The sequence below is a fragment of the Cebidichthys violaceus genome, unplaced genomic scaffold, assembly GCF_023349555.1.
Source record: "Cebidichthys violaceus isolate CVI_PGR_0920_01 unplaced genomic scaffold, fCebVio1.0.p SCAF_9, whole genome shotgun sequence".
NCBI lineage: Eukaryota > Metazoa > Chordata > Actinopteri > Perciformes > Stichaeidae > Cebidichthys > Cebidichthys violaceus.
The window spans coordinates 14,791,604-14,918,693 of NW_027176975.1; the positions used below are offsets into that span (position 1 = coordinate 14,791,604).

A 127,090-nucleotide genomic window follows, 5' to 3' on the forward strand; every position below is an offset into this window, starting at 1 on the left:
TCTGCCGGAACACGGAGCAAATGGCCTCCTAATTCAATCAGTGTCCTGCGCTGTCAAATCATCGGCTGCCGTGGGCTGAGCTCTCCAGACAGCGCAGGGCCATTATCGGCTGATCGGGGGCCTGTTACTGCGCTAATTGCTCCTTCAGAGAGCTGGACCGCTGCTGACGGATACACTCCCCATCCTTGCCCTTCATCCGCTCTCCCTTATCACAATCAGCTTTCTGAAAATGATCTAGTAAACAATGAGCAAAAATGGTTTCCTACATGCTCAAGATATTTAAGAGATGAATTTCAGTTAGTGAAGACTTTATTTACCTATTAGCCGAGCAAAAGCCACAGAAAGCTGCCTACACAAGCCTTCAAACATTGAAGAAGTGCACCTTTAATCATGATTATGTGTGACAGCATCTCAAGGATCAAAAAACTTTTTAATCATACATACATATTTACAGTAGCTCTATATTAGAGCTCAGTCATGGAAACATAGCCAGAGGACAAAGGGATGTACGATGAACAGTAGCATTAAACCAGCTCTATATTATATTGTCTGGGTGCAAATCAAGGACAGGAAAACAATCGTGGTACCCTGTGGAGTTTCTGACCATTAGAAGCACTATGGAGCAATGTTTTTACAAGTGGGTCAATGTTTTTGTATCATGCACACGCATGTGGCTGCAGGTGCGTGAAACACATTCCTCTTGCCAGCTTCACACTATCCCACTGATCCGCACTTTGTGGATAAAGATGCGTAGTCAAGCACGAAAACATGGATATGACAATGCACTATTTCAAAGAGTCAACTATAAGAGCTATTGAGGGAAATGCATTGAACGGGTTTTTTAGGGCTCAAGGATACACACCACATTTTGGTCAGAAACAGAGTAAAGAAAACTCCACAGGGCATCTTTATAGAGCCTGTTGTTGCTCAGACATCAATGAAACACCTGCAGTACACAGATATAGACATAAAAAAAAAAACATCCCGATGGATGGATGGCTGCTGTTTGATGTGGCCAGGTGTACATGCAGGTGACTCAGGAGATCTGGGATTCAGGCCGGTCCATGAGGGATTTGATCCAAGTTGTACCATTTAGGAGTTTTGTGGTGGCTATAATATACTCCATCCCACTGTCTTCCATCTGAGAGAGGAAACGAAGAGCGGCTATTTCTGCGTACGACACTCCCCCGAGGAAGAACACCAGCGTTGTCCGATTCTCCCCCTGCTGACCTGTGCGACAGTAAAAGGAGAAGCATGTCACTCAAACAAAAAGGTAAAAGCAAAATGAACTACTACTGTAAGCAAAATGTCTTACTTTAACAAAAATAAAACTGAATATGAAAGTACCAAATTGTGAAAACACTAATTTAGCCTTCACCCTCCCCCCTAAATTACAGTCCTTTATTATCACCTTTTAAAATCCAATGTGAGGCAAACATGTAGAAACAAGTCAACTGTCGAATGCCCAAACTCGTTGTTTTAATTAGCACATTTCAAACCGAGTGTATAATTAAGTTCATTATCCACATCCATGTAACACCTACTACTGCCAATATGAAAAGATGGAGGAAACTGAAGGAAAGCCCTGGTGGCCACTGACAAATGAAGCGCAGCATGCTTTTCATCCAGCCTTCTCTTCAGCACAGACACTTACAGCGGCTCTGTGGCATTGTCAGCTTTGTGCCATCAATCTGCTGCTGGTCAGCGGTCGACAGAAACAGAAACAAAGACTGCGTCTTATCTACACGGAGCAGGCCAGAGGTCGTTAACTTTTTATTCTGTTTGGCGAGCAGCAGGACAAACAGCAGACCTAGTTTGCATCAGTCCTTACGTTTCTTGTGAAGGCCGGCAGGCAGCTGCTGTCTCTCCTCAAAGTGCGGGCCTGGGAGCATCTTCAGCACCTCTTCGATGCTTCGCCAGCCGGGCCTGGCCAAGACCTGGGTCAGTCGAACGCTCAGCGGAGCATAGCCGCTGTACACGTAGGAGATGTCGTTGGGATTCTGAGGAAATCCAAAACACAGGCAGAGAGGTCAAGGTCCTCCTTAAAAAGCGCACAGGTTTAATCCTCAGAGTTTTGTCTTCGCTTGTAAAATCGTGTACCTGTTCATTGGCATCCTCCATCCACAGTTTGAGGGTTTTTCTTATAGTGGGGTAGTTATTCCTCGAGCTGGTCTGTGGCTTCAAAAGACTTGCCTTCTCTAGGTTGTTCAGTGTTAGTATGTGTTCATAACCGTAGGTCTTCAGAATAGATCAAATAAAGGCATTATTAAAGAAATCGTCAACTACCAGTTTCATTTAATAATAATTTTTGCGGAATAAAGCCATAGTATACTGCAATTCACCCATATTTTGGGAGCAAAAGGGAATGTACATTATTTGCACAAAGAAGATACCACCACCAAAAACAAATCTTTGTGTCTTTGACTTTACCTGGAGAATCTCCCTCTTATAGTAGTCGAACACCTTCTGCTTGAGGCCGTTGTTGCAGACCGACTGCATACACACCAGGCGCAGTATCTTGATCAGTGGATCCTTTTGGGCAATGCAGTCTTCTATGTATGTGTTCACCTGACACAACATTCATTAGAACAACACACATTTCAATAAACTGTAGTAAAATCAAATGAATGGCATATCTTCTGTACATAGCTTTGGAAAAACAACATGCAGATAGACGAAGAATACCTTGTCTGTTTCGACTCCAGTCATAAACTCCTGCTCCACTGTTAGATTATCAAAGAAGGCCTCAGATGCTGAAACATGAGACATTAGTTTGACTTTATAACAAACCTAGCTGACACATTAAACACACAATGGTGTAAGGACAAAAAAATACAGGATTCCAAAATCCTTAAAACAAGGAAAATTTGAATTATTACTCCAAACAGTGCACTGAGTCGACGAATAATGGTTACTCAGTTTTATTCAGATAAAGATTGTGCGAAGGTTTTAGGCTTTATTTTGTCATAATTAAAATACGGTGTGAGAATGGGTCTAAAATGCAAACAGAATAAAATATAAAGCAGATTAAGGGGAAAAGAAACGGTTTATTTCATACTGGTGATATCCTTGATCAGCTCTGCTATAGACGTGTGGTTGGCCAGCGAGCTCCGAGCTGCCTGCATGTGGGGCAACTGAGACACAAACTGCTTAATTTCTCCCACTGTTTTCGCATTGTGCCGCTCCTGAAAGACAAAACAAATATCCATTTACCTGCCGAGCCGATAATAAGTTGGATACCGGAGCTTTCTTACTTCCTTTCTGCCCTCCATCAGCAAAGAGCAGCCTGTTCAATGCTTTCCAGGGTTAAACGCCTCTGATGGTGCATCATTTTGCTTATCTGTACTAATGTAGCTTGTATTACAATGAAAATACCTGAGTTCTGAGCTGACGAAAGAATGGCAATATGTTTGGTCTTGTTACGGCTTAATCGATTAGTACTTCATCTTATCTCTAGGCGATTGTCATCATTCCCCTAACATCATGGATTTCTGTTGTGACCTTTGTGGTAAAATGCCACAGAGATTACAACCAGATCAGCTGAGATGTCTGGAGGTTATCCAATGTTCACACTATTGTAATGAATATTACACTATAATCCTTTGAGAGCAGGCAAATATACAAAGATGAGGCAAGACCAACCTCAAAGGCCGCCGAAATTATTTTGGCCTTCTTGCTGAGTGCTGATCCGACAGCGTTGAAGTTTTTGTCTCGTATTTCTGCGTACAGCTCCTCTGCCGAGTTGAGCTGTAACTTCTTGGACTCGGTTGGTAAATCTTTACTCGCCTCACCTTGCTTCTTCTGCGCAAACTTCTCAGGAGGCAACTTCACATAACCTTTGAGTCAGAGGGAGTAAAAACAAGGACTGGCCATCAAAAAATAGAAGCAGCGGACATTTAATAATCACACAAAGTTAAGATGACTATAACGGTGCGTTCATATCTGACATTCACACAAAGGTTTATTCTGACCGTTAGTTATTCCATAGATCTCGTCGATGAGACCCTCGTAGGTGAGCTGTGTGGCCAGAGGGGTGAGCAGGTCGACATTGCGGTCCAGGAGGAGCAGAGTATCGAACACCGGCAGGATCTGATTCTGACTGCCGGCAAACTCCCTCTTCATTCGCAGCATCATGTTGGCAACATGCTGAGAACAAGCAGAAAATTTCCTTCTCAAACAAACTCACCTGGCTGCTGCAGTTTAAAATAATGATTTCCACTTGGCACAATATTCACCCGAGCACACTCTCCTTTCCCATATATCTGTGGGATGGTGCCATACAGTGCCTGTAAGGTCATGAGGCCTTTGGCTGTGTGGTAAAGGCTTGTTTGGTCATTTTCCAAGTAGCACTCCTGTACGAGAAACAGGGGAGGAAAACACATGTTATGACAGTTAAAGATAAATCACAGCTGTAAATCTGGATGAAGTGTGAAATTCTTAAAATTTAGTTCATGAGATCTTACAAATTTGAACAGTAATTATAATCATGTCATAATATTGTAGATGTACAAGCTAAACGCACCCTGAAAGCACTTTCATACTCCATGGAGAGCAGGTCGCTATCATAGGGGATCAGGTCCAGGATGTACTCGTCAATGTTGATGAAAGAGGCCAACACACCCTGCTCCTTCAGCCGCTGCTCACACAGCATGCTCCGCCGAGGCACGAACAAAATGTGGAAGTCTCGTGGCGAATGCATCTTGTCCTCACTGAAGTGGCACAATCCAGGACAAAAGTGTTAAATACTATGAACAGCTTGGCAAAGTGACAGCCGGGACTTGTTGGCAAAAAAAAACGTGGGGCTTGAAAACGAGACACATTAACAGACCTGAATACATTCTCAGCAATGATGTCCATGAGCTCCAGTCTTGGACGAACAAAGAAAATGATATTCTTGACGTCAGCAGCGGGGAGCCTGCCACTCTTGAGGGTGAACATCTTTTCCACTTCATGCTCCTGATAAACACAGTCGTAAACATACAGCATGTGTTTCATTAAATATGGTTCACTACTGTGTCTTTGACGTCTAAAACATTATCTGGGGTCCTTTCACAATACAAACACGGTGCACAGAAAGCACTTACCTTCAGTAGAGAGTACTGTGCTATTAATCCAAAAGGTCCCGTCAGATATTCATCCCAAACGATGGCCTACAGAGCAAAGGCACATAAAGTCACGGAAAAATCCCCTGTATGCTGTCAGTGTTACCTTTAGCTGTCAGCTAATTGTTACGATAATAAATCGATATGCAGACAGCCTAAAAGAAAACATAAAACGACATAGAGATAACCCTGTAGCTATTATCAGATGTAGTGTTTAAACTACTCAAAACATAACGTTAACGTTAACTACTTCGTAAAATAACCTGCATGTATTTTGCAAGTGGTGTCGACCGTTGACAGCTACAAGAGACTAGCTTAACGGTGAGGTCCATTGATATGTATAACTGTCGCGGTTTCGGCCATGTTACTACTGTTGCGTTTTCATTACCTTGCTCCCCGCACATTTGTCCAAAAACTCTCGAAGCTCTTTCCGTGCTGCTTCTCTCAAAATGTTTAAATTGACTCTACCGTACGATAGGTGGGCAGCCATGTTTCTCTATCAGCGTCAACATAACAAATCAGGTGACTACAGAGGCAAGACTCAACCACGTGACAAAAGATGGCACGACATCAAGATAGTTCACACCATACAGGTCTCCTCTAAACCCCAAATCCCTTCCAGTTTAGACTCCCTTAACGGTCGAACATTATCATAAATAACGGTCACTAACAAACAGGTTAGTTAGCTATCCACATCAGTCAAGTAGCAGCTAATTTGTGTTATGCGTGCGTATTGGGTGCTCGTGAAACAACTTGAAAAAAGGGCAGTTTTGAGGAATATCTGCATCTGACATGCACACAGCTATCGGTAGATTAAACATATCTTTCTTTTTATATACAGTATATGGCGTAGACCACATGTATCTGAGTAAAACTTTCACAATTTTAGTATTCTAAGAGACGCGAATACAAACGTAGGAGGGGAGCATCCTCTTGCTTCGCTTCCAGTCTTTTCCCGTGTGTAGGTGTGGCAAACATGCACCGTAACTGCTGAAAAACTCTGCCTATAATGACGTAAACCTAAAGTATTTGACAGTGAGTGTGTTTTGGTACTTTGTGTGCCGAGTGCACCCATGTTACACAGTAATATATGTTTTAATTAATCAAAATAGGTCAATTTCATTCTTTCTTTGGTGCAATAGTCCCTCAATCCAATAGATGGCGGAATCTCTGCACAGTAAGAATCAAAGTGGCGATATTCTCTTACAATTGAGAAACTGACGTTAAAATATCAGTGGTTATATATTTGGAAATGTAATAGTTGCTACTGGAAGATAAGTGCAGGCACATTGTCATCATGGTGCAGGAAACTAAAAAATATATATAAATAAATAAATAATACAAAAAAAGAAAATTGAATACGAAAATAGGAGAGTAGCTCAATTTGATCAAAACCCATTGCATTCAAATGCCAATTAAGCTTTGAAAACCCATATTATTTTGTGTATGTTAATAAAATGCTATAAAGCGCAGTTACAAATCACCACAGCCTATAGGCACATAATCGAAAATAACTCAATAGGGCAGCTTTGATGATGGGACAAATTTAGACACTATGCGCTTCATAAAGAGACAATCGGATCAGGTGATGACTGCCCACTTAAGCATCAGTGTTATCACTTCAGATCCAGGGGTTTCCTTCCCAGGGTACCAAGGGCTTTCCATCCTCCACGCAGGATAGAATACGGGTTCCCACGCATTGTGGTGATCCGCTGTGCCTCGAGCAACAGACTACTACTCCAGGCAAAAAAATAAAAACACTGGTTTTGGTGACAGGCACCATGCGCAATGACTGACTCCGTGGTCGCATCCAGGCGCTGCACAGACATTTAGTCCGCATCATTCCCTGACAGCTCCCCGAGAGAAAAGAGAGAGAAAAAGCAGGGCTGGATTCTCAGGTAGGCTGTATGATCTCCTTCGAAGCTTTTTGAAACATTATTGCATCCTTGACCTAAAATCACTATGATGTTATTGCGTTTGGTCAGTGACTCATTGCGTTAGAAAATTCTCATTTACAAGTTGAATGAATGCAGCATTTCATTCACAAGAGAGAGATAGGGGCTTGAAATGATTTCTTAGGAGGGAACACATTTTATTGCTCGTATTTATTAATTTGATGGAATGCCTTTATGAGCCTGTTACTTACTGAGTCATTTGAATGAAAAAGGAACATTTGCGTCCAGTGCAACTCAGTATGAACTGAGCTGCTGCTAGTTAACCCATATGAGGTACAAATTATGTAAATGAACATTTGATTGAGTCCTTTGTTTTAGGGAAGACATGTCTTAATGAAAACATTGCTCTGCAGCAGAATGCTCCTGTCATTCATACAGACGTGTTGATTACATCCTTATTTCGAATTGTTGCATTGATTTACTACAGCATGCTTTAATGTTGTGATGTTCTCGTAGTTTATTCATGAATGGCCAATGAATTTAAGTATTGGTGTAGCTCGATAGGCTTTGCTAAATCCCTCTTAAGATGAATTAAAACAAGACTTTTGGCTGGCTGCATTCCTAAAACACGGGTGCTTCCTTGTTGTAGATCTGACATAAGAAAACAGACTTAGCAAATCATGTGGGAGATTGTGTGGTTGCGGTCCCTGGGCGTTGCTGCGGGATTTTTAGGAGTGTACACTGGGGCTTAATGTGCCTGCAGACTAAGAGGAAAACATTAGTGAACCCTCTAAATGCTGATGTGGGCAGGGCAGCTCTCAACTCCAGCTGTGCCACAGGACAGGTGATTCAGTCGCATACTTGTTGTGATGTTATCTCATCCTGCTTATTACACTTAGTGGGTCGGAGCAGTGAGTGTTGCTTCTGGTGTCGATATGAAAGCAGGACAGAAAAAAGAAGCTGGGAATCAGCCTCTCAGTTGGTACCACCATCTCCAACTCCTCCTACAGACCTGAAGCATGGGGATTAGATGGGGGAGGGGAGAAAAAAGACTGAATGAACGGTAGATATCTGCAGCTGCCTTCTCTCACATGAGCAACCACAGTAGTGATTGGACGACACCCTTCTGCTGGTACCTCTCTCTCTGTGTATTACCCAGTCTCTCTGCCAGTCCACTGTTTTCTGTCCAGAGAAAGACTGGAATTAGTCAAGAGAGAAAAGGGTGAAATTGTGTCTTAGAATACATCACGTGAAACAAGAGAAAAAGAGAGATGGAGAGCACTAGGAAACATGGGTGTTAAGGGAAAAGGTGAAAAAAAAGATGGAGGAATGAAGTAAGTGCTCTGCACGCTAACTGCATAATTTAAAACTGAAGGATACAAAGCGACTGTACCCATAATCCTGTGTCTTCAGCTTGTCTTCCTCTCTAAACATTCTGTATTTTCAACCATCTTAGCAAGATGCATCATTGCAATCATGTTTGTTGATACGAGAGATGATCCAATGACACTATTATTGCAACAATGACCCGTTCCGCTGCATGGGCTTTGAAATTTGGCACAGGTACTGTATCGTCTACTACAAACACATAAACCAGTGCACACACATGCACGCACACAGCTTTTAATCATTCTGATTCTCGTCTTCTGATCTTGCCGTTACCATGGCCACAGTTAGTAAAGGTGCATGACTCTATATTCCTCTGTGCTCTTCACGATCCATATTCAGTGCTTAGGACCCAAATCACATGTTATACTAGAAATATGCATTGGTTTTTGTGCCTCACTTTCAAGCATATTTTTAAATTTGTTCTATCAGAGAGATTATGCTGCTGTTTGCAGCCAAGCTTCAGAAGGGAGTGGCATCATCTTCAAATTCTAATCCGAGCAGTGGATGTGGTGAATCTGCTCGATGAGGATCGATTTCCCATCCTCTCTGAAACAGGTGATTAGATCTGCCTAAACACTGTGGCATATTGGAAAAGACAGATGTAATTAATGTGGCCTTTAAGCAAAGTTCCCTCAAGAGAGCAAGGAGTTAAAAATCCAAAACAGATTTGGGCTGTGGTCGAATCTATAAAAAAACAGCCAGCTATAAGCAACCTTTATGTCCACTACCAAATATAATCTTTGATTAGAATCCCCTCCCTACAAAGCTGCATAAGGCTATTGCCCCAGAGGCTCAGGGTAAAGTCTTAATAAACAAACGTCAAGTCACATAGCCGAGCTTCCTAACAGAGTTTTTTGTCTCAGAAGTTGGGCCAAAGCTTATTGTTAGTGTTGCAGTGTTTTCAGGCTAGAACAAGCCCTCGTTTGCCAACAGAGATCTGCTTAAAGCACCCAGGGGCATTGTACCTGCTAGTTTGCTGGTGGGACCAGAGGGAGGGTCAGATATCCAGCAGCTGAACCGTGCCAGATCTTCAAAGCAGAGCAACAAAGAGGCCGGAATAATGGCTGTCACACTGAGGGATTGATAGGAGATCTGATAGGTTAAGAACCATATCTCAACAGACCACCAGATGCAGGTCACTGCTGGTTAGTAGGAAATAGATGCATAGTGTGACTATAATGCCCCTGTCTGGTCGTACTTGTTTCCTCGAGATAAGATGGGAGGAAATTGAAGGAGCATGACTGGCCAATGCATCAGCAGCCAGAACTCAAAGTCCCACATCTTACTGGCAAAAATCTCCATTGGCCGAGCACATTTGAGCCTTACTGCAAACTCTTGCTGTATTGCTCCATGTTTGATAGCTGTTTACTTCTGTAGTTCTAAAATAAGGCATGGACCAAAGAACAATTTGTTTCAGCTAAATTTGAGGATGATTACTAATGAAACCTATAGGATATAGACTTCTAATTCAGTGAGTTGATTTAAGAATGAAAAACACCCTGTTGAGGTCTGATAGGGCCAACAGTGATAGCAGGATAACAGCACGGCAGCTTGTTTGTCACTGGATGGTCTTTCCTGTTTGTTCTACAGCGATGCGGGACCTGGAGACATGCCTGCCAAGAGTGTGCATTTTTGAAACGGTGCAACACTCACACATTCGAGGGGTGAAGAGCCCTCACAGGTGGTTCCACAGATGGTTCCTGTCAACGCCACTGTCTGACTGAAAACATGAACAATTTGTCAATGACACAGACCTAAAAGACCAACAAACATCCTTATTGTTTCCCGAAATTGAGTCTTAAGCTCTGGGATTTTTTTTCCCCTACCCAAAACCACTGTTCTGTACATAATGCTTGATATAGGCCCAAGTACAGAAAGCGTGCACTAATGCCTGAAAGAGGGGACTTACAGAGGAAAGCAATGGTGGGCCAGAGTTTTAAATAATTAAGAAATGCTGAGTGATGTTTTACTCCTGCAGTGGAGGGCTTCTTGGTGCAGTGCTTTACGATCCTGCCCAGGCCTCAGTGTGTTGCTCTGTTGGCAGCTCACGGTCCCTTTATGGCGGATGGAAGTAGTTGTGCCATGCAACTGGGAGTGTTTATTTGGTCCTTCCTACCTTGTCTCCCCATTCGCCCTGCATGCCTGGTGTGTGAGCATTAGACATCAGCAACTGAAATACTGAGCAGAGTTGGTTAGTTTACCATGTGAAACATCTTTGTGACATACCATTCAGTAGAAAGGGAATAACCACTTAAATTGGGTGTGCTCCAATCATCCACAGTAAACTACTTGTGTTTATGGCCCTGTCAGCTGTGTGGTGTTACCAGTTATAAGTCTATGACAACTGCACAGAATTTCTTTTTGACATTAGAGCCACCTACCACCAGCCCACGTGTCACCACAGAATGTGAAGGAGCAGCTGCTTGTACTTTTGTGATGACATGTAGCCTACGTGTGAGTCAAGGTATTGTCAACTAGCTCACGTTTTAGTGAAGGTCAGTAGATGACAATATGCATAGCAATACACATTAATGGGCTTTACTTCTATATTATTACATTTGGGGCATTGCATTTTTTCATTTAATTCTTAATCATAAAAGCCCTGCACTTTTTAATTATCAATAAGATGTTGCTTTCTAAGTTGAGATAGTATGATTGCAAATTATGTAATTTTTTTTATTTGATATTGCCTTCCCTCTGTCCCAAAGATTTTGGTAAATGTTCACTTCTGATCGATTCCCATATAAGTCTGTATTTATAGATGTGACTGAAGAAGAGATTTTAATGAAAGAGTCTTCCCTGATTAGGCATGATGTCCCAGATCACCACAGGACTTGAGTTGAAACTGTAGACCGGCCAAGATTCTCCTGTCTGAGGATCTCAGCCTGTGTTCTGTTTCATAATACATAAAACAATCTGAGTTACTGCCAGACCAGATGGTAGAGGAAGAAAAATGAGGATGAAATTAAATATGTTATTTTCCTTCTCTTCTTTAACTCGGCTACTTAGATTTGTTTTGCAGTTTTAATATTTAAAATGAAAATGTATGTACTATACATCACCGTTTTTAAATAGTTGGCAGGATAATAAAAAGAGAAGAAGACGTAGTATCACATACATTTTACACCAAACATCCATTATTTTTGGAAAGATGAATCCTCTCTTTGTTGATTGGTTAACCGTGTTTCATAACATGATACATTGTGAATATAAAGCCACATAGGGCAATATATGCCCAGTAATAGCTAAATTGAAAAAAATGCTATAGCTGAGTTTCTTGCAGCACTGTGAAAAATTGTGTATGGTTTGCAATGTTATTGGGTCTTTAATAGGAAAAAGCAGGGCGTGTTACGGCTGATGAAACATTAATGGTCACAGTAACCTGAAAAAAACATGCATGGTTTCACCAGGATTATTAAATCATAGGGTGGATATGCTCTGCTGACATGAATATCAACTCTGACATCTTAGAATCAGCACCTTGGAAAATGTTTTGGAGGAAAGTGCTGATGTAAGCTTGCAGGGACTCTGCTGGTCAATGATAAGGGGTGTTGGTGGATGATTGGGTGTTGGCTACAGCAGAGCTTTAGGGCGACATCCGATCTCCGTAAGTATGTTGTAGCCCTTAGGCATGGAAATACGAATGGAGGCCTGATGAAAGATAAATTAAAGTGAAACCAATTGTGGGACTTCGCATTGATCTTTTATTCTCATTAACCCATTTTAAAAATTGGCTTCTTGGAGGATGGCGAGGGAATTGTTGCCCTGGAATTGAAGTGCAGTACCACGTTGTGTTCCAATGTCAGTATCTTCAATACATTGACAAATAGGACACAAAGGAGGGTATAAAATAATATGTTAGATATGTTACTAAGTACAGGGGGAGTCGACAAAGTCACGCTCCAGTAATAATTGCTTTTAGGGCTGCATTTTACTATTAAAACCTTGTTTTTACGCATTGTTTTTTGCTGCTCTCGGAACAGAGGAGATGCCCCCCCCCCCCTCTGAATCCATGTTTATGGACATTTGATCATCCATCAATGTCCTGCTGCCTCATTGTCACTCTCCCTGCTTTCTTCAGCTCTCGTTCCCACAAGCAATTAACAAAATCTTGAAAAAATTGACAGGCTGTCATCCATAACAAAGTGCTCTTATTCAGGTCCACTCCTTTCCTAGTCATATGTTCTGCAGTAATGAGTCATTCACCTGCCATCAAAAGTCACATAACAACATTAGAGTCTGTGCATAAGACTAGTTACTCACGCTGGGTATTCACTTCAAGTATCCAAGGAGAATGCATGGCTGGGTTTCTAAAAATGGATGTAAAATCTGTAGGGTGTGCTCTGGGAGCTGCGTATGCATACATCCCTGAAGATGTACGGATGCAGATTTGTATCGACTATCCTCCCAGGGCCCGAGGAGGAGACGCAGCTTTCTAAATTGGTCCTCTCCACCCTCACAAGAAGCTCTACTTAGGAGAGATCCTGCTGCGTGGATGACTTATGATGATTGGGCAGATGACTAGCTTGAGTCCATGCTTTCCCTCCGGTCTTTCCTGTTGTCATCTCACACATAATCTGATGCTATTCATGACCGGTGTATTTGTAGAAACCGTTGTGTGGTTGCTTGCACAGTTCTTGGCACCACTTTGTAGCCACGTATGAAAGCATCATCAAGTCATAGAGGCTTCACGACATTTTGGAAAATACAAAACCCACAGGAAAATATCTGCTGCTCTCCAGAGAAGAATCCACCACCTGACTCAGTCATCTGATATGGGAGGAAAACATGAACAAGATAACTGTTGCACCAAGTCAAAGTCACAGATGACGCAGATTAGTTGCATTTATAACCTCAAGAGCATCAAGGATGATCATCTGTGTCATGTTGATTGTGATGCTGGACCCAAGAGCAGAATAGAGGCAGAGCAGAAATGGTTAAACAGTCTTTTATTTGAAAGCACGAGGTGCTAGAGTGTTGTGAACCGGCTGGAGGAATGGTCAGCAAGCTGGGAGCAGGCTGGAGGATTGGTCGGCAGGCCAGAGGAGCAGAGAACCTGAGGCTGAGGCAGACAAAGGGTTTAACAAGAGTTTCAGCCGTAGCATTCGTTCCTGGTTGCAAACTCAACGATCTGGCAAAGAATGAGTGCAGGGCTGGAGAATATGAAGCCTGGAGCTTGATTAGGGAAGTACTTTCAGCTGCACCGGTTAATTAGGGGGAGGAGCACAGCCCAGACCATGACAGTCTGAGGGTCACAGTGATGTCAGATCTGCAGAATAGCAAGAATCAGTCTGACATTTGGGTTGAGACAGTCCCCTATGATTGACCTCAGATACATTTTTTAATACGTCTGATATGTAAACCCTTTCTGACTGCACAGTAAGTGAAACCAAGCCTTTCCGTGTCTGATGAATTAAAGCCTATACTCACAGCTCCTTATGAGAAAAGTGTGGCTACAATCCGTCAGACTATTTCCTGCATGTTAATTGGGCTGTCACCTCGGCAAAGAGTCCACTTCTGTGATGCAGTAACATTTATCCCCAGCACCAGAGAGCTCTGACTCGTCGGAGTCAGTGATTACCCAGCCCAATGCCTGACTGCCCCCTCCCATCTGTCTCTCTCCATCCACCTCTCCAGGACAATCATGTTAGACAAAAGTGGGATAATTCATTTTGGCAAGTGAAGGAGGGCCACGCTTGAGAACTTCGATGTATATGATATATGCCGTGCAGTCAGAGTGATGTCTGAACCATCAGACTGCTGCTGAGAAGTGGAAAACGACAAATGCTCCCTGAAGACTGTGTTGCCACTGTTGGTTGGATGCATGCAGCATCAGAGGGAAAAGAACACACCCAGAGTGTCTATTGATAGCACAGCAAATTTGCTGTTTTTCTTTGATTCCTGCAAGCAGTGCAGCAACAGATTACAGCTCAAAAGGTATGTACCACAGCATTACGCAGCATTAATACGAGCAGCTGAATGAAGGAGACGGCGGTGCACCCCTCCCTTTCGCTCTCTCTTCACTTTCTCCAAGCTTCTATAGTGTTGTGAAAAGCTGAGGACAAGTGAAATGTATTGATTTTCCTTTTAGCCTTATCGTTATGCATTCCTTACTATATCTCTCCAATTCCTGCCCTCTCCTCATCCTGCACCATCACAAATCTGGACATGTGAAACTCCAGAGAGGCTTTTATATCCTCTTGTCGCTCCTTTTTTATTCTTTGGCTGCAAGCACTTTCCCTCAGGACATACACTGCTCTATCCTCCAGCCTACGCCTGCTGCAGCATCACTCCATGAATTGCCTGACAGAGGCTTGAAGACAATTGCACAGGGGCACCCATAAGCACACACACACACACACACACACACACACACACACACACTGAGTAGGCTGAATTGCTTTAAATATTTCTGTTGACATCATTTGTATCATCTTTACCATGTCAATCTGAGAATTAAATTATATTCAATTACATTGCTGGTGTATCATATGGATAAGGGCTTTGTGGGAAATTAAAACAGTTGACAGCTCACTGTTTCCCCACCGTCATCGTTTGCACTGGGCTGAATTCTCAGCCTGCACCAGTACTTTACATACTCTGATGACACAACCATCCCATAAACAATCCAGTACAGATTTCACTACACGGGGGACAATAACTGTCGTACAGATTGTATAAACGGCTCATCAGCCATCTCCATCTCACCTGACCACACACCCAATCCGACCAGCTAACTCAGAGAAAGAGTAGAGGTGGTCGACAACTGCGAATACACGGACATCACTTTGGATAAAAGCTTTAGCTCCAACCGTGAACAATCACAAATGCTGGAGACAAAGAATCTTAGTCATCCTTGTCAGCACAAACTCACCTCCTCCTCCTCCTGTATCGTGGCATAATTGAGCCACTCCTGCAATATGGAACCATCTGTTTCTTTGATATGTGTGGAGTCACAAACTGGAAGAAAATTACACCACCCACTTCAGTGTAATTTCACTTTGGTCACTAATGCACAGGAGGGCTTGCTTTGTTCCCTATGCAATACTCACACTATGCAATGCTAACCCTGTTAGAACCAAGCATAGCTTAGGCTTGTATTTGACAGATATTTTTTGTTTGTGCTATTTCTTTGCAATGTTTTCCTGTGTCCATTACTTGCTTGAATATGTCTGTGGAAAGAATTTGATAAAACAGGCTTGGCAGGAGAAGATGGTACTGATCAGGCTGTAAATTTGGCACCAGGAAACGTGCTTACATTGCCATTGGTATATGATATTTTGTTGATATTTCAGGCTTAAATTTGTAGGAAGCAATTAGATGAAGGGAAGATTATTACTTTTCTGGAAACTTTAATAGATTTATTTGTTATTCATTTGTTTGGCTTGTGATGGCCACTACTGTGAGGTCATCATTAGCTGCCTTTTATTTAGCCCAACATCACTGTGTGGCAATTAAAGGAAGTGTATCTGGTGACTTGCCAATTTCCGGTCAGCACTGTTGTGGCTCACAAATTTGCACGCAATATCCTTTTTGATGAGAGAGCAGCCCATGGTGGCAGTTAAGTCAGTGCTGTATAAGCATGAGATAAGGATAGAGGATAGCAAAAAGTGTGAACCCAACACATATCTTGGACGCAGAAAAACCCATCTATTCCCACCTAAATGAAGAGCTCTTAAACTAATGTCAGGAAAAGCTGCCAACTTTGTCTCAAGATCGTTTCACGCTGAATCCATCTCTGTCTTTGTGTCTGTCCACCTGCAGGCTGTGATAGTGCAGCATGACGGACACAGTGATGAGCAGCAGCTCGGATCGCTGGCAGTCCAACGACAGGCAGAGGACCATGCACGCTAGGTAAGCATGATAGTCAGAACATTTTCGTATTGTCAACCTTCCCTATGAGTCTACCAACCCACACTGTACTCTCCTTTGTTTCACCTGCATTCCTCTGATGTGCGATCTTTGACACAGTGATAAAGAGCAGTAAGTAGACAAACTCCTACTCCACCTCCCTTATCTGCATCATGTACATCTGATATGTTACTGTTCCGAAAGCAGTGTGATATGCTGTGTAACCTCAACTGGAGAATATGTTTGGTTGACAGGGAGAACTGGACCATGCAGCCAGGTCCTGGTCCTGGTCCAGACCTGACAGATGAAGAGAAAGAGATAATAAACAGTGTGATTGCCCGTGCTGAGAAAATGGAGGCCATGGAGCAGGAGAGAATTGGGTGAGAGATTGCAAAACATGCAGCGGTTTCTCCAAAGTGCGTGTATACAAACAAAAATTGCCTGTTGAAGACTGAGGACATGCATACATTTATACCTGGGATGATTAATGATGACATTTTAAGTACTTTTGCCCTTTGGTCTCGCAGGCGCTTGATAAATCGCCTGGACGACATGAAGAAGACTGTGTGTGGGGATGGACAGTCCCGCTGTTTGCTGTGTGGGGAGCAATTTGGGTCACCTGGGGTCAGCTCAGTGGTGTGTGAGGACTGCAAAAAGGTAGGTAATGAGTCAGCCAATTATTACAAGCAAAAAAAACAAACCCTGCTTCCCTGCTGCATATCATACGAACCTTGAGGAAACACAATAGGTCATGGTCTATGAGCCGACTATTTGTAAAAGCATTGTAAATGGCGAGCAGCTGGAAATCTTTCATTTCTCTTGTCGTGTAGAACATGTGTACCAAGTGTGGTACACAGTGTAGCAGTCGGCCACGTGCTGTGTGGCTATGCAAGATCTGCAGAGAACAGCGAGAGGTGAGTGTTTCACACCGGTCAACACATAAAATAATTCAACTGTCTATTGGAAAGTCTGTAGCACACATACATTTCTTTCTTTCTAAGGTGTGGAAGAGGTCTGGTGCCTGGTTCTTCAAAGGTTTTCCCAAACATTTCTTGCCATCGCCCATGCCATTATCTAAAGGAAAGGAGACAGGAGCCCAGGAGGCGGCAGAGCCTAAGGAGCCCAAAGCCTCTGGGGCCAGGAAGGCAGTAACCCAACCACAACCACCAGGTAGATCTGCCCCCTCAGCTTTAGCCTGCAGTCTTTTTCAGTCATCCTGATTGTTAACATTAGGTAACATGCAGATTCTTATAACCATCAGCCAGAGTCACTCTCCTGCCTTTGTGCAGCAAGTTTCAGGTTTTCAAGTTTTCTATATATAGAAATCTTTAAAAAAGGATCTGCTACTCTATTCGAGCTGCTTGTGAGATTTCCCTTTCTCAACAGTGCTGCCTGCTGACTGTTTTGTAGTCAAACTAAAATCTGATGGCTTTCACGTTTTTGAGTATGTCAAAAAAGTAAACACTACAGCTATTGTTCATATATTTATCCATTTTACGCAATAGGATATTTTCAAAAGGGGGTAAAACCCATCTTTGGACACACTTCAAGCCTCTGGGTGGGCGTTTCCCATGACAGACTGACATCTGGTGGCCTGTGTTGCTGGGAGACATGCTGTCAATGTCTATGGTGTGCCACTGACAGTAGAATGGCATGTTGTATAGAGTGCTGCAGGGATGACATTATTTTGGTTGGACAACCCTCGAAGTTAGCATTACATTGGTATCCTCAACAAAACCCAATGGGATTTTTCCATTGGACTTTGATTCATTGATTAAGTGCAGAAATTCTGTGCCTAACACACGTTTATGGTATGTTTTGTTCGGCAATATAGAGGAACAAAACGTTATAAACAAACTATAAACTAACTAGACCACAGTTTCATGAGCGCAAGTATACACAACGAGGCTGTGGAGGCCGACTAGTCTGTGTGATGATGTTTCATTGAGCCACTTGTTAGCAATCGCCTTTTTTAAAATACTGTGACGACCCTGTCTGCCTGTTTGGCAGTAAAAAAGACGTAAAAGCTTCAAATTTCACGAGTGGGGTATTTACTAACGTATTCAATATCGTAGAACAAGAGGTTCTATCCGAGATTTAGGACCCATTCCTGCAGCACTCCAAACTCCAAGCATTACGCTTTTTTCACCCTTTATCCAACAAGTCTACCTAGCATTGGCTGTTAGCCATTTAAGCTATTTGTGTTTGGGAAGACCCATCATGCAGTTAAGTTTGTATTCCACTCCTAAAGCTAGCAACTAGTATTTTTCAAAGTGCCACCTCTTCAGTCTCATTAGATCAACATCTGCACACAAGTCTTCTCGCAACCCGCCTCTCATTGCTCTTTTCAAACCTTTTATCTACTTCCCAAATTTGGCAGTACCGCCCACTGTTGCAGAGGAGGGGGATGGAGAGCTCAATTACGCTGTCGGAAGGTGCATGCTGTGACATGGGATGAGGCTTCAGGTGGTGCTGGCATGATGGGTCACATCATTTCACACTTTCAGTGTGATTACTTGAGCAATGTGATTCCCCCATAAGAAAAGACGAGCAGACTACTGTATATAGCTTCTGCATGTACAGTAGTCGGCTGCCACAGCTTGTTGTAGTGTACTGTATGTAGGTCAATGCCTTTGCAATGAAAAAGCTGCAACATCAAAAGTATCCAGAGAGACTGGGGAGTATTGCAGATTCCACTGCAGCAGGAGCCTGACTTGGTGTGATTAAGTGCGTCTCCCCCATGTATGGTGTGTGTCTGTGGGTTTACTGTATTATGCTATTCATTCTTATTTTTAGCACCAGAGCCACAGGGCCGTGCTGGTTACCCACCTGTGGCCCCTAAACCATCAGTTGTGCGCATGGCCACGGGCGGTGCTGGCCCAGAAGAGGCGGGGCAGGGCAGCCCAGTGGTGATGAAGAAGATGGTTCCCGTTCAGAGCTCCAGACCACAGCCTGCTGGATCAGCCACCATGGCCCAGCAGGGTGAGAGACAGCTAGGACACAATCTTTTCTTCACGTCCTTATAAATAGTCCCAGGCATTAACCAAATATTGCATCCCTAGTGGTGTTATTTCTTTGCAGTCACAGATGATTGAATGTGGTTGTAGGTCCAGTGGCAGGAGATGGAGGGGCTTACTCCTCTGGAGCAGTTCCTCCAGAGGAGAGAGCGCCTCCTGCAGTGAGAGAGGACAGGAGGCAGCCCGCTGCCTATGGTGCTCCTCCTGCCCGACAGCAACCTCCCCCAGCTGAGGAGGAGGAGGAGGCCAACGACTATGACTCGGATGAAGCCAGTGAGTACTCCACATGCTCACTCTTGAGTGATGAGTGATTTATTTCTATTCATTTAAGGTAAGGGTAGGGTGTTTTTTTTATGCTGTATTGGGTGTTGATGACAGAGTAGATTGCATTGCTGTTCCCATAAGGGGATACCGTGTTGATTCTTGATTTCTGTCTGTTGGTAGTAATTCATATCTATAAATTGGCCAATAGTCTTTGAATACAGGATGTATCATTCTGGCAGTGTCTATTGAGCTGGGTAGAAAATGACGAATGATAAGCATCATGTGTTATCGAAGCATGATGATTAATATCCAAGAAACTAAAGCAGAGGAAGATGTGACCCACTAAATCAATAGTGATACATAAGCTATGTAATTGTACAGTTTTTTTTTCATATATCCCATATCCCATTTTAATGATAAGAATGGTGCCATGCCATACATGTTCTGCGCCTGCAGCGTCAGACGGCCTTTATTCTCTCTCTGGGGAATTGTGTGTTAATTTATTTTATTGAGGTCCGGGAATGTGGAGCTGTGCAATTGGTTTGAGACACAACGGCTAACAGGATATAGATTCCCCTTGTGTTTAATTCAATCCCTTGTGTAGGGAGTGAAAATGGTTTCACGTGTCTGTTCTCTATAGAGATGTGACGGTGAGAACAGTTTGGTCCCGTGGCGCTGACTGGTTTCAGTCACTCTGCTCAACTGTGTATAACTTACACTAATTGAATGTAATAAGTCTGATCATCAGACTTTGAGGTCTGATGGATTGTGTGCTTTGATATATAACCAATCAAATCTATACATGTAATTGATCATTAGATAAAGGTGGATGAGCTAATTCTGCTTATTTGCATGGTTGTAGACTCTTAATTTTGAAAGTAGATCTTTGTGTCCTTGGAGCACCAAGTTGAGGGTGAATCTCAGTCCAGAAAAGTTAACAGTTATATAAGAGAAATTAACAAATGACATTTAATCATTTTGTCCCCAACAGCTATGCTAGGCCATGAAACTCCTCCAAAGTAAATCTGTGTGGGCAGCATTTTAGTCTTTTTTTTCTTACCCAGAACCTTATTTTTTGGAATGTCTTCCTTTTGAGACTTGATGTTTATTTAATTTATTTTATATTATATGCCCCTGCGTTGTAATGAGATTTCTGTGCTGTTTATTTCTTTTCTGTCCGTTCTGGGCTGGTACTTGGTCTCAGTTCTAGTCTCAAGTTGAGTGTTGTTTAATTTCAAGATAATATTTCCTTGTATTTATACTCTTAATGATTCAAGCGCACGCTTGTAGCCTCTCTGTAGTCTAATGTAACGACTGTTCTGGGTCTCTTTCAGCAACCCTGGGCTCTCTAGAGTTCAGTCTGCTCTATGAACAGGAAAGCAACAGCCTCCACTGTAGCATTCTCAAAGGAAAGGTACCACTATTCTCCTCATTCTCTCACACAAAAGGACAATTACAATCAAGTGTTTTTTGTTAAAAGGCTCCTGAATGGCACTTTAGCTTAATTGCCCTCTGCTGTTCATGATGATGTGATGGACATGGCGCTCCATTTCTCCTCAGGGACTGAAGCCCATGGACTCAAATGGACTGGCAGATCCTTATGTCAAACTTCATCTGCTGCCTGGGGCTAGTAAGGTAAAAGTCGCAGCTTTCCTACACTAGGCTTTTACTTGTATTAAAGATTTATTACCTCAATGTCCTGCAAAGCAAAAGAAATGAAGGGTGGTGATTTGAGACCACCTAGGTTAGATGACAGCCCTTTCTGCTAGCTTAAGCCTGACACCTTGTGGTCTGAATTGACAACAACATAAAATCGGCACGTGGACGATATAACAGAGATGGAGACATTGTAAATAAAGTAAAGGATGTAGTGATGGTATGTTGTTTTTGTAGTGTAATTAGACGGTGCTGTATTGGAGAATGAGGCAAGTCTGAGTGGCAAAAACTACTTTTGACAGGAAGCAGCACCAAATAGATTCTTCCTGTGATTAAACAGCACACACCACAGATGTGTGAGATCTTGCGTTGCGCTAACATGCTTCGAGATATATCCATTACCTTGTCCTTATCTAACCTGCATTTAACAGTCTAACAAGCTGCGCACAAAGACCTTGAGAAACACCCGCAACCCTGCGTGGAATGAGACACTCACCTACCATGGCCTCACAGATGACGACATGCAGCGTAAGACCCTCAGGTGAATACTACACCACAACCGGTCTTCAATCACCCTGTTTTAATCTTTTAAACATAATGTGCCCTTAGTTGACTCTTTTAAAGGTTTGAGTGGCCTGTATGATTTAGATTCTCTTTTGATTTCAGGTTGTCCGTCTGTGATGAAGACAAGTTCGGGCATAATGAGTTTATTGGGGAAACCCGAGTGGCGCTGAAGAAACTGAAGTTGAACCAGAAGAAAAACTTCAACGTGTGTCTGGAGAGAGTCATCCCTGTGAGTGAAACTCAATTGTATTCAAACAATGCTTTGTTCTTCTTGTCGGAATCTCTTATTGACCTGCTGTAATCTCGTTCCACCCTCGCAGACAAAGAGAACTGCAACAGCCGGGGGAGCCAGAGGCATCGCTCTCTACGAAGATGAGGCAATGCTTTTATTTCCAAGCATGCCTGAACATGACAGATTCCTCCAGAGAATTTTTGCAAAGCCTCATCATGCATCCTACTGAACTATTTTCCCTCCTCTGTCTTAGCCAGGGAAAGATGGCGGAGAGGTAGAGGAGCGCGGCCGGATTCTGATCTCCCTCATGTACAGCACCCAGCAGAATCGTCTCCTCGTGGGTGTTGTACGCTGTGTTCACCTGGCTGCCATGGATGCTAATGGCTACTCTGACCCATATGTCAAAATGTAGGTAGAGCACGATCACATTTAGATTTTAAATGTATGACTTTAGAAATGGAATTAATTAATTAATTATATTACATTTTCAGATGTCTCAAACCTGACATGGGGAAGAAGGCCAAGTGCAAAACACAAATCAAGAAGAGGACTTTAAACCCCGAGTTTAATGAGGTTTGTAAGAAAGTTCAAGGTGAAGGGCTGCAAATAATAAAAAGAACATATCCCCAAATTATTATCAAATCATTTGGGTTTATATTCTTGGCAACTCAAGTAATGAAAAATGTTGATAAGTGACTTGAAAAAAAAATGAATGTCTTTCAGGAATTCGGCTATGACATTAAACACAGTGACCTGGCCAAGAAGAGTTTAGATATCTCTGTTTGGGATTATGATATTGGGAAGTCCAACGACTACATCGGTAAATATTTGATCATAATTGCTTTGATGAATTAAAAGTACAACTGCCACTTGCTCACCAACGCCTGCCTTTCACTCCTCACTTGCTCCCTGACAGGTGGGTGTCAGCTGGGTATCACTGCCAAAGGAGAGAGGCTGAAGCACTGGTATGAGTGTCTGAAGAACAAGGACAAGAGGATTGAGCGCTGGCACACCTTGTATAATGAGACTCCCGTAACTAGTGATTAACCATTTGCCCCCCCACACATAGAGCATGAGCTAAAACCTCTCAACTTGGTTTGCATTCATCTCTTAATGCATTTTTATTGTGTTATCTACTCTTTCACTACCAGGCCATCACACAGGCTTACTCACCTCCCTTCCCCTGATGTAGTACACTCTTCTTTCCAGTCTTCTTATTAACAATTTGTCTGCCTGTGCTGATACTTAATCTGCCTCTGGGGCAAATCAAGGCATACATGAATTAGAGATTTCACTAATTTAATTAAGACATATGTGAGCAAACAGCTGCACAAGGACCATCATGCCTATCAGTGATGTTATTTATTGTGCTGAACTTGACACATTGCTAGAGAAAATTAATTACACTGGCACAGAACTAGAAAAGCAATATGTTAGGGCATCTGAGATAAAAAAAAAATCATCAATCAAGTCGTAAAAGCCTCAATTGGGCTCATAAATTCATTAGCCTGTCAGTGAATCATTTTTTGGGGAGTTCTTGTGGGATAACATCATGCTGTAGTGCAACACTTGAACTGTATAAGCATGCCAAGCCACAGACAAAAGAAAACACGCGGCTGCACCATCGAAGATTTCAACTGTGCCCACTGTCCTGAACATATTGTATATATCCATGAAGAAATGTTTACATACGGATACATTGCTCAGGTTAGGATAGACATCTAATATATACAGATGATTCATATGTCAGTGGACCATGAGCTAGATGAATCGTTCAGCTGCTGTTGATTTGTGATTTAAACTAGTACACCTAGTTGAACATTAGAATTTTTATGTATAGTTATTCAAACTGTGAATTATGATTTGTGAGAAGTATTAACTGTGTGATTAGAGAAAAGTTTTTTTTGTTTCTTTGTTATGGTGAGAATTGGCAGGAACAAGGATTTTCCCCCTGCTACCTCAACTTTTCTGAAGCTCGTGGTTCACTATGACACCTCAGAGGTTTTCTACAGTAGTGTTTACACTGAATGCACACGGTCAAATTCGGCTGCTCCACTTAACAAGGAGAGAAGGTGGAACAGGTTATGTCTTATGTGCAGCTTTACCTGCATGCACTGTGCTCCTGACTCTGGCGTGCCTGGGCAGTCCGCTTTTACCCCAATGCGCACAGCAGGGCCCGTTTCCCCTCTGCCACACCCAATCATTAAAGGCTTTAGTGTGTGTTTGTTCACTAATCACAGCAAACCAAGGAAAGCACACCTTACAAAGTGGAATGACCTCAATTTATACAGCTGTTTGCAAGTTATTCCAATGTCAAAATATACATAATAAAGACGAAAACAAAAAACCTATGCATGAAAGGTCTTGTGGTTCAAGATATATATACTTTGTAAGAAATTAATGCTATTGTATTTCCATCAATGTTTACACTTAATCCCCATAACATTCCTGTTAATATTATATATACAAGAGACCATATTCTGCATGGTAACTATGGTGTAATCTGAATAAACTGCTCTGATAGCATCCCCAGGATAGACTGATAATCACCTGAGCACATCATCACAAGACTTTAGCCGACTCTATCAGTAGCAGATATTGAAATAAGTGTCATCCGTTAAATGAGACTTTCTGTACAGAAGCATTCAAATCTCTCCAGTGTCTTGTTTTCTTTGCACAGCCACTCATGTGGCCGTGATTCAAACACCCATCAGTAGCATCACACACTGTCCTATGTTGTGCTACTTACACTACAGTGATCACCAGATGATGATCAACATACAAAATAACCAAGAGTTTTATTTTTAACTTTTCTCTGAGCTTAACCCATCGCTGTCTTCTACTTGATTCTGCCAGTTCAGTGGAATGTTTCTTGGTTTATCTCTGTATTTGTACATAGATAGTGCATGCACTGGAAAATATGTATGTTTGCAAATAACTTTGCATGTAAAGATTTTGCAGAAAGTTTACACAGATCAATAAAATCGAATGAAAAGTGATACACCTCCTTTGCGTAACGACCTATCAGAGTCAAGGTATGATTTTGTGACAATGAGTGATGACCATCACAGAAGATGAAAGTGAAGCTGCATACAGTATATTACGACCTTTACAAGTAGGTCAGATTTTTGTGATTAAATGACGGCTGCAATAGAAAAAAGTAAAAGGATATAGAAAGAATATGTCCTGATGTTTGCTTGCTTGATATTTTAATGTCAATGCTACCAGCCTATTGTGCGTAACATTTAATAAATCACATATAGCCATCAAACAATAGCCAATCTTCAGTCAGAATTATTCTTTATTTAGCCACACCTTAACGGTTGGTCCTACTTTTCAGTTGGAAACAGGTAAAGTCAACTCTGCAGCTTTTGTTCTAAATCTAGGTGGAGACTGATGTCTAGTGTACAGTTTCCCGATAGTAGTCACTTTGTGGTACAGGTTGATAAAATGCACAAAATCAGATATGCGTCACTCAGAAAACTGTATTGATTAGTTTAAACTTGGAATCTATAACTTTGCAAATCTGCCAGTATGCCTTTATGAAATGCCAGTCTGAGTCACGCCACACACGCACTCTCAAACACCGCAATACAGAGGCGTGTCATATTTCTGACGAGCCTCCATTGTGGCAGACCAATAAGAGGACCTCTCAGTTCAAACCGTTTACGCCGGAGGCACACATGCCTTCATCATATACAGACAGACGCCTTTAAGCCGGCTGGTGCAGACAAATACACTGAGGCTATATTTCATGTGGAATAATTCGTCCATTCAGACGTTCATCTAACCCTTCAAAGTTTACTGGATTAATTATACACCAATTTTACTTTGAGATGCAAAGCAGGTGCATGCTACAAGTTGTTTTCGTCTTATCGTTGCTCATTTTAACTAAAGCACAACATGTGATCGGATCAGGTCACTCCTGTCTCAGATCGAGTCCTGCAGAACACGGACAGACGCGCATCACGTTTCTGCGCGAGGACGCGGCCGGTGTGCGCTCCTTGTACGTCAGCCTGTGGTCCGAGGATACGCAACCGGTATTATGCGAGGTAAATACCAATCCGATTGTCATGGACAGATACAACAGTATTTGCGACGGAAGCGGCACCCAGGGCCAAGAAATCACCCAGAGGTTTAACATCAGCAAGCTGTTGTCTCCAGATACTCCGTGCGCGCTCGTCTCCTCCAGTATGCCAAAGTTTACTAAGCGCACAAGAAGAGATGGGACAGGGGGGAAAGTTCGGAGGAAACGGGCATGGATATTCCCGGGGACGCTGTGGTGCGGTACTGGCAGCAAAGCGGCCGGATACGAACAGTTAGGTGAGGAACTCAGATTTTATGATTTTGCTTACTTTTCCTCCATTGTGTGCACAGTAGGGGGAATGGTCACTCACATAGGCTATGGTATATGGGCCCTCGGAAAGAATGTGAAAGACAGACCTAAGGAGATTTTTAGGGGCACTCTGTTGGCCCTAAAATCATCAGCACTTCCTTGACATTGTAGAGGGATCTCCATAGGATATTACATTATTATACAATATTGATTATACATTTATCATACAGTAACTGTGAGCTTCAACATTGAAGTCCCCATATTTGTATTAGGCAAATATAACTGGTATTTGTCACGAGATTAAGAACACAAACTGTGATTTGCATACTTTGGAGGGATAAAGATCACTATTGGTATGTTTTACTGAATTTAATTATGTTGAACTGAACTGAATTGACATGTATGTCAATGTAGAAAGCATGACACAAACCAATAACATTTTGGGGACATTATTTAATTTAAGTGGACCTGATGGGTACTATTACACAAAATTTGAAATAAACATTTTAAATGAAAGTTGACTTGACATTTACATCAAAACGATGTTCTTCAGTAGGTATTTTATAGCGATCTTGGTTTTACAACCCACACATTTTTAATTATCAAATACCTGTCTTTGAAGCTTTTTGATTTTGAATTAGGCAAGAAATTCTTGAGGACTTGCTTCCATGTAATGTATCCTTTGATATGTGATTGAATTCAAATCTTGTTTGCCTGCACAGGGATGTTTGAGAGTGCAGATAGATGCTGCCGTGAGCACGACCACTGCCTGCATGTCATCCTGGCTTTCACGGTGAATTATGGAGTCTTCAACTCCAACTTCTTTACCGTGTCACACTGTGACTGTGACCAAAGGTGAGCCTCAGAATGCACACCCCTGGTTATCTAACGCTGGGGGTCGCTGCAACCAGCGACCCCCATCTACCCCTGACCTGTCCACATAATGCTCTGGCAAGCACGGTCAAGTCAGGATAGACCCGCTCAAAGGCTGAATTTATAAGTGTTGCAGAAGTTGTGGGCATCTGCATTTCTTACCTTACACTTCTTACTCATGAAAGTGTCCTCTCTGTAATGCTAGTATGATATATTTCCTGTGACTATGCCAATAACTGTCAATCGAGAACCTGGGGCCATGTAATATTACTATTCATCCAGGAGTAATAAATATACCACTGCAATCAGCCCTCTGGAAAATCTTTCGATGTCAAGAGTCAACACGTTGCTCGCTTCTTTCGTGTTTGTTGGGCATAACATTCCTCCTTTTTACTGTATTAAACGCTGCAGATACATCTGTATTATTCCCACTTTACATCTTTACAACAACAGGTGCATGTGTAATATGTTTGCCCTCTGACTCTTGGTGTTCATTCGCAAGTAACTGACACTCATTTCAAGAATTCACCTCCTTGCTAAAAAGGTTATCTATAAACTGTTTGGTCTAAAGGTATAGACAAAATAAGGCAGCATTCAAGGATATTTATCCTTGTGCATTTTAGTTTTGACTTGACTGTTGCTTGACCTCTGCTTGTTCTTTTTAACCCACCCAGGTTTCGACAGTGCCTTCTCGGTGTGAATGATACCATTTCCAGCATGGTGGGCTACAGCTTCTTCAACATCCTGCGGGTTCCCTGCTTTGAGCTCAAACAGCAGAGGCGATGCACTGAGATGTACTGGTGGGGAATGTAAGAGACACACTGACGTGGTTTCCCAAAGTTTTAATTTACATATTGTTAGACGCAGCAGTAAGTGCACACCATAGGTTCAGTGGAAAATGCAGGAATGGTTATATGGAAAGCCAGAGCAGCAAATTGCTTGTAATAACATGCCTGACACTCTTCCAAAACTCACTAAATTATGGAAGGCACCGTGCCCAACCTCTGCTCTGTTTCCACAACTTTTTTTATCAGGTTACTTACTAATTGTCGTACAAACAAGAAATGATAAATGGTAAACTAGCAGTCTAGCATTAATGGTACTGCATTGGCAAACAATATAATAACTATAATCAAAGATTTGTGTGTGAGTGACTGACTCTTGACTTTCACAGTGTTAGTGTAATAGTCTTCCTTTAAATGACAGATCATGATCCCAAATAGCAATACAAAGTGTACCTCTTCTAACTTAAATAAATCTGCAATGATTTAGTCTATTTAAATTAAAAATTCAGCAGATAAAATTGTATCCATGGCTTTGTTTTAACATGCATTGTTGCTCTCTATAGGTGTAAAGTAGCCAAAAAGGCTCCCTATGCTGTCTTCAAAAGCCCCCTCCCCTACGCTGATGTTACAAGCAATAATGGGGACAACACTGACAGCAACATGGTAGCAAGTAGCAAGGAGAAGCATACCGATAGCTTTGTGATCAACCCACACAAAAAGTCCCCCAAGAGTGAACATAGATGTTACTCCAAAGATCCATCCAGAGGAGACACTTACTTCAGAAGGGGAAAGGGGAAAGGATGTAAAAGACACAGGAAACTGGATATAACACCATCCCAAATGCCCACAACGTCAAGTGTGTACACCACTAGTCCTTCAATGAAAATGGGTCTTTTTAATGCTTCTAAAAGTACTGCAATGGTGCCGATCAAAAAAAGACTTGGAAAAAAGAAGAGCAACAGTAGGGGCCTGTCGGATTACGTCACACAGAGAAGCCAAGTTCCACCACCGGTGAACACAAACTCTTATCCACAAAAAACATCTACAACACAAAGCGCTCCATATTTAATACAGAAGCCAGTGCTGCAGCTACACTTACCAACAGCCGTCACGGCAGTGACCAAAAGTCGCAAAAAAGTCCCAAAGCAAAGTCATTGTTGTGGATTGCGGATACCTCTCAGAGGTGACTCATTTCAGCCTTATTGTAAAACTTGTCTCGAACAAAAAACAACATCTAGCGTGACAACTGTTACACCCTCAACAACTACATATGGATTACCAATCGAAGTGGCAACATATAGGACTCTGAGGCTCACACAGACAACAGAAACACCCAAACAAGAAACTCTAAAAAGACTCTGGAGTACAGCTACTTCTGCAACGGCCGTCATAACAAAACAGGAAATAGCAACCTCCATTCATGAGGAAGGCAAGCCACAAAAGCCGATGGATTCCCCTCTACAGCAGAATAATACACGCCAGACGCCCAAGGGTAGCACCATAGCCCAAAGTACACATGCAGGAAGACGCCTGAAGCACAATATTGCATTAGATAATGTGACAGGTGAGTGCATGCAGCTAAGGAATCCATCACATCTGCCGGGGCCTTTTTCAGCATCATAGGCCTCTCCTCAGTACACTATTACACTATTAAATCATGTATTTAGACATTATTATTATTATACTATGATGATCAACGCTGCCGCTATGAAAAGCAGATGATAAGGGCTTACATTTTGAAAGAGCCCACAATGGCACTGGGAATATTGCACCTAAAAAGGAGGCCCAGGGCATTATTCTTGTAAGGAGCTCGAGCTACCACACTATCTGGTTGTGCCCCCTACAGGTGGAACAGAATTTTCAACACAGATGATAAAAAAATTTAGATTCAGTATAGGTGACTTAGTCATCTAAAGAAATGTGGGTACACTTTGATCATTTTGCGAGATAACCAGTGTTTACTTTTCACTCCTTCAGACAATCAACTCCTTTGTGGAAGCCTCAAACATCTAGATGGATGTAAATACAACATCCTTCCTTTGGAGAAGAAGTATGATCTGCACAACGTGGAGTCAAAGACTGCATACCACTGTGATTGCACCAGCCGGTAACATTTTTGTATTCCTGCTAGCTTTTCCTCGTATTTATATATTATATTATATTATATTATACTATATTATATGTATTATGTTATAAGTCTCACAGATGAAAAATATACACTACACTGAGTAAAGCATGGAACATATCTTTTTCTCCAGTCCATGTTTTAAGTTTAAATGGGCCCAAGTTTTACTCAGACAATTTCTCCTTATAACTTAGTGATAATTTTTCATTAGACAGGCCAATGTTCTACTGTGTTTACTGCTGTATATACACAATAGTAGTATTAGACATTTTTGATTTCGTTGTTGTCCTATGTGTTTTGGCCACAATATCAATAGTTCAGCATAACGTTATTCTCCTCCCTGGAAACAGCTTTACAATGTGGTCTATTGAGGCCAAGAAATACAAGCCTTACAAAGCTTTTGAACCAATCCAAACTAAACGCTGTTATCCCAGTAATCCATTATGACTTTGTTTTGCATTCCTGAGCTACTTCAAGGTTTGACCTGCATATTGCAGTGTGATGAAGTAACCAGGGCAACTTTATCATAAGGTCTAAATGAAGCACAAGAGTTTTTTTTAATTTTTGTTTAAAGAACAATTGTGGTGGCGCCATTGAAAGTAAAGCTGTTTCCAGCAGAGTTTCCACATTATTTACCCTGATAGGGGGAGTACAGTTTAATAATAAACTAGGCATAATTGACAAAAAAACAATTTATAGTTTGTTGTTGTCCAGTCACACCCTTTAAAATATATGTCAATAGACCTTTTTCGCGGCAGACATTGTGACTTGTCATAATACAAAACGCACAAGTGTTACTAATAATGATAACGATGGCTTTGTTCAATTAAATGTCCCAGTAAGCCATGGCAGTGTGACAGTGAACCAGCTACAATAAACCTTTTTCACAGCATATATTTTGGCCGGTCACAGCAGGAAAAGCACAGGTGATATTAGTAACATTAACGATGGCGGCATACCATTTAATTTTGCCAGTTCGACAGCTCTTGCATTGTGCATGCTAGCTCAATAGGCCCTTTTCACAGCAGCTATTTGACATGTGAGTGCAGGGTAAATACAGGTGTTATTAATAACACTGATTATGACACGTGTTTTTATAATTAGTCAACATGTCTGCTGTGAAAAGGCCTATACATTTGGAATGATGGCAGGTTACAAATAGTGATGTTTGATTATGTATGGTGACTCCTTCTACTGTGTGCAACACTCACGCATAGGCTACAGCAGCGCATGCATACTGACTATTATTGCTCATTCCGATCCCCAGCATGTTATAAGGAATGAGGAAGGCCTGCCCCCACAGGCAGCTTTCTCTTTCTTTGTCTGTGTCTCTCTCTGAGTCATGCACGAATGCATATTGGATATACATCACACTCAATTGTTTCATTCCTGCTGCGTTGCTCACTTTATTGCTGTATGTGAGGTTGTTAATGTTCTCTGCTTGTCTTTTTGTCGCTGTTACAGCTTGGCTGTTCTGATTGAAAGCTTCAAGCAACCCAGTATTCTCCGCAAGCTACTAATGGATTTCGTCTCCCAATACTGCTTTAAACTACCAAACAAGAGAAAATGCCACCGCCGCAAAAGGTTTTAAGCTCTGATAAACGTATTCATGTTAATCTTAGACATTATTTGGCTAGAACAGTGCCTTGTGGAGCAGTTTGCTTGTATAATAGATTATCAGGTTGGTTTCTGACACTTTTTATGTTTCTTTTCCAGCTGTTCTGGAGGCTTCTCTAAAGCCTCTGACCTACTTCAAGCACTTAGTATGATGGAGGAAAAAGACACTGCTGGGGTGCAAAATTCAGGCAATGACAGAAGAAGAGGCATTCCTACTCGTCTTTATAAGCGATGCCTGAGGCTGGTAAGGGAAGCTGACATTGTGGCACAGCTCACATGATTTTAGAGTAAGCTTCTGTTAATAGCAACAATGAATTTGATAAGCTTTACATTTCATGCAGCGTTTTTTGTTCCTTTCTGATGGTGTTAAATGGCAGTGTGTTAGAAAACATGGGACTCAAACTCTTTAATATGAAATATTTGTAAGTATGCCATGGATGTAAATTTTGTATATTTATAAAGAACTGCAATAAAAACTGATAACATCAGATTGTGCTTTGAAGATGTAGTACAAAAAATATTTTTGTTTCTGTTTGAATTTAGTTAGAGAATAAAATTGTGTGCCATGAGAATTTTCCCAAATTATCATAGAGTGGCATGTTATTACCTTCACTGCATATATATTAAGTAACTAGATCCACACTGCTTTCCAAAACAAGCCTCAACCAGCCAGTAATCATAATCCTAAATGAGAAAAATGCAACATCAAAATCTTTGTTTAATGTACAACCTTAGGAATACATATTTGTTAATGGAAACAAACATTGTTACACTTCAATGTCGTGTGATATACTGTGTATATATATATATATATATATATATATATATATATATATATATATATATATATATATATATATATATATATATATATATATATATATATATACTCTCATTTTGTGATATAGAAGTATATGTTTTGCTACGTTGATAAAACCTTGATCCAAAATTGCTTTGTAAAGACTACAATCAGTACAATGTGAACCTCATCTGCCATTTCATTTCATGAAATCTAGCTCTTACAATGTGTAAGAGCATCAGTGTTTTAGTCATGCATTCTTATTTAAAAGGTATGATATGGAAATTGGCTATATCAGTTGTTTGAAATACATTCAAAGATCCATCCCTGTTAAACGAGACAATCATCAGATATTTACTTCCCAAAAAATGTCACCAGGGCCAGGTGTCAGAATTTAGGGGTCCCAATTGTATGGTATTCTTTTTTCATAGGCTCAATAAAGATTTATATTCTGATGTTAAAAAAATCTAAATGTTTTTCTCCACTTATTTTTGCTTTTACCTGATTGTACACTTTTATAGCGTGATAATAGGCAAGTAAAAACAGGCTGTAGTTGTCACCTCAACGTTTTTTAACTTCTCACTGTTCTTTAAAAGTTTAGATTATTTGACAAAACAAGAAAGAATACATGTAGTGTCCCACAGCTCAATATCAAGGATGACATAGTTAAGTGCAATAATTTATCTCTAAAATGTGGTCAAACGTTAACTACAGACAGCAAAGATACAGGTCACCATGACTCCTCCTCCAAACCTTGAGGTTTATTATATAATTGTATAACAAAACTCTAATATACATGATAATTGCCCCTTGTGTTATTATTACATGTATGTGTTGTTAGACACCAAAATCAACCCATGAATTTTTGACAGCTTTTATTCTGGCCCGCGGTGCATGCTGGGAGCCGCAAGTTGGCCTTGGAAACATGGCGTCGCACTGACAGCTGGGAGATTCTCATTATCTTCTCCAGCCACTGACACAGCGCCCGGGCCGTTAGCGAAGCTGTTTGCGTTCACTTGTGCTGTGAAAAGAGCTCACTACAGATGCAGTCTTCGTCCAGAAAAGACACTCGTATTTATGGTGCGGCGCAATAACGAATTTAGTACGGGTGTCACACCCACTCTGCTCGGTAACGTTATAACGATACCTTACGGTAAGTTAGCATCGCTTACAGCTAACCGAGCCAGACAGCTAGCAGCTACCGTTAGCACGACACGAACACCCAGGCTATGCGAAGAGGAAATGCCACAACTGTCTGTTCGCTGCTCGGCTGCCCCTCCATTAGCTCGCACCTTTTAGCACTAACGTTTCAGCCGGCCCCGTCAAACACTATTGTCAGATAAGAGGGAGGCAGTTTTGTTATTGTTGCTCGCTAGCAGGCGAACTAGGGCGTTTCTGTCATTCTGTCACTGAATTTTTAATGTTCGACCCCTTTGGCATCACTGTCGGAGGAGAGAGCGATGGGCTCCGGGGCTGTGGATTCGTCCCAGTGGCTTTCGGTGAAGGAGGAGACCATTTTCCTCCACGACGGACTCATTCGGGTCACAGATCTGGCCGAGCTGCCCAGTGAAATTGGAGTGTCGGAGCAGGGGGACACCGAGCAAGAGGTGGGTGAATGCCATCTCACACAGGCACATGTTTATACGGTATATATAGAAACACACACTCATTTCTATGATACGGGTGGCTTTTTTTGTTTCTTTTGACGTAAAGTGTTTCATGTGTTTTCACTCCCGGGCTGCAACACACCCTAACTAAGTGACAACGGCATGGCTAACGTTAGCAAGATTCTTGCTTGTATGCTATTGGCCCACTGTCAAGGAGGCGACTACTGTCAGAACATTTCCTGTCGTTTCCTCCAAAATATAGGAGGTGGCAATCACCCAATTGCATGTTATCGCTGTACCTCAGGTGTCAAGTTGCAAAGCTTCAACTTTATTAGTAGTGTCAGTGCAACAGCTTTCATAGACAGGCAACTTCTCAGATTGCACCACACAGTGAACATCTCTTTGGATCCTCAAATGGCAGTGTGGAGACCAGTGTTTTCTGTGACAACATAAGCAAGCTTAAATACATTGGTATCATACAAAATTGCCGTCAGGACCCATACCTTGAACTCTTGTTCCCTAAACACAAAGAAACAATGTTATGTCACATGCTGGATGTTAGGTATATGCTGTGTATGGCCGGTGTGGGCTTTTTATACCTTACAAATCTGTATTGTTATATTTATCAAATAGTCCCTAATTTTAGTTTTGTGCCTTGTGCAAAGCAGAACGTATTTCACTTTCAGTGTAAATGTATAATGTGCCCTAAAGTGTAGTGAATGTTTATCTGGAATTTAGGCTTTTATTTTGAAGGTAAAATCTCGAAAACCGGACGTGCCTATGTTGCTAGATTGTGGAGTCTTTACAGTGATGCTGATGGAAACTTCGAGCCAACAACTGGCAAATTCCTGGCTTAGATGCACAAATGTCTTTTTAAAATAATTGTTTTGCGGACAACATAAAGCAAGCTAAAACACTCAAAATTAAAATGAATATCCTGAAGAAATTAATATTGTTATTGTGCTAATATTCCAGATAATGTGTTTGTTAGAGTATGTTATAACAGTAGTCAAGCTCATAGCTATGTGATCGGAGAAGTGGAAAGTTGGCACAGTTTTTTTTACAAAGGGAGTATGTTGATATTGGTGTAAGGCTCAGAAACTGACAGCTAGATTTAATTTTTACAGGGTGGTGCATTTAACTGTACAAATTCAGCTGGTTGTGTTACTAGAGCATAATCTCTTTTGACCTAACCTATCGACCAATTTTTTAACTGGTGCTATTAATAACCAGCTTGTTATTCTACAATTCAATTCCACATCACATTCAGCACTAGTTGTACTAACAGCTGCAGATGGCTACTTTACTATTCAGCTATCAGCCACATGCTGTCCTAGTATAAGTACATATGTTCAATCCGCAGCTTTGACAGATGACAAACCACTGGTTAATTAATGAATGTGAATGGGCAGGTTTGAACCCCTCACCCATTTTTTCATTAAGTAAAAATGAATAACATGCATGCAGTGACGCAGTTTGTTAAGAACCAATGTTGATTTACTGGTTAAGGCAGGATAACTGACAGCTGGACTTTTCTCTTTGGAAAATGCACAAGATGCTGTTCAGAATACCACTGTTTGGTTTAGCAGCATGAATTCAGAGCTACTTTTTACTTATAAACATCTAAACTTTGCAGCCAGTGTTTCCTTTTCAGTATTCTAATAGTGCCAGTCATGGTGACCTACAACAAGAAACACAAAATTGTTATGACATTGGACATATGGCTGTAAATGACTGTAACATATGGCATTTTATGTAGTCAAAATGTACAACTTCCATATATACCATGGATTTGGTGCCTACAATATTAAATACAAAGTGTGGTTACATTATGCCCAGGATAATGTCCGCAGGATCCCTCAGATCATTTAACCTGAGCAAGAATGCAAAAATGTAGCCTATGTGGGTTAGACTTATTAGGTTGGCATGTTAATTACAACTTTTTGGAAACAGGATCGTGCCCATACAAATCTAGAAAGTCAAAATCATATCTAATGGTAGAAAAATCTGGCCATTGTCACATTTATAGATCACAAAGCTCACACCAAAACATAGGTCTGTCCTCTTATTCTGGGATACGTTCTGTTTTTCTCTGCGTCTATTTTCAAGACTCACTGGTTTGGTCACTCAGTGCTGTCTTCGTAGGTGTTGTGATGCTAACTATTTTTACCCATAAGCGGTGTTCTGCAGAGTAAGGTGGAGAAGGCCCAGCATCCAGTCGAGGCGTGTTACTGTAACATTAGTAGCATTTCTGAAATTGAATCAATACAAATTGTGCCTGCTAAATGGTATAATGGATTCTTTTCTAGTCCATGATTCTTGGGCCACAGAGTGTAATCAATAGCTGAAACGCTGCCTAAGTGCACATGAAGCACATTGTTTCACTCGTGATAGGCTATCCCGAATGTGCCATGCTTTCTCTGACCAATATTTCATAGTATAAGGAACTGTAGACACCAGAGTTTATTCTGTAGAGGTGATTCATAGTTGTACTTTGGAAATACTGGAAGTCCTACAGATGAATTACAGCCATGTAAGACATAATTAACTTAGTTTTTCCCCCGTCTTCCAGATTCTAACATTTGAGACGAAGAACCCGGTAGAGCTTGCTGAGCGTCTGCGTGCCGTCTGTGGGAATCAGAGCAACGCGTATGCCCGGCTGCTGGAGTACCGTCTCAATGCTCTGCGTGGCCTGTGGGGGGCGCAGCGGCAGCTGGCCCTGGAGGAGCAGCAGGAGCGGGAGGGCACCGGAGGGGCCGACGAGGAGACCTTGGCCCTGCTCAAAAGGCAAGGTCTGCTGCAGCAACCCGAGCAGGCGCCCTTCACCTCCAGGGTTGGCCTGTTGCTGGTCTTCCCCCTTTTGCAGTCGCAGACCCGCAGTGACCCGGCGCTCTGCGGCGTCACGGCAGAGGTGCTGCTGGCTTGCCTCCGGGATTGCCAGCCGCTCAGCCTCAGCAAAGAGCCCGCTGACTGCCTCAACGGCCTTGAGGGGCTGCTTTGCTCTTGGCTGGAAGATGGTGCCAAGGAGTCAGGCCAACCACAGGGACAGGCTCAGACGCAGATCCTCCACACACACAGGCAGAGAGAAAACGCTGCTGCGGCACTTGTGGCACTTGCCTGTGCCAGGTGAGGCCATACATTTACTCCCTTCCTGATTATTAGGAACCCTCTGTTGGCTGTTGCAGACAGTGTGTTGAGCCAACAATATTCAGTAAAGCGTTAATAGTGTAGCCAAACGCTTCACAGAAGGCCTATTGTTACTTTATACGCAAGTAACAAGAACTCATTGAGAATCAAATACAGTCGAGATTAGTGGTGCAACGGCTCATAAACTCACGATTCGGATCAGCACAAAATATAACTTTGAGAGATCCCTGATCAAGTTTTTTACTACTTGATACTAACTGAGGATCATTGATGATCCATATTGGCAGATACAGATCCCCTTGTTGTTTGATTATAGCAGCTGGTCTACAAGGCTCCAGACTAATTTATTTATATATTTTTTTGCCACTATCCCAAAAGTCTTTTAAACCGCTCTGAAGTCCGAGTAAACCATCAAAAATTATCAATGTTATACTTTTACTTTGTTATAGTAATCTATCTATCTATCTATCTATCTATCTATCTATCTATCTATCTATCTATATAGGGTTTTTTTCTTCATAAGAACATCATCAGCAAACAGGATGCATAAATGCCGATGTCCTGATTGCATATTTTACTAAATATTGTCGATAACGATTGACAGTAAAACGTTTAATTCACACTAAAATGGTTCATGTTAAACTATGTAATTTATCCGCAGTTCACATGCGTGCCAAACTGTGAGTGGGGGGTCTGTTACACCACTAGTCAAGATACAGTGGTGAAGAAAGTGTCTCAGTGAAAACACTCCCGAGTTACTTTATTAGTAACTCTACTCACAAGTATTCAGAGAGTCAGTTATTCCTGGCAGCCGAAGCTAAAGTAAGCGACTGATTAGTTTCTCTCTTCAGTGTACATGTTACTTGAATGATCATGCCGAATTCAATAGTAAAACCTTGTTGATTGATATTTCTATACATACTTAAATTAGTGGGCACTCTGTCAGCTCAATGACAATGTGTTTTTTTTTTTTGTGTGTGTGTGTTTTGTCACCTGGCCTGCAAAAGAGCCGAATGTGCTTGTTTTCATGTATTTGCGCCAGATCTTGACATGTCAAAACCAGAACTCTCCACTCTTTGTCCCGCCTCTATTCGGGCTGGGAGAGCTCTTTGTTGTGGGGAATCATCCAGCCCCCTTTTTTCAACCAACAGTGGGAGCTAATTAAAGAGCTATCGGCTTTACCACCCCTCACCTCTGATGGGGTCGGCCATACAATTCACATCGTGAGAAGGCAAAGTAAGGAAAAAGACTGCGTAGCCATGGGCATTGACGTCGGTTGTTGATAAGATATTTACAGAGTCGGGTGGATCAGTAACGCTGACGTGTTGATGATACACAAGTCACATTTTTTTTTAGCTCCATTGCTGCCACACAGGTTTGGTGGCATGTGAGGTTGTTGGCAGTAAAAGTGATGTAATCACTATAGACTTATTCATTAATATAACATTGTTGTTTTTTTTCTTTTTATGGCCAGTTGAAGCTGTTTTTCAAAGCTGCAGTTACACACCTCCCTTTTGCACCAGAGAATGCCAGAATATCATTTCAGCAGACCTCTCCTTGCATAGATCTTCTCCTTGAATCGAGAATAACTTGAACGTGTTCAGCTAATAGTTGAGTCTTGGATGGGGCGAAGCAGTAAATGAACACTGCACAGACTTCAGTAGATTGCTCATTACACCCTGCTGAGGGTCGCAGTGCAAAATAATCTCTCTGCTGGATTCTAATAGAAAAGAGTTTTTCATTCAGATTTTTTTTGAAAGCATTTTAATGCCCAGCACATTACATTGAATCCCCTCTGTAATTCAAGCTGAGAATTGCTCCACTTACAGTTCCAGAAATGCTTAACAATGAGCTTTTACATGTGTTTCATGCTGAGGCCACCTGATTAATGTGCTAAACTACTCTCCAGGGGATCTCTGAAGACCTTCATCCACACGGTTCACCTGCTGCAGAAACAAAGTGATCTGGGCCAGCTCCCTGTGTCAGATGTCCTGTACAGGTGAGGGCGGTATTCCGGTTCATTTCAAATTACATATAAGTAACTTTCCCAATGTTTTAACCACCCTGTATCTCTCCTGCTTCAGACTTTTGCTCCTGGAAGGAGGCCCAGGCTCTCCGTCCTGCCTTCTGGGGGGCAAACACAGTGTGTCGTGGGGTTTTGAGGACATGCTGCCTACACCTGATAATTCTGCTGGAGGAGCAGAGAGTAAAGGTAAGAACCCTTCTAAGAACATCTGTGCAAAGCAAACAGGTGCCTTGGCCTTGTTCAGTACCCGAGTTCTCTGCTTCCACTCTTCACTTCTTCCACTCCCCTGTTGATACCTCCCTCTACTTTTTCATCACGAATATCTGTCATCTGTCTTTCGTTGCTCTTATATTGAATCCTTTTTTGTCCCTGTGTCTTGCAGACACCGACCTGGGCCGCTGTCTCGCCACAGACGGGCTCTACCTGTATACCACTAACTCCTCGGGGAGAGGACTAAGCAAGCTGGGCTCTGGTTTACATGGGACACTGAGGTAATGTGACTCTCCTTCTTGTCTGACAGAAAGAGTGGACGAACACTAAAAATATAACCCTTATCACTTACGCATCCCTTTGCACTGTGTTATTTCCTGGACATTTTTCAACCATTATCTGCAATACACAGTCACATCCTCCCTAACTGTCTCTAACTGTCTAACTGTTGATTTGGTTGATTTTTAAAAGGGAGAGGCCACACTGTGGCAGGATCCCCAGTGTGTTTTTAGAGTTCAAAGAAACGTGTCAGGTTTAGGCCCATGAGTCAGTTAATTGCATGCTAGAAATATCTCTTGTTTTCTTGATTCCATAAGAAACAACGGTCATGTTTTCAATTAGTACACGTATATAGATGCTCTGTGTTTGTGTTTGTGTTTGTGCAGGGGTTTTGTGTACTGTCGAAATGAAGAGTTGGAGCCTGGCTGGGTGGTGTTCTGCAGCGGTCGTCTCCTCCACCGCCCCTCCTCTTTTGATGCCAAGCCTCATCAGCTGTGCCAGGTCATTGACCCCTTCACCCTCCAGGTACTGAATACTTTCATGTCACAATGTTGAATCATTAGGTAAATTAGACATTGTAAGTCTTGGTGTTTGTGTGCAAAATGATTTGATCATACAAACAAGACATGGAGGCCCACAATGGGGCTGCATTTGTCTCTATGCAAATGGAAGAGATGAAGATATACATGTATACATTTATACAAAGATAGGGGCCTAAATAAAGCTGGTGATTAGAATTCAACCAGCTCTTAGTTGAAATGACAAGCATAGCCATAGCTGAGGCTTCTGTTCACTGTGTGATTTTCAGGTGTGCCAGATTGTGCCCATGCCAGCCCACCACTTCCCTGTGGGCAGCAGCATGACCACGCTGCACCTCTGCTCGGATGGGACCTACCTGTACTGGGTCTGGTCCCCAGCCAGTCTCAATGAGAAGACACAGAAAGGCCACTCTGTCTTTATGGATGTCTTTCATCTGTCTGTGAGTAGTCTATGCACTGCCATATACAGTTGTTTTTATGTACATGTTCCATCCTTGAGGTTTTCTCTCCCCCCCATGTCCATGGTGCAGACACAGACAGGGCTGTGTGTTGCAGACATCTTGCAGGAGAGGGTTATTCTAACTCGCAAGGAAGGCGAGTCTTCAAAGTGCTTGAATGAGCTTCTCTTGAGTCGAATGTCACGCTTCCGGGCCTCCCATTCTGCCACATTGGCTGCTCTCACAGGCTCTGCAATCACCAACACTGTCAAAGAGGAGCAGTCTGGTAATTCATCAGCACAACTTTTAGTCAAATCATATGTGCTCTAATGTGCAATACATATGGATTAGAAGACTTTCTGGTGACACTTTTCTGTTTAACTCTTTCCTAGCTGTGAACACTAGCTGTGGACTCCCTCTAAAGACCCTGAGAAAGACCCCTATGTATGTGTGTGGAACCTATCTAGTGATGCTGGTCTCACCTCCTGGTGTATCTGGGAGCTCTGCCACTCGCTCCCTATTTGGAGGAACCAGCAGCCTGTCCTCTCTCAAAAGTAAGAGCACACAGACACTTGGAAATCCTGACTGTTGAGTTGTTGTTGTTTTTTATCATAACTTTTTCTCAAGTTAGAGAAAATGTGGTTTAAATTTTACTAGATGTAAAGTTACATTACAAAGACTTAAAAAAAGAAGTAAACAAAGCATTTTACATCTTGTTAAGCTGCTGGAGGATAACAAATATTCAGTCTGATTACAGCATGAAGTCCAGCAAGGATTCCTGATACGTATAGTACATAACATTCGAGGGGTGAATTCACAAATGGATTGCGTGGCTTTTGTGATGCTAAATCTGTACAACTAAGACAAAAGGAAAACGCTGAATTTTCAAAGCACCTCCAAAGTGTGAAATACACACGTAACTTTGCTGCCAAGCAAATAGCGTCTCTGTGCTCCTGTGAATGTATTTCAATTAGGTGTGAAGCAAAATTTTGCACAAAATCCGTCCTTTTCCTTGCAAATAAGTCTCATTGCAAAAACTTTCCAATTCACAAAGACCAGCGCTGAGTGCAGTTACACACACGTTGAAGAGCTTCTGGCTCAGCTTTGTGATTGACTAATCAATGAAAAGTTGTGGTAAAAAAATCTATTGTAGAATCCCCAATGATTTGTACTATACAATGAATGAGTTTATTCACTAAACCTAACTTTACATTTCTGATCAGTATTAGCCTCCAGCTTGGTTTTTAACCTGGCTGACGGTCAGTTCAGCAGCCGTGCAGACCTCATTGATGCGCCCGGCAGTTCTTTAGGCAGAGGAGCCCAGGTGGCGGGGCTAGGTGAGCTCAGCTTTTGTTACATTCTACTCTTATGTGTCAAGCTTGCATAGGACAGTCACACAATGCATGGCCATTTTAAATGACATATAATTTTGTCATTTTTGGCTTCCTAGGAGCATGTTATGACGCATTGAACAACTTGATCTGGACCTGCTCCAGTGATTACATAGATCAGTGGTGCAATCCAGGGAACCAAGCCTTCCATCATGTGTGCCATAGGCTCGGTGTCAGCCATGTCATCAAAGAACCCAAAGGTAGATAAATACTGCCTGGAAACCACCAGATGCTCTTTGTATCAGGTTTAAGTAAGACATTTGAACTTCTGCAAAACTTGTCCTTTCACAGAGGAAACTGTGGCCACTGGCGAGGTGATCAACCAGCTGCTTCATCATGTAGGTGCGATGTGTATCCATCAGCTCAACCTGCTGGCGGCCAGCAGCAACAGCCTGCCCCTGGGCGCCCTACTGGGTAAACAGCATCCCATCGAGGCCCGACACTTCAGCAGCATTTGTGACATCATGGAGAAGGCCATGGTCAATGGAGACACATGCATCATCCGTTGCATCTTGGTGGTGTTCCAGGTCAGTTAGCGCTTTAGCCGGGGACAGTTTTGTTGAAAATGACTCAGCCATTTTCTGTGTTTTCGAGTTGGTTTTTATTTCTTTCTCTATTCTGTCCAGGTGGTGTTTAGGTTTTTCAATCCTCAGTCAGAGCAGAATAGGGAGAGTGTGCGTCGGTCAGGCCTACTCCTGTGGCAGCTCCTCATGGCTCCAATGGATCAGATAGGAGCAGAGATTCAGAGAGAAGTGTGCCTGGCCATCAGGTAAGTCAGAGATTCCACACACACACACACACACACACACACACACACACACACACACACACACACACACACACACACACACACACACACACACACACACACACATATATAGAGTGTGTAATGGATATATGCAGAAGTAATAGTTAAAATGGCGTTTTGCGTAATCCGTGATCTTAATGGTATTCACATGGGCTTTCTTTGTTTACTTCCTGTCTCTCTGTAGTTCAGGCCTGAATACTTTGTATCAGGGAGAGGCTGAACTCAACAAACTGCTGAAGCTGGTTTTAACTGAGGGTGACTATGACAGTAAAGACACATTTTGATATAACTGCCATTTAAACTTTTGTGGTAAATTTATCTAATATTCTGTGTATTTTTAGGTGAAAGGAACAGTGGCCTGTCTCAGCTTCGTGATGTCATCCTCACCAACTTGGCAGACCAACTGCAGAAGAATAGATTTGGGAGTGAAGAAGAGGACTACTACAGGTAAGTGGCTGTCCTGTAGTGTGCAATATCACTTCCAATAGCCTTTGATAACAGCGTAGGACAATGTCATGTCATAGCTTAAAAACATACGTTAGCTCCCTGTAGGTCTAAACTTGTGAATCACAAAGTGAAAGAAATCTCTCTCTTTTACAGATTGAATGATGAGCTGCTGCACTGTATCCTCAAGACTGTAGTCCGGGAATCCTGCCTCGTCATTACTAAATGTCAGACTGTCGCCCGAGACGACTTCCAGAAGCTGCTCTCCACTGTGCCAGTATGAATATCAGCTCAGCAGAACAAAATGCCATCTGTGTTTATTCAGATCACATCTTTTGTGAGATTGCACTTGTACAAACTAGAGATGTTTTTTTCCTCTCTGTAGGTGGTCTCACCTAGTCTCCGCTACCTCATGGCTGTCCAGAACCACCTCCTCAGTAACACCATTCTTATCCGCCCGGATGATAGCGACGACAGTGACAGCTCCATACAAGGGGAAACAATGAAGGTACAGGTAAACACCCCCTTTAAATACCCCTACCTCTGTGCACGTGGAGTCTGTTGTGTGTCTGTCACTGAGAGACCAACCCACCAAACGGAGCAGCGGGAGATCAATGTTCTTTTACTGCACTGCATAGTAATTTTTGCTCATTGCAGTCATGATAATATCAGTTAACAGTGCTATACTAATTAAGGATGTGTTGTTTCTTCTTCTTATCACTAATCATGGTTACTGATAAAAGGATGAAAGCAGAACAGTCTCATGTAATCAAACAGCTCAGATTAAGCTAATATGAATGTTTGTTTTAATATGCAGACATGAAAGTAAATAACTTCTGTTTGTATAACTTCGATATTGCATGATGGTCATTGAAAATCTTGAAAGCCGTGTTACGTAAGTTGGGGCATATTGTGTGTGTGGTCCTCAGGAGCTGCAAAGCAGCATTCTATCCCTTGCAACCAAGATCTTGGTGGGATGTGATGAAGTGCTGGAGACCCTGCAGCAGGTGACCACAGCTCTCATTAACAGTGACATCGCTGACAGAGAAACCAGGTAAACTTTTGACTGCATCTTTTTAACAATGCCTTTTCAAGGTGGGAAATTACTGTTTTGGTCAACCTGCCAAAGTAGCTGCTGGATACCTTCTTAAAATCTACTACTTATTTTATTATATTGCATGAGCAGACTTTTGATGTTAATCTGTGGTGTTAACTGTATTATCATAAAACCATGTCACTGACAAGAAATACAACCAAACGTAATGTTCTTTTAGTTGGCTCTAATGCACTATTTCACTGTGGAAACAAGTTAAAGCTAAATTTGGGTAATGCTGCAGCCTCTTGACAAAGAATGAAAGAGGACGTGAGTAATCATTTATGGATGCATAGCTTTGTTTTACCTCTACAAATGTCCCTATTTCTTGTCTTGTTTTTGCCTTGGATTCATCCCCCTAACATTAAATGTGTACCTTCTCTCTTCTTGTTGTTCAGGTTGAAAGGCCTGGAACAGGTAACGAAGGCCACCATGCTTGGGCACCTGCTGCCAGTGTTGCTCACCTCTCTGATGCACCCCAACCTGCAGACCCTCACTCTCGCTGATGCCCTCATGCCTCAGCTGGTGCAGCTGGTCCTCTACACCAGCCAGGTTGGAGTCTTGCCAGTCCAAAAGGCAATTCTTGCATTAAATTAAAGATTCTTGAGTACAAAAAGTAGTCATCATTCAAGTATTTATTTCCATTCTCTGTTTTCCAGACTGCGCTAGTGCTAAAGACTCAATCTCCACTTTTCACTGAAGAGCCTCCACCTCTGGGTGGTTCTCTTGGGCTGGGGCCGAAGGCATTTGCTGCTGATGACAAGTACGTTTTCTGAAAGTCCAGCATGAGAATGTTCACAACTAATCTCATTGAATCCACCTGACTATTGGATCCCTTTGCTGCATAATTAAGTATTTTATTGAAGAAATGATCATAGAAGAGCTTAGGTTAACGTAAGTGCCAGCTGTTTTGTGTCTCACAAACTCAGTTTTCTAAAACCAGTGATTTATTTGTATCCTTGATATTAGAATTCTTGACGAAAGGGAGGAGCCCGGTTTCCTGACTGGGCTGAAGATCCCTGCCCCATGGGCTGCTGGGAAGACGGTAGAGACGGTGCACCCTGTGAGGGACAATTACAAGTTCAAGGAGACGGTACACATCCCAGGGGCCCGCTGTCTGTACCTTCGTTTTGATTCTCGCTGTTCCTCACAGTACGACTATGACAAGGTACTGACTCTCATGACACACTGTGGGTCCAATGGCCTTCATCCCCTGTAACTCTTACATACATGTGTGCATTTTTTCAGGCATAGCAAAGCACCTCTTGGGGATATTTTGCACTAAATGTATTCTCTGATATTTTAGTTGGTTATCTATGCTGGTCCCAACACCAACAGTCGTAAGGTAACGGAGTATGGAGGGAACACTCTGGGGTATGGCAGTCGCAGTGTCTTGGGGACAGGGTGGCCCAAAGACCTTGTCAAGGTAAAAGAAGCACAAACACACACTGTAAACACATATGGTCCATACAGTCTTGAAGAGCTACATTTAGTCTGTGTCCTGTTTCAGGTTGAAGGAGACACGGTGACGTTTTCATTTGAGATGAGGAGTGGACGTGAACACAACACCCCCGATAAAGCCATGTGGGGGTTCTCCTGCACTGTCAGAGCTCAGGTAAAGTGTGTGAGCACTGGCATGTCCCAAACATCTGTAATATTGTTGTTATATTTAACTGGCAGTCAGTGTGGAACATGAAGAACAACAGTTCATTCTGAAGATGCTATTTGTTTTTGCTTTCAGGAGTCATCTGAGGATGTCTCTGGAGGCCTCCCCTTCCTGGCAGACCTTGCCCTCGGTCTGTCAGTGCTGGCCTGCTCAATGCTCCGCATTCTCTACAACGGGCCAGAGGTGACAAGAGAGGAGGAAGCCTGCCAGGATTTGCTCTGCTCGAAGCTGCTGCAAAGGTGACACAGTTAAATGAAAAAAAGACAAAATGTCTCCCAAGTGATATTGATTGCCAGTGTGATAAATATATAATACAATGTAAGAGTTGGAATCAGAATTGGTTTATTGTCAAGTACGTTAGCACCTTGGCGATTGTTGCATTAAAAATAACCACAATTGGTAAACATTCTTCAGTGGTACCTCATTTAACACAGCATAACTTCTGCCAGCCAAGATGACAGACTGATGTTTTTTTTTCTTTCTTTAGGTGTCAGTGGCAGGTGGAAGCGAATGGTGCAATCTCTCCTGCTCTCACACCCAGCCCTTCCCCTCTGCCGCTCACTATTGAGGAGGATCGGGAGTTCACATACCCCTCTGATGTGCTCATCCCGCCCCCAGGCCTCATGCCAGGGACTTACTTTGACTTGCCTCGTATCCGCCTCCCTCCAGGCATCATGGGTAGGCTACGAGAGGTGTCTGGAAGGGCTCGACCACAATTCCGTCCCAGCATCAAGTAAGGGGGCCATGCTGTCACGGTACACGCAGTACAGCATCGCTGTTCATACAAAAAAAAAAACGATGTAAAAACATTGCTAAAATGATAAAAGTGCTGCCAGCCAGGCTTTCACAAATCCAGGCAGAAGGACAGAAGAATAAAGGGAGGTGAAGCAACACTTTCTAGAATGGGCTGGGATCTGTACACTACATACAATTGCACACAGTTTTATACATTTATTATGTAATAAAATATAAATATTTTTTTCAAACTGTTTTACAGGTGATCAGAATATCCATTTTAAGTCTTTTTTTTATCACAAATTCTGTCTTAAAATAGAATATTTAGACTTTTGTATGTCTTCCGGCTTTGTTATTACAGTAAATGATTGATTTAATTCCGATGGCTGTTTTCAATAGTCATCATTTGTTTTCCTCTCAGTATTGCAGCTCTCCCTATTCATAGCAGCCAAAGTTGGTTAGTTTTTGTTTGGATAAGGAATGTGATATTGCTTTAAAATTACAGTGACAATGTAAAGCCTTTTTTTTTTCTCATAATACAACTTTTTTTTACTCTACTATTTTTTTTGTAAGGGAGGTGATCAGGCCAGATGTGATGGAGGAGGTTATAGTATCCTGTGTCATAAAACACCTCAGCCTGGTGGATGCCCTTCAGTCACTTGTCAACTACCAGTACCGGGAGGACCACGCTGAGGAGTACGACCTGGTCTGTAAGATCATGGCGGAGACCTTCAAGAAGATCAACGCTATGGAGCGTCAGCTGCAGGTGAGCTTTTGTTAACACAGTAAGGCTTTTATGAATTAACATGCTTAAGTTACGTTTGCTGGCTATTAGTGGAAAACGCACTGTGCACACCATGCATATTTGCTATCTTGACAGTTTTTAATTAGGCTATTAAAGAAAGTTTCAATAGTTTAATAAAGTATGTCCTGTTTGCCTCAGGCAATGTTATTAATGCAGAATTGAAAGGTGTTGTTGCAAAGCTAAGCCATATTTACATTACCTTATAATATGTTTAATCACCAGGATTCTGCTGACATCACAACAAAATGGAGAGATATTTGCCTCATAGGCAGTATATTGAATTACAACCTGGAAAAATTAGTAATATTAAAAACAAGAGAATAGGTATGAATCAAAATAAGGATGAGGCTGAAGAGAGAAACTGAGTTTAGATCAGGCTACCAGCCTGAGCAGAAACCAATAGTGGGAGTCTTACTCTGTGTTTAATTATCTCCGGTGTTACTTTCAGAGTGTTGGAGAATTGGAACAGAAGTGGCAGAATGAGGTGGAGGAGGCCCAGCAGGGAAAGCTGGAGAACAACACTCCTTTCTTTCATGACTACCACTTCTTTGAGGTACTCCTGCTCTACACACAATTACTAACTTTTCCTCTGGAGAGTATACCATTACCACAACCATTTGCTTTGATATTCATAATATGTTGTTGTTGTTTTGTTTAACAGAACAAAATTAAGGAGCTGGAACTACTTTGCTCCCTGAAGGAGGTCCCACTCGATTTTAGTGATCTGGAAAATGTCGTCCTAGCATTGAGGCAAGTAATTAAAAAAAATATCGTAGCACTTGGAGCGGATTTCATGGGTCAGATTGTGTAGTAACATTACATGTCTGCAATTACAGGGAGAAGTTCTTTCAAGAGGTGAACGCCATACATCTCAGAAGTAGCACCTCGCTGGCCAAAACTAAGGCACTGGTGAAGAGTCTGATGAACCGCACTGAGCTGCTGCTCCACGTTACCATCGCTCCACATTGCAGAAGCCTTACCACCACACCTGCTGGCACACCAGGTCCAGGTACGGGAGATCTTTTTATGCGTCCTCTTATGTTACTAATTAGTAATTATTAATAACTAACCTTGTTGGGCAGCAGGGTTGGGATTAGAGATTTCTTCCTTCAATCAGATGTTTAAGTTGCATGTTGTCGAACACTCACTCTATTGAAATATCCATTAGCTTGTGTATCGATGGGTACAGTTATGTATCTTATACAGGAGTGTGACTTTAATTAATTTTCAGATATGTATATTGTATCACAGCTTTATTTCTGAGAATCATTATTTTCATCTGTCAGTGTTTGTTAGTTTACATGCCTGATTGGTTGTCGCTTTAGTTACCCCAAGATATCAGTTATGGCTGACAAAAAGGCGGTGAGTTTGATGCTCGTCTAATTTCTCCTCAATCGTTTTGTGCCAGCCTCCAAATCTGTGTCAGACGCCAAGACAGTGATCCCCATGGTGAAGCAACCGGTCTTCCTACGCAGCATGTCGGCACCCTCCGACTTGGAGATGATCGCTAACCAGGACTTGGAGTTTACACACGCACCCCAAAGGTATTTGTCTATTTTTGTTTGATCTAATTCATTTTTGAGAGTCATGTAAGTGGACTGGGGGTGAATTCATTTTTAACCTTTTTAGGCGGCGACACCACCCTACGAGTCATCGCAGCAGCTCATTTACCCTGCTGCAGTCTCTGGCCATCGAGGACAGCCGTGACAAACCAACATACAGTGTTCTGCTCGGGCAGCTCTTCGCCTTCATCGGAACTAATCCTGATCAGGCTGTAAGTCTCTTAATCATCACTCACTGCTTTTTCTTTTTTAGTGCCTTTTTTTCTTGCCATAGCTGCATGAGAATCTTTAAGTGAATTCTGGCTTGACATTGAGATCTCTTTATACTGGTTATTTCTGTAGGTGTCGAGCAGCAGTTTTCTGTCTGCTGCGCAGACACGATGGAGACGTGGCACCACACGGAAGCAGGCGCTTGTTCATATGAGGGAGTTGCTCACTGCTGCTGTCAGAGTTGGTGGCGTCACCCACCTGGTGGGGCCTGTCACTATGGTACTGCAAGGTGGCCCAAGGTAAGAAAGAGGAGGCTATAAGCACTAGCAATGATCCCACCGTACTCTACACACACACACACACACACACACTTAGGTACACACACTAACTTACAATAACAAGAGTGTGCCATGTAGTATTCATATTACAATATTTAAACATTTGAATGTAACTATAAAACAATGTTTGAATGTTGCTGTTTTTTATATATATATATATATATATATATATATATATATATATATATATATGTATATCTCTATCTCTCTATCTCTCTATATCTGTGTTTGTGTTCCATCCGTGCAGGATTGAGGAGTTGACCTGTGGTGGGATGGTAGAGCAGGTGCAGGAGGCCTTTGGGGAGACCATGACATCTGTAGTGTCACTATGTGCTCGCTACCCCATTGCTTGTGCCAACAGTATTGGCTTGCTTTGCACAATCCCCTACACCAGGCAAGATGATTCATCTTGCATTCTCTTTTTTTTCATTCGTCTCTGTATTATTAAACCCTCCGATTCCTTACCCTATGTCTGTCATCTGTGTTGTCACAGGAGTGAAGAGCAGTGCCTGGTTCGGAGTGGTCTGGTCCAGCTCATGGACAGCCTGTGTAGTTTAAGTGGTCAGAGGGAATGCAGCTCAAATGAGAAGCAGACCAAAAAGCAGAAGGTGGCTACCATGGCTTGGGCTGCTTTCCAGGTGCTGGCTAACCGCTGCATCGAGTGGGAGAAGGTGGAAGGTAAGTTATGCTTGTATCAATATACCTCACAATATGTTAGTAGAACATTAGTAGTTTGTTGTAATGGAAGGTAAATAATCCAAAAAAAATGTTTTCCCCTTTTAAAGGTGGGTCTACAGATGCAGTGCACTCTGGTTTGGCACGGCAGGTGTCCAGCCTGCTGACTAATCACCTGGCCAGAGCCACAGAGTGCTGTGGTAATCAGGCAGCAGGCAATGATGCCTTACAGGATGTGCTCAGTCTGCTCAATGACCTTTCCAGGTAAAACTTGTAATTTTGGTGATGTGTTTGTTTGCATCATGTATGAACATCATCCTTTATTTGTGTGTATACAATGTTTGTATATGTTCCTTTGTTTTTTTTATTCCAGGAGCCACATAGGGAAAGCTATCCTGAGCCAACCGGCTTGTGTTTCGAAGCTTTTGTCTCTGCTGCTCGATCAGAGACCTTCACCAAAGCTGGTGCTTATCATCCTGCAGCTATGCCGAGCTGCCCTGCCTCTTATGAGTGTGGAGGACTGTGGGAACGTGGCTCTACCCTCGTGGAGCTACTCAATTAACACGCTAGATGCTGAGCAACAAGATGCGAGTGACCCTGCCTCGCGCATTGCTGCCTTGCTACTAGCTAAACTAGCAGACTATGTCGTACCAGGTTGGTTTCTCTTACCTAGGAGTACTAAATAGATGTGTGTGGTAGGGGGTGGCCCTTGGAAGCAAATGCACTTTTATCAAAACATTTAAATGCCAAAACATGTTGGATGGCGTTATTTTCTCCCAGTGATTATTAATATTTACAATATTACCTTTGTTACCAGGCTGTCAGACCCTCCTCTCCCCCAGCTCTTCTGAACCAGACACTAGTCTGTCCCGTGCCAGTTCCAAAGGAGCTCTGAAGTCTGAGGATGTTGGGGAGGAAGGCGAGGCTGTTGATGGCAAGCTATCAATCTTCATCCACAAGAGAGAGGACCAGTCATCTCATGAGGTCCTACAACCCCTTCTCAGGTAAGTTTGCCCCCAAATGTCTTTGTCATTTCACATTCGTAAGCTTAGTCTGGGTTTCTTTGACATGAGCGTTTTTCTGTCCATTCCAAAATGCAGCAGCTCAGAGGGACGTCCCTTTCGGCTTGGCACTGGAGCAAACATGGAAAAGGTGGTAAAGATGGACAGAGACATGACAAAGGTCAGAGTTTTACTGAAAAAAAAATACATAAAATTGTCCCAGAATTTAAAAGTGTGTACTAACAATATGAGAACTTCGGTGTGTAGCTTTATTCCAAGTGTCGTCCTTACCTCTGCTGTCCTTTTCAAACCCTTTTCCTAGAGTGGCAGCTGTGAAGTGATCACAGAAGAGGCATCTGCTGCCCTGAGGAAGGCCAACAAGTGGGCTCAGTCTGGTCTGATAGTGAGTGTTGGTCCACCTGTAGAGACTGTAGTCCAGGAGGCCGCTGGAGGCGTCACCACTGGTGACAAGAAGAAAACTGCTCAGACTGCTGTGTGTAGGGACAGGAATGCTGATCTGGCCAGGTAAGTAAACAAGAATTAATTTCCTGTATATATGATTTCTTCATCATTCAGTTCTAGGCATCAGTAAATAAGTAGTGGTCACACTGCACCTAAACGTACGTACGTGTGCGTGTGTGTATTTTTAATGTGACAGACTTTTTCTGACTGAAATTTATCTTGAACAGGTCGGACCCTGTCAGGCCATTTATCAGTGGCCATGTTGCCAACAGTATGGCTGCTGAGGTTATTGCTCTGCTGCACAGCCTGCTCACTGCCCCCGAGTCCAACACCGCTCAGATCTGGACGAGCACCGCTGAAAAGGTAAAGGACTACTGTGTGTTGGACTTTATCACAATGTTTCTGCTCATTAATGGTGATTGAGAACTTGTTGCTTAATATAGGGTTGTAAAAAAAATATGAATAATCAGAATTTCTGTCTAGACTGATTGAATGTGGTTCTATATGATGCTGTTTCTATTAGACCTAATGCTGTCTCCATTGGTGTGCGTGCTAGGTTCTCTCCAGGGCCCTGATGTTCATCCCTCAGCTGGGGAAATATGCTGAGAGTATTCTGGAGAATGGGAGCAGCAGTGGCAGGAAACTGGCTAAGCTGCAGGCCATCGGCAGACAAGCTGTTGCTGCACTTTGTGCCCTTGGGGGCTTTAAAGAAACTATTAAGATCGGCTCTGAAGTCCAGGTTAGTGAAGGGAGAGGAATCTGTGAACACGCTGTACTTTCGCCCCAGAAAAAAGCAATTTAACATATTGGAACATTTTCCCCTAAAAGCTTTAAAAGGTTGACATTTCCTGTGATTCCTCTGCTCTGCAGGTTGTCGGTAAAGGAGTGCTGGGCAGTGTGGGCATAGTTATGTCCATCAATGAGCAGGAGGGCATCGCCACTGTGAAGTTCCCTTCTTGCGAGTACAGGAGAGCTTGCCAAGCCTCAGACATCCTGACAGTACCGATATCACGCCTCTGCACACCCAGATCTGAGGTACAAGTTTCAGCATTAAACACAACGGTCCTTATTTTTATGTAAATATCTGCTTCAATCTCACTTGAGTCTCCCTTTCTACCCTTCCCCAACAGGCTCTCCCCCTCTATAAGCTCTCAATCACAGAAAAGGTGGTACAGGCAGTGCAGTCGATGCTTCTGCCACAGGAGGGCAGTCTCTCCATTCACACTTCTCTACCAGCTACAGGCGATGGCTCCAGCCCAGTAATGGCTGCAGTACGCTTGTTGGCTGAAATCAGAACCAGGTTAGTGAACATTTGTGAAGATGAGCACTTTTCATCAGCTTTAACTTGTTTTCATTGATTGTTTAAGGTTGAGTTGTGTTGTTTTAATGTGCTGTATTGAACATGTGGGAACTTGAATCCCTTTGAAACTCTGATTGTGTGATTAAATAAAAAAAAAAAAAAATGAAATGGCAGTTTCACTGCAAAACCATAGATTGGACAAAAATCACCATGTTCTTAATGGTTTTCAGGGCATGTCTGGTGATGGCGCAGCTCCTGGAGGATAGCTCCTTCTGTGAGGAGTTCATCCAGCAGTGTCCTGCTGCTGTTGAAGTTCTCAACCTGGTGGCCCAGGAATGTAGCCCCGGTGAGCATGCATACTGGCATGACAAATCATTTGAGCAGCCAAAAACTTTCATTTACAATACAGTGTATTTGGTCTGTAATACATCTTTCACTGAGTTCTGTCATCTTGTGCAGGGGAGCGTCTCGGCATGGTCGAGGCTCAATGTGAAAGAGTCAGAATGCTGTACCGGGACTGTGCTCGCCCTCCTCCTCCACCACTGCAAACAGACAGACGCCAGGTGGGAGTGTTTACCAGATTAATATTTAGGGCGAAGGAGTGATTGTCAGAGCTACCTGCACAAACAGTCAGTTTTGAGACCTGCGTTTACTTTGACAGTCTGTCATGTTACAAACACTGAAGCGCATTCACTCACATTCGGTTTTTTGACGGTCTCTACAGGCTTACAGTTATGATTGTATTTGGAGCTACACTCAAAACATTTGAGGTTTAAAACCTGGCAAAATGACCTGGCTACGCCGCTGGTCCACACAGAAAATACCGTCTAACTCGTGCACGCAGTGTCTGATGGTCACAGAAATGTCGATTTGTCGCCCCCACTTCTCTCCACATTCTTCTTATATGTCTCATCAGCCCAAGGAGATCACTTGGTGTCCATCCAGAGTGTTCCCTCCAGTCCGTGCCTGCATGTTCTCATCCCGTCTGACCTCCGTCACCTTCTTGGCTGATCCAAGTGCTGGAGGAGGCCTGCCCAGAGGCACCTTCATCTACGCCACCTGTCCTGTGCCAATTCAGGTGGGCACATGCATTAATATATGCCATCTAAGTTTATTCTAGTAGTAGGATAAAAATCATGCACTGATACTGCAGCCTGTCCAAAGTCTTCCATTTTCTTCTCTTTGCCCCTGCAGGCCCCGTCCTTTTACTGGGAGATAGAAATTGTCTCCTATGGAGACTCTGAGGAGGACAGTGGCCCAATTGTGTCCTTTGGTTTTGCCACCGAGGCAGAGAAGAGGGACGGAGCGTGGACCAACCCTGTCGGCACATGTCTGTTTCACAAGTACGTTTGCCTACATATTCACTGAGATACTCTTCCCACTGCTTTGTCACTGACATGAGTGCTGATTGCTGTTCTTCTCTTTTGTGGTTTTCTTTTTCTGTGCGTCTGTCTCCTGTGTGTGTGTGTGTGTGTGTGTGTGTGTGTGTGTGTGTGTGTGTGTGTGTGTGTGTGTGTGTGTGTGTGTGTGTGTGTGTGTGTGTGTGTGTGTGTGTGTGTCAGTAATGGTAGGGCAGTGCATTATAACGGCTCCAGTCTGCTGCAGTGGAAGAGTGTCAGGCTGGATGTGGCTCTACTTCCTGGTGAGACGGGAGACTAAATATATTTTTTCTTCATATACAGTCTACCATCTCTTTTGAGAAATCCATACAGCAATGTATCTTATGGATTTTAACTAAACTCCTTAAAGCATTGCATCTTATCAGGCTGCCCTTTAAAAAAAAAGAGAAGAAAAAAAAAAGGCTATTTTGCAAGCATATGTTGCTTCCTAAACTCATGCTGTATCTAATTATGGCATTACTTGTTGACATTAAGTTATTATTGAGAATGTAACCATACGTTTGTATGAACACAGGTGATGTGGCAGGAATAGGCTGGGAGCGTTCTGAGGGCACTCCTCCTCCCCCTGGTCAGGCCCCTAAAGGCAGGGTCTACTTTACCTACTGTGGCCAGCGGCTCTGCCCCATCCTTGAGGATGTAGCTGGTGGAATGTGGCCCCTGGTGCACATTCAGAAAAAGGTGGGTTTCTGTTGATATTCTCATAATATTTAATACATATTATACTTTATCATTTTCTTTGCTGCTTCAGTGACATAATTTTCCCTCAGGGTTAATGCAGTTGATCTTCTATTCGTCTTTTTATTATTTTGTAGAACTCAAAGATCCGTGCCAACTTTGGAAGCCGGCCGTTTGCATACGCAGAAGGCCAAGCACACAGGAATGCGGCTGACTTGTGTGTCGACCTTGCAGAGGAAATAAGTGCAAATTTTGAGGCACTTCCCTTTGCTATGGCCTCAGACAGTGATAATGACGCCGGTGCAAGTGTTACCTCTGACTCTGGTTCTCATGGACCCCCTTGTCGGATTGCAGCCGTGGCAGTTTCCCAGCAACGTATGGTCATCACCTTCATTTCAGCCTTCTCCTCCAAAAGTTTATGCTTGTCCTTTACCTCTTTGAGTTGGCATAAATATCCCCCAGATACAGGTGGGGACCACAGTGATACAATCTCTCTGTATTGTTTGTTAAACCTGCATTTTCCTTTTGTCCTCTCCTGTTGGTACAGAGTACAACAGCGACCTGTCGTGTCATTACAAAGTTGAGCTGAGCTTTGAGAACCTGGTCACCTCTGGTCCTGACCCTCATCCTCCTCCTATAGCAGATGATGAGAGTGATGACGAGGATGATGATGATGTCCCAAGAGTGAGTGTGGTCTCCTCTTATCCACACTAAGTGGACACAAATAAATTTGAAGTTTCCACTCATTGTTTATTTTATATTTGTGTTTGATTCTAGGAGGACCACTATGCCTTGCTGGTAAAGGCCTGGGAGACCAAAGTGTTCCCTACAATTCGTAGGCGCTTTCGTAATGAGGCTGAGAGAAAATCTGGCCTGGACCAAATCAAAGGAGCTCTGCAGCTAGGTACAGAATGAAGAAAGTCATTTAAATCATAACCTAAAAGTCCAGTGTAATGCATGGCAAATTGCCACAACACTCAACACTCTAACCCATTCTGCCAACATCATTTGTTCAAGGATTTGACTGGTCAGTAGAGATTAGTTAAAACTTTAAAAAGCAGGTATCATAAGACATTTTAATGTTTGAATTTCATCATGAATGAAACACAGAAATATATATATTAAATATTACATTGTTGTCAGTATCCAATTGTACTGATTATGCACCTCCTCTGCATGTTTGCTCCACTTTAAGAATCACTCTTCTAATGTTAAAAAGCTTTCTACTTTATAGCTAATAATGTAAGCTCATGAATATATGAGATGGGCACTGTCTTAAATATAATTCAGAAAGTATCGTCCTTCGGAACAAAGTAATGTAACTATAGTGCTAAAGTTAAATTTGGCATGAAATTAATTGACTAAAGTTGTTAGCCTATTTAAAAAGCTTGAAGTATAAGCTTGATATCAAATTGTATTCTATGGAAGATTGGCTAAGCCATACATATACTGGGCCTGTGCATATGTTCTGTTCATGTTAATGTAAGCTTTGAAATAAATGTGGTTATTATAAGTTAAACAAGGATAACTTTGACACTGTTTCTCTTTGTGGTCTATTTTACTGACAACAGGCATGGTTGACATTGCAAGACAGACGGTGGAGTTCCTGTATGAAGAGAATGGCGGCATTCCTCGTGACCTCTACCTCCCTACCATTGAGGATATCAAGGATGAGGCCAACAAGTTCACTATTGACAAAGTTCGCAAAGGTACCATTCACCTATACTGCTATACCTATGCACTTTATGTTCAAATTAGTTAACTTCAGCGTACATCGTAAGTAAGCACTGGATTAAAACTGCTTGTTTAAGTAATGTGCTTACTCAACACAGGCTTGACTGTGGTCATCCGCTCTCCGGACAGTAACAATACCAACAGCACGACAGGAGGGACAGCCCTGCCCAAGTTTGCCATTCGGGGCATGCTAAAGACCTTTGGTTTGCATGGAGTAGTGCTTGATGTGGACTCTGTAAGTACAAATACTTGATGTGACATTATTGGAAATGTATTGATAAACTAACTGGTTTGTTTGTTTGTGTATGAATGAATGAATCATTTTAACTGTATTCATGTGTCATGCCATTTTGTGGCCCATTCCTCATAGCATTGAAAGACACATTTACATCGAACAATACACCAATTTTCATTCCCACAAGGGCCTAGCAGGCTGGTCAGCCGAAAAAAAAAAAAAAATACCTGGTAAAGATTCTCTTCTCTAGCACCTTGAGTTCCTTAAATAAGGTGCCAATTCAAATGTCTTTTTTTCATACAACCATTTTGTGTTGTCGTGACTCATTCATGTCCATCATCTGAGTCATATCCTTTATGTCAATAAACAAAAGATGAAGTTTCCAGTACATAAACATAAAAAGTACAATGAACATAAAAAACAGCTCTTATTTGGGCATAAATAGATTTATTTTTTCTTTAATAAATTAAAAAGAAAATGTTTAGTTGAATATTAATATTTATTTCACAATAAGTACACAACTTTAGTTTACTCCAAAACTTGTTTGCCCAGATATATTTGCACCTATTAAACACCTTCTCTTCTGCGACATAGATAAATCTTCTTTAAAGCCATATTTACAACACATCTTATACATGTCTGTTATCCAGTGCCCATGTTGTTAAATATCCCATTTAAGCATTTGTTTGGCTTGCCTGGTATCAACCATATCAATTAAGCACTTCAATAGCCTGGAGATGCCAACCTTCCATTGAACTACACACGGTTCCCATGTTCCCCATGTCTCCTGTGACTGCTAGAATTGTAGCAAATCTATGCCTGCAGACACTGAGAGTGGACATGTGCATACACAAAATACATTTGCTTAACATGAAAACCCTAAAATATATATATATATGCCTTTTGTTAACTTCAACGTGTCTAGGTGAATGAGCTAGTACAGGTGGAGACCTACCTGCGCAGTGAGGGGGTGCTAGTGCGGTATTGGTATCCTATTGAGATGCTGGAGCGCCCGCCTGCTGGATCTCGACGGACTGCGGCTAATGGCTTAGTCTCACTGGACAGTAGCAACATTCAGATTCATAGGTAATGTATGAACCTAATGGGGATAAGCATAATATAATTGCATCCTGCATCGGTGCTCAAGACAAAATCTTGTTTTACCGATTTGCTGCAGGGAACTGCTTCGCTGTGAGAGCGCGCTGGCTCGGTTATACTGCCGTATGGCTTTGCTCAACATCTTTGCCCCAAAGAATCCCCACACCTTCACTCGTCTCTTTCACATACCCGCTATACGTGACATCACCTTAGAGCACCTGCAGCTGCTGTCCAATCAGCTGCTGGCTCCACCCCTCCCTGGTGAGTATCTATCTTTCTTGTGAATCACTGTAATAATAATGATTCTGTGCTGATTGCTCTGATGTTGTTTTTCCTGCAGATGGCACTATTAGTTCTAGTTCTATCCTACTGGCCCAGTCGATGCTTCACAACCTCCAGGGCCAAAGCTGCTCTCCCTCAGAGCTGTTCTACCAGGGCAATGTTCAGCCCATCCGGGAGTGGCTGACAGTGGCCATCACCCGTGCCTTGCATCAAGGAGAGGAAAGCCTGCTGGAGCTCACGAAGCAAATCTGCTGCTTCCTACAGGTTAGCCCTGCCAATCAATGCCTGATTTAATATACCTGTCTCTGGATACCCTACCCGGTTTGTAAAGATGCTAATCTTTTCATATAATTCTGTTCATTTTGACAGAATGCACCAGAGCAGTTTACATCCGAGGAGTTTCCTGTGACGGAGTCAAAGGTGAGCATGGATGTCAGCTTTCCAGGCGCTGCGTTTGTGATCGTGTCGTGCAAGGAGAGCCAGCTAGGCTGCCGCAAAGAGTGAGTTCAACTTCAGCAAATCATGATTAACTCACCATCTCACCATCTATTTCCTGTTCAATGTTTTAAATTATCTCCTGTCTTTTCCACTACATTAGCTCCAGCCTTTACAAGGCCCCATGGGCTCGAGTCATGGTGTATGGCTTGGGTCACAAAGTGCGTAGAAATGGCCAGCTAAATCTGATGGAGGCGGTGTGCTATCCACTAGATGCCTCACCTACCAACACGGGCCTTACTCCCCCTCCCACCACAAACCAATACCCCTCTGTTATCATACCCACTGACAAGGTGCACATCAAGCTGGGTGAGTGTCTGAAACCAAAAGGGGAATTCATACAGGTTGCTTCAACTTGAAAGTATAATAAATCTATTACAGGATTAAATTGAATTAAATAGCCCATTGTCTTGATTTTAGGGGTGTCACCACCTCCGGGTGCTGTATTGGTGCTGCACTCCTTGCCACTGGAGTTTCCTCTGGCCATGGCATTTGCTGAACAGCTGTTGACTTGGAAGCTGGCTGAGGGCAATGAGCGATCGGAGGACGAGCTGGAGACGGTGCCCTCATCTGTGCTGCTGCAAGTGGTAGAACTACTCGGTAGGTTGACCACCAGCTGTGACAACACTTTAACGAGCCTTACATTTTAAAACTCTATTTGACAATTCCCTACTAGTTCCATCAAATATAGAGCAACTTTAAAAGCTTGCAAGATAAATAATTCCAAACCTAAATGTAGATTTCAACAACTTTTAGTGTTTTCATTGTCATTGTTCTTATCATTTTAGGTGGTTTGCTTTGGACCACTGATCTGGCTCCCTCCATAAAAGAACTCATCTTTCACTTGCTGGCGGAGCTTTTGCGGAAGATCCACCACTTGGAGCAGCGCAAGAGCCCCGCTGGTCTCTCCAGCTCCATCGCTCTGCTGCTCAACCCCTGCCTTGCAGTGCTCATGGCCCTGCAGACAGAACTCCGAAAGCTCTACGACCGGGAGACTCAGGGGTGGACCGCTGGAGGGGCCGGAGCAGGGGGGTCTTCGTCTGGAGGTGTTGCATTGGCTCTCGGGGCGGAGCAGAGCCGGTTTTCCACCTACTTCCACGCTCTGATGGAGGTGTGTCTGGCTGTGGCAGAGGTGACCCTTCCCCTCAATGTTGGTGGATCTTCAGTGGGACCCCTGTCTTCCACCAGCGCCCCTAACCTTAGTGACTCTTCTTCATCCTCGTCATCGTCCCCAGGCCAGACGCCACAGAGCCCCAGTCTGCTATCCAAACGTAAGAAGGTGAAGATGAAGCGTGAGAGAGCGGCGGCTGTGGCAGCAGCAGTCTCTGGGAAACGGGGAAGTGGAGGTGCACGGCTGTCGGAGAGTGACAGTGCCCTGCTGAACATGGCGGGTAGTAAACCTGAGGACATGCTGTGGTTCCACCGCTGCCTCACTCTCCTGATGATCCTTCGACATCTTGCTAATAAAGACCCGCAGGGGTTAAGTGTCACCAGTGATGCAGTGACGGATGCCTGCCAAGCCCTGGTGGGCCCCACCGCCCACAGTCGCCTGCTGGTGCTCTCAGGTATCCCCACGCACCTGGAAGAGGCCGTGGTTCGGAATGCTATCCGCAGGGCTTGCAACGCACATGGAGGGCTCTTCAAAGATGAAGTCTTCATTCCTCTGCAGGAAGAGGAGCCCAAGAAGCCCAAAGCCGGAGCTGGGGTTTCTAGCCCTCAGGATGGAAAAGCGGGGCCTGAACCTGAGCGACCCTTCCCCAACAACGGAGGTCCTGAGAGTCCCGACAGCTCGAGCAGTGTGACTCCAGCGATGAGCGTCAGCGCTTCAGCTTCTACCAGCCAGACTTCGATATGCAGCTCCTCTCAGGGAGTGTCCCGCACCGCCAGTGAACTTTCTGTCGATCAGGAGCTGTTACCCGTTCCATCTCTTACTGCTGCTGCAGCTTCGGCTGTTTCATACCCCCAGCAGGGCCCCCAAGACCCTCAGACCGTCTCTAGTCAGGAGAGTCTAGATACTTCGTTGTGCAGTACAGGAAGCCTGGGGAGTTTGGGCAGCTTGGGGGAGCCACTCGACAGCGCAGAAACACCATCCGTGTCAGATGGGGGCTCTATGCATACCGTCACCTCACTTGAGAGCAATGCAGTCATGGCTAGGCCCATCAAGGGTTATGCTGTCATTGAGGTGAGTTGATTAAGAGCCCCATTATAGATCTACGCTGTTTTGATTTTGTGTTGTTGAAATACGCTCGTCTTTCTTCTTTCGTTAATCACAGGTTCGTTCTCGGGCAAAAGTGGAAAAAATCCGGGCCAGTCTTTTCAACAGCAGTGACCTGATTGGTCTGTCCAGTCTTGAAGGTGAAGAGGAACTAATGGAGTTGACCAATGAGGAGATCCTCACAGCCTCCAGTGTTAACCAAAGCCTGTTTGACACACAGGGAAGCTCTGCCCTTGAAGACTACTTCCTGGACAAGTCAGTCAGAGGTTGGTGTTGGATTACCATATTGTCTGTTTTTGCACAGTGACATTAGTTCTGCCAGTATCTACCAAATATTTATCAATCAAATCTCCATGTTTCAAGGTGACAAGCTTGTACCCGGAGCACGAGATGTCCTCACAGATGTGTTTAAGAGCTGCGTGCACTCAGAGCAGATGCTCAGCCTCACACCGGCCAAGCCAGTGAAAGTGTCTGACATTTACCTCAGCAAGGAGCAGATCAATGCTCAGACCCCTGGCAACTTACTGCATACGTTCTTCACCAACGTCAGGCATCCAAAGAAAGTACTTGAGGACCAGCTTACTCAGGTAAAACAGAATGCATTGGTAGCAAAAATTCAATCGCTGTGATCCTTTTTTTTTGCAGTCTATTTTCAAGTGTAACATTTTGAAACTCTCCCCTGCCTCCCTATGAGGTCAAGCACCACAAGTAAATTATTACAACTGTACTTTATGTATCTTCTTGTGTGTCAATATGATTTGTTTGTATCAGATTCTTAGAAAGTATGGCACTCCCAAGCCAAATAAGAACAAATACAGCAAAGCAGGAAAAGAACAGCATCAAGGCAAGGTAGTGAGCACCAAGAGGCCTATCACCAAACCTCCCACCAAGGAAAAGTCTGTGCTCCACAGTGTCAGGTTAGTGATACGTTTTCAAGCACATGTTTAGGTACATTTACTCCTTGACACGATAATGATAATAACTAAAGATTCAATTTGTTAACTCTGCCAGGACGGCTCTGAGTGAAAAGAAGACCGTCCTGAAGCCCAAATCTCCAGAGAAATCCAGACCTGATGAGAAGGAAGTGGAAAAATCTCCTGCTAAGAAAGTTGAAGGTTTGGCATTAATGAGACACACTTTGACAACACACATCACTGAATACGTATGTTTCAGTTGTAGATAGTGGGGTTAAAGTAGTCTTTACAAAATGTTTCTAACTGTTTTCAATCAACAACGACAATTTAAATTGCTCAACACTTTCAATGACTACTGTGGTCTCAAAATTATTCAACCCCTTCATGACAAGCATCTTTAGTACTTAGTAGAGCACCCTTTTGCTGTTATGACCTGATGTAACTAGTCAAGGGCCTCATTAGTTGCACCAGGTGTGCTTGAGATGGAACACATCAAATACCTGGACTGGCAGTGACGTTTGATTGCATATTAGAAATGCATCAAGAGAATTGTCCAAAAAGAGACCATTGCTTGCACAAACAAGGAAAAGGATACAAAAAGATATCAAAGGCATTGAATGTTCCTAAAGATACTGTTGGAAGCATAGTTTACAAGTTCAAAGTTAAAAGGAACACTGGCTACACTACCTGGACGTGGCATTTCTAATATGCAATCAAACATCACTGCCAGTCCAGGTATTTGATGTGTTCTATCTCAAGCACACCTGATGCAACTAATGAGGCCCTTGATTGGTTGCATCACATTTGCATCAGGTCATAACAGCAAAAAGGGTGCTCTACTAAGTACTAAAGATGCTTGTCATGAAAGGGTTGAATAATTTTGACACTGCAGAAGTCATTAAAAGTGGCATTTTCTGTTGAATTTTGGAGAAACCACTTGTAGTATTAGTTGTGTTGAGCTATTGAAATTGTTCTTGTTTGAGTTGTTTATTGAAAACAGCTGAAAGATTGTGAATTTTCCCAATAAACCTAATTTGCAATGGAGGTTGAATAATTTTGAGTGTAACTAGAAATTACAGGTATCTTGGTATCCCTGCTGTGATGCTCTACTACCATACACGAGTAAATGTGAGTCCTGTTTTGAAACCAAGCTGCCTCACATACCGCTTTGTCTTCTTAAGTTCCAGAGGAGAAGTACCTGACACTGGAAGGCTTCCATAAATTTGCTGTTGACCGTGCCAAGCAGGACATCCGTAGCGTCTGGAGGGCAATTTTGGCTTGTGGATATGACCTCCATTTTGAAAGGTGAGTCTGGAGAATGTCATATCCAATAACCAGCCCTCAGAATGCTGTAACTTAAACAAGCTGTCTGGGAAGCCAACAAGTTGTGTTGTGACAAAATGTGCCCTCTTTAGAGAAACAGATCACTTCTAATTCATTTTAAAATGTCCAAGCACAGAATGAAATGAATGCAATTCAAAATGTAATTGTCATTGTAGTTATCTTGATGTAATGCAGCATTTGCCTATTTTCTGTACTTGAAAATAGAAAAGAAAGCTAGCATAGAACACTGAATATGTTGATCTTTGATAGATTGCTAAGTGACTAGACATTATGGGATATACACACGCCTTTACCAGGTGCACCTGTATAGACACGCGTCACGCCCAGAAGGCCTGCAGAAAGTGGGGCTTGGAAATGGACGTGGCTTTGGTCCAGTACATCAACAGGCTCTGCCGTCACCTGGCCATCACACCAGCCAGACTCCACCCCCATGAAGTCTACCTGGACCCCGGTGATACTGCTGATCCTCGTGTGGCCAGCCTGCTCAGTGAGTAAACCTCTTGTTTGTTACTGTCTGTGTCGAACAAAACGGCCCAAATCCTGTTAATCAATCCTGTCAACTATAGTGTTGCATATGCATTCTTGCTACATTCTGTATGTCACACTGGCTTTGTTGTTGTGTTGTCTAGTACATTTACCTTGTGTGTGTGTGTGTGTGTGTGTGTGTGTGTGTGTGTGTGTGTGTGTGTGTGTGTGTGTGTGTGTGTGTGTGTGTTCAGATGTACCCGTGGAGAGCATGCGCTTGCGCTTTGCTCTTCTGCAGTCCCTCAACAACACCCTGGAGAGTTTCTTCCTGCCGCTAGTGGAGCTGAGACAGACACTGACCTATCAAAACAGCATTGCAGCACTGTTATGTGAGGCCAAAGGTGAGCAGGATCTTGCAGATCAAGGGGACATAATTGGCCAAGTGTTTTGACCTATACAGCAAACCTGCCTTGTTAACATCTGTATAACTTCCCTCACTACCTGCTGTCTCTACTGTTTACAGGTCTGATCTTCTACGACACTAAGGTGACTGTAATGAACAGAGTACTGAATGCTACAGTACAGCGGACAGCTGACCATGCTGCCCCAGAGATTACACTGGACCCTCTAGAGATTGTGGGAGGTATGCATTCCTTTTTCTTCTTTGTTTTTTCCCATTTCATATCACTTGTATTGGATCTTTGCAAACATTCTTTCATCTGTTCTACAGGTGAGATCAGATCATCAGAGAACACATATTTATGCCAGGCAGCACGGCAGCTTTCTTGCGTGCCGTCGTCCCAGCTTTGTGTGAAACTGGCCAGCGGAGGAGACCCGACCTATGCCTTTAACATCCGCTTCACTGGAGAGGAAGTTCATGGCACAAGTTAGAATTTCTCCTTTACATCTTTGTTTTGTACTGCCCTTCAGTCTTATCTTTTTTTCAGACCTTACTGTAGCTTTGATGAATGTGTCTCTCCAGGTGGCTCCTTCAGACATTTCCTGTGGCAGGTGTGTAAGGAGTTACAGAGTTCTGCTCTTTCTCTGCTGCTCCTCTGCCCCAGTGCTGCAGCCAACCGTAACAAGGTACGTTTTTTTCAGGATCTGACATGTTTTCAGTATATCCTTTTTATATATCATATCTAACACAAGAACGTTAATCAAAAATGATGTCGTATTTATCTTTGTTGTTTGTTGGTGTTCTCAGGGGAAGTACATCCTGACGCCCTGCCCTATCAGCTATGCAGAAGAACAGTTGTTGCACTTCTTTGGTCAGCTTCTTGGCATTGCTGTCCGTGCTGATGTGCCACTTCCTTTGGACCTCCTGGGCTCCTTTTGGAAGGGCCTGGTGGGCGAGTCCCTCGACCTAGAGCAGGACCTTCAGGAAGCTGATGTGCTGACCTACAACTACGTCAAAAAGTTTGAAAATGTAATGGACCAGTGGTGTATACATCATGTTGTTTCCTGCTAAAACCATTATTCTATTGACCTTAGCGTGACGTTTGCTTTCTGACCCTGCAGACAAGTGATGAGACGGAGTTGGAGGCCCTGTGTGCTGAGATCTCCTCCCTACACCATTCGGGAGAAAGCCCCGACTCTCCCAGCCGGCCCTGCTGCACCTTCACCTATGTCACTATGTTGGGTGATGAGGTAGAGCTTTGTCAGGGTGGTCGCAGCCTCACTGTCAGGTACAGGAAACTTTACCTGAAAACTTAACTCAATCAACTCTTATCAAAACTGCAGTTATCAATAGCCTTCATCTTTTACACATTGTGTGCTTGCTTGTGTGTGTTAAGCTGGGAGAATAAAGATATGTACGCACGGGCGGTGCGGAGTCTTCGTCTGAGGGAGCTGCAGAACAAAGAGTGTATGACGGCGGTGCGTGCAGGGCTCGGTTCAATCATTCCCCTGCAGCTGCTCACCATGCTCAGCCCCCTGGAGATGGAGCTACGCACCTGCGGCTTGCCTTACATCAACCTGGAGTTCCTAAAGGTATGTTTGTGTGAAAGTGCCTGTTGAAATCTGTGTAAACATATAATGCAAACCTGTTGTGGGCCAATCACTAATGAATATGGTTTTACATGAGAAACGCCTTATTTTCTGACAGGTTAGTATTGATAGAATGTAATCAGAGTATGCCCCGCTGTCTCCCTCTGTAGGCTCACACCATGTATCAGGTGGGTCTGATGGAGACCGACCAGCACATCGAGTTCTTCTGGATCGCCTTGGAGATGTTCACTCAAGAAGAGCTCTGCAAGTTCATTAAGTTTGCCTGCAACCAGGAGCGAATACCATTCACCTGCCCCTGCAAGGATGGGGGGCCCGACACCGCCCATGTTCCCCCTTACCCCATGAAGATCGCCCCTCCTGATGGAGCTGCAGGTAATGGCTAACAAGGTTTTAACAGGGCCGTGATTGGACATAACGGCTGCTATCTCTGCGTGATGTTCTTCTTAGTGCAGAAACTACTGATAGTGATTATCAAAGCACCTCGTCCTGTAACCTCAGACAGACTTTGAACATGTTGTTTGTCATATCTTGTTTTTAAATGAATAGATTTGTATAATGGACATGTAAAGCTGTCCCATGTAGGAGGGTACACTGTTTCTGATGCGTGAACTTGTCATTTTTCACAGAATTGGGATCTGTCCTAGTTTCCTTTGTCAGTATTTAGAATGGCAGGCTAAACACAAACTGCCTACTCAGGTTTACTACAGATAAGATACGTTAACACTCACTTTTATCACCTAGACAAGCTTATAATCACGAACACTTGCTACCCAGCAACTCATTGGCCCTTCTTCAGTTTCATGTAAAACTCCAGTAGTAAACATACATAACAGGACTCATTATGCAATAGAAGTAGTAGGTGGTTTTGTTTTGATGCACCCTCCTGTTTCTCTTCTCTCCAGGTCAGCCAGATTCGCGCTACATCCGCGTGGAGACCTGCATGTTCATGGTGAAACTGCCCCAGTACACATCTTTGGATGTGATGCTGGAGAAACTGCGATATGCCATCCACTACCGCGAGGACCCTCTCAGCGGTTAGGAAGACTTGACAACCCCATGTTCCCAAGCGTATACAGCTCTTTACGCTCTGCTGCTTCAACAAAATCACACATTTTATTTCATTTTATTTTGGGTGGCTATTATTGCTTTGCATGTTTTATCCCAGCTTTTTTTTTCTTTTTTTTTTCTTTTTTTTTTTTTTTGCAGTTTACACAAATACTACATTTTATGATATGTTTGACGCATTTTTGTGAAGAATTCAGGGAAGATAATCTGACACCGTTAACACGTGTCTGTTCTGGTTGCACTGAGTTTGAGGATGGCATTGAAGTGAAACAACTGTGATGCGCTTTTTTCTGTTTGCCTTTCCCTTCCCCCACCTTTAACAGAGGGTTTAACATGTTTCAGTCAAGTTCTGTGAATTTAACAACTAAATAGGATGACTTCAGATCAGCACTTTACAGTTGCAAATTTAATTCAAGACTGCTGAATCCTCTTTCTGATAACATTTTAGTATTGAAAGCACGGTTTCAGCAAAACTATGAGTTGTGGAACTTTGCATTGCTGTGAAGGCAACAACTGTATCCCTCCTAATGCTTAACCTAGCTGCCTCCCTGTCTCCCCTCTGTGGGGGCCTTCGCTGTAGGAGTCTCTCTCCAGAGGGTTATGCTGGATGTGTGTGAAGAGAAACCTGTGATTTCCAGAGAATTATCTGACATTTGAGATGCAGGTACGACTACTACCAGAAAAAAAAGAAATGTGAGACGCTACCTATTTTTGTCAGCTATGAGCAGGCACAAGATGTGAACAAGTGCTGTACAGGATATTATGTAGTTTACTGCCTGTTTTAAAAAAAATAAAAATATGAACTGCTAATGGACAAACTAACTTATGCCTATATAAACTGAATACATTTTATCCAAGTCTCTGAAGAGAGGGTATTTAAGTCGTGTAAAAAGTCATATTAATCTATTAGTTTATGAAATTGCTCTTTGATTTTTCGAGTAGCTTTGGCGGTATGTTAGGTCAGGTAGATTGAACGATAGGAGAGAGGTCTGCTGGCTCTATGCTTGCGTTTCAGGTTTGTGAAGTCCTGTGTTCCTGAGATGATATTCTCGAGAGCGGCTCTCCTACATGGTTTGTGTGCTACTGCTACTGAATGTGCAACAACCCCCCCCTCTTTCCCCAACATACACAATCTACACACATACACTGGGGGAGGGGCGGCGGATTATCCTGAGTTCTTCCTTTTCATAATTTTCTTTATTGAAAGAAGAACAGGGTTTTGCTGTTTTTCTTTGTTGGTTAATTTTACCCATAACCAAATATTTAGCTGTGTAAAAATTAAATCCGGGGAAAAAAAAAATGTAAATAGACTGACGTTATGTTTGATGGCAGTTTTTATTAATTGCTAATTCACTTCACCTTATAATTTTTGTTTTTGGTTTGCACTACTCTTCCAAGAAAATATTCTAAAATGAGCAAACTAGGCAATGTCTGTTGGATATCCAGTTTGTTGTGTTATTTTTTATGAATTTTGGAAATACCAGTAATCTTATCACCTTTTGTCTTGTACTCAGATGGTTTCAATTTCTTCTACTCATGGTGAAACATGTTTTCTTGTATGAGTAAAATCACCATTTGACTTGGATAGAACTGAAAAACATTTGGCGCATATTGGATTGTTGAATTGCTTGCAAGTTTTAGTTCTGGTTGAGTTCTTTTAAAGGGTGATATACCGCTGCTAACGGGGACACTCTCCTCTACTTCCTCCTCCTCCGGGGCGGTAGATAAGGTTATTAAAAGGACATATCCATACAAAGAGGTGTTGCGAATAAATGTGTGCTGTACATTTACTTGATATTTATTACAATTATTTATGGTTGCATTAACTTAACTTTTACTGTCTTACCTCTGCTCATCAGAAACTTAACATATCTAAAATGGATTATACAGATGTAAAGAATCGGATGGCATTTGAGATTTCTGTGTCACAATAAAAAAAATGTCTTCATGTACAAATTCAATTTTCCATTTCTTTATGTATTTTATATATTGACCCACTAAATGTTATTCTAGCTAACTTTTCTTTAAGGCATTACTCAGACAAACATCCGAAGTGATTGGGGTAAACGTGTTGTGAATGGATGTTCTCTACTGCAAAATGCTCCCAAAATGGGTAATTTGCATACTGGACTGAACAGCGTTGACGTGGTGTAGCGGACATGCCTGTTTACATGTGTGCATAGACAATGACTTGGTCATGATGAATGATGACTGTGAAACATGCTTTGTCTCCTATAGGACATGCCTTTTATGTAAGGACCCCTTGCGACCAACTCTGGTTATGTCACCAGACACCTTTTGAAAGCCGCGAGTGCTGGGCCAGGCCAGTTCTAGCTGGATCTCCAGTCATGCTCCTTACTGACTCACACTGCCTTTCAGCGTCATTATATGCTATATCCAAAGGGAACCACTTACAACCAGAGACGCAATGCTTCATCAGCAAAAATTCTGTAAAAATTGGTCAGATAATTACGCTGCAAACTCAGTTGATAGGAGATATGTATTATGTGTATAGTTCTCCAGCTGAGTTCATAGTAAAGAGCCACTGATGTGTCACTTAGAACTGTGATCTGTCAGATAATTTAACATTGGGTCGAGTTTTCCTAATATTTTGATTTATAATGTCAAGTTTTAATACCAAGTCTATGAGGTTACCCAAGAGGAATTCTAGGAATGTCTCCAGCATGTTGACTTGTTGGTTTCAAAGGAACCCAATCAACTGTCCCTCACAAACAGCTGTCTCCCCTCTTTGTGACACAAAAGAACCCACCACCCTTTTTAATGATCGTCAGACCAATGAGTAGCTAGGAAAAGTGCCACATCCCTAAAAATCCAGCCAATTGAATGCTGGGAAGTTCAGTGTAGTCACAAGGTGTGGTGATGTCTGCACTGGTCATGCAACATGTGACTGACCCAGTAACCGCTTCTGTCTGCAAGCCAGTGAGGCCACTTGACCTGGCTGGAATACAATGCGGTGTACTGAATACCTCATTCTAGGATGATTCTTTTTAGAAAGTTAAACTTTATGATTTACTCATTCATTCATAAGTGATCAAAGCGGCTTCAGAATGTAATTGTGTATGCATCGTGCCTGCCAAAGCACTCACTGAGGAGAGGGGAACTTAATTGGAAAGTAAGCTACTGAGACCAGAGATATTAATGAATTGTCATACAATGAATAGTTTCATGGTATGGCTGAGATTGTAATTAAGATGTGGCCCCCAATGCACTGCGCTGTGCTCGCACTGTTTAAACATCCCTGTCAGTGGTTTACAGAGCAAATGCAACTCATATACAACATGTAGCCATACAGTATACACATTTTAAATACTGAAGTACTTTGGTTTTCCTTTGGATGCATGTTTTGAAGAGTAATTTATGATTTCCAAAATCTATTTAGAGAATGATCCATTCATTAAACACTTGATATGACATTTTAGTCATCAGAGATATACAGTGTAAATTACAGCGTGATTGATACTGGATCTTTTAATACCGATATGAACACATCGGCCAACAGTGTTGTTGTTTTTTGACGTTTAGATAGATTTTTTTAAATGTTTTAAAATGACCTAGACACATACTAAGCAGGACTATACAATTGTGACAGTGTTTTTAATTACCTCAGACTTAGTTTGGGATTTTTGCACAAGCAATGTTTATCTTTATTTATCGGCCGACATACGCCAATACAATATATCTGCATTAAGCTAATATTGGCCTCTCCCATTCATCTTTTAGCTTCAGTATCAAAACAGTGTAGAACTCTTTAAGGAAAATAGAAAGAACATTTTAAAAAGTCCATTTGCCATTGGTCATGTTGTGAAGAAGAGGTTTGATGTGTATTTTTACATATCTGCAGTCAGGAATAAGAAAATTATTCTTAAGACACAATATTGAGAAATATAATTTATTCATTTTTAAAATATATTTCAATGTACAAAAGCAGAACAACACACAAACACACTAAATACAAATAGAAATGCAACCTACATTTGTCAGTACATTTTAGTTTTTCTGAAAAAGGTTTCTCCAGTCAAAAACTACCTCTACCAGAGCAGCAACACAGCTTTCACACTCTCACATTTGTCAGTCTCAGTGCTCAGAATAGTCTCACAGTCTGGAATAATTTGGTCTATAGAGCACATGGATATTGGGCTTTATGGATTGAGACCAGCTGATGGAGGAATGGAGGAAAGGTCAGAAGGATCCAAGGTAGTCGGCCACGCTAGATAACACCGAGCTGTTTTTTCAGCCTCCTTAGCTCCTCCATGCTGATGTTGTTGCCACCGCACACCACAATGACCACCGGGCCCAGGCGCTGTGCCAGCTTGCCCTCATCCTGCAGCCTTTTGATAATGTCACTGTACACAGCTGCCAGGGCAGCACCACAGGCAGGCTCCACCAGGACCTTCTCATCATCTGCAGAAAGTGGAGATACCAGGAGAGTTCAGTCTCACAGCTGATTGGTGCCATTTTAGATCTGTTGTGCATCAGTTCAGGTGCAGGTTGCACTCACCTACAAAGCGCTCCACAGCTTTTACAGCCTCCTGGTCTGTGACTAATTCTGAAAAAACTTTGTGCTCGCCCACCAGTTTAAAAGTCTGTGAGGACACCTTCGTCAGGCCTAGTGTGGTTGCAACACTAGAGCGCAAAAAGAAGGGTTAGTTGTTGATACACAAAGAGGAACTATACGAGAAAAACGTGTGAAAATTTTCTTATTTGATTACAATATCTATGAGTAGATTTTACCTGGTGATTTCAGGTAAAGTGACCAGCTCCCCAGCCTTCATTGCTGCATTGAGGCTATGTGCTCCAATGGTTTCCATGGCTACAATGGGCACATCAGCCCAGTCAGCACGACGCAGTCCCTCCACCACTCCGTTCAGCAGGCCTCCGCCTCCCACCGACAGCACTATCGCTCCTGGCTTCTCCTGTAGGTCTTGCTCCAGCTCCTTCACCAGAGACGTGTGGCCTTCCCTGCACACACAAACACAACCCTATCTTATCAGTTCCTTTAAATTAAATTGGATTGTAGTCTAATGTGCAGTTTAAGAATTCTTCCTTGAATACAGGTTCGCTAAAATGCTGATCACATCAATAGTAGCCCTTAGTGGGGTTAGTAATTGACGTGATGTAACTATACATTATCTGACAGTCCCTTAAAGTTAGCACCGTGATAAGATACCATGCATCTGACATAACACCTCATCCAGCCCCTGCAACCCCGCACGAATGACACCGCATGATAAGACAGGCGTTACAATCAGTCAGTTGCACATCTTAAAACTATTTCATTTATAGAGAAGAATCTGTCTTATCATGTCTTCGTCTCTTATCTACTTACGTCAGAGAGATTACTATGTGAGAATTTCTGCACAGTACATTTAGTTGTGTACATGCTGTCACAATCCCTGAAGGACAGACATACAGAGATCGTCTCACCAGATGAGGGGATCATCAAAGGGAGAGATGAATATCCAGCTGGGGTTATTTGCCACGAGCTGCTGTCCGTATTCAATGCTTTCATTTAGAGCCTGAAAGAGTCAAGATACAACTTAATTTCATCGGATGAATCATGAAGCATTCTTAGTCTGTTCTAAATGTAACAATTCGGTGACAAGAAATAAGAAAATTATAATAACTGTGCACAAAATTTAACCAGAATCCAACAATACATGTATCTATTTATGCTTAAAATAGAGTGTGATTGATGTAAATATTGTAGCAAACAATCCATGACATTAACTAACCTTGCCGTGGATAACCACAGTGGCGCCTTCGTCCTTCAGCTTCTCCACTGTTGGGTGTGGTGTAACACTTGGAACTACTATGGTTGCAGGTACCCCGAGCTGACGGGCAGAATAAGCTGCTGCCATACCAGCGTTCCCTCCTGTTGGGGCCCAAAGTGCCAAATATTACACACCAAAAGAGTCATAGACAGTTCATTCATTGATTTTTCTTTAGTTATTACCTGAACAGCAGACAAACCGCTCACATCCTCGCTCAGCCCACTACAAGAAAAAACAACATTACAGTCAAAAAGGGTGCTAATACATCACCCCAGCGTTCAGACTGGAGCAGAAAACGGGTCCATACTGGTTCATATGGATCTATGCAAAGCACCTCAGCCACACCACAGGACAACACACATCACACCAGAGCAGAGGAGAATTACTCACAGTTTTGCAGAGGTGTCCGATGCCCCTGATCTTAAAGGAGCCGGTAGGCTGGGATGAATCCAACTTGAGGTAAACAGAGGTCCCAGCTACTTTAGTCAGGGCAAGGCTCTGCCTCACTGGAGTGGCCACATGAAGAGACTGCTGGGTCTTCATCATCACTGTGGAACAGACCAGCAGATAAATGGTTTCTCAAGAGACAAGGGCCAAATAATTCAAAACATCAATGTTTTCAAAGATCATTCACAAAAATAAAAAAGGTACAAAGATGGTATGTTTGCTTCAATTTACCAGTCTCAGATAGATTCACGTTAACGTCATTCATGCTACTCTTTGATATTTCCTGTCTTTATACAAACTTGAGCTGTGGGCTTGGCAAAGTACGCCCATTTCAGACCAATCAGCGTGAGGCATGAGGCAGACCGTCCCAGTGACCGCGAATAGGAAAGAGTGAACACTGAGGATGAAGAAAACTCCTCTTCATTCAATTTCATCACATTTTCTTTGACAACAGTTTTCTAGGATGTGTCACGTCTACGTGACAGAAAGCGTGCAAAAACTTTGTCATTACATCATGTCGCCGTCTTCTTGGATCCTTTGATACCCACTCGTGACATTTTAACGCTCTGTCATGTGCGTGTTCCTTTCCCCTCTAAAGGACTTGCACGCACCGCCGGCATTACCAAATGAGTCGCGACTATTTTTGCCCCGATGCCCCGACTACCAAAAGCGGGGAGCGGGAACAACCTCCGTGTGGACGGTTCAAACCTGAACGATCCGGTGTGGTGACAGTGAGCTGCTGTCTCAGGATGACTGGAATATAAAGTGCTTTAATATGAGGTTGCTCTGCATGACAATGTCTTCAAAATGGGTTTAAATAAAATGTATGGTAGAATGTAACTAAGTGGCCTACTAAAAGTGAACTTCAGATTACAATTTTCAGCTATTTCTAGGCTACTTAACTTGAGTGTTTTCTACATATTTTTTTATGTTAATGTACTTTTTACTCCATTACATTCATAGGTATCTGCTAAGGTATTTTGCAGAATTACATTTGACATTAAAAGTCAAATTATTATCTTATGAAAAAACACTGATTCAATTGTAAACAATAACAATTAGACCTACACCATCAAAATAAAACTGTTTTGTAAAACCCTCTTTGGTATTACTACTATATGTATATATATATATATATATATATATATATATATATATATATATATATATATATATATATATATATACATATATATATGTGTATATATATATACATATATATATATGTGTATATATATATATATGTATGTATATATATATATATATATATATATATATATTGCATATATATATTGCATATATATATATATTGCAAGACCTGTAAGGAGCTGTTACAGTATAAGACTGAAACCAGACTTGAAACCAGACAGTACCACAGTGGGTCAGTGGTCAAGATTGTAAATTCGTCGTAGCTAAAAATGGGCTTGATCTCTGCCCTTTTCTGTGCAGAGACTTTCATGTTAGAATTTGATTCTATTGTTTGGTGGGTGTCATTGTTAGATACAAAAAGCCCAGTCAGCAAGTGATCAAAAACAGGGCTATATCTCAAAAGTAAATACAAAAAAGGTGTCTGTATGTACTTACATTTTTGTCTTTGCAACCAGTATAACATATTGAAAAATCAAAAGGAAACCCAAAAAAGCTACTTCCATATCATTAATATTATATTTTGTACAAATTCCATTGCATGATTCTAAACCTTGCAACAAGATTACAAAGCCTTTCCTATCTAAACTTTTTAAAATTCCAACTTTATTTAAATTATTCTTTAGTTTGGAGGAATTATTTAACACTTAATGCAACCATTTCACAACCTTCAGGTGTTCTCAAATATGTACAACAGTCATGCTATAAGCTTTTTCACAGTTCTTTAGAAATCAAGAATTTGGAGACTTTCACCTATAGTGTACACCTTGGTAATTTTTTTTTACAGTAATTTATGGTATGAGTGATGCATAAAAAAACTGCACACTATAGGTTTTTCCACAGCTGAAATTTAGACTTGTCAGAGCAGGAAAGCACAGGTGGAGCCTATTGCATTAATACTGGCCCCATTTAAATGTCCCAGGAAAAGCCATGACAGCACACATGCACAATCTGTCAAGACCGAGGGCCACTCTAAAGGATTGTTACACCATCTGCCGGTGAAGAGCTGCACATTTGTTTTCATCAGAGAGCATACTGTAGTTACACTGGTTGGCCTCATATGATTTTATTCAAAATATTCCTTGCCTATTTCTGCAATATCATTTTTGCAATCTTAATTTTGAAGGTCTAGAAATAGGTATTTATCGATTTATATCTGAAGTTACCATTGCAAGTAACTTTGCTACAGAAATATGGAGCAAACAAATTACCTGAAATACCTGCAAGCTGTGAAGAGGCTCCCCATTAATGAATGTATTCTGTGTCACTAGTGCAGACACGATTCTTTCTTCTGAATGTTACATGTAACATGTAAATACACTAATATTTTACAAGCACTATATTTCTAAAAAATGTAGTTGTTGTTAATAATATTACACAAACAAATTCTGTATTCCATTAAAATTAAATTTTTGACACCAGTTCAGCAAGTGTAAATGAAAAAGCTGGAGGTCCAAGAGGTCATGTAGTTGTTTTGAATTTGGAAGTTTGATAGCTGTTCTATCATTACAGTGTTACAGCATCTCTGTTATTGAGTTAATCAAACAATCATGGTATCATCTCTAATGCATGTACAGGATGGGATTTAACAATGTTCAGTTCAAAAAGTTGCATTGCAAAACAAAGACATTCATACATTTCAATATTTCTTGCCAAACAGGGTCTTTATTGCCCTGCCAAAAAAATTCTGGATTCTCTTCAGTCGGCTCTTCTTGACTTTTACAGGTGGACCTGCATCAGGTGACCCGTCAGTGGCCAGCCTCTCCTGGGCTGGGTTTGGCTGCACCATGACTGACAGTTGGTCCCTCTTCAGCTGATCCAGAAGCATCTATAACACCGGCAGCTGCTGCTCCATCGTTTGCATGAGGCATATTTGTAATGCCAGCACAGGAGCTACTGAGCCGCTGAGGCTGCATCATCATTAGGTGTGGGTAAAGCCTGGATGTCAGAAGGGGGTTCCTTTCTGAGTCACCGAGGAGCGGCTAAGCCTGCGCAGAAAGAGGTTCCTTTGTTGAGTCCTCCATTGGGCATTTAGCTGGATTTGAAATATAGTCTTCAGTTCTGTATTACAATGCAAGAGGTCATATTTCAGCATGTCTTCAACAAATAATGTGTTCATTTAGTGTTCTGCTTTTTGCCAGTTCATTCCTGCCTTACTGTACATTTGGATTGCATGTAGCCAGCAGTACACATGGTTGAATTCTGTGTTTTTTTATCACAAACTGGATCAATTCAGTTGTCGGTGTAGTTATGAATAAATACAATTTCTGCTTTTATAAAATTATTTTGCCATTTAAGGTGGTCAGTTTTCCTCACAGTTGCTCAGATTTGTTGATGCATAGAATAGTTTTGCAGTATATTGTGGAATGATCAGTATCTTGATAACTTTATTTTCATGTTCAACATATGATAATTGCATTGTATCATGATTTACTCTGCGTTTCCCTACACAAGATATCCCAAAATGTCAGTATCTCATTTTGGCCTTTTCCAAAAGCTTTTCCTTAAGCTCCACCCTCAAGCCCAAAAGTGCACCATACACATCTCTGAACACTTTCCTTCTCACCAAAAAATAAACCCCTTTGATTAGCCGTTCCTCTGACGCCAACCTCAGGCCAAACTTTTCACTGCCATATGTATGATGTTTATCTGAAAAGGTGCCCAGGAGTTGATTTTGAAACATCAATTATTTAAAAAATAAAGCCTGTGATCATGATTTTCTTTAAGATTTTGTAAAATGAAAAGTAAAAGCTTTGCAATGCATCTGGACTCACAGTGTTAAAGGTGCCATCCGTAAGGTATGGCTTTTCAGTTACATCTATGGCATCACTGGATGTGTAAACTACGCCATTGTACACCTTAACTGTGACTTTAAGTTTCTAAGTGTAGGAGAAAAAACTGTCTTGCAAAATTCATTATTCAAGGTGGAAACTGGAAATATAAAAGTTATTTGGTCAGGCCGTATTTACAATGTCATATGCTGATAGCAAACCATTACAATGTGAAATGTGGTGAGTTAGACTTTATACAATTCAAAGGAGATCAAAAAACATTTGTCTGTCGTTGACCAGTGCCTCTCCATACTTTGTTGACATTTAAGTGGTAGTTGCTGTCACACATTCCTGATATCTGACTGCAAATACAACTCAAGATGTTAAATGAACGGTTCCTTTCACTTGCTGCTGATAATTCCCGTTGAACAATATGACTTGAATGCAGCATCAGTTAGCTCAGGTGTGGTTAATAAACTGGTGCACGCGGGCGAGGCGCCTCTTTCTCATCTTCACCTCTGCCCTTACAGAGTCTATGGACGCCGCAGACCTGAAATTACCTAAAGTTTGCATTGAATCCACTTTATAAATGGTTGCAAACGAAGTATAACCTAACGATGCATTCTTTATTCGTTCTTTCCTTCTCCTGACTCAGACTCCCACAGACCTTCATGCCTCCCTCTGCACGGCACTCAGAAATCCGCTATGGCAACAGGGGAAAAAAGACAAGGAAAAAAAAAGGAAAAGATTTGACAACATGGCGCACTTTCCTTGAGAAAAGTTTCTCCTGAACGCCACATAGCTCAGTCTTTGTGGATTTTCTTCGCAGTTTTGTCGACACGCGTGCAACATCGTGGAATTTGGGGATGAACTTTTGAACACCTCGTGATACATAAACAGCTGATAAAAAGTCCAGACGGAGTGTGCTGGGATGAGAGCGATAACCCGTCGCACAAACCAAAGCCGACAGACAGGATGGAGAAGCAAGCGACTCAGAAAGAAAAGGTAAATGGAAACAAAAACAACTTTCTACACTGACATGTGAGCTGTCATTTATGTTGTTGTTGGCAGTTTTGCTTCTCCTGAATAACACTTTTTTTTACCTCGCGTCCTGGACAGGAAATACCAAATGACCATTACTGTGAAATCCTCGTAAAAGACTTCTATCGATTTTCCAGTCATGCATACTCTAATGTGTGGGCTCTCCTGGCGAAAGCAATGGCCAACATAAATGTGATTTAAAATGTCAACAGAAGGCCATGCAGATTACAGAATTGACTAAACCACACTTAATTTGTTTTTGCATGAACGGTGAAGCTTGCGCAGGGGCGGTACATGTGTGTGTATTGCTATGCGTAAATCTAATTACCCAACTCAACTGTAAATACGTGCGTTCCTGCTAAATTTGCGTGTCAGGAGGTGAGTAGCTCTCTGCCTCCTTGTGATTAGGTTGGTAGGGTGTCCTCTGTGTTGGTGTAGGTTCTCATTATCGCTCACTCTCCACCCTTCCTGTCCAGCGACACACACACACACACACACACACACACACACACACACACACACACACACACACACACACACACACACACACACACACACACACACACACACACACACAGTAGACTGCACTCACAGTGAAGCATTCTGTAAAATCTCTCTGATTGGTTCCCTTCTCTGTCCTGCTAATTCAGATGAGATCAGCTTGTGCAGTTTTTGCTTGAAGGGGGAAACCTACAGGCTCTTGGGCCCTGAAAGAAATAATAAATAATATATACATTTTTTTGGACACTTTTTGAGAGCAAGCCTTAAATCTAAGCATGCGTGACAGTGCTGTCAGTTGTGCTGTGGACAGTACTCCCTCACTGGTGGGTTGTCAGTCCATGGGACTTGCACACACCTCACTGGTTTACCTGTTGCAGCAAAGATTGACCAATCCACAGGTGTTGAATTGGCATTCGAGGTATGATATATAACACAGTATACTTTAAAGTTCAGCCAAAGTAAAGCAGGAAGTTTGTTGTCATGTGATAGAAACGATTGATAGTTATAATGCAGAGATGAACAAGAAAAGGTGCAAAAAAGATAAAGGTGAAAGAAAGAAACTGGTTGGTGCTGCACTGTAACTTTATTTTGAATCTACTTGATACCCAAAGCCCTCATATTTGCTGCATCTACTCCCCGGGCCTCTGGAAGTAATTACCAAGCCTGCGCTATCCCAGAATTCAGTCTGAGGAGGTGTGGTGAGAAAGAGGTATAATGGAAGCTGGCCTTAAAAACATGCAACCCTGACATGAATTTCATGACTCGGTAGTACTCAGCAAACCGTCCCTGTTAAATGGTTATACGGCACTCATCTTGTGAATCAATGAGACTGTATATGTTGGATGCAGCAACTACAGTAAGACAGTAACCCATTCAAATGGTGTGCCACCCAGTTTGTTCAGGAGTGAATGGGAACTATAATGGATTCAATCCCACATTTATGTCGATGGCCTTGCTCTAAGGCAGGTATTATCTTGTTGTATCAACACAATGAAGATGTTTTTATTACTTGGGTTGAATTTTACACCATTGTTGTGTGTCTACTGCGGTATAGAAGAATAACAAGTAAAAGGCTGTGAACATCAGAATAGATATGGGCTTTATTGTGTGAAAGATAAAACCTCATGTGCTGAAGACCTTGCCTGTCTTGAACCTTCGGGGATCTGTTCTTCATAGACAGAGATGAGATTTTTGAATTCACATTACTTGGACTTCAGCGCAAAAAGTTCTATTACATGTGCTTTGCAGATGTGCAGGTCTTTCAGGGGTCGAATCTCACTAGAGTCATCTTTGGAAAAAAAACAAAACGTTATTCAGTCAAAAACTTTGCTTGCAGTTCAATTAAATATAATATGGATTTTGAAGATTTTGAAACCTAGTTTTTGATTTTAGGTAATTTCATGTCACAACATACCACAAAAGATAAATCAATCATTCATTTAGTTTTACATTGTTATTCTTAATATTTGAGAATGGCATTTCCAGGTGACTTTGTAAGCTGTGCTTATCTGCAATGTAATTTGATTTGAGCTAAATTAAAGTAGCTATAGACATAACCTTCATACAGGTATACAAGGCCAAATATATGGATCATATCCTCCCTGGTTATTATATATATTTTTCACTGCAGATATTGACATTCCCTTTTCATAACAGGAAAAGCACAAGTGGAACAAATAGGATTAACAATGGCTCACTTAAGTTAGTTCAGTGACAGCATGCACAATACCAGAGTCCTGGAGCTGACCAAACTAAATCAAATGCAGCTATTATTAATGATCCTTAATAAGTTTTTGCTATGATATGTGAAAACGTGCTAGTGAATTTTCACATAAGACTACAGAATATGTTTGTATTGCATCAGTGGGAGAATAGGAGTCGATCTGGCGAGACATCCTGCTTCATATTCACACATAGACGTTCCTCCACAATCTAACTACAGCATATTCAGTTTGTTATCGATTTCCTTGCTCAAGTGCATTCCTGTCTGTTAAGTTATGAGATTTCTCACTCCTTTTTGTCTCCAGTTTTCCGTCTTCGGTTCTCGGACAGCGGGCAGACCAATGAGATGTGTTTCTGGAGACCAAGGGGCCAGGTATGGCGTCAGCAAAGCAGAGTTCATGGAGAAAGTGCAGCAGAGCAATGAGGCGTGTCAGCGTGGTGACTTTCAGGCAGCCGTTCACTTGTACACTAATGCCTTGCAAGCTGACCCACAGAACTGCATCCTCTATAGTAACCGTTCGGCAGCGCGTCTCAAACTGGGACAACACCAGGCGGCACTGGATGATGCTGAAAAAGCTTGTGAACTCAATCCCAAGTGGCCCAAGGTAAGTGTGCCTCAACTGCTTAAACTAGGGATACACTAAAACTTGTAGAACAGTGGAGCAGCATAAGGAAGAAGTCCTGAGTTTTTCACCCTGGGTATAATAACATTTCTGCTTGTTAAACAGAAATTAATGACTTTCCTCAAGTGCACCAATAAAGCCAAGAATTGTAAATCACAAACATAAAATCTAATTTTGGGGCACTGATGTCCATATCATTGCCAATTTGTGCTTTAATTATCAGGACTTGGCTACATAGATTGAAATGGAGATTTGCTGTTTTAAAAATGTGTGACATTTCAAGTATGTGTAATTTTGTCAAATAGTGGGTATTCATAGTACAGTACAGTTTTTACGTCGCTTTGTTTTTCCTCACAAGTAGCAGATGATTTCTCCTCAGTTTGAAGTGTTTAAAATTCCTCTCGCATGTTCACTCCTCCGTTGCATTCTTGTGGCTGCTGATCAATACAAAGTTTTATGGGGTCTTGTCTTTGATCTTGTCCCGGCCACGTGGACTAACTTGCGATAGATTTCACATTACTCAGCCGCAGAGATCACTGGGAGACCAATTCTTCTCGGTGATAGAAATGCATTGATTTCATGATTTAGCATGGAGAGATACTTTTGTCTTTCAAGAGAGAGATTGATGATAATGTGGTGGAGTGGTATTGATGATAATTTGTCGCTACCAGTGATGCATCAGTGGCCACTTTTTCTTTGATCTGAGGCTGTGCATCTTCAGACCCTCAGGTAGGTTTCCTCCTCTGTAAACATGTAGCCTTGCAGTGAGAACTGAAACTGTCGTCTTTTATCACGTAGTTATTGTTGTGTGCTTGCCGCATTGTCCAATATGGACTGTCACACATGTAGTCCTTCTAGCACCTATTGTTTGCTGTAGTTCTTCATATTATTGTTATGTATATACGGTTGCTGTCCATCTGTTGTTTTAGATACTCCTCAGTACAGTGCTTTTCCCATCTCATTTGATATGGCCAATTCTACAACAATAGTCCCCCCTCCATGTTGTCACTTCTCCCTGTGGAGCATCTGAATATTAACATAGAGTACATCTCACTCATTCGGGAGTGATTTTATAACCCTCTGAGGCCAAACTATATAATTAAAAATCACTGCCAAAATCATTCTCCTTTCTCCTCTTTATATGCTATCCAAGTACAATGAACCTCTTTGTGGTCTGACTGGGGGATGGTTGGCTTAATCTAGACAGTGTAGCTCTGCTTATTCTTGGATTTACAGCCTGACAGCTTTGACTCTCATGCTGATGTTTCTGTTAACAGACTCGATGCCGATGTTACAGCCTGACCCTTGTGCTTTACTTTGTAACATGAGACAAAGGGATTAATATTTTGTGGTATTGACAATTATACAGAGGAGTGCCTGTTCATGTTTTAAAATAAGTGTCTTGGATCACCACTAGGGGTCAGTCTTGTCAAACAGGAAGGCTGGTGTGTAGTCTGTGCAGGACAAAAAAGGCATTCAGGCAATTGAATTTCCAAGATGCTTATTTTAAGTTCTGTGGGTTCAAGGAAATGTTTATTATGGCTGTCGTATAGATTTAGAAATGTGGCTTAAACCTGTATCAACACAGCCACCATGGAGACAATTTTACTACTTGATTAATGTACAGGTGGAGACCAAGGTCACAACAAATCCATCTTCCAGTTAAAAAAATAAATAAAAAATCTGATATCTAAAAAAACAAAAAAAAATCACATCTCTGATTTTCTAATCAGAGTTTGATAATTGTGTATCATTGAGCTATAGCGGATATGAATGAACACGCATACATATGCATTCTATTACAACTCCTGTATTAAGTTAGTGCTGCCTCAAAGAATTGATTGGCAATGGTGGTCTTGACACTCATGGCGTTGGCCTCGGGGAAAGAGAGGTTTGGCGTTGTACAGTCCATCTGCTACGCCTGGATGTTTGATGAAAGAACAGGGATTAAATCACAGGAGTGTACTGGCATTCAGATCCTGTGCGAGTACATAATATCATCAATCATACCTCCCTATGACCGCACTTCTGGATTGGCCCGTCAAACAGTGACAGGCGTGGTTTCGCTGCCCCAAGCACCAGCGAGCAGCCCACCCTCCTGAAGCCCACAGCCAGCCTGTGAAGGAACCCCCTGTCTAATCTGTCAGCTTTGCCTTCTGTAGGTGCCAGAAAACGCATTCTGAAAGAAGAAAGAAAATGTGTGGTTTAATGACCCGAGACAGCTTCAGGCCCTTTGTACCTCACCCTCTTACTGAATATAAAAAAGCTTAAATGAGAACAAAATAGGGTGTCATTTCATAGACACTTGTGTGTGTCTCTATGAGCCTGCCTGGAAGGGAAACTGTGAGAATATAAGTGTTTAATCAAGCTTCTTTTCCTGTGCATGATTCATTATTAAGTACAAAAGGAATGGTACAGCAGCAAACTATTAAACTTTAGCAAACACTTTTTGGTAGAAAACATTTTGGCTTCTATTTTTAGTGAGTATTTTGTGATTCTGTGTGGCACCGCAAGTGTTTTCAGGCGTATACCGGTGACTGAGAGGACAATACCCTCTCTAGATGGATTCCCTGTCTATTCTGCTGCTCCATCTGGTCTCTCCCTCTCAACACGGCTGTTCCAGTGACATGTTAAACAAACAGCCCTTTCTGCTATCACTCCCATTCTCCTCCGTGAGCGCTGACGGGAGAGTTCCCAGGAAACCGAAAGACGACTGGCACTGCAGCGTCAGGGGAAATATCTCCATCATTTGCATATCTTCTGATTATAGGTTATGATGGTGCCTATCAAGGGTGTTCTGTCTCCTCAAGTGTTGTTGCCGGGACACCCTCTCATAATGATGGTTAAAACCAATGAAGCCTTGCTTGCCAGATAAGGCTGTGAGACATTTTCTTTTTCTCGGTGCATGTGCATACTTGAATACATTTTTTCACCAGCATAAAAATGTCCATTCACATCCCAGTAGAGGGGCTTTGAGTGTTTGCATTGGAAAAGGTCATGGTGTGTGGAGTGCTGAAAGGCGACTTTAATTATAGCAGCAGAATATCCAGTAATTGTGTAAAGAGTGTATGCTGACACCCGGATGAGGCATAAAGCTTTTTTTTTTTTGCAGTGCTGGGTGATGACTTTGGCTTCTGCTAGTACTGTAAGCTGAAAAAGAAGTAAAATAATTGTGTGATTCGAGGACTTCATCCTTTGACACTCTGCTTTTCATGTGGATGAAAACCAGCAGGGCGTAATGCTCCCCTGTTGGTATTACAGTCCGTTAAACCAGCTCTCATCTGATCTCGGTGTGTGTGTGTGTGTGTGTGTGTGTGTGTGTGTGTGTGTGTGTGTGTGTGTGTGTGTGTGTGTGTGTGTGTGTGTGTGTGTGTGTGTGTGTGTGTGTGTGTGTGTGTGTGTGTGTGAAGAACTAAGAACCTGGCTTTTGATCTCATGTGGAGAGTGGTTATAGCTCTTGTTCCTTTCTTCTAGCTTTCATTCGCACCATCTGAAATATTTATTTGATAACGCCTCGGTAACCTGTGCTATTATTTTGATACATGCTGAATAATGAACTAAAAACCTCACAGTGAAGCTACATCAAACTTATTTTTTGTCGTTTTTTTTTAAGTTTTGCTTAAGACTCAAACTTACAAACTACAAAAATGTCTTTCCTGTCCACTTCAGATTGAATTCAATCTGGAAATGAAAACTGCAGACTGTTGGGGCCCATACATTTCACCAACTTATTATAAAAATGGAAATGGTAAATTAAAATATAAATTGGACAAAATAGAAAATTAATTCTATATGTATATTGGGGCCAAGGTATGTATCAATGAATATTTATAATATCTCTTGATGCATATTTATCATTGGTATGATTTAGTTTGATTTGAAAGAACTCAATGCAGCTTACATCAGCGTGCATATCTCCCCCCCCCCCGTAGTTAGTAATAAACAGTTTTAAAATATGAATGCCTCTAGTTAGTCATGAGAGTAATGATAGACAGCAGAGACTCATAATAGTGTGCAGAGAAAGTTGCTCACCAAGTAGCATTCTCAAATCAGATGAATCGCTTCTTGCAAATGATTGGGTTATAGGGAAAAATGGGGCACTGGGGCTCATCTACAACTGCACTTTCTTCTGGATCTTGCTACACAAACGAGGCATATTTCGGGATTGTAATTATCGAAAGTAATTACTGACGACTTTTTTGAAGTGATAAGGCTGACATAGGAGAGGAGCTCCATATATGTTAAATATATGAATTGCACAAACACAAATTACATTTTAGCAAATGTAAAATAATTAGCTGGATAGAGGTAGAGGGAAATGCACAGTATAGATAATTTATCCAAGTAAACTCAATTCTGATTAAATTGTCACAAAATTACCACTGTGCATATCATGGAATAACTTGTACTATGATCTACACAGAAAAAGTACTTCCTTGCCAAATATTTGGTTTATGCCTTCAGGTTTTGTTATCTGTAATATCAATGTTTGGTGACCTTTTGAACGCCACAGCAGTGTTTTTATGTAAGAGGTTTTACGGGTATACACTTATCATCACAGTGTGCCTTCCCTGCTGTCTCTCTGCGTAAAGTCGTGTTCTTGCTGAAGGTTAAAATAAGGTCTTCCCGCCAGTTTCCCCTCTCCCACTGCTGTTTTCCACCGTAGCTCCAGAGCTCACCATGGACTAGAGTCATGAACCACTAATAAGAGGGTTCCGTTTTACTTCTACCCAGCCGAGGCTTAAACTAATGAACAAATCAAATGAATGGCATGTAATTACAGGCCAGAGAGAGCGGCATGGACAGAGGGTTGGCGCTAGCGGGCACAAACCCGAAATTATTTGTCTGGAAATGAGCGGGAGCAGTTCAATTCTGTCTTTTTCCTTTGCAAAGCAGCACTGCACACATGCACCGGCCTTAATGGAGGGAAAGTGACCACACACACAGACACAGACACAGACAGACGTCTGCTGTTTTGATTTCAACAGCACTTATTTGGCAGCTATGTTGTTCTTTATGAAGATGAGATGGAACTATTCCTGCTCTCTCTTACTTGGCATCTTTGTGGACATGACATTCTGCTCAAAGACACTTCTTTCTTGGATTACCCTATCTAAGTATTTTGTATCCCATGTGGTAGTATTCAGTAATATACAACATGAATGTATTTGAGCTACTGCATTGTTGTGAACCTGATCGATGCAATTTGCACTCCAAATCATGTCCCCTACTTTCAGTCTAATAACTCACTCAAAATTGAACGCATCAACATCCAACGCAGAATCAGCTCACATTACCATTTTCTACAATGTGTTGCTTCTCTGTCTGTTGAATTGCCAGTGAGTAATACAGCTCAGGCACAACACACACATTATGCCAGTAATATGACTAGAATGTATATCCAGATTAGTGCTGCTATTTTATTTTAGTCCACGAACTCAATATTCTGTTGATGTGTTCTGTATTTTTTCCTTTTTCTTTCTCACAATTTGGAACCGCTGATTCCAAATCCTGCTTACCCGGATCGCTATGGTGGTGGCCAAGTGGTTTTCCTCTCTGCCACCCAGGCGCCCCACCAAATTGTAGTGTTGAGTAAAATTTAATCTGCTTTCAAGAAACACCAGGCACACATACACATACTGTACAGTAGAAAAAAATTAAAATTGGCCTGTCTCTTCTTTTTTACACTAACCATAAGCTCTGTGCAATATATATCTTCGTTGCTTTGCTGGATCCCACAACGTTTTTAGTGTCTGATGACATAATGTGGTTTGATGTGTGTGTGATGACCTCACGCTCACCCCACAGTTGTCTGTCTCTAGACTGTCCTGGGGGTACGGATGAGTCAGAGCTGGGTGCTGATGTCACCCTCAGTATAGTGTGTAAGGCCTATCAACACCCTATCAAACACCTACTGATCAGCTCACACAGATACAAGATTTTAAATCCTCTTCGCCCCAAAAAATATTCAATCCAAATTCTGTGCATGTATATATGTGGGTGTTTTGGTTTGGCTAATTTGGTCAGTATTGAAAGTTTCATAAATCACGTTTCTTTTCTTTTTTTTGTTGCTTATTTCGCAGATAAGCTATTCAGAAAATTAAATGCAGTGACCTCTTTGTCCCTAAAGAAATAAAATGTGTCAAAGCCTAGGTAAGCACCTCGAACAAGAAACTTTCAATCATGTTAGAGAATGTCTGCGCACTCGGAATGCCTTTTCCCTCCGGATACATCAATTGATTACCAGCTTAATAGCTTTTTGCTTGCTATTACATGGCAAGAAATGTCAAAAGGCCCAGAGAAAGCAAGCTCATTGCCATGCTCGTGGCATAACAGCCTGCCGCTGATAGTGGATCAGCTTTACAAGGCCGAGGAAATGAGGAAAACAATTGCTCCCTGCTCCGAGCACATAACCTCTTAGGATGCTCTTTTTTTTTTTTTTTTTTTTTTTTTTGTCAGGGGTTCATATCGCTGTCAGTCTCGTATTGTGCCGGCCCCTCCCATCAGGGATCTGGGCAAGGCTCGGCTCCCGAGACCTGGATATCTCCAGAATTAGCACAGCCTGTCTCTGCTGCAGGGAGGAAGCAGTCCCATTGGGGAAATAGGGTGGAGCATAGAGCCACCTGTAGGAAGCCCATTAGTATAGAATACTCTCAGCTCTGCTATATGAATAGCAGAGCTGAGAATTTTTCCTTGCTCTGATCTTTATCCTGAGCCCGTTGTCTTCACCTCAGAACTTTAGGTGACTAGTTCACTCATTTATTTCTCTTGTCAGTGCCATCAGCTGTGTCGGATACGTACCAATATTACAACGCAGATAAGAACAGAAAGTCATTCTGCTGATGCATAATATCACAGATGTATTGGTATATCTTTCATCTCTTTCAAGGAAGTGCCAGGTTTGGTCTGTTCTTACGCCTTCATGGAAAGAGTTCCCCTCTGAGCTTGTGGTCTGTTTTAATACGCCACCTATTTATGATGTAACCTCTTTCCCAGAATGAGTCATATGCCCTAGTTCCTCCCAGAGAAATAAATTGGTAGGGATAAAGGTGCCACTAATTCTGTTTCCAGGTGGCTGACTAGCATTTGTGTAGTTTCTCATTGATGGAGAATAGCTGCTGTGATTGGCTTGAATTCAGTCAGTTGCTGTGAACTCCAACAGTGAAGTTTTAACTAGAGAAAATTAAGTTAAAAATGAAATGTTTTCACAAACTTGACTTCTGCAGCATAATCTTCTCCTCTGCTGTCTAGCTTTAATTTCAGTATGTTCTCAACAGTCCAAGTTTTTAAACACACTACTTTGAGGTTGTTGTACTATGGTTGTTGTTCCTCCTTAAAGCTCTGAAACTCAGCCTAAAATAGCGCATGTCTTGTGCTAGAGATGGATCAATACAGATATTGGTCCAATACTGACTCAAATCGGTGACTGTAGGCCAATCTGGTTTTAGATACCATTTATAACAATAAATAAAAATTCTGTACTTTTACATGTATGTATCTATTGGGGCACAGCGCCTTTAATGGTCAACCATATCATTCATCATTATTGCAAATAGAAACAGGCCACATACTTTGCAAATCAATGTATACACCAGTGTAAAATGTCACTGCACATTAATGGAACACATTTGTTCAATATTATTTCACTTCAAATCTGTCACCGTTTTATTTCGGAAGCGATCAATTGGTGCATCAGCAAAAAAAACAAACAGTCCTATTTGTCACCGCTGCTCATGTGGAACCAGAACATGAAATGTAATCAGGCTTTAGTTTAAGTATGACCTAATTCTTTCTGTTAAGTGAGTGCTGCATGGTCACAATTTTTCTGTAATTACTAACTTAACTGGCATGTCGGAAATGATTAATGATAGATGATTTCTAATACACAATGAAGGTTTGGAAGGCAGTCAGGAACAAATAATGCAATATGCACAATATTATGTTAACTTGCTTTTGCGGTAATCTCTGATTTTTTTCCTACAACGGTTAGTAGGACCGTTTAATATTCAAATCCAGCCTAGTTAAAGATGGATAATTTTTTTCTTTCTAAGTGTGTTGGAGTGTAATGGCCTCCAGTCTAATTCATTCTTCTAAAGTGCTCCTTCTAGATCTCAAGGCTCGTTTTTAGGCAGCTAGATTACTCACTTGTGTCAGGTTATTACAATTAGCTGTTTGAGTGCCTGCACTGTTGTGTCTTACCTAGATACTTCCCTCTAATTCCGTCTCTCCATAATGAGTTTTACAGGGAAATGCACCACCAGCAGCAGCAGCAAAAAGGAAACGCCTGGGGAGATGTTTTAGCTAAAAAAAACTGGAATGCAGGTGGCGTATTTATTTGTGCGAAGCTGCCAAATGACTCCGATGGTTATGGATACAATCTCAGTATTTGACCAGAGGCTGAGCTGTTCCAGTCAGGCATTAAAAGTCACACACACGTGTTCTCAAACAGAACTCGAGTGTGTTGCTGTTTTTAATTAGCTGGACAATCAAATATACACTCAGTGACCAGAAAAACATAAACATCTGCTCAGTTGCACACTGAAGCATCTCTGGCCTTGATTTTAGCTGGCAGGCATTGTGGCGGCGAAGACTTTGCTCTCCTTTGTACTTTATACTTCAGTGTTCAATTGGCTTGCTACGAGGGGGATTGTGGTGGTCGGATTATTAACATAATTTCACCAGAATGTCCCTCAAACCATTTCTTGGCGACTCTTGCACCTTGACAAGTATACTCTATTGCTCAAAGTACCATCATCTTGGGAACATGATGGCCATGTATGGATACATTTGTTTCAGTACAATGATGCACTTATCATGATGAAGCTGTGTGCCTTACGTACTGCACAGGTATGTATAACAAATCCAGCGACCCAAGTAGGTAACACCCTGCCCCCTAAAAGTTATGTTTCCGTACAAACTGCATTATGAATCACGTGTAAAAGGAAATGTATTTTGTTGTGTATTATGTTTGCTTTTTGTTTTAATATGTCGTCATTTTAAACCAAACCATGATGTTTTTTACTAAACCCAATTAAGTAGTTTTGTACCGATAGTCAACAAGTACCTTAAGCGAAAGTTTAAAATAACTTTTTGAAGAGAGAGTTTTGTTTTGTTTGTTAAATACTTGTTTGAAACAGTTTAAAACTGCGACCGCTCGGTCCGGAAGAAAATATTTTTTTCCCTTGAAACATAATGGAGAGTGCAATTTAGTTGTATGGGAACATCATTTTGTAGGAGACGGTTGCACCCGGCAATCTTTCTGATGATTCTTGGCTCACAGTAAACGCCTTCAGCAGCTTACCACATACAAGAGAGTATCCTGCCTGGTCGTCAGCTTGTACAGGAGTGATATGCATTGTGTCTTGGGAATTGGTAGTTCTTATATTGTGATTTGTGATTCTCCAGTACTTGTGGCCCAAACCCCCTGACGTCCCCCACATTCACCTGCCAGGAGCTTCCTCCCACAGAGCAAATGTTTTCAAGTGTCTTGTATTCTGCTTCTTTCATTGTAGGTCTTTGAGAGTGCTGCCTTTTGAGAAGTGTAGCAACTCGACGATTTTGGCATAGCTCAAACCCGCCTCCCTGGAACCGACAATTATGCCTTTCTCAGGGCCTGTTCATGATCATGACTTAAGGCCACTTTTGTTAACCCATTCATATGCAGAGAACGTGTGGAATTGGAGACGCTGTTGTATGCACCTGTTTATGTGGCGATATATATGCAAATGAGTGGTACCACTTTGACTGCAGGGGCAGGGTTTTTATTTTCTGTGTAGATCTTTGTATTTGTACAAGACCAAGTCTGTCTCAGAAGGGAAAAAAGACGTGATTGGATTAAACAACACATGTCCACAGACATGGATGTAGTGTCGATTGGTGGATAAATCAATCTTTATCTACAGATATTATCATATTTGATTCATTGTTACTGTTTTTCAGTTTAGTTGTCTGGTTCCATCTTTTAAATTTGTATGCATTTTTTGGTCATTTATGTCATTCACATTAGTTTTTATGTACCTTTGCTGGTTCATACAGTTCTCTCTCTGACCATAACGCCAAGGCTGCCATGGGTCAGGTCACCCAAATTACAGTTTTTACTCCGTCTTATCAACAAGGAAAATCAAAATGGGACTGAAGGAAAAACATTTTAATGTTCACTAAATCAATAATCCTTAAATTAATGGAAATTATAGTGATCATGGTTACAGTCATCAACCGCTTATATGGATCATAGCTTTGGACATAATCATTTCTATACAAATGCTGTATACATATTTTTGCTATCGTAATCAAGTTGTCCACTTAGTGTTCATTTCTGTTTTTACATAACAAAAAAACTAAATTTAAAAACTATACAGTTATTCTCTTTTTTTATGTTTTTTTTGCCTTGGCCATAAGCATTATGTTTTCAGATTGTTCGTACGTCCGTTTCAGTCTTGTGAACGGGGTATCTCATGAACACGTTGAAGGAATTTCTTCAAATTTGGCACAAACGTCCATTAAAGGATGAACTGATTCGATTTTGGTGGTCAAAGGTCACCGTGACACATTGTTGGCCATAACTTAATAATCCATATGATAATTACTGTAAGACAATTTCACACAAATAGGATAACATATTGAGGTGTTGACATTTTGGACAGACATGGGTGTAAACTGCAACTTATTGGTGGAGGCATACAATGGCGAGCCAGTAATTCTAGTTTTTACTTTACTCTCATGATACTTTCCGGCTGGTTACCTGAGGCTGGTGTCATTTTCTCTCAAGAAACAACATAGTCTCCTCGAAGCTTTTGACAAGCTTATGACAAACCAACGAGATGCAGCAGCGAAACTTTGTGATAGGTTGGCTACTTTGTGTGGTCTACTCAACAACGACAAACAGTCATGGCTGCTAGTTATGGAGACAGAAAACAAATGTGAACAGGAAAAGCACCTGTGGTCGAAGCTGCCCTCATCAAGTGGATTGATAATGCCTGGTTGTGCAATGCCCCCATGAGTGGGCCCTTGCTGAATAACAGTGCAGTCATTTGAAAAACATTTGAAACAGCTGTAGGCTGCTGCATTTTGAAACAATCAATAAAATCCAGTAAATAGCAAAGCTGTCTGTTTCATTACTAAATAGTCATGTAATAAATATACAAATGTCAATTAGATGGTAATATTCCTAAGAAATAAAGAAAAAGAAAAGGTCATAATAATCATCTGCTTGTAGTGATCGATTTGACCAGGACAGACATGATCACTGTGAGCTGTTTCCACTGTACAAAAAATATTATTATCCTCATTTACTGCAAATTCAGATCTGAAAATGGCTCTTTAGGTGGTAATTTAAAAAAATTACCTTACAAATGAGTCATCTTAAATGAGTGTGTACAATATTGTGTAATCTAGTAATTTGACTGACTGAGTCAGTTATTTTAGAAATGCATTTAATGTGTACCTGTGTGAGAGAACCAGACCAGAGAACCTGTGACTTACTGATGCAGTTATTATTGATACCCAGATATCAGGTGTTCCTCATGGCTGAAGGAAATAGAAGGTTAAGCATCACCTCCAAGGTAATCAACACTGAATGGTCTGCACACATCTAATTGTTACAATGTTTCACCATTGGACTACAAGAGCAGGTGGCGAATCAGCAGTCAACAATTGCATTGACAGTCCACAGATGTTGTGTCACACCAAATGCTATTTTACTTACAATCATGTTATGTCATTACTACGAAGATTTAAACAATTATCCAGAGGAGGATAATGATGCTGATGAGAACATCAATTATGTCCTCCCACATCTAGACAGGTGTCATCCTGTCAGCGCAGCAGAGCGTCAAATCTGGAAAAATCTCTCTTTTGAGTATCAAACACTCATAATCTCCACAGACTCTTCTACAGTGTTTATTTGCATGCTCGGTCTGTTCCAAACAGTCATTTATCCGTCTTAAAGTACCAATACCATTTTAATCCTCACCCACAAGCAGTTGCATTCGTTGGTTTTGCACACCTTCATTGTCTGCACTCTTTAATGTTAATCAGATCATTATATTCTTACTCAGTCATCTGTTAAAGCACATGTACATTCTTCTGTGATTTATATATATTTCAGTCAGTCAGTTACAACTTAATTTGAAAGACTGCTGGACTAAATGTGTCAAATTAAACTGGGAGAATTGTTGCATCCATAATTAGGGTCTGGTGAGCTCCAGCGTCTCTGTTTATTATTGATTAATGCTACCTAATTAGCACTTGGCACCTAACTATGTTGGTTAAATGATGTAAGATTGTGAAAGACAAGAAAGATGTAAAAGGAATATTATTAAAAAAACATGATTTGCTTGTTCAAGACTTTGTAGCTGCACAGTTGGAGTAATATTGTTGGCAATCTGTGCTTGTAGTTGTATAAATGGTGGAATCAATCAAATGCTTTAACCAATTGTCATAAGGTTGTGCTTGAGGAAACACTTCTAACAAAAAATGGTTGCAACCACTGAAATCCTTGTCGAGCAAAACCACCCAACTATCAGGTTATTGGGAGGTAACCGGTGGAATGCAGTTATATTTACTCTCGGAGCAGTTGTGAAGGAGTCTAATCAATCACTTTAATTGTGACTGTGCGGCAAAATTAATTTTAGCCACTGCCCTTCCAATTAAATGTTTCCACCAAACATTGTTCTGCCACACTGGTCTCCATTTGTCATTTGACACAATTATCTTTTTGTGACGCGAAAACAACACCTGTGAGGTTTTTGCATTTTCTGCCATTCATGCAGCATTAACACCCGAGTTGTTCCATTGAACTTCGATCCGTTTTTCTTTTGGTTTGGCGACATATGGTGCAGTGTTTGACATTGAATCAGACACGTGAAATTCTCTCCTGTGTTATGCCAAAGAACACGTGTGAAACGACCCAAAAGAAAATGAGGTCAGAGTCTTCGTAGTAACAACCGTCCTTGGAAAATTCATATCTAACAATGCGTTGAAAACAGGAAACTGTTTGGGAAGTTTGTCAACAAAGCTCGGAAATGGCTTCTTTCATTTGCCAGGGTCACTGTTGTAGCTGCAAAAATCAAAACACTGAAAATGTGTACTTTTCACTCAGCCAGACTGATATAAACATAGACTATAATGACTCAAGTATTAGCATCTAACACAACATAGGAAAATAATGGCTGTTTATTTCAATACTTGCTGTTAGTCAAGTCTATCAGATCATGAGCTGTTTCTCTAACTCGTTATGGTAGATATTATGAAGACTTGTTTCGCTGTAAAGTGTTGCACACTGATCCTTTTTTAAGGCTGATATGCTTTAATTGCAAAGTTGCTATTCAGTGATCACCATGGAATGTAAAACTATTTATCTGTCATTTTCATAATTTATATTCCAGCCTTTATAGAGTTTGTTTACAGACACATAGGCACTGAGCATCATAATGAAATATAGATGCATCGAGGATCAGAATGTTTCTAATTACTTCCACAGTTTTCATTGATTCCTAAATAGAATAAATTACGCATTTATCCTAAGCATTGGCATGTTTATTTATGATTCAGTCTCCTTACGATCTACGTACTTCATGTAATTGCATATTTGCATCCGCCGTACCACCACAGCTCTTATTTCCCCGAGCAACACTTAAGGCACAACACAGTCATTCATGCCACGTGGGATTTTACCATTACTAAGTCGGTGGTTGCCATTACACTATTGGGGTCTGTTTGTGGAAATATTCAGTTTTCATGTCAGGATAAATAGGGCAGCAAATGAATGTGATATATGCTCATATAATTAGATTCATCATGCTGCTATTTAAGCACCAAGGTTAAAATTAAAAGTAAAATCAAATTTTATGTGATTTTATTTTTCAGCATTTCCGTGTGTGTGGGTTTGTGCACAACTGGATTTCAGCCGCCTGGCTGTTAGTCTTTGGCACAGTTGATACCAAAGCACATTAAACAAGATGCTTATGCGGATGTGCAGAACCCTCAAGGGAATAGAAATCTCTTTTGTCTGACACGTTTGATTAATAAATAGGCATATTTGGCCAATTGGGATGGGAGGAGGGGAAGGGGAACTACTGTGGCTGAGATCATCTTGTATCGAAGCTCTAATATATGTCTTACAATAACGTACTACGCAACTATATTAATATGTAATATTTGAGCATCCTTGGTGAATTGTTAAAGGTTTTGTGTTGTGTGGCTTACATCCTGCAGGCAGCCTTAAAGCAAAGCGAAGCAGAACTGATAATTCACTAGAGATTATGTTCAGAGAGTCTCCCTTTTCATTTCAATCCACTCTATAAAGAAGCTGATGGAATGTGTTAATTTTAGTGGGAAAAAACTAACCTTGTCATAACTCTAATTTGTTTTGTACGATAATGAAACAGTCTCTTTCACGTTTTGCAGAGACCTTACATACCTGTCATGTAATCACAAGTCTTAAGTGTGTTCTGAATTCTTTATTTATTTGTTTAAAAGTTTCAGTGTCATATGACTTGCAGTTGACTTGACATGGACATTTTATGAAATGGCTTTTCCGCTTGTCAGTCTAAAGTATTACTAGCCTTTGTGATATTTGGATAGAAAACTGATATATAATATAACTCTATATATAATTGAATCTAAAAGCTTTGCTACAGCTAAAAATGTATAGTTTTCTGCTAATATTGGGATGAAGGCTTTGGTCGCATTACTCTCATTCTGATCGTTCTTGATATATTCCCTTGATGAATCGTAACGCATTGTTTGATTGCTCTGCAGTTTCTCATCTTTATCCCTGCTGCTCCGTTATGGTCAATGCCCTGGACCGTTTGGTGCCGTTTCACAGAGATGGTTCCATTATGACGAGCAAAATGTAGTCCATCTGTGTGTGATAGTGTGTGTTAGTTTGTCTGGGAATGTTGAGCAAAGCCCATGCTGACAGGGACAAACTGATTGTGCTTAAAGTGAGTGGAATGCAACAAACACATGTTTACTTGCAAATGTTAGAATGCTACCCCATTAACCAAATATGGTGAACATGGTAAACAATGTACCTGCTAAACATCAGCATGTAAGCATTGCCGATGTGAACGTATTTCAGTGCTAGAGTTAGCAATAAGTGCAGCCACACAGCTGCTAACATGGCTGTATGCTCTTAGTCTCGTTATAGTGTGATTAAGAGCATTTTATCTAATACTGATGATAGAATAAAATTATTTATTTTCTGTATCTGCCAAAAAACGTTTAATATTCATGTCCCCAACTTAATTCTGCTCTTGACCAAATTCTTTATCAGAATCTTAAATCTCGTATATATTTGTTTAGAGTTGCATGTTGACCTCAGGGTCAGTTATACCAGTGTTACTCATGCTGGGGGAGGTTCAGTGTCTTTCTCATGGACAGAATTGCAAAGTCAATAGTTGCCAACATCAGCATTTCAATCTTTTTATATCCATTTCCGCTCTACATGTACGGTAACAACGGTTGGGCAGAAAAAGACATATATCACTGTATAGAGACATTGTTTGTCTTTTACAATTTGTTATTCCCAGGGTAGGTAGAGCATCTGTGGTTACTGGCTGAGTGTTTGGCTGGTTACCTTACCATCAGTACGTCTTGATGGGCTATGATATGGCTGAAAAACGTCTGATACAGCTGTCTCAACCTCTGCTCTGATCCTTCAACAGCAGGAAGGGAGGCTGGGTTTCATTCTTCTATATGAGGAAGGTTTTATTGGATGTGGCAGACTAATAAAGAGTCTCACTTTGGAGTTGAGGTGAGAGGTCAAAGCTGGTGATAAGGGTATAGATGAGAAGGGATGTGATTTTATTTTTCTCTCTGTGTGTGTGTGTGTGTGTGTGTGTGTGTGTGTGTGTGTGTGTGTGTGTGTGTGTGTGTGTGTGTGTGTGTGTGTGTGTGTGTGTGTGTGTGTGGATCCGCGTCTTTTTGGCCCTTGCTCATATTCCACAAATCCTCAGGGGACACGGGACAACTGGACTGGGATTACGCTGTGTCCCTGTCACTCACAGAGAAGCACTTCCTGTACTGAAAGAGTCTGAATGGGATGTGAGACATACAGGAGGGCCAAGGGTGATGATGAAAGAGATCCCGCACTGTTATCAATGAAAAGAAAAATCACTTTTCACATGACACACTATTAGAAAATGGAACTAACCATCACATTTTACATTGAGACATCACTCTTGCATGACACCAATGAAATTACACTTATCTGGTTTTATGCAGATAATGTGCGCTGTATCATTTATCAATAAAGTTTAATTTTAGTGAAAAGATGTCATTATTTTAAGAGAGGCCATGTTTACCACAGCTTGCACGTTGACGTGATATCCGGCATAGCACTTATTTTACAGCCATCTACTGCTTGGCTTCTGAGTACATTTTTACATTGTGCTGTACATACGATTTCAAGTTGCCATATTGCTTTCAGTAAATCCATTTAGTCAATTGGAAATGGGAAAATATTATTCTGGATAAACAACTGGAGGCTGAGTTGATCACTGGGGTAATTCTCCTTGTAATAAAAAGGTAAATGAATGTTGGTGTAGCAGCAATGCGCAGAAAGCCACATTTTCTTTGATTTTATTAACCTTGTGTGCCTGTGTGCACTTACTGTACACATCTCAGTATTTGGTGGAGCTGGAGCACACAGGGCTTATTAGCTTCATGGTTATGTGACACACGTTTTTAATGCCAATGATTGTAAACCGTAGTGCTTCGTGTAGGTGGTGATACATGTTCCATATCTGTTCCCTGTGGTGTGAATGCTGTTGTTATGGTGACAGGCTACAGGCATATATAGGGGGTTGCACTAATTAGGACCTCTGCAGCTTTTGTGGCATTTTCACACTCGCAGTTCCCTTGGCGGCCTTTATATTAAAAACAAATAAATAACTCTTTACATGGTCATGCATTATTCATAACACGTGTCAATCTGACCCTTTGCGACACCATGCTCACGAGACTGCAAACTCCACCTCAAAACTAGTGCCCACTCACGGCAGGTCAACGGCATGTAGAATATACATGAAGGTAGTTTTGCGAACAGATGCTTGGGGATTATGAGCTTTCTCATATTTTGTGCTGTTGTTTGGACCTAATTTCTTTCCTGTCTGGATTCAATTCAGTTCTGTTTACTCAAATGAGAGTACATTCTGGTACATCATTAACCATATTTATATGTGAAAGCACTTTAATCAGTAGATCTGGAGGTATAAGTAGGACAAGGAACTGGCCGTATTTCACTGCTGTAGTTTTCTTTTTTGATGAAAATCCCTCTTGAGAGCTGTGGTCATCACTGCTACAGCTGGCCGCCCAGTTACCTTTTTTTTTTTTTTATTTTTACGCTTGCTTTTTCTTATTTGTAATTGCGTGAATAACAGAGAATACAAATATAAGTGCCGCAATTTTGAGTCTGTCTTTATGCTTTTTCACGTCATGTTTCTTCACCTTTGTCTGTCTGCCTCTCCATCTTATTATGCAGACTGTCATGGTCCCATTATTCCACTAGTGAGGTCTCACAGGGCATGTTTTTCCTTAATAAACAGCTCTCTGTGTTTGTCCAATTTTCCTCATTAAAGTGGATGCGTCTGGCACTGAACCGCTCTGGAGTATTAGGAGTTCCTAATTTGCCCTGCAGAGACATTGCTATCTGAGGATGAGGGAAGAGACGAGGGCCTAATCATTAATGTTTCATGATTTAATCATGCTTCCCGCTCTAGTTTAAGGGGATATGGGTTATGTGTGTCTTCTTGTTTACCTGTGTGTAATTTTACAAGAGAAGGTGAGACGGTAAAAAGTTGCAGGACAAAAGATAAATTTAAGATCTTGATTGTTGATATTTTTCAGTGGGATGAAATCGCCTCCCTCTGCCCTGAATGACACTGAATCAGTATCGGTGGACAATCAATCACCTTGCTGTGGCGGCCTGGTCACTGGGGGTCACTCTGAGCAGTTACCTGTTAACACAGCTAATGGAGGACAATATTTGCATAAGCCTGAGTAAAGAGGGGACTGGCGCAGGATAGCAGACAAGCTGGGCGGGGCCTTACTCATCGCACAAATGAAACCATTCATCACAGCTTTGTTTGCCTGTATGCACCTTCTCATGAACAATTAATGTGCTGCAGACATTTTAGTGGGTATCTTCTCCTCCTTTATCTTACCTTACCGCTCTTTGTCTCATTTTCTGTAACTGTCACTGCTGCACAAAACCCTCCCGCTGACTGTAACTTGAAGTCCATTTATTAATTTTCTCTTTTTAGGCTGAGGCTGGTACTGTTTCTTTCACAGCCGAGGGGCTTCAGCACATAAAGCCTTTTGATTTTCCCTCGCTGCCTTACCTTCTTATAGTGTTAACTGGCTTCTGCGTCTTACCAGTGATGTGCTCCAGGCATTTTCTGATACCTCCGACAACACAGCAATCTGTGTGTAATGCAGGCAAGATTCAAGCGCAGGATTAAGGTTCATCATCGAGATAATTAACACCATAGATATCATCAACATTTTGATGCTCCACATGTCAGGGCATTTTTTTGCCATTTCAACATTGTTAAAGTCCTTTTTTTAGAGGAATCTTGTGTTACTTAATTGGTCCACATTTCTTTATGTGTGATCGATATATATTGTTGGATATTTACCTAAGCAATTTGGTTTAAGTGCCTGACTGCCTGAGAGGTTATAGAGAACAAGGCCCACTTGGGAATAGAGGCCGATACATACAAGAGTTGTCAGCATAAATCAGCTGCCACTTAACATTAAAAAAACACATCCATTATAACATTTCATTTTTTTTGTTTAAGCAGACTACTTAATGTCGTCTATTGGTTTTCACATGGGGGAACTATTTGTCTCAGCTTCTTCAAATATTAAAGCGCAGACATGAGTTATTTCTGTGTACATGCTGGCCATGTTTTGTTCACTGCCTCGGCTAACGGCATCATAAAAAGAGCAGTATGAATAATGAATGATAACAGCGATAGACAATGGTTTGGTTTGGACTCTTCATCTTTCACTGGTTACATTTACACGCATGGTGTAACATTACTGTTGGCCGTATTTCAATATAAGTGGTAATCAGGTTAAGCTGTTTGCACAGGCTTTGGATACGGATTGAGCGTCCTAGTTTCCCTGAGTACACCATTGAGCAGGATATTAAACTTTCTTAAACACATGTTGTATTGTATAGTACTGTCCCATTTATAAATAGGAGGATGTACTGATACTGAACATTCATATTTATACTCTTCTTAACCTATACGTTTTGAAAAAATACATATTATATTCCTCTAAGTAAGGAATATAATATGTATTATTTTGGTGAGTAATATTGCCTATAAAGTATTGTATTGAACCTACTTATAATTGAGGATTACAAAATGTAATCTCTGGTAAAGATTGTGTGGTTCAGTACTGCAAGACTACGACAATGGATATTTAGCAGTAAACTAGGCAGTAGACTTACTAAACCTAATTGTGACTGTATTGACATTTACAATACAGCCATTAATCCAAAATGATGTTACTTGACTTGAGTATAAACACTTTCTAATCTTTCTAAACATGAAAGATCAGATCTTTATTATGTTGTTCGGTCTGGTGGGATTAGTGGACGTGTTGGTAATCCACGGCAAAACCACTGGACCTAAAGGCAGACATTCAATTCCATTTGGATTGATTTCAAGTAAAGTGGTGACCATTTCACATGTGATGTCACTTAACTAATGAGTAGCAAAAAATTTAATTTTGCAGTATAAATCTGATAAACTTGTCGCTGAAACACATTAATTAAAGTTGAATACATGGCATAAATCATGCAGTTGTTATTTTTCTGTTGTAGGTGTTCTCTACACTACACGAAGAAGCAGCAGCAGCTACTGTCGTTTTCTACTCGGGGTGGAAGGACCCCCCTGCACAACCTCTCTGAGGCAGAGTGATAAAACATGCATTCAGAGACCTTGGGAATTCACACACATCTGTGCATTTTTCAACTGCACACACTGTTAAACACACTGTTTGCAGATAGAGATCTCAGGATAAAACATTAACAAACAACTGACACCCAGAGCTAGATCTCCCCGTTTGAATTTCAATACAAGGAGCATAACAACATTAAGCTATATCAATATTGAGACTTAATTTTTGCCATCTGGGCTGAAATACCAGAACAGATATGGAGAGATTCAGTTTGCTGTTGCTGTTTCTCTCAACTGTGATAGAAACAGCAGTGTTGCTCTCAGCATTGCAGTGAAGATGGTAATAAAGATTGATTTAAAATCATAGAGTTGTTGTTAGAAAGCAATTGATTTAAATGTCAAGGAGCATCTCGCCCCTCCCCCTGCTCTGCTTTATTGGATATTGTCACTGGGATTGTGTACAGTCTGATTTTAGGTGGCTCAGTGAAGCTTGGAGATCCTTGCAGAGGGGCTGGTGTGTTAGGGACAGGGGGAGGGGGGGGAGACATGGTAACATCAATAATTCACAACAGTATTGCTAGGGAAACAGGATGTAAAGGTGTAGGCAAGTCATACCGAAACAAATAACGCATCTCTCCAAGCACTGTGCAAATGAACCAGACCCGAGCCTCGACATTTATTTTCATAGCATTTCACAGCAATATAAATGTATTGAGCCCATAAAAATCCTTAATGATTGCATTGATTTCAAAGAAGCTGTTTTCCTACATGCAGTGAGTTTAATTTACTGGTGTGTTGAGGCTTCTGGTTTTATAAACCCTGGAGTTGAGGGAGGAAGAAAAAAGGTACTGTATAGGGAGCCCAAAAGAGCATTCGGCTGTTTCCCGGGACTGCTTATTAAATGTCCAATCATAGCCTATGGTGCAAAGGCATTACCACCATAAAATACCTCTTCACTGTGTAGCCGTCAAGACAGGAATTGCTTTTGCTTGGTGGAAACTTGAGTGTTTCCTTAACATTGATTTCTGTTGAGATGGGAGGGAGGGAAATAGAGTTTAGGCTATCATTAAAACTGAAACACAGAGGAATTCCTAAGAACTGCACACATTAGCTGTAGCTTCTGTAGCCTCTACCACAGGTGCTGAGTGGGCTTTATGAAGCACTCCCTCTTGTGTTTTTGGCTGCTCATTCTCGCTGCTCGGAGCTGGTCCCTGTTATGGATATAGGCTTAATCCATTATCACGCTGATTGCCAGTGTGATTTCTGTCACACCCTTCCCCAGGCTTGGGTCAATTACAAAGCCGGCAGTAAACGCATCAGTTATTCATGGGTAGATCACGAACGGACGAAGAGTACTAAGTCAGATGATTACCTTTTTGATAAGCAGTGAATCTGATTATGATTTGGATCTACGTTATGATGATGAATGCCATATTTAGTTGTTATTTTCATAGTCTACCATTACATTACCTTTATCATACAGCTCACTATGCTAGTGTTGAGCTGCTTTTTTCGTCTTATCCCTACTCCCCAGTGACTCTCTCCCTCCTTCTTGCCCCTCCACAATTTTCTCATTAGTGATTAGAGCAGAGTTTCCATTTCCAGGCTATTGACTGTGCTGTTGGAAGCTGAGAGCCCATTACATATGTTGCTCCCACTAATTGTTTCCAGTCATAATGAAGTTCCTCACAGTGGAGGAATGGTAGTTAAGGCACATTAGGTCATAGGCACGTACAATGCATTACTGTGAATACAACCTGTCTGCTGTTTCTTCAGTCATTCACTCCATGATTGTGTATTAATTCAGTGTTGTTAAGTGATTTTGGTCGCCATTAATGGGCGTAGTCATTTAGCATGCCTCCTCTTAGCAAAGTCACGTCTGATTAGTTTTCTCTTTTCTAATGCATTTATTTGGAGGGTAGACAGAAGTGAGTCTGCAGCCGACAGTGAGGAATGTCGTATCTGAACAGGTTGTTGGGCACAGGCCATGGGATTTGAGGATTATATCAATGGGAGTTAACCCTCTGTGGCATTACAGAGGGTGTGTGTGTGTGGGGGGTGTTTTACCCTTGCTTGGGGGTCCCTGATAGTATATCAATCATAAAATGCGTCTCCTGCGCACCCCCCAGCCAGATTTTGGATTGTTACCTCGGGGGAACACAAAGGGAGGCAGTCAAAGGTTAGTCTTGCTTGGTACACACACCACCTCAACTGACTTTTTTTCAATCAGAAAGGGCAGCGGCCTATTATGTATAGCTAGACAAATCACCCTGCAGAAATCTTGTCTCGTTTTTTCTCTTTGGTTTTATTTTGTCAGTAACTACCCAGAACTGGTAGCCGTAGATGAGGGTTGGAACATAATTGACTGGTAAGAGCTGCACCACCACTGCTTACCTTAAACAGAAGAGCAGAAGACAAGCTACACCCTTATCAAAGGCAAATGTCCACATTAAACATGCATGAATTGATGCTGAGATCAACACACAGCTCTTACAGAGTGTAAGGCATTGAAAAGCCATTTCAATTTAATTTGACATAACATTGTTATACGTTGTCCACAGGCCATAAACATTGGACACAGTAGTCTTGGCTGCCAACTCTCTCTTTGATTAACAGTTAATGCGTCGTATGCCAAGGTGATGCGTTTTCAAAATGAAGTTATTTAGATTGTGGCATTATGTCAGGAATGATATCAAGTAAACTGTATTTGAATAGATGTTTAAGTGTGCCATAGGATTTGATGAGATTGTCTTTGTGAGTGGAAGTGTGGGTAAAATTGTATGCCAAATCGTGAGTCAAAATTAGACTTTGCCAAATGCACTGCATAAATGCATCCTTAGCTGTGCTGCTTCACCCAAAGGTGCAGGCCATTAAAAACATGCTTTGTTTCCAACACAGCTGGTGGGAATCAAGCTGCCTTATGCATGGAAATAAAGCCCACTGACTCCATAATATATAATCCTATCTTTCAGTTTCTTTCTTGGCTGCATGTAAAGTACAAATAAATGCAGGTACATGTGCACATTACTCATACATTAAGCTCTCTGACTTTTCATATAGTTGGTCATGCACGAGAACATCATGTTCAACCAGTCGGATCACGAGCCTCCCATGTTGTTCAAACACTGATTCACAGCAGTGCCAGAATGACAGGCAGTGTGAAATGGAGAGTGATGAAACCAGTACAAAGAGAGGGTCTGGTTGAGATGACCCTTAAACATGGCACATCGCACTCGGCTCCAGTCAAGTGTTTAAAAAAAGCTTTTTCCACTCCATCTCAGCCTGCTGGGGAATCACTCACCCCCACACTGCTCGCTCTTCTACCTGCCTCTTCAGTATATACTGTCATGGCTTCTGTCCATGTCACATCTCTCTTCTGCCACTACACTTCGCTGTGGAGTAAGACTCATAATATGTCTTCTGAGCAGCTGCCGCATGCATCGCATCATGGCGTACGGACCTCATCATTTCATTTCATAGTACATATATCAGAATATAGCGTGCCATTACAAAGCGTGGCTTGGCCCCGGGGTGAAAGCAGGCGAGCAGCTTGAGTCTGCTTTAAAGAATCAGTGCTTCTGTGATCCTCTCGTGTGATTAAATACAGTATTTTGTCTTGGAAATGGTTACCGTCTTGTTCTTTTTCATCTTGCACTGCGGCTTCGCCTCTTCCTCCTTCTCTCTCTTTCCTTTTAAGTAGAGTCGTAGCCATTTCTGCATGATAAACTGGTGTTAGCACCCAAGCAAAAGTAAATAACCAAGCTTATGAAATATTGATGTGCAGGACCTTTTTATCAGGAGACCCCTCTTAATTCTCTTACTTAAAGCTCTCAGTCGCGAGGCTGCTTCCTTTATCTCTGTGTGTGTGTGTGTGTGTGTGTGTGTGTGTGTGTGTGTGTGAACTTGGAGAGCTCATATGCGTATATATACTGGGTTCTTGTTTTTCTGAACGATGCATAAAGTATTCACACACACACACACACACACACACACACACACACACACACACACACACACACACATATGCCCACTTCAACTTAAAGGTACCCTGTGGAGTTTTTGACCACAAGTATCACTATGGAGCAATGTTTTATGTGTGGGTCCACGTTTTGTTTGCTCTCGCCTGTGCATGCACACAAACAGCTGACAGGACACACATGCCTGCCAACGGTTTTGCATGATTCCACTGATCTGAAGGTGGAGTTAACACGCCAAGAAATGTAGCAATGTGCCAGCAAAGGCAGAGAAGAAGAAGACTGCTTGCAAGTAAATGTGGAGGCTCTTTACTTAAAAATCAGCTTTGCAAATGTTTTGCAGTAGGAGGTAGGAAATGCAATAAACACAGTTGTTAGACCGCAAGTATAAACACAACGTGTTTTTGGTGAGTCCCACTGAATGTAAACAGAAAATTAGTTTCGACCTTTAAGTCAGACAGTAGTCAAAACAATGATGATTTGTGACTTGACCTGCTATGATTCTGGCTTCATGCCTGAAACCCTAAAGATTTGGCTTGTTTGGCATGTTTATGTTGATGTCACAGAAAGCAGGGGAAGCAGTGAGCAGAAGGTTTGCAGTGATGATGGCGTTGCTGGATGCGTGTTACTGAACAGCAGCAGATTTCTAAGTCTGTCTTCAGCTTTCTTATAACATTGCCCTCACTATCTACAAGCCCTGTCACTATCCAAAACTTGCAGGAGAAAGAAGCCGGTCACAGCTTTTGCTGTCCCCCAAGTTGAATCTTTGAAGCCATGATTTGGTCGAAGATTAATCTGAATCTAGTTTAAGAGAGTGTGTACATACTTTGTTTTAACTGTTTTCTTTAGGATTTTAGTACAACTAGGGGCTACTCTTATCAATACTCGGTTCTTCTACAAATTCACTAAATAAAGTCATTAATATCTCGCTACAAATAATGTATAATGTCAATATAATTTCTGAGTGAATGCGCGCTGCAACGTGATAATAATTGACATCAATAGTTAAAAGTAAATATAAAAGGTACCAGTCAGAGCTAATCAGTACTATGATCTTTAATTATTTAGCACCGGGGCCCGTGTAATGCTTGGTTTCGGAATGCATCCCTACCTTCAGATAACGTAAAACGCGAATGGCTCTCTCCTGAGCAAGTGTCCCTTCTAGGCTGCTGTAGAAACATGGTGGTGCAAGACCCGCTCCCTACGTAGATATAAAGGGCTTTTTCTAAGCTAAGGAAAACATAACGATTCTTAGTTTCGGGTGATTATACACTAATTAAGACATAGCTATGGATATTATATCCAATATTTGCCAGTAAACCTCCCTAAATATTACACACTCTTCCTTTTAAATCACTATTGTAAATGTGTGCCCAGGATTGCTTTTTGTAAGAGCAGAGGTTTAATACTCACACTTACAGATTACAGTCACAATCACTTTCATGATGCTTAACAACAGGTATTTTTGAAAGGATGTTCTTTGAGTAGTTTTGACAATGGCAACTTGTTATATGTCCAAGCTTCTGCCCTCTTAAGCTAGAAGCAGAATCATGCAACATGCTGAGAAGGATGATCAAAAAGCTGATGCAAACGGGGGAGTGTAATTTTAAGAGTCACTGAATGAACTGTACAGTAAGAGAGTAATTCTCTGCGGCTCATATCACAACGGACAATTTTTCTCACTTGATGATGCAACGTAAGAATTGTTTCAGCAATGCGTTTACCAGTATATGTGGAGAAAAGACCATGTGGACATTTTTTCTCAGTGTGAAGATAAACCCATCGGAGTCATTTGGCTTAACCTGTTTTTCTGACTTGCTTGATTCTATGTACTGTGGTATTTAAACAATAAGGTACATTATGGAATAAACAGAATACTAATACCAGCACTACTGTAGCATGTACATGCATCTTTTACACACTTTAAAACCAGATACACCCGTAGGTCCCCCATTTGGACGCAGAGTACATCAAAACTTAGAGAGTTTTGTGTTAAAAGTAACTGGCAGAGAACCCACGAAGAACGAATATAGTGATGTTATAGTTCTGCAGAAACCTCAGCGTCCTGGGAACAACATGAACTAGGTCACTTCTACATGAGACAAACACATCTCCCATCAGCCAAGCAAACAAATAACAAAATATCATAAATCATACTCGATATGACTGGGACAGACCGGAGAAAAAGGCTGCTACACTCCGTTAGCAACGTGCTACCTACGAACATGCAGCATGAAAAAGCACGAGCGCCTGACGGAGATTACGGACATAGTTTCCATTTCTCTCCCCGGTAAACCATCGCAGAGATATTCAGCTTCGAACACAAAAAGTCACACAGCTTTCATCGAATATTGTACTTACTTTTGGTCGAATCTCAGCGAAAAAAATGGAATATCTCCGTACTTCCACTTCATGTTTGTCCAGCTGCTGGTGCTCCGTGTGAATCCGTTCGATTCGTGTCTCTCCGACACTCCTCGGATTCTTGGGAGGGTTGGAAGCTCAGCAAATCAGATTTCAGAGCTGGACCTTTTTGAGCTTTATTGGCTAATAGTGCTGTCAATCATCTAGCTTTCAATTCCAGGCAATTCTATTGGCTCCTACGGTTCGAAGGATGTCTCAATGGTGAAAATCGGAGAAGGGGGGGCTGAGATACAGCCCTGAACAGAGAGTCGAAGCAGGATTTGACCTTAAACTAAATAACTAAAAAGGGCATAGAAAGAGCTTAAAACACTCAAAAAAGGTCCAATCTTCGGTCTATTGATTCAATGAACATCATGAGTGATACATAGAAGTGATATAGAGTGTTTTTGAATTTTAAAAATACTTTTTTATTCAAATATTGGGGTATTTGATCAGTTTTCTAATTTGAAATGCTCTATATTTCATAAATGTTTCACTGTATCTATGTATAGCTGTGTATATAGAGCCTATATCAGTTGTTCTAAGAGCCCAGCATATTAAAAGTCTTGGATACCCATACTTTCCAAAAAACAATACCCTAAAAGTGCTGTTTTTCAAGATCGAGCTTTTGAGTTTTCCAAGTTCTGCTGTGTTCCATCCTTATCTTATGTGAACCAGTAACATGTATTCTGATAGTTCCATGATTTTTCTCATCTCAAAAATATATAAACATTTTTTTTTATTTTATTTATTTATTTATTTATTTATTTTTTTATACAATTAATTAGGTATTTCTTATCTTTATTCGAGCTGAGGCCTGCAAATAGGCCTCGTTTTTAACAGAATTTATTAGCATTTTCTAACACTTGCTATAATTTCACAAAATTGATATGTACATTTTTGAGTACAAACTCAAAAATGTCTCATTGTTGATGAGGCTTCCCAGGTAATAGAGCTGAATTTAGGAAGAGTTATCCGTAGAATTGCTTTACCTGATAACTGCATTGTGTGTGTGTACACTGAGGTCGGCCTGGTGTCACACAGTTCTTATAAAAAAGATTGAACAGCATTTTCTCATTCTCTACATTTGTGCCATTCATTTCTCTTAATTGAATTTCATTTCTCTGCCAATAATGCATTTCACACTAACGCATTGTGACCTCATCCAAAATTCATTATCTGCACAGTAAACATTTTTTTTGCATACATATTAAACTCTCTTGCACCAAACGGCATGCTTCCTACCTCAGGTCCTTTCAGCGTCTTCCTTCATTTGCATGTGCCTCATATTTGTTTTAGCCCCAGAGACTGTTGACGTGGGGTAATGCAATGTATATGGAGACAGACACTCTCACACGCCTGCCAGCCCCTCAATATCCAGCTGTCTGTCATGTTAACGGCTTTAAATGCTGCTGCTTTGCATCTCTTTCATGGAGGCTAAAGTATCATGTGCAGCTGCCCCGTTGTGCTGCTGCCCTAAAGCGATGTAGCACCAGAAAGTCTGCTTAATTATTAAAAATGTCAATGAATTAGATAGTGACTGTGCTTCGGATTTTTTATTATCCAGCCTGTGATTTTGATTGGTCAGCAATATAATATATTGGCCTCTTTGGCCCACAGACTGTCCAATGCTACAGCGTTTTGATTAGTCTGATTAGACTGTATTACCGTGATAAATTATTCAAACTTCCATTTCTCCTCTAGTCTGCTCGGTTTCAGTATACCGTACTCCACACATACACACTCTGAGCACCTCATTTTAGATTTATATTCATTTCCTCCTCTACAACAGACTTGCCCATTGTTTTGGGCTTCCTGTAGCTGAATGGATAACCTCAGTGTGTTTGTTACAAGCTCCAACCTCGGCCCTTTTCACTGTCTTTCACTTGCTCATTTCACACATATTCTCACCTTCCTCCCCTTTTCCACTTATTGTTCAGCCAGTGAATGACTCGGCTGCCTTATCCAACCTCCTGTTCCTTTTCCAGTTGGTTTAGAAATAAAAAGGGTTGTGGTTTCTGTGTTGGCAGTGCCACTCTGATCTGGCGGCTTGTAGGCGGTGTAGCGCTGCCTGCTGCTCCAGATGCTCAAAATTACGCCGTCCACACTGCAGCCCCCTCGCTCCCCCAGACTGCTTGCAGCTGCCACTGAAAGGCAGGGATTTCATAGACGCTCAGTCGGCGTTTCTTCACGGGCAGCAGGCACAAAATTATACTACAGTACTGCAGCTTCAGCACATCGGAATCTTGCTCAGCGCTCTCCTTTTAAAGACTATTCTTGACACATTTAAATAAGATAATGAACGAAGCAAATGTTGGAGCACAGATGGGGGGTTTTAATGTTTCAGTGCCTCATGAACACGGTCCAATCACCAAAACACAGATGAGATGACCAGTAAAAGAGCCGTCACTTTTCTCTCTTACTTTGACATTTGCTCACACATAAAGTCCTAGCTTTTGGTCCACTGAGAGCTCCATTGAAGGGGTCATCTGAGCTTAGCATGGCAATTAATCCTGCCACTCATCAGGAGCTTGCTTGAGGATGGCAGTCGTTTATAGTGGAATTATGCTCTGCACTAATTAGCGGTTAGCATTGACAGTGTCAGTGAGAAAAAGTGAACTGGAGCGTTATCATGTGATGGCACAAACTGAAGAAAACTGGCTGTCAACGCTGTCTTTAACACACTTATCACTCAGGCGGGAAAAGACTATAACCTCTCCCCCAATTCGATCCATTTCTACATTCATATTTCTTTACAAACCTCCTCCTTCCTGTTTGCCTTTCTCCATCCTCTTCTCCTCCACCCTTTCTCTTCTTCTCACCCAGCCAGCCCTCTGGCTGTGCGCCTCACAGTTGCCATGGTAATGATATAGTTTCTCATCTCTGTAATGTGATGTCTTATTAGGTTTCATTGGGGCGTGTGTCACTATTTTATTTCACGCGCCATTTGCTGAGCTTCGGTCCTCCCCGTTGAAAAACCTCAATGCCTGAGAGGTGAGCAGTGAGTGCACTGACGGCGAAGTGTTACATCGCGTATGCATGTGAGGGTCCTGATGGAGAGGAAGGGGACAAGATTGAATGAGACAGACCGAGAGATATGTGGGGCAGTGCCTCATGTAGCTGCAGTATATTTCCTTCTTTGGTTCACAGTATTAACTTGCAGAATAGTTGTATGAATCGTTATGTGAAAGGCGTGTATTTCCCTGGGTATAGCTCTGTCTTTCTCTGTGTTCTATGAGGCTGGCACACCAGGGAGGGGTTTCAGCTGCTACCCAGCAGGAGGCACTGTGTGTGCGCTTCAACCATCCAACTGAGAAAGTACTTTATTCGCAAAACAGTGTGCCTGTGTATCTCCATCTGTTTTGAGGGGGTTTTGTAGATGGGTTACTTGATGTAGACCATTGATGCTGGTGATCCAGCGATAACAGAACTGCTGCTGCTGCTGTTGCTGTCTCTGCAGTAGACACATTTCATTTTCCTCTTTATTTAGTCCTTTTAGATATGAACAGTATTTGTGCTATAGCTTGATAAACAATGTTTGTACCTGCAATGGGAGGCATGTGTGTTTGTTGAGAACACGTCCTTTAGAGTTGTCAGTTCGCCTTGTATTGTTGTGTGTGTGTGTGTGTGTGTGTGTGCGTGTGTGCGTGCGTGCGTGCGTGCGTGCAATTATAACCACTGCTTTGAATGGCTGTGAATTAACGGTGGGAAAGGGGAGGCAGTCGATAGCTGATCAATATAAGCCCAGATGTCACTGTCAAACACGTCAATATAGTTTCTCTAACGGCGGTTTTTATCCCCCACCATGTATTAACTGCCTTATGTGTGCCCACAGGGCTTTAAAAAATGACCCTCCCAGCTTCTTCTGTCTTGTCTTTGCAGATGCAGATTTAAATAGGCGGCCTCTGTTGAGAAGTGGCAGCTAGGACTGTGTGATTGTGGGTATTGAACTGGCTATTGGGGTGGTAATTGCACATCACCACTTCTCTCAATTTGCACAGGATTGCGGCAGCTGAATGAAGCTGTTCTGTTTCTCACTATTTCTAATTTGAAAGTATTCCACATTTCAGTGCGGGTCAAGTGTTTAAAATTATTTTCAGAAGCCAAGATGACGTTTGTGTTTTGTACTTGAAAACTGCCTATTTGAGCAGCTGAAGCTGGCATCCCATTGTACTGTTTTTGTTGTAACACCAGAACATTTTGAATGGAAAAATTCAACCTAATATAAAGAGCCATTTCCTTAAGTATGCAGAATAACAATCAAGGCAGTGTAACATATCTCTCTTAGTGGAATATTTTCCAAACGCATGGAAGAGCAAATTAGACTTGTGAGAAACACTATGAAAAATATAAGCATGTGTATGTTTTTACCTTTTGGACTTTGTGCAGAGGCCCAATAACGACATATGGTTTAATTTACACAATCTCCACCCACCAAACTGTGCTGAGATATAGCTTTGAAGTCCCCTTGTAGTCCCTCTTAATAATGCTCTCAGAAACCTCCTTTTGGCTCTGTGGGCGAGGAGGCAGGTGACAGAAATACCATCCTCCTGTGTGTTTGTGATGAGACTTGAGCACAGAAATGCCTTGTGTACAGTAGACATTTTGGGCTGTGTATGTAGAGCTTTGGTTAAACCATGGCTGACTAGGTGAAGCATGGTTTGGGTTTGTCCTCTTGTGGTGCACTTGTTTATTTTTTAATGTATCCTAGCCAGGCTCATATAGGAGGGATGGTGTGCTTTGGAAGGCATCTGTTGTCTTTCCTTCTTCTCTGGGCTCCATGCCAGGCATGTGTTTGTCAGATGGCAGTGCTGGTAAGATGGAGGTTTCTAATATATCGTGACACATTCGCTCTGCGTTCTCCTTGACTGGGTCATTTGTAGTATTTTGAGACCTTGGCACATTTTCATTTGTGCCTACATTAATCACAACAACTCAAATTAAAATGCTGCCCGCTGAGTGCAAATCTAGTTGTGTTACACCAGGAGCCAGGTCTGTTGAAAGAATGTAATTAGCATTTCACCCATAATAGACCTGCTCTTTATAGCTTTAACTTTTGCTGTCCATGAAAACATGCTTTGAATCTTTTGTCTTTTTTGAAACAAAATCAAGCAAAATAACTTACCGGTAGTTTACCTTTTGAACATTTAAAAAAAAAAATGTGTGATTAGACTTAGGAAAAAACATTCTCGCCACAATTTATTAAAATCATGCTCTCAGTTAATTCAATATTTTGTTACTCCCTCTCTTGTAGAGGGCAGCAAACACCTTTTGGCGCAGCGCATTCAGTCAGCCAGATGTTTGAAGAAGACGATGAGGAAGACGTTCATGGCGTGTGAATGAAAGATTTAAAAGTGAACCACAACACAACGTTGTGTGTAACAACCAAAACCTGAAGTATACCCACATATCTCCGTTCAAGATCAAAATCAAACCATATAAAATCCAAGCATTCTGTAATGGGAAAGACTAATGGCATGAGGGTCATAAGATATGCTAAATCCTGTGCCTAAGATATTAATTTGAGAGCACAAATTATTAAATCGTACGCAGAAATGACTAATTCAAGAGCACAAATCATTGAATTGTCATAGATTTCTCCATGACGCCTCATGTTTGCTTAATTGTTGCCTTGATTAAGAATGGGTAAAGTATCTTTCCAATAAATATTAGAAAAGTAAAGCAGGAGTATTTACTTTTACTTTTTCCTGGTGAATGAGTAAAATTCTCCCCTCGCTTGCAGTAGCAGATGCCACAGCGGTGCCCTTTAGTAAAGCACCTAACCTCAAACTGCTGCAGTTGAAAACTATTCTCACACTGCAAGGAGGAAGATGTTGATTTAGGTGATCATTATTTATTGTAAATGAGTCAGCTTATCATCTAATACATTCATAATGTGTCACGTTGTAAAAACAACATGACAGCATCAGGATCATTTGTGATTGTTTTGTGGAGTTTGGATTCAAGCTCTGTCAGAGAGAGAATTAATTACACTGTGTGAAATTTGAAGGTGTCCACTCTTGAGCTCCTTCTCTCTGCTTGGGAGAAGCAGGAGCAGATTTAGGTCAGGGAGATTTGGGGGTGGCAGAGCAGCTGGGGAGCTTGTTCTGGACTGTCAAAGCTGCCCCGTATACCATCTGGATGGGCTGATAGTGCTGCAAAGCCAGTTATCCTCTTTAGAGAACTGTGTGGATCTGCATAGCAAGAAGCCTCAAATGCAACTCCACCTCTGGTGCATCAAATCTTCAGGTGATAATGGCATGCCTATCACATTACCGCTCGCCTCCTTTATTCTTCTTGTCACACATTCATACAGTATGTGCGGATGGCAATTCGCCTGTATGCACACAAACACACGGACACAAATGTAACCTGACAGAGCGTTCACCAATCAGTCAAGACTTTGGGAATACATTAACAATTCACCCTGAGCTCCTGAAAGTTTTTTATTTTTTTTCTCTTTTCAACAGCTAAGAACGAATCTCACAGACTTCTTCCTCCCCCTCAGCCGTCTCCATCAGTACGGTCGTGCCCAGGATGTCCAGACTTTTGCTCGAGAGTCATCCAAGCAGTTACAACTTTCATGCTCAGAAGCAGCCCTTTATGCTTCAGTAATAATCGCTACAGACTTATGAAGATTGAACACTTAACACTGAAAGCTTTCACAGCCGGGATTCACTTGTCAGATTTGAGAAGTGTAACGCAAGTTTGCATTCTCAGATATCACAGTGCACCAGACAGATTGAGCGCTGGTGTGAAAGCAACCCCCCCCCCCCCCCCCCCCCCCCCCCCCCTTCTGCCTCTATAATACTCGCATTTCTTTCCGGTTCAGAAGGTTTCTGATAAAGCAAACTGAACAGAAATGCCTCAATGGTGAATAAAATTGTAGGAAAATCCCCTTTTTATCCCTAAATCCACTTCTTGTTGAGATGCCATTTACTGTAGTAATCACACCTCAAGCACCACTTCTGCTCAGCCTTTTGTGGAGCACTCTTCCTTAACTGGTATGTGAAAATGAATGTTGCACCTCTAAATTGATACCTTTGGTTTCATCCCTAAGTGTTAATACATTTTGTGTCAATGTTAATGAACACATAATCCACTGTTAATGCAGTCTACTAGTGTCTAGTGTCTTTTTTTTTTTTTTTGCCAGTGTGGGTTGTGAAGCCCAGAGTGATTTACACAGCTGGTAGTTTTTGCTCGGCAGTGAAATTGATCAAAGGTGCTCAAATCCTGATGCTACACTGTTTAAATCTAGACTGATACAGAAAGTAGATTTTCTGATCTTTCATTATTTATGTATTTTGCCATTAGGAAAACACACGTGAAACAAATTGTCCTTTGACAACGTTCTTGTATTTGTGACTGTGTTCTATATGTATAGAATACATGTAGTTAGCAAAGTATGAGATTATAGTTGTTTGGTGTTGTGCATTACGTCATTTTGCTTATCTTCACAGGGACCACACACTGTGTTAGTGAGTGTGATGAAAGACAATAGATGATTGATGCACACAGAGCATCTACACATCTGTTGTGCTCCTCCGGGGGAGTTTTGAGGGATGCCCAGCCCCTTTGAGAGGTGCTGGGGTGTGGGAAACTGCATTTTGGACGCAACGTGGAAACTCCGCAACTCTCAAACTCAGCTTTCACCAGAATTACATCATCTACAACCACATCAAACGGTCCTGAGGTGAGGTTTGTTGACAGGGAAGGGCAGTAGATGGGCTCCACTGGGCTTTTGGTTCTTTGTAACCTGGTCTTCTTGTATTCATGTTTTCTGGCACCTGTGGACTCAAAATCTGACCCAGATTAAATGTGATGATTGAAGTTTAAAAGACATTTAGCTTCGACATTCTGTTTACCAAGTAAAAACATGTTTAAATTGACAAAATCGCTGTGTCGAACAACGTTGCATCTTTATTTGTTTCAATGATGCCACTGTGTTGATAGAGCGCGAGTCCTGAAATAGAGGGCTTCTAGCAAAATGCAAAAAAAGCTTAGTTGCAGCTGACTTTTTTTGGAGGTTTGCAGGATTTTTACTAGAACTCCACTGGAGACTGGATCCTCTACTAACAGTGAAAGAGTGATGGCTGACTAACTTAAACAGGTCCAACTTGAGGGTTGAATGCTCATCGGCAGGTCCGTGTTATATCAGTCAGGTGTATGCTCACTGCACATTGGTCATGGCTCACATCTGTCACCAGTGTCCAGGCCTCATCTCACTTCCTCTTCCTGTCCTTGCAGTTCTCGCACTCATAGAACAGAAGTTTCATCAAGTAACTATATATTTTTTTCTTGTGTGCAAATTTTGTCGTGGCGGCACGCCATCTTAAAACTCATTGATTGTATGTTAATATTTAATCTGAACCTTAATCAACTGGCCTGCACTAAGGGCCTCGGTAAGCTTTAAAGTAACCTATTGGATCACCTGACATTTGTGTGGGGTGCAACGTCACGAATGCCTTTTGAGAAGTGACTAAGTAGTGCAAGCCGTAATTGCTGTTTGTCTGGTTCTTTTACTTCGAGACCACAGAAGAAGTCTTTAAACTGACGTGTCTGGACAACACGTTTTATGACCTTGTTTGTTTACTGTTTTTGTAAAGCAGTAATTTTTTCATCCTGAACACCCGCTAAAATGTCTATTGCTACTGTTCAGCTCTGTCACTCATGTTTAGCACCTGGTCATGACTCCAACTCCATGAAGTGATTCAATTTAGCTAATAATCAATTCAGAAAATAAGCCACTGTCACATTAAGTATCACTGCATGCATCTTAATATCGCATAGCTTTTGGTAATGAGTTGTATGAATGATTTTTTTTATTGAATGCCCTGACAAAAGGGCATGGCATAGTTATTAAATAAAATATGGTTGATTAAAGTCACTCTTTTTCTGATGTGTTTCAATTGGCTGGGGATAGAGATGTTGTGATGTGATGAATGCCAAATTGAGTCCGATGAAGTGATGAGTCACAGAGGAGTGTGTCAGTGCTGAGGCCCAGTGAAGGCTGTATCTGTATCTGGTCAGGCTGGAGGGAGGAGGGTGTGCAGCGCAGGGTGCGGGTGGTGATGGATGAGGACAGAGCAAGAGAAGGACGAGGCATGAAATAGAATGAGGATGAAGGACAGAGAAGTCCTGGCCGGCACTGGGGAGGGGGAAGGAGACTGTGAGACAAAGATGGAGAGACTGAGAGTAGAGAAAGAATGAGGGTCAGAGAGAGACTAACCTACTCACAAAATTGCTGATGTTTGCTTCTCTGAGCACCGTGGCTTTGCGCTTAAATTTGCATTTACCCAGACAATATCAGGCAAAGTGTATCAGGGAAGTATTCTTCCTCAGCTGTCAGACCTGTGAAGGTCAACACGTCACTGAAGAAGACACTGGAAGGGCAGAAACCTCTGCTTACACTATTAATATCTATTCAGTTTTGGGATATTTTGACTGTGAACATATTCCCATAAGATATTGAAGCAAATTTCTGTCTCTGTTTATTCAAGCATCGCAAAACATAATAGTGTCAGAGACTCATCACCAAAAGTGCATTATTCAAAATGTTATTTTTTTAGATTTCCTGTTCACCAACTGGAGAGTCAACATAACCTCCTTTGTAAGATTACCAAGTATAGTAAAGTAGTTGTTTAAGAGGAATTTAGGAAAAGTAAATGTAGACATTTTGTGTCTTTAAACACAGATTATTTGATTAAGTCAATTTGAGCAAAATGTCTTATTGAATTCCGTTTCAAATAAATATGTAAAGCTTGGTTCAGGGCTGCAAGTATTTTTGAGTTTAAACCTTTCAGCCCTGATCACAATGTAATAATATAACATGTTTTTACATTAATAAAGACATACTGGGCTACATAAATTATACTTTAACATTGTCATCATTTATTATGAGTTTTTTTATTTGTAGAGCAAAGACATGCCAGACAAAATACAGTATATTAAGAATATGTATATCAAATTAAAAAGCCAGAAAGCCTTGTTTTTGTGCAGTGTTTCACACATTAAGAATCCTCGTCTCAACTTCTAAACAAGCATCAAATTATGCTATTTCTGCGTGCTTCGTGGTCTCCAACATGAACTGGGATTAAAGATGAAGAGAACGATATCATGCTGGGATGGAACAAACTCAGTGGGCGGTATGATTCACATTTTTTTCTTAAACCTTATTTCGAGGATGATCCAAGATTAAGCACACATTCATATTCTTTCCAGTGTCAGAGTAATGTCAATGTAATTATATGTTCACGCTGTAGCATGACAAAACCCACTCCTGTGGGCTTTTTTTTTTTTAACCCCATTTCTAATGACCTTCCAAATGGTCATCTATACTGGAAGTCCTGCTGTGGATCTGTGAATTACTGCTGAATTGTGGGTAAATTAAGCTTTTGTTCTTGCTGTGAGCTGTCATGATCTGTTTGAGAAAAACGGGATTGTATTCATGCGTGCACACATGCTCACATATAGTATACACACACACACGCACACGCACGCACACGCACCAAGAGCTACATACAGTATGCATTGAGTGCACACTGCTTTTTAATGACAAGGTTGAACAGCAGAGAAAAATCACTTCAAAAAGATGACTTGTGACTAAAAAAAGTCCTCCATAAACACACACACACACACACACACACACACACACACACACACACACACACACACACACACACACACGGTGGAGGCAAAGGCAGAAGATTAATCAGTCATTGAGCCACGCTGAGGGTGGCAGCTTTAAGTAGCAGTGTCCTTTCTGTCTCTTACAGTCCCTCTCTTACTTTCTTCCTCATCCATTAGTTTATCTGTCAACCCCCCTCTCTCTGTCTCTCTGTTTCTCTCTTCCTGGCCATCCTAGTGTGGCCTGACCTTCCTTGGGTTGTCTTCCTGTTTGCAGCAGGCAAACAGGGGAGAGGGGCCGGCTGTTACCGGGCCAGCCAGATGGCAGGGTCTAGCCTGGGACTGGAGACTCGGACTGGGGCAAACCCACTGGCCAAACTGGTAACTGTGGCAGCAGACAGGAGCTCTGTGGGAGGCGGCTTCACCATACCGTGACCTCCCCCCATGGTCAAAAATGCTAATTAGCTGTCGTGATCGTTCAGACAGGTGAAGCGACACTCATGGATTTGTGCTTTAGCTCCAACGAGTCACAGCTGTAGAGTTTGTCCCGGGGTGCTGTTGCAAAGTTTCACTGCGGACTCTCAGCTGACAGGAAGCTGAGCTGGAGTGGGGTGAAGATGATTCAAGTAGAAAACCGATGACAAGGAGGTTTGACAGCAGGGGAGGCAGCATGTGTTGAGGAGTCTGATAGGAAAAGACTGGAGTGTTTCTGTCCTTGGAGTGGAGTCAAACCCCCTATGACTTCCCTCTCCTGCTACATCGCCTCCTGATCCTCTACATGATGTGTATCAATAACACAGCCTTGATTTATTTCTGGAGAAGTATTCGTTGCACCTTGCCCGAGGATATCCTGTGAGCCCCTCGTTAATATCCCAAATCATAAAGTATGCTTTACGTAACCCTAATTTCAAAGGAAGCAGAGAGCACAGCTGTTTGACTCAGCTACTCTCAAAACACCGGCTGCATGCAAATGAAGTCATCTTGCTGATACATTAGAGCAGGGCCTATTATCAGAGCAGTCAGGGTGAGGGAGGACAACCAATTCTCGTTCGGTAACAACAGGGCTACTTTTCTGTAACTGAGCTCTCTGTATTCTCACCCATAAGTCAGGTGTTGAGATGAAAGAGAGGCCTGCCTGTCCTACATGGCTAATTTAAAGGATTAACACCTGTTCTACCAAGGCAGATTAATCCTAATCCTGCTTTAACCCCTTTGATCTGAAGTCAGAGTGATTTAAGGAGTGGACTGGCCTAATCCCTTCACAACAGTGACCAGAAACTACAGGTACCTGCTGGCTTCATGCTACAGTATTTACTGTACTCAATACCACAACTTTTGCGTTCATACTTTTCCCTTTCTTACTCTGCAAAGGGATGGAGTCATTACTGAATCCTACCTCTCCACTCTAAAAGGGCTAATTCACATTTGATGCGCTCTCACAGGGCTAGATTAGTAAGGGCAGGCAGAGCTGTCATTGGCATAATAAGCCTTAAGTATTAAGGTATTATAGCCTGATCATTGAAGGAAAAAATGTTTTGTTGAAGTAAAAGCCGCTGTATCTGGTCTGGCTTTGGCTCAGCCCTACTTAGCTTTTATAAATCTGCATTTTAACAACCACAGTAACCAAACGAAAAGCTACAGAGGAGATCTCAGAAGGAGTTAAAATTGGCACTATTAATGTAGTCTGTTCAAGAGATCATCAGTCATACATTGTGGCTTTAATGTTTTAATGTGCTTATTATGATTACCAGATTGTGGTGTGTGTGACTGAGTGTACATGTGTGAGGGTGTGTGTTTGTGATGGCAACACATGGATACATTTGATATGAGAGAGAAAGGGGGGGGGGAAGAGACTGTGGGAGAATTTAGATAGATTTGGCATGGTGACGATGGTGGGAAGAAAGGTAATTGAAAAAGAGAGGTATGAATTTGGTTTTGGGGTTTTCTAAATGAGGGACTAGAGATGGGTGGGTCTGACCACAGCATGGTTTTGTGTGTTTTTATCCGTGTGTGTGTGTGTGTGTGTGTGTGTGTGTGTGTGTGTGTGTGTGTGTGTGTGTGTGTTTTTGTTTTCGTGGAAGCAGATAGACACAAACACATTTGAGTACAATGTCCTGCTCCGTCTCTATGTTTAGTATATAGACTGAGTAGGACCACACAGGATCTCTGTCTCATGCGTCGGAGTATGTGGCAACACTGTTATTATTGATCCTGCCGCAGACGTCAAACCCCAGCGCCTGTTTTACTGCCGGTCTGATTCAAACAATATGCTGGAGCCTGTTTCATCCATGTCCAAGACCACTGAATTATTAAACACATCTCTAAAGCAAAGGTCCTTCTCTTTGCATAATGTCTTCACACAAATCTACTGCCGAGCAACTGTGGGGGATAAACAAGCCCTTCTTCATTAGTGTAATTGGGAGTAGAATAAAGAAAGAGAAAATTAGGGGATGGGACTTAAAGAGAATAAAGAGATCATAATCATATGCCTTTATCACACTGTGTGAAGAATCCATGATTAAACACTATAATGTCTCAAAAGAAAGAGCTTTCAATAGAAATTTTGATTATCACACATTACAGAATACAGATAAGGGTGTTTGTTTTCTCTGATGGGCTTTTGGTTACAGCCGGAAAAACATTTCCACTCCAGGGGCCTCAGTATAAATGTTTGTGAACGTTTGGGTGTATGCATGGATGTTGTTGTATGTCGATGCAAGCTGCGTTTGTACCTTCAACCCACAAATCAGGAATTAACTCCAATCCACACATGAGACCTGGCAGTTTTGTCTCCTGATTAGTGGTCAACGAGCCAAAATCTATAGATTTCTTTGTTTGTATTTTCATACGGTTATTATCACCCCTTTATGTGTACCATTGATACTTGTTTTTACTTCTTACTAATTGCCAGGCTCACTCAATTATGTCACAGCAAATGGGTGTATCCACTCACACACTCCACAAATGGCTAAATAGTGGCATTGTGGTCTAACTTTCCACCAAGTAAGTAGTTGTTTTTTAATAGCTTACTTTCAAACAGGCAGTAATTTTTCTGTCGGCACAATGAAGAGGAATGAGCACAGATGATATGGGTAATTGAAAGTGCTCACTTACAATAGGCAGTGTAACTAGTGTAAAGAGGTGATAGTTTTGTGTCAAAGTGACACATTTAGTTTTTAACGTTTAGAGATGCTTTGTTGCTATACAACTATGCTGGTGCAATTTTTTGTTTACTACTTTTTACCATGGTTTTCTTCCCCTTTTGTCTTGCCAATGTGATACGGTTGTTTCTCCTGTACTGCAGTCCTTGTCACTGCTACCTACCTGTGTTGGGGAGGCTGTAGACCGCCATCTGCCTTTTTATACACATAAAAGGCATGTGTATTATACACAATACACATTCAGACCCTTATTTTAATGGCCATCTCGAAAACTAGAAATGGCAGTTGTATTTGCTAACCACTTCCAGGATTGAACTTTGCTCTCTATGTTGGTGAGTGAATGTTTTTCCTGACTTCATGAGAATTCTAGATGGTCTCAATGTTGAGTGTGATGTGATCTGCCTGCAGCGCACATCACTGAGTGTGCAACCCGCTGACCAGCAGATGTTGAATTAAGGGCATTGAAGAAAGAAATTGGAAAAATATGTCTTCTTTACACTCTAGAAAAACACCCTTTATCATTCAAGACCAAAACATTGCACTATTTGAACTGTTTTTATTTAACTGCATAGTGAGTAGTGATGTCTCCAGCCAAACACTGACCTGACTAATTCATCCAGGTGTGGGTGAGTGTTTTTCCTTCACTCTGCTCTGCCGTGAGTCTTCTCTTGAGATGAACCACTCTGCTCCCCGGGGACAAGACCCAGCAAACAAATACGATTTGGAATGGTTTTTAGGGACCGTAATGTCAGCCTTTGCTCGGGGCATGTTGGGTGGTCAGTGCATGTGACCTTCTCACAGCAGGCCTCTCTAACCCCCATCCATCCCTATTAGAGGACACTTATCAGGGACAGCAGCCAGAGTGACACACTCCCAGCTGGGCTTCCCTGGAGAAAATGCTGTGCAGTGCAGAGAAAGATCCCTACGGTGCACTGAGGTGTGTGTGGGTGGGTGGGTATGGGTGTGTGTAGAGTTGTTCTCTGCAGATAGGACCCTGTGACTCTGAGATATGCACAGGCTCATTAATTAGAGGCTCCCATTATCCCCCCCCAGGCTCCAGACACTTAATCAACACCAAGCTCCAACTAAGACACATGCAGGCATGTGTACACACACACACACACACACACACATATATATACATCCTCGTGCACACCCATCTCACATGATCCACAGCAGGCTAAATTCTGACGCATCATCCAAGAATAGAGCACTGTAAAAGAGGTGAATGAATGAATGCTGATGAGGGTTATTTGTTTTCAGTGACGTACGGCACAACAGAGTGGGTGGGTGTCATTGCTGTTTAACACTTTTATTATTATAATGTTGTTAAGCATTTCAAAACAGATTCATCCATCTGCCATGTCTTACAGTGGAAGCAATCTGTCAAACACTGTAAATTATATTCTCCTGTTATAAATGTCCATGCTGGAAATATAATAGATTAGTTTTTAAAGGCCCTTCCCTATATGATTTGTGCATTTCAGTGATGGTTTTTGTAATATTTTTCTTTATTCATTAATTCTTAATTTGTCTTTATATGTATGCTACCTTCCATACAACCATGAAGAACGGAGGCCTTGTTAAAGAATGGACAGTATTGGTGTGCATATTGTTACAGGTGATTGCATATCGCTATGTATGCATGTCTGTGCACGTGACATTAGGGTACATGTGTCTGTGCATGTGACATTAGGGTACATGTGTCTGTGCATGTGACATTAGGGTACATGTGTCTGTGCATGTGACATTAGGGTACATGTCTGTGCATGTGACATTAGGGTACATGTGTCTGTGCACGTGACATTAGGGTACATGTGTCTGTGCATGTGACATTAGGGTACATGTGTCTGTGCACGTGACATTAGGGTACATATGTCTGTGCATGTGACATTAGGGTACATGTGTCTGTGCATGTGACATTAGGGTACATGTGTCTGTGCACGTGACATTAGGGTACATGTGTCTGTGCACGTGACATTAGGGTACATGTCTGTGCACGTGACATTAGGGTACATATGTCTGTGCACGTGACATTGGGGTACATATGTCTGTGCACGTGACATTAGGGTACATGTGTCTGTGCATGTGACATTAGGGTACATGTGTCTGTGACATTAGGGTACATGTGTCTGTGCATGTGACATTAGGGTACATGTGTCTGTGCTCTTACTGTGGAGAATGTATTGCCTTGAAACTCCAGCCCTTGTAATTAAAGGGTCGCTGTTTATTCAAACGGGGCAGATAGCACACAGCGACTCTCCGGTGTCTTGATTTAAGAGGGAGAGTCTGTGTTTTTTTTAAAGACACAATAAGTAGGATTTTGCTAAATGTGCAAAAATGTTTTAATTTGTTTGGGACATTTCTGTGTGTCGACTCTATAAAGACGTAGCGACCGGGTGCTAGATAGTAAGCATGCCTCAGAGAGGAAGCTATGGAAATGGCGGACATGGTGCCGTAAAAACCCCAAAAACTTGTTGAGCCGGGAAGGAGGAGACAACTTTGAATGTTGTGTTTATAAACCACAACTGACAAATCCTTCTTATTGTGTCTCTAAAGTACTATCTGACAGTTTTATTTTATTTTTTTTCCAAACAGCTTCTGACTGTCAACCTGGTTGATTCACTTTTTACAATGTGAGGTCTAGTTAATGAAAAATCAAGTAGACAGAGTCATCCTGGCATGTGATGGTTTCAGGAAGATACATTTCAGTTAGACATAAATCTTCACTGGTTCCACAGACAATCTTAAATGAAACTGATTTGCTATATGTAGGCAAATCTGTCTCACTGAGCTGTAACTTCTAAGCATTCATTCCAGCAGAGAATATGTGTGTCAGGTTTCACAAAACGGCAGGCAAGAACCCAATAGCACGACACAGAAAACAGTTCAGGTGTAGAAACAGGGTTTAATAACCAGCAGAGGTCAAACCAGGTAGTAACCCGCGTAGCAAACAAATCCAGTGGGAGCAGGCAAAAGGGAAGGTCCAAAGTCCAAAAAGGCATGTCAATACACGAACGATCAGGATCAGAATCAGAATGACAGGTTGCTGGATAGCTAGGGAAACACACTAGACAATCCGGCAAAGAACTGAGGGAAATGGACCGGTACATATACACTGAGGGGCTGATTGCTGATGAGGAGCAGGTGAGTATGGAGGTGGGGCAGGCCAGGTGAAATGAAATCAGCAAGTAATGCAGAGCAGGAGGGAGTGGCAGATTCTGAAATGACATGAGAGTTAGTGTGGCAAAACAGGAGACAGACAAATGAAAAACTAAAGCCTGGCTGAAGTTGTGACAATGTGCCTTGTGAAAAAATGTAACGGTTACAATGACATTTTACTAGCAACATTTTGTGATAAAGGGAATAATTAACAGTAGCCAGAGCCAACTCTACCCTTTAAGTGATATAAGCATCCCGCTGGTCTCTGGGGGCCCCTTGAAAAGATTCAAAACAAGAACGAAAATAAGAATGTAACTTCTAACAACTTCCTAAACAAAAACTTTTAAATCATTTTGTGGCATTTTTCCAACAAATAGTGACAAAACAATAAGCTTGTAGACAGGCAAAATAGAAAGTTCGGGTAGGCCAAGTAATTTACTGTTCCCTAAAAAACAGCTACAAAAAACACATTGCTGTTTTATTAGCTATAAGTTAAACAGAATTAATGAACAGGACAAGAACAAACAGGAATATGCATCATTACAAAATATTCTAATAAAACAGTTTTCCAGCACTGAAACCCATGATTTAAGTTAAATGAATTACATTTTGACTTTTTTTCAGAAAGTAGTATAGTTATTTTCCTATTGCAATAGCCATATGTTATGTCCTTACATGCCTGCATGGTGAATGTTTCAACCAGTTTGGAAGTAATCTCTATGAAGCAGCTGAAGGCTATGGGACAAGATTTTGGTGTCCCATTCTGTTTTTCGTTTGTAGTCCGAGTAGCATTGACCAATCACGTTTGAGCAGGCTTTGGTTGAATGCAGGTTAACAGTTCGGGTGGAGAGCAAAAGAGGCGGAACATTTAACCAACAATAGCCCAAATACGCCATAATACTGATAATACTAATAGTCAATTGAAGTTAAAAAAAACAATACATTTGATTAAAATAAGATTAAACTACTTGTGTATAGTTTTCCAAACTAGTGCTCCAAACTAACCCTAACCCTGATTAATTGTATTTTTCCTAACATTTTATTGAAACAGTGCTCCTTTGTCTTTCCTTATAATTTGATCACTGTAGCAGACTTTGCACAATAGTATTGGTTATTTTAATAACTGGATGTTCTCCACCATATGGCTGCTTTATGCATCACATATCTTTAGTGGTGCCATATCCTTTCTATATTTGGACATCTTGCACATGAAGACATTCAGCCCTTTCCAATGACACATAACACTAAAATATGCATCAAATTTTAACCAGATCAAGTCAAAGGCACTGAGAAGGATCATTCATAGGGTTAGTGGGTAATGGACATGATCTTTTTAAAGAAGTGAAGAGTTGCTGCTATAGTATTTTGTAACTCACTACCTCCTCATTTAACTTTTTACAGGTAACAAACTGTCATTTAAAAAAACACTTAAAGGCTCACCTAAGACTGATCATATGACTAGAAGTCCATTGCCTTTGTAGACTCCTGATCCTTCTTTGAAGAAGTTATGGATGCATAATGTATATGGTCGGTTCTGATAATATACACCCTAGTCTCTGACTGTACTTTGTATCTGACTGTACTATTTGAACTATTCTGACTGTACCGTTTGAACTGTTTGTTTTACGTCATGTTTTGTATGTATTATGTTTTGTCTTCTCTGCGGACCCCGGGAAGATTAGCGGCTGCCCAGTGTCAGCTAATGGGGATCCAATTAATAAACAATAAACAATTTCTAAAGGGTTGCTGGTACCTCTAAAAACTATTTCCCTTCACATTGCTCAGTATAGAGTATTGATAGCAAACCACAAAATAAGTCATGTTTTCCTATTTCTGTCAGTTGTAAGACAGTTGGAAACACAGCTCTTCGTTGATGAGCTATTTCTAGCTGTCTAACATGAGTCACTCTTTATTTCAGAGAAATCTGTCTGATTCAGAGCAAAACGTAACTCTTTAAACCGCTCTAACCCATCTTTATGAAACCAGCCCCTGATCACAACATGCAGTGGAGACATTTTTGAGGGCATGATTGGCAAGAACAAGAAAAGGAAGTGCAAACTTTTAAACGACTCCAAGTGGTGGAAAATGAAAGAGGGGTTTTTTGTTTCCCTCTGAAGGCTGGAGTCGGATTTCCTGTGCGGCTCTGATTGGGAAAACAGAGGCACGCACAGGGAGCCTGCTTCTGTATGGAGATGCCAGATGACAGGCTTCACTACGAACAGACTGTTGCTGAACAGCACGCTGAAGTGGCCTTTGATTGATCATCAAACATGCCTTTTATGAAACAATCGCTTGTGTAACACTGTTTTCAATGTCTGTGAGCGTGTGGTTGAAAGAGAACATAAATCTTAGGATGTAGGAGTCCATCGCTATCTGGCAATGCAGTAGGACTAAAGGTGATGCAATGTAATCAATTAAAAAAATATATAGATACTGTAACACATAAGCACACAAAGAACCTCCTCTTTGACTCTAAATGTGTGATTTGATCACAGAGCCGACCAGAGTGCAATTCTGCTTTGGTGCCAGCTGTGGCTATGGAGGTAGTGTCAAGCATTTTGTTCATGTTCACCCATGTGGATACACAGTGTCTCATAGACTCCCTGTGCACAGCAGGAGTTTGTCCATAAGGCCAT

The 127,090-nt window shown here is 41.6% G+C and overlaps 5 protein-coding genes and 1 long non-coding RNA gene across 6 annotated transcripts; 4 read left to right on the top strand and 2 right to left on the bottom strand.

Annotated features, from left to right (window-relative positions):
• Positions 1-291: 291 nt before the first annotated feature.
• On the bottom strand, positions 292-5,608 carry vps33a (VPS33A core subunit of CORVET and HOPS complexes). Its single transcript, XM_068703992.1, has 13 exons — positions 5,491-5,608; positions 5,085-5,150; positions 4,829-4,956; positions 4,523-4,709; positions 4,236-4,352; positions 3,972-4,146; positions 3,643-3,836; positions 3,059-3,185; positions 2,686-2,753; positions 2,431-2,568; positions 2,101-2,238; positions 1,832-2,000; positions 292-1,230 (listed from the first exon to the last, which is right to left on the bottom strand). The coding sequence occupies exons 1-13, from the start codon at positions 5,590-5,592 to the stop codon at positions 1,037-1,039; spliced, it is 1,803 nt and encodes a 600-aa protein (XP_068560093.1). The 5' UTR covers positions 5,593-5,608; the 3' UTR covers positions 292-1,036.
• Positions 5,609-6,758: 1,150 nt separating this feature from the next.
• On the top strand, positions 6,759-24,969 carry LOC137867372 (rabphilin-3A-like). Its single transcript, XM_068703934.1, has 18 exons — positions 6,759-7,000; positions 16,151-16,240; positions 16,358-16,369; positions 16,492-16,617; positions 16,765-16,894; positions 17,068-17,151; positions 17,239-17,407; positions 19,034-19,219; positions 19,345-19,527; positions 20,853-20,932; positions 21,079-21,153; positions 21,606-21,715; positions 21,841-21,967; positions 22,059-22,115; positions 22,224-22,378; positions 22,462-22,543; positions 22,694-22,790; positions 22,887-24,969. Exons 2-18 carry the CDS (start codon positions 16,167-16,169, stop codon positions 23,015-23,017), a joined length of 1,878 nt encoding a protein of 625 aa, XP_068560035.1. The 5' UTR covers positions 6,759-7,000; positions 16,151-16,166; the 3' UTR covers positions 23,018-24,969.
• Positions 24,970-25,743: 774 nt separating this feature from the next.
• On the top strand, positions 25,744-29,265 carry LOC137867163 (group 3 secretory phospholipase A2-like). The gene is made up of 5 exons (XM_068703612.1): positions 25,744-26,293; positions 27,029-27,161; positions 27,854-27,988; positions 28,528-29,101; positions 29,203-29,265. Exons 1-5 carry the CDS (start codon positions 25,807-25,809, stop codon positions 29,263-29,265), a joined length of 1,392 nt encoding a protein of 463 aa, XP_068559713.1. The 5' UTR covers positions 25,744-25,806.
• Positions 29,266-29,954: 689 nt separating this feature from the next.
• LOC137867304 (uncharacterized) lies at positions 29,955-32,483 on the top strand. The gene is made up of 3 exons (XR_011102165.1): positions 29,955-30,071; positions 31,554-31,673; positions 31,806-32,483. It is a non-coding gene; the product is annotated as an uncharacterized lncRNA (long non-coding RNA).
• A 947-nt stretch (positions 32,484-33,430) lies between these two features.
• LOC137866742 (probable E3 ubiquitin-protein ligase HECTD4) lies at positions 33,431-69,133 on the top strand. Its single transcript, XM_068702821.1, has 76 exons — positions 33,431-34,112; positions 36,685-37,238; positions 39,169-39,258; positions 39,344-39,471; positions 39,668-39,776; positions 40,161-40,299; positions 40,583-40,753; positions 40,844-41,036; positions 41,143-41,304; positions 41,974-42,087; positions 42,201-42,341; positions 42,433-42,668; positions 42,768-42,910; positions 43,134-43,204; positions 43,291-43,396; positions 43,550-43,670; positions 43,779-43,907; positions 44,323-44,447; positions 44,885-45,038; positions 45,146-45,249; positions 45,456-45,654; positions 45,793-45,912; positions 45,997-46,101; positions 46,228-46,391; positions 46,640-46,885; positions 47,461-47,653; positions 48,141-48,245; positions 48,354-48,446; positions 48,533-48,701; positions 49,101-49,236; positions 49,322-49,466; positions 49,597-49,763; positions 50,050-50,196; positions 50,296-50,480; positions 50,588-50,741; positions 50,851-51,131; positions 51,295-51,481; positions 51,578-51,659; positions 51,801-52,003; positions 52,168-52,303; positions 52,497-52,679; positions 52,811-52,975; positions 53,071-53,240; positions 53,471-53,586; positions 53,700-53,803; positions 54,157-54,318; positions 54,435-54,583; positions 54,803-54,882; positions 55,155-55,318; positions 55,453-55,690; positions 55,863-55,999; positions 56,093-56,219; positions 56,887-57,024; positions 57,148-57,284; positions 58,210-58,370; positions 58,462-58,643; positions 58,723-58,928; positions 59,034-59,164; positions 59,263-59,468; positions 59,580-59,759; positions 59,948-61,341; positions 61,433-61,640; positions 61,738-61,961; positions 62,146-62,291; positions 62,386-62,489; positions 63,470-63,593; positions 63,929-64,119; positions 64,352-64,498; positions 64,621-64,740; positions 64,828-64,983; positions 65,080-65,183; positions 65,305-65,526; positions 65,619-65,785; positions 65,894-66,089; positions 66,257-66,479; positions 67,010-69,133. The coding sequence occupies exons 1-76, from the start codon at positions 33,966-33,968 to the stop codon at positions 67,144-67,146; spliced, it is 13,353 nt and encodes a 4,450-aa protein (XP_068558922.1). The 5' UTR covers positions 33,431-33,965; the 3' UTR covers positions 67,147-69,133.
• Positions 69,134-71,171: 2,038 nt separating this feature from the next.
• Positions 71,172-73,671, bottom strand: LOC137867294 (L-serine dehydratase/L-threonine deaminase-like). Its single transcript, XM_068703813.1, has 8 exons — positions 73,643-73,671; positions 73,355-73,512; positions 73,147-73,186; positions 72,926-73,065; positions 72,618-72,709; positions 71,925-72,152; positions 71,692-71,816; positions 71,172-71,594 (listed from the first exon to the last, which is right to left on the bottom strand). The coding sequence occupies exons 2-8, from the start codon at positions 73,508-73,510 to the stop codon at positions 71,401-71,403; spliced, it is 975 nt and encodes a 324-aa protein (XP_068559914.1). The 5' UTR covers positions 73,511-73,512; positions 73,643-73,671; the 3' UTR covers positions 71,172-71,400.
• Positions 73,672-127,090: the final 53,419 nt, after the last annotated feature.

Coding starts and splice junctions, on each gene's coding strand:
- vps33a (XM_068703992.1), bottom strand. CDS start 5,592: ATGGCTGCCCACCTATCGTACGGTAGAGTCAATTTAAACATTTTGAGA. Junction 4,147..4,235: donor GGAAAGGAGAGTGTGCTCGG/GTGAATATTGTG, acceptor GCTTGTTCTCAG/CATGTTGCCAACATGATGCT. Junction 3,186..3,642: donor TAATTTCGGCGGCCTTTGAG/GTTGGTCTTGCC, acceptor TTTGTCTTTCAG/GAGCGGCACAATGCGAAAAC.
- LOC137867372 (XM_068703934.1), top strand. CDS start 16,167: ATGACGGACACAGTGATGAGCAGCAGCTCGGATCGCTGGCAGTCCAAC. Junction 16,618..16,764: donor ATGGAGCAGGAGAGAATTGG/GTGAGAGATTGC, acceptor TTGGTCTCGCAG/GCGCTTGATAAATCGCCTGG. Junction 21,968..22,058: donor GTCTGGAGAGAGTCATCCCT/GTGAGTGAAACT, acceptor CCACCCTCGCAG/ACAAAGAGAACTGCAACAGC.
- LOC137867163 (XM_068703612.1), top strand. CDS start 25,807: ATGCAAAGCAGGTGCATGCTACAAGTTGTTTTCGTCTTATCGTTGCTC. Junction 26,294..27,028: donor GGCCGGATACGAACAGTTAG/GTGAGGAACTCA, acceptor TTGCCTGCACAG/GGATGTTTGAGAGTGCAGAT. Junction 27,989..28,527: donor GAGATGTACTGGTGGGGAAT/GTAAGAGACACA, acceptor TGCTCTCTATAG/GTGTAAAGTAGCCAAAAAGG.
- LOC137866742 (XM_068702821.1), top strand. CDS start 33,966: ATGGGCTCCGGGGCTGTGGATTCGTCCCAGTGGCTTTCGGTGAAGGAG. Junction 57,025..57,147: donor TATTGACAAAGTTCGCAAAG/GTACCATTCACC, acceptor TACTCAACACAG/GCTTGACTGTGGTCATCCGC. Junction 61,962..62,145: donor TTGAGGACCAGCTTACTCAG/GTAAAACAGAAT, acceptor TGTTTGTATCAG/ATTCTTAGAAAGTATGGCAC.
- LOC137867294 (XM_068703813.1), bottom strand. CDS start 73,510: ATGATGAAGACCCAGCAGTCTCTTCATGTGGCCACTCCAGTGAGGCAG. Junction 72,710..72,925: donor CTGTGGTTATCCACGGCAAG/GTTAGTTAATGT, acceptor TGACTCTTTCAG/GCTCTAAATGAAAGCATTGA. Junction 71,817..71,924: donor ACTTTACCTGAAATCACCAG/GTAAAATCTACT, acceptor TTTGCGCTCTAG/TGTTGCAACCACACTAGGCC.